This window comes from Crotalus tigris, unplaced genomic scaffold, assembly GCF_016545835.1.
Source record: "Crotalus tigris isolate CLP2741 ecotype Arizona unplaced genomic scaffold, ASM1654583v1 scf7180000017639.5415321, whole genome shotgun sequence".
Lineage (NCBI taxonomy): Eukaryota > Metazoa > Chordata > Lepidosauria > Squamata > Viperidae > Crotalus > Crotalus tigris.
The window spans coordinates 901433-1023966 of NW_024096532.1; the positions used below are offsets into that span (position 1 = coordinate 901433).

At 41.7% G+C, this 122534-nt stretch overlaps 4 protein-coding genes and 1 long non-coding RNA gene across 11 annotated transcripts; 1 reads left to right on the top strand and 4 right to left on the bottom strand.

Annotated features, from left to right (window-relative positions):
• Window positions 1-5609: 5609 nt before the first annotated feature.
• Window positions 5610-29580, bottom strand: RASIP1 (Ras interacting protein 1). Its single transcript, XM_039335020.1, has 12 exons — window positions 29449-29580; window positions 26914-27068; window positions 23007-23584; window positions 20379-20749; window positions 18144-18791; window positions 16818-16855; window positions 14634-14785; window positions 14082-14197; window positions 13749-13989; window positions 11782-11954; window positions 9558-9705; window positions 5610-6533 (listed from the first exon to the last, which is right to left on the bottom strand). The coding sequence occupies exons 2-12, from the start codon at window positions 27045-27047 to the stop codon at window positions 6334-6336; spliced, it is 2799 nt and encodes a 932-aa protein (XP_039190954.1). The 5' UTR covers window positions 27048-27068; window positions 29449-29580; the 3' UTR covers window positions 5610-6333.
• A 4882-nt stretch (window positions 29581-34462) lies between these two features.
• LOC120304394 (cytochrome c oxidase subunit 6B1) lies at window positions 34463-40309 on the bottom strand. The gene is made up of 4 exons (XM_039334891.1): window positions 40245-40309; window positions 37998-38123; window positions 36186-36286; window positions 34463-34719 (listed from the first exon to the last, which is right to left on the bottom strand). Exons 2-4 carry the CDS (start codon window positions 38119-38121, stop codon window positions 34666-34668), a joined length of 279 nt encoding a protein of 92 aa, XP_039190825.1. The 5' UTR covers window positions 38122-38123; window positions 40245-40309; the 3' UTR covers window positions 34463-34665.
• A 7361-nt stretch (window positions 40310-47670) lies between these two features.
• LOC120304448 lies at window positions 47671-63836 on the bottom strand. 5 transcript variants are annotated; one of them, XR_005555724.1, is made up of 10 exons: window positions 63636-63836; window positions 62218-62378; window positions 58164-58333; window positions 57858-58077; window positions 54918-55792; window positions 53168-53217; window positions 52759-52853; window positions 51302-51623; window positions 49885-49985; window positions 47671-48088 (listed from the first exon to the last, which is right to left on the bottom strand). XR_005555724.1 is itself a non-coding variant. In XM_039335021.1 (9 exons), exons 1-9 carry the CDS (start codon window positions 63652-63654, stop codon window positions 48075-48077), a joined length of 1926 nt encoding a protein of 641 aa, XP_039190955.1. In that variant the 5' UTR covers window positions 63655-63836; the 3' UTR covers window positions 47671-48074. The 5 variants fall into 5 exon arrangements, 1 of the variants encoding a protein (XP_039190955.1); XR_005555723.1 differs by having other exon boundaries at window positions 49885-49988; XR_005555726.1 differs by lacking the exon at window positions 62218-62378 and having other exon boundaries at window positions 49885-49988.
• A 4340-nt stretch (window positions 63837-68176) lies between these two features.
• Window positions 68177-111804, bottom strand: LOC120304449 (C-Jun-amino-terminal kinase-interacting protein 4-like). 2 transcript variants are annotated; one of them, XM_039335022.1, is made up of 27 exons: window positions 111354-111804; window positions 107510-107630; window positions 105936-106006; window positions 105754-105842; window positions 103999-104083; window positions 103754-103865; window positions 98482-98566; window positions 97419-97525; window positions 97209-97260; window positions 96507-96659; window positions 95047-95095; window positions 94651-94781; window positions 85651-85704; window positions 85056-85205; window positions 84228-84345; window positions 82382-82465; window positions 81297-81350; window positions 79849-80011; window positions 78404-78554; window positions 77168-77248; window positions 76979-77046; window positions 76304-76452; window positions 75333-75504; window positions 73893-74003; window positions 73686-73805; window positions 70000-70116; window positions 68177-69615 (listed from the first exon to the last, which is right to left on the bottom strand). In XM_039335022.1, exons 1-27 carry the CDS (start codon window positions 111651-111653, stop codon window positions 69515-69517), a joined length of 3048 nt encoding a protein of 1015 aa, XP_039190956.1. In that variant the 5' UTR covers window positions 111654-111804; the 3' UTR covers window positions 68177-69514. The 2 variants fall into 2 exon arrangements, with proteins under 2 accessions (XP_039190956.1, XP_039190957.1); XM_039335023.1 differs by lacking the exon at window positions 70000-70116.
• Window positions 111805-112141: 337 nt separating this feature from the next.
• On the top strand, window positions 112142-118436 carry LOC120304450. Of its 2 annotated transcripts, XR_005555728.1 has the most exons (5): window positions 112142-112405; window positions 112850-112892; window positions 114440-114552; window positions 115659-116147; window positions 118378-118433. It is a non-coding gene; the product is annotated as an uncharacterized LOC120304450 (long non-coding RNA). The 2 variants fall into 2 exon arrangements; XR_005555727.1 differs by lacking the exon at window positions 115659-116147 and having other exon boundaries at window positions 118378-118436.
• The last annotated feature ends 4098 nt before the right edge of the window (window positions 118437-122534 follow it).

The window sequence follows — 122534 nt, forward strand, 5'->3', positions numbered from 1 at the left end:
AAGTCTTTCTTATGAAACCCAAAACTCTCAGTAGTCATCTCCCTCCTTAATGTTTCTGGTCCTTTCCCAGAGAACCAGTATGGTGGTAGTAGTAGGCTGGCTTACAAACCAGGAGAGGTGATTGTAGTTCCATCTTTGGCATAAAAGTTGGCTAGGTGACTTTGAGCCAATCCCCAGGAGACTGTAAGTTCTTGTCTCCCCTTTTTGTACAACATTTGCATCCTGTGGAGAAATGGTAATCGCTCAAAGTCCACATCCTGCCAGCGCGAAGTCCAGTTTCCTCCTTTTTGCCTAATTGTGTCATAAAAGCTCTCATAGCTTCTTCCCTGCCATGAACACTGAACTAATTCTCCATTAAATTATTAAACCCAGATGGGTGGATTTTGGCCAGTTCCCCCCCTCTCTCTCCTCCCCCTCAGTTCAACCCATCTCACAAATTGGTTGTTGGGGGGAAAAGGAGGAAGGAGAATTACGTATGTTCGTTGCCTTGAGTTATTTATAAAGGAATAAGGTGGGATAAAAAAATCAAATGAAAATAAATAAACCTTGGTTCCTCCTCCCCATTGAAATCCAGGTTCAGCTCTTTTCTAAGTTCAGTCTAGAACATGCTAGATCAGTGGTTCTCAACCTTTCTAATGCTGCGACCCCATAATACAGTTCCCCATGTTGTGGTGACCCCCAACCACTTATACATCACCGGGTGCCAGGGGTGTGGCCAAAGAAAAGGGGGAAAAATGGCGGACAGCCTTGTTTGGCGACCCCTGTGAAATGGTCGTTCGACCCCAAATGGGGTCCCGACCCACAGGTTGAGAATCACTAGATTGTTTTGTTTTGTCTTTTTTAAAAAAGAAAACAGCGATAAACTTTCAGGGGATCTTGGAAGAAGTCAAAAACTCCATTCCCCCCCCCTCAAAACCCCCATCGAAAGCGATCAAGTACCTAGCGATGCCTTTTTCTTCCACAGCCCTTTCTTAAAATTCTTCTCCGAAGTGTCAGAGATCACACGCAAAGGTCCAGGGGTCACCAATCAGAAATGGTTTGGATTTACATCCTTAAAGCCTGCTTACAAAATTCTTCAGAGGTGAAAGGCTTTCCTGTGGAGGAACTTACAAATCAGTAAAGAAATGTACGGCGTTATCCTGGCGGTGTTTAATTGCATAATTTCTCATCTGAGTTAAGAAGATTTGCTAATAACTGCTTAGATTAGAAGAAACAATTTTGAATGAAAAAGTTTGGAATATTTCATCTCCAAGTCGAAAAGATTCTGCATGTCCTTGGGGAGTTTTTAGATCTTTATTGAATATTCAAAGACCAGAATTCATGGTCAGGAAAGCAAAAGCTTTTCTTTAAGACGTTTTTGGGGATCTCCTCCCCCTTTCTATATGTTTGCATCTGCAGAGGAATCTCTCAGAGCCCAGATCTTGCCAGCACAAAATCCAATTTCCTCCTTTTTGCCTAAGTGTGTCATAAAGGTTCTCATAGCTTCTTCCCTGCCATTAACACCAAACGAATTCTCCATTAAATCGTAAAGCTTTTCACGGGGCCCCTGGCTACATTTCTCATCAAAGTGGCTGCCTCACCCTAAGAACCATCTTTGGCCTTTGAATGACTTGCCAGGGGCGACCCTTCAAAAGCAGGAGACGAGAGACCATCACAAAAATGAAAGGTGACCTTGATTTAATTTCGTTTATAAGGGTAGTTAATCTTAATGAGATAATTATTAAATCAGGGATTTAATCGTTTCCTGATTTGGGCAGAGAGGTTGGAGGCAGCTCTGAAGCTCCAGATGGACCAGCCTCATCAGGTTCACTTTATTCTCCCTTAACTCTCCTCTGTCTTTTCAAAAAAAATATGTTAAACGGAGTTTCTATAAATCTGAACTGATGGCTTTCACACATTTGCAAGTTTCCTTGCTCCGTTAGCCTTGTTCTTCCTCCCTCCCTCCCTCCCTCCCTCCCTCCCTCCCTCCAACTTCCACCTTTTCTGGATTCTCCATTTGTTGCATAAAACACAACCCCACACTCAGCCACAGCTTTCTGGATGCCATTCACAGATGGCTGCATCTCAACCTGGTGGATGGGTGAGGGGAAGAGTTGCTGAAGTGTGGCTGGGCTGCGCTCAGCGTCTGACTTGCAACTGACTTGGTCATATGCTGGGGACAGAGGCAGTGTCTCAGAAGGTGGTGATGGTGTCAGGAGATAGGAAGAAATACTGCTAGTCCTTGATATACGACCATAATTGAGCCCTCAATTTCAGTCAGTGCCCAATTTTACAACCACTTTTGTGGTGGTTGTTAAGTGAATGTGGCAATCGTAAAATAAACACTGTGGTTGGTAAGTGGACACTGTCATCATTCAGTGGACCTATTGATTGCTATGGCATTTATTGATGTTTACTGGTGTTTATTTCCAGTTACTGGCAAAAACATAATAAATTGTGACGCTGTGAGTGCAAGGGGTCCCAGACATCCTACCTTTGAATACAGAACACAAGTACAGGTAGTCCTCAACTTACAACAGTTTGTCTAGTGACTGTTCAAAATTACAGCAGCACTGAAAAAAGTAACTTATGACCATATTTCACACTTGCGACCTTTGCAGCAGCCCCATGGTCTCGTGATTTACACTCAGGCACTTGACAACTGGGTCGTATTTATGATGGTTGCAGCATCCTGGAGTCCTGTGATCACCTTTTTGGGACCTTCTAACTAGCAAAGTCAATGGGGAAGCCAGCTTCACTTAACAACCTTATTACTACTAACTTAACAACCGCAGGGATTCACTTAACAGCTGTGGCAAGAAAGGTCATAAAAGTGGGTCAAAACTCACTTAACAAACCTCTCACTTAGCAACATCAATTTTTGGCTCAAGTGTGATTGTATGTCGACGACTAACTACCTTTTTCAGGGTCCGTCATAACTTCAAATGGCTGCTAAGCAACCAGTCATAGGTGGAGGACTACTTGTAAGTAGATTTACGCCCAGTGAAAATCTGCAGATGGAAGGGAGAGAAACCTGCTGGCCTGTGCACCGGCACTTCAGTGGCATGACACACATGGGACATTTGTGCTCGCAGGTGCGAAACCCCCGCATTTTCGGGAAACCTGAGTGTGACTTGCAGCATTGGCGCAGTGGACAAGCCAGTTCTTGCTGAGACAACGCCATGAGCACCATCCATAAGTGCAGGGAAGGGCTGCTTCTGGTTGTGAATTCACAGCCGCTACTGGGCCCAGTGAAGGAGCCAAACAGGCCGAAGGAGAGAGGCATCTTCTGCGTTGTGGGGTGCTGGAGTCTTTTATAACTTATAGCAGCCCTGGGGATGGGGGAGGGGTTCCCTGACCCAAATATCCTCCATACTGTAGCTATATGAAGAACAAGTCTGAAAACAAAGCAGGGAGGAAGAGCAGCTGGAACTTCTTTCCCAGGATCCTCAAACAGGTAGTAATAGTGGAGCTGGACCCCTGGAGATTTATTGCCAGGGGACCGGGAAGGGTTGCAACATTGTGCTTCAAGTCGGTTCCATGAGACTTTTTATTAATTTTCTGCTCCAGACCCCTCCCCCCTTGGCACTGAAAAAAATATATTTCGCAGGGACTCCGTGTTGTATTTATATAGCAAAGTTCTTTCCCCTTGTAAAAAGGCAGCACAAGGGCACTGAGCTTAAGTGGCTCAGCTTGTGGACAGGGCAATCCCCTTCTCACGAGAGAGGTTGCCTATCACACCAGACCCTTCCTCTTCAGGGCAGACATCACAAAACCCAGAGCAGATTGTGGGGTCTCGCTGGTTGCCTTTGCCCTTTCCCATCCGCTACTGTCAGGCCACAGGCAGTGTTTCTTCACACAACAGGTGTCACCTGTTGCCAGCTGTCTGAGGCCCGCGCTGGATTTCACTGACGTGGCAGATCAGGTTCTGATCAGGGTATTTAAAGTCGGACACGCTTGCTGCCCTGCGTCCCGCTTGGGCCCTGCCCCTTGGCACCACCTATGCCCCACCTTCCCCCGGAGCTGCACTTGCAGCCTGTGTGTGTGTGGTTGTTTTTGTGTGTCCCTCTGGCAATGTGAACCTGACAGGATGGGCACTAAAACCTCTGTTAGATTTGTAGCCTTGGTGAGGTATTGGGCTGTATGGATGAACAACACTGACCCCTCCTGGCCATGTGTGAAAAAGTCATCTCTACCCCCCCACCCCACATTTGTATGGGACACTGAAGTGTCCCTGTGTGTGTGTGTGTGTGTGTGTGTGTGTGTGTGTGTGTGTGAGAGAGAGAGAGAGAGAGAGAGAGAGAGAGAGAGAGAGAGAGAGAGAGAGAGAGTGAGTTTGTAAGTAGTGAGAGCAAGGGCTCTTTTGTCTCTGTAATGTTGCTTTCTGTGGCTCTCATCTCCTAATCTATTTTGGACTCAAATTCCCAAGTAAAAATATAGACAAGGGTAAAAGGTATACAAATCTGCTTTTCCTCTAGAGATTCACATACTCCAGCCCTTTTACTTTCTTTCAGGTAGTCCTCGACTTAGGACCAGGACCATTTGAAGTTACAGACTCTCCGGGGGTACTTACGACCTGGTTCCAAAATTCCCATGGTTGTCCTCTCCCCACAGTCATGTTTCTACATTTCAGGCACTCAGCAACCAACCCTCATTTATGGCCATTTGCAGTCTGCTGCAATCGTGTGACTGTTTAAGATAGTTTTGCAGAAAACCAACATTTACTTACACTTTTCGGCAAAACCGGCCCATAGTGAACAATGTGTTTGCTTAATAACTGTGATGTTCACTCAACAACCACTGCAAAAATCAGTTTGGTCAAGTGGGTGACCCGCTTTATAATCGTCACGACTTTTTGGTTGTAAGTCGAGGACTACCTGCCTTTCAGAGTGGAAGATGGTTGGTTGATACACGCATGCTGTGTGTATGTTTTTTCCCCTGCCCTCCAACATGCATGATCTTTGTGTGAGCTGCGTTACACAGCATGGTCCCTCTCCCCAAGACTGGGCAGCCAGACCTGTGGCTTTTCTTGATTAGAATCCAGAGCTTCATGATCCAGGGCTAAAACTCCTGATTTACTTGTGGTCAATTGGCCCAGATATTTTCTTTCACCTGGATCTCCCTCTCTATAATATGAGTTCTAGTCCCACCATAGGCATGAAAGCCAGCTGGGTGACCCTGGGCCAGCCACTCTCTCTCAGCCCAACTCACCTCACATGGTTGTGGTTGTTGTTGTCGGGAAAATAGGAGGAATGTTCACCATCTTGGGTTATTTGTTAAAATAGTAAAGGCGGGATATAAATAAATAAATAAAATAATAAAATAACTAATGTCTGTGGTGAACAGTTCTGGATTACCTGTCTTGGCTGCAATATCCTTGGTGCAAAACACTCGTACCAAGGGCTTGCTATGATTGCTTTGCCAGGAGCTTCATTTGACATCCAGAGAGGGGAGGGGCATGAGCTCATAGGTCTTCCCCAAGCTCGGATTTCAGAGATTAATTCCAGGCACAGCCGTGAAACTGATGCTATTGACAAAGATAGCACACTTGTGGTCTGGGACAATGGAAAAGAGGCACGTCCCAGCGATAGCAAACCTCTACCAAAGAAATCAAAGAACAGCACACTGAATTTTTACATTAAATGTTTTACATTTTACAAAATGTTTCACGTTAAGTACAGACAGCCCCATCAGACCCAAGTCAACATACTTTCGGGGAGTGTTTCTCAACCTTGGCAACTTTAAGACGTATGGACTTTTACTCTCAGCTGGCTGGGGAATTCTGGGAATTAAAGTCCACACATCTTAAAGTTGCCGAGGTTGAGAAACACTGCCCTAGAGAGCCTGAAGTAGCCAGAATACACTTTTTCTAGTTATCCTGCTTCCTACACTTCTGCCTTCTGGATAACATATGCCATCGCTATATGCCATCCTAAAATACGTGATTTATTCGTTTCAGATAATCATTTTATTGCAAAGAAAAAAAGAATACATAGTTTGCTACAAACTGTATTACCTGAGGCCAAAAATAATAACCCAGTGTTGAGGTGAGTCCCCTTTCAAAGACATGTCCAGATTGTTTCTTGAAGTCAGCACCTGCCACCAGATGGCATGGCTGCAAAGTTGGAACAGAAGCCAAAGAATTTATTCTTTCTGACCTTGGATACCAGGGCAACCTCTGATCTTCCCAGACCATTCTGCTTGCAAAGAAATAAGAGCTATTTCAGGTGATTCTGCATTTCCCAGAATTGGATCGAGGTTTTCTAATATCCAGCCTGACCCAACAGAGTCTGTTGTGAAAAGAGCTTCTCGAGGTCAAAGCACCATCTTGAATGTTGGCACTGGTGCCTCTTTTCATTGGCTGGGATCCAGCCCATATACTGCTCTCTGATTGGCTGGGAGAGATTCACGCTCCAACTCCCAAAGAAAACGGCGCAAGCGCACCAGTTGGCGATGCAGAGTGTCATCTAGCACGGGCTCTGACAGACGCAAGCGGAAGCCATCACATGGAAGAATAAGGGGTGGATGGTCGGTGAAACTCTCAAATATATCACCTGAGGAAATAAAAATTATGAAAAGAGAGCAGTTGATGGTTATCTATTTAGCATATGGTGATGTTACATTAGCCAGGAGAATAGTATAGAATAGTAGTTTGGCTGCCTAAGACTGCTAGCCCTGTTCGGTTCATGCTTGTGCACTTTCCAAAATGTGCCTGAGGGGTGAGCTATTGTGCATGAGAAGAAAGACCAGGAGCTTTCCTGGAACATCATTCAGAACTATCTCCACCAAAGCCAGCTTGCAAAGCGGTATCACAATGGGAAGGTTTAGCACCAGCAGCGTTCTTACCATCTGCACAGAGCCAGCTCTTCTTCCCACCAAGTGGTACCTTTTTATCTACTCGCATATAAGATGCTTTAGACCTACTCGGTGGGCAGAAGGTGAGGCGAGTGAAGGAGCTCACCTGCCACACAAGGCTAGGACTTGAACCGCTGGAGCAAAGGCCATTTCCAGCATCATTAAGCCACTGGACCACCACACCTCAAGTGGATGGTCAGGTTTTCCTAGAGGAGAACCATTAAATTGTGACTATTATCTTACTCTTTAGTTCAAAAGAGTAAGATAATAGCTTCTTTCAAATATTATTAGCATAAGAGTTTGTACACCCGACTTGATTTTGTACACTCGACCCCAGTTTTACACATAAGGCATAGGAGATAAGAAAGGAAGAGGAAAGACATTAAATCCAACACCAGCATTATAGGCTTTGTCATGATCTGCTGTACCAAAACAGAAGCACCATGACTGAATTGGTGTTGACGAGATGATAATTTGAGAGGGTTGATTTTGCACTGAAGGCAATGGAATTATCCTGTTTCTTTTCTTAACATTTTTCATGTCTCTGTCCTGGGTTGATTTTAATGTCCACATCCCAGTTTATATATTTTGGGGGTGAAAGAATGCCATAGGAAGAGAAAGATCCAGATTAGAACTGAATGAAAAGGGAGATATGGATGCAGAAGAAAGCTTCACCTGATGAATTGCTAGCTGGCACAGGCTGCCCAGTCATCCTGGGTCAGATTGAATCTGAGCCAGCATAACGTTTGTTAGCCCCATTGCCAGTTCCTGTCCTGTTCCTAGTCATTGATGAATGGTGCTGTCCTCAGTAGAGACTGTGCTTCTCATAGGAAAGGATTATTTTCCCCTCCAGGTTTGCTGATAGCTTCTTTCAACCAGCAGAGAAAACATCTACCATCAAAGAAGAGCGTGGGCCTGGTTTTAGCCACCCTAGCTTGGTCGGTTTACCTCTTTCCTAACACCCTAGCTGAGCATCTCCAAGATGAATAGTCTGACACATGGAAAGGCTGCTCTTGGAATTTTAATTTTTTTTATATTTGCAATTGTTTTCATATTTATGTAAAAACATATTTTTATATACAGCAGCCTAGAGGTGAAGATGCTTGCCTCTCACTTGGAAGGTTGAAAGTTCATTCTTAGGCAGTGACAGATGTTTCTCTATCAGGGTGTAAAGAGAAAACACCTGTTGAGAACGCGGCATAGGCGTCAGGAAGGGCATCTGGCCAGTAAACACTCAGCTCCATTCAGTCATCCTGACTCCACCCTGAATCAAAGGATTACAGCAGGCATGTCAAACTCGTGACGTCACGTGACATTGTGCGACGTATCGGAGCTTTTTCGCCATTGCCGGCAATGGTGTGGGCGTGGCTCCGGTATGATGAAACTGGCAGTTTGACACCCCTGGATTACAGGGTCACAAAAATTGTTTTTATACTTATATTTTTACTACATTGTAAGCCGTCCAGTTGCTTTGGATAGTGAGATGGGGGGGCATATAACTTTAATAATAAATTAAGATATATATGGGGCAGAAATAGTCCTGGAGAGAAGGGAGGCAGGCCAGGCCTTGTTAGTATAACTAGCTAAGTTTTACAAAGGGGATCTGAAACTACCACATTGCTGAGCAAGCAGGTTTCCTCCTTCAGCTACAAGGGCTGGGAAATGCTTAAAGCAGACAAATATTTGAAAGCTGGGCAATAGTCAGCTCAGGTTCTCTCCGTATTTTCCAGTTACAGCAGGAAAATAATGGGGGTGCCACATCTGAACGAAAAGATACATTTCAGTGTACTGTTCTAGATGAATAATGAAAAATAGACTGTCTTCTTCCCAAGATAAAATACTGAAGCTCCACTCTGCTCTCGTCTGCCTTGGTAGAAGCTTGAAGAAAAGATGAAGATGATGTCAAAAGCAGGGAAAGAGAGATGTGGCAGGACTGAAAGGAGCTCAGAAAACAAAGCACTAATGAAGAAGGTAAAGGCGCTCCCAAAACACCCCTTTGATCCTATTTAGAATCGGCCACCTCTAAGAGAATGGATGACAGATTTTATAGACTTTGAGACTGTGGGGGCTTAAGGAGGAAAATATTTTTATACTGGCATTTTATAATGGTAATTTCAGCTGCTTTACTTATGGACTGGGGTAAGAATAAGGAAATGCCATGAGATCAAGGGGGGAAATTGATCTTATTGGGGTGTGATCTTGTCCTGGTTAAGAACATATGGCAGTGATGGCAAACCTTTTAAAGACTGAGCGCCCAAACTGCAACCCAAAACCCACTTATCCATCGTCGAGTGCCAGGTGGATGTGGCCCATTGGCTGGGTGTTGCCAATTGGGTGGGCGTGGCCAATTAGGTGGGCATGGCTGCAGTGGTAATGGCAGACTGGATGGGACTAAAAAGTTCAATCAATGAATTCCAACTTTGCAAGATCTTTTTTTTCCCCGCGAGAAGTTGAAATTGCCTGATTGAACCCTTTTTTTTTTTTTTTTTTTTTGCACATGGCGGCAGAGGCCTAAAGCGAAAAGGTTTTATAAAACCCAGCTGAAGGCCTAGGACTGAGGCGATGGCACACGTGCCCACAGAGAGGGCTCTGAGTGCCGCCTCTGGCACCCGTGCCATAGGTTTGTCACCACTAACATATGGAATAAAGGCCAGAGAAACCCCTGTTAAGTCTCCAAAAATTGGCAAACAACTTATAGACTTGACACTAAAATGCTCATGTACTTTGTGCCATCTCGTCTCGCTCCTTGTCAGGTGGGTTCCAGCATTCAGGAGATGCACGGCCTGGCCCCAGCTGGTAATTTCTGAGCACATGTTGGAGCTGGGCTGGTGTTAGCGCTGGATAATCATTTCTTAGGCGGGACCAGGATGCCTGTATATTGATAGAACACAACATATTTTAAAAAATTGTAATGGCCCTTATGGCAGTCCTCTAAACCTGATTTGTTCTCAGTAGAATGTTTAATTGCATCCAACACCCCTAATAGCATTGTTTCAGAGGAAGAAGGCAGAATTATCCCCCCCCCCACGGACATTTTTTTAAAGAAATGGCTGGTCAATAGTTCGACATTATAGATTCATAGATTGAATTTGTTTATAAATAAAAACAGCTTGGGAGGGGGAAGGCCCATTTCCTTTATCTTGATACTAAATATTGGCAGGAGCATTATTTTTTAAAACACAGATGTTGACCGAAAAGGTTGTAACCAACTGAAGTTACTGATTACATGACATTAAAAACAAAGTGATAGATTTATTTGATCTCCTAGTGTAAGCTCTACACACAGAGGGATAGTGGTATAGGGTTTCCTGCCTGAGCAGGGGGTTGGACTAGATGGCCTCCAAGGTCCCTTCCAACTTTATCATCATTATTATTAGTGTTACTAAAGAATGGGTTCAGAAAAATAAGTGACACCTATTTTAATATTTACTACTTATTAATCAGGACACCCTGTCCTGCTAGACTCAGGGAGAGCATAGGTGGCACCATGCTCAATAGTAGTAACTGTGAGAGGGACCTCGGAGTCCTAGTAGACAATCACTTAAATATGAGCCAGCAGTGTGCTGCAGCTGCCAAAAAGGCCAACACAGTGCTAGGCTGCATTAACAGAGGGATAGAATCAAGATCACGTGAAGTATTAATACCACTCTTTAATGCCTTGGTAAGGCCACACTTGGAATACTGCATCCAGTTTTGGTCACCACTATGTAAAAAAGATGTTGAGACTCTAGAACGAGTACAGAGAAGAGCAACAAAGATGATTAGGGGACTGGAGGCTAAAACATATAAGGAACGGTTGCTAGAATTGGGTATGTCTAGTTTAACGAAGAGAAGGACAAGGGGGGACATGATAGCAGTATTCCAATATCTCAGGGGCTGCCATAAAGAAGAGGGAATTAAGCTATTTTCCAAAGCACCTGAAGGCAGGACAAGAAGCAACGGGTGGAAACTAATCAAGGAGAGAAGCAACCTAGCACTAAGGAGAAACTTCCTGACAGTTAGAACAATTAATCAGTGGAACAGCTTGCCTCCAGAAGCAGTAAATGCTCCAACACTGGAAGTTTTTAAGAAGAGACTGGACAGCCATTTGTCCGAAATGGTGTAGGGTTTCCTGCCCGAGCAGGGGGTTGGACTAGATGACCTCCAAGGTCCCTTCCAACTTTACTACTATTACTACTATATAATAACAATCCCACACACATCTGAAGTTGTTACTACTGTGACAGTTTTTTGGATTGGCCTTTAATATGTAGAAATACGTATTGAAGAAAATGGAGATTCTCAGGACAGACTTGGGTAGAACTGCAGAAAAACACTGCTGTGTTGGTTAAGTCCTTGGCTGCTGTATTTGCATATAAAGTGGGGCAAAAACACTTGTAATTTAATATTTTCTTTAGAGGTATCGGATCTTACATAAAATACTATCAGGACCTGATAGTAAGTAGTCCTACAGATGGTTCTTGACTTATGACCCCAGTTTGGTCATAAGTCTTCTGGTGCTAAGTAGGATGACTGTTAAGTGAGTTAGGTCCAATTTTATGATCTTTTTTGCTGCAATTGTTAAATGAATCATATAGTTGTTAAGCAAATCTGGCTTCCCACACTGAATTTGCTTGTCAGAAGCACGCTGGGAAAGACAAATGTTCATCACATGACCCTGGAATGCTTCAACTGTCATAAATACATGCCAGTTGCCAAGCACCCAACTATTAATCATGTGGGGGGAACGCTGTGAAGGTCGTAAGAGTGAGGATCAGTTGTAAATCGCTTTTTTCAGCACCGTTGTGACTTTGAATGGTCACTAGATGGTGATAAGCCGGGAACCACATGTAGTGAGCTGTCCCCACATCAGAATTGTCCCTGAATGGGAACAAAGACATGGAGGTGAGCTGCTGCCCCTCAAGCCCATTGGTGGAGAGGAGGGGGGATGTGAACCGGCTCCTTCACCTGAAGCAAGCTGCTTTTGGGCACGCACAACAGGTTGGCTGTGTTGCTGAGCTTGCGGAAGAATTCTGTGGCAATGTCCCCCAGGCCAACTCCTTGCAGCCAGTCCAGGACGAGGTCCAGGTTGGTTCGGATCTGCACCGCCTTGGCCCACTGGAAGAGAGACTGGGAGCCACCTGGAAATGGGGGGGGGGGTGGGAGGCAAGGAGGAAGAGGTGGTAAGCCTGACTGACATCCCTGGCTTTCCTGCCAAGTAGCTTAGCCCCAGCGTACCCCACCCCCACCACGTCTGGAGGAGGGAGCCGCCCCTGGAAGCCAGGCTTGTTTCCTGCTGCGTCCGAGGGCAGCCCTGAACTTTGGGACAGGCAGGAAATAGCCAGTTTCCACCAGAGACCAGAAGAAAAAATAGGAGGAAACAGCAGCTGCTGGGGTGGTGGAGGCTGGGTAGCAGGGAGAGGCGGAATGGGATTATTTCTTTTCACTGCTCAGGAGCAAAACACAGAAGTGGAAGAGTTCTGGATTTCTCACATCTCCCTGAAGACAGAAAGGGGTTCTTGTTTCATTTGGTCTCGTTAATACAAGCAAAAATCCTTCACTGCCTAAAATATTCACTCAAAATCCAAATTCTTTCTTTCTTTCTTTCTTTCTTTCTTTCTTTCTTTCTTTCTTTCTTTCTTTCTTTCTTTCTTTCTTTCTTTCTTTCTTCTTTCTTTCTTTCTTTCTTTCTTTCTTTCTTATTTATTTTCTTTCTTCTTTTTCCCTCCCCTCTACATTAGCAATTTTTTAAAAAGCACCTCAAAAGCAATTATAAATTCCTGAAATTACTTGACAGTTCAACTGAAGGCCTGGTAGTTGCAGAGCATGGTGAGACTGACTAATGCAAATCTGGGGCCTTGGGACCAGCAGACACAGCCCATCTGGTTAGTTTATCATGGTCCATTTCCTTCACAGAACTCTCAGGCTCCTAATTCTTACAAGTTTCTAGTTTCTTACACTCTTACTTGATTCCTTTCCTTCCAATGCACAAAAGCCAGATGAACACTTTCCGTAAATTCCCTCTCCTAACAAAAAAACCCTCTTGTTTTAGTCATCCTTTTCTTCCTCTTGCTCCATCATTTTCAGCCATCCTGATATTTCCATTTGTATCATCCTTTGCTACCCTGTATGTCTTAAACTGCTCACAAGCACAAGAAATGCAACCTGTTTTAGTGTTCAAAAATTGCCCTTTTTACATCAAGCCTTAGGATAGTTTTGGCTTCTATGCTCAACATCAAAAGCTTTTCTACAAATAAACCAATCTTCTTCCTCTATCTTTGCTCCTTTTCTTTCCCATGCAGAAAGTTGAATGACAATTTACTTGAGGCAGAGTCCTTCCTCTTACGCAGTGCAAAAACCCAGGAGGGTTTTTAGGAGGCAAATGCAGATGGGTGCATCTGTTTGTCTTCAGATGCGAAGTACCGCCTAGCCCAGTGGTGGTGAACCTATGGCACGAGTGCCAGAGGCGGCATGCAGAGCCCTCTCTGTGGGCACATGCACCGTTGCCCCAGTCCTAGGCCTTCAGCTGGGTTTTATAAAACGTTTTCGTTTTAGGCCTCCGCTGCCGTGTGCAAAAGGAAAAAAAAAGGTTCAATCAATCAGTCAATTTCAACTTCTCACGGGAAATTTTTTTTGCAAAATTGGAATTGATTGATTGAACTTTTTAGTCTCACCCAGTCTGCCGTTACCACCACACCCACACCCAGCCAATGGGCCACACCCACATGGCACCTGATGATGCATAAGTGGGTTTTGGGTCTCTAAAAGGTTCTCCATCACTGGCCTAGCCCTATGTTACAGAAGTGAACCTTTCTAGTTTTCTTCCACAAAATAATGAAGTGTTTTTTTTTCTGCTTATCCACCTTCAATTCTTTCAAATTGGTGTCCCTTTCCCCACTTCCCTGGAAAACATCTGCATATTGTTCCTGGCCCACCTCTTTCCATGATGGTGTTGAAGAGCGAAGCATTGGAGAAGAAGAAGAGGTATCCAAAGGTCTGCGAAACAAGGTCAGGGTGCAAGTCACAGTCACGGGTGAGTTCAAGTGTTGCCTGGTAGATGGCCAGGGTCCCTCGGATTCCCTCCGGCATGTTGCTCAGCTCAGGCACATGCGACAGGTCAGTGGTGGCTGTGAAGGGGTTACTGTCTAGCAAGACAGGAAGGGCTGAGTATAGAGTCTGCCGGATGAAGAAAGAATTAGACACTGAGACTACTAGAAAAAGGGAAGGGTCAGAAGGTCAGGCTTGATCCTTGCGGACTGCTTGCTCACCTTAGTGAGGTAGTACACAGATTGCTGGAACGTAGACATGATGACTTCATCTAAGACAGCCATGGCTTCATCACAAGTCTCCAGGTCACTGGAGAGCAATGCATTGTGTGCAACTCCTGCAGAGGGTTTGAGAACATTGTGTAATATTACAGAGAGGCAATAGCTCTACCAAGAATTGTTCTGCCATGGAAACTAGGAATGTATGGAACATTTTCAAATTGCACTGCAAGGTGTAATAGATTCTTTGGGGAAAACTATGCGTATTCAACTGATATCAAGCTGTATTAGTTTGGTAGAACATCCTTAAAGTTCTGGGCTACGTATGCAGAAGCTATGATTCCCTTTGTTGAGCGTCTTTTCTAGAGAAAGTGGTAGCACTCAGCCCCCATTCTGTGACATCGCAATTATCTTTGAGTCAATAATATTTGTCTTGGAGAAATCAGGAAATCCTATTTCCTTGACCCCTCTGTTCTGGGATAAGTCTTTGAAAAAACAGTTGGCCTGGCCTTCAATCTTCCTTGACTACTAGAAAAAAGAAGATTCTTGGCTCACCTTCCAAATCCAGATCTTTCTCAATGTCTAGGACTCTTTTTTGCACTAAGTTGAGTAGCTCCATCGAATTAGCCATCCATAGCATGAGGGGGCGCAGGTCAGCTGCCACTTCCTCAATGCTGAGGTTTCCTGCTTCTCCTTTTTCTTGCTGGCTGCAAGGAACACCAGAGTGACAGAGATTAGCGTCAAGGGGTGGCGGAGGTTGAAGAAGTTCTCACCTGCCAGCAAGAGGCAGCTGATTTTTGGCAGGGATATTAAAACAACAACTGGACTGGATATTTTGCATTCAAGCCATTCTACACATTTTCAGAGTTCACGCCAAGTTCAGTCTTTCTTGATGATTGTGAACTTTTCTTCCAGAGGACAGAGGTGTGTGGTTTCTACTTGTGCGGTTGCAATTTGCCTTTCACACTGTTCATATTGCTACCACACAATAAGGCCTTTTTGTTGCATTCTTTGAGAAGTTCTGGATATTTTGTATAGCTTATCTGGGCAGGCACATATTCAGCACAGCCAATCTGCAATTGTTCTTATGAAATTGTTTGTCACAAGAGTGATCTTAGATATGCTGTGATTTTATAGCTTTGTTCAGTAATATCGTATATCAAAAAAGTTCCATTCTTCTCTAATTCCTGTAATTTCTCCCCTCCAGTGCTGGAGCAGATAGATAATGCAATTTTGTTTTCTTAAGGGGAAAAATCATACACAACTACTGATCTCTATAAAACCTGTTGTCTCTTGGTATTTGTTATGTATGACCTGGAAATGCTGTTGATTTGAAAATGGTTTAAATGAAGATTGTGTGAAAGTTGTCTAAGCTAAACGGGAGAAACTATTTTTTACAAGTAGGGGTGGAACTAAACAACAGAAGGATAGGAAGAAATAAATCAGGGGTATCTAACCTTGGCAACTTTAACACATGCGAACTTCAACTCCCAGAATTCCTCAGCCAGCAATTGAAGTCCACAGGTCTTAAAATTGTCAGGTTGGACACCTCTGAACTAAATTATTCACAAATGGGAAAAACGAAACCATACAAAGGTGTCCTGTTGACCTGGAAAACAATTTATTGTTTATCAATATTTCTGCATTTACTGTTAACCCAACTTGTATTTTTTTTTAAAACAAAGAAAAGTATTTATTATTGACCTCCCCCAACTTAAGGTCAGTTCTCATAATCTCCAGTCAAGTGCCAAAATGTCAGTGCTGGCTGGAACTGGTAGGAGTTACCTCCACCTATCTAGATGTCTGAAGATGGAGAAGGATAAATTGCATCACAGCATCCCAGAAGGCTGAGCAAGCAAACTGAACTTGATTGCTGAGCTTGCTCAAGTTTAGAAAGTCTGTCACTTCAACAGAGGTAGAAAAATGTCTACATTAGTGTTCCTCAACTCTGGCAACTTTAAGATGTGTGGACTTCAACTTCCAGAATTTCCCAACCAGTAACACAGTTTAAGTCCACACATCTTAAAATTATGAAGGTTGAGGATCCTTGGTTTAGATCAGGCGTAGGGAACCTTGGCTCTTTTATGACTTGTGGACTTCAATACCCAGAATTCCTAAACCAGCCTTGCTGACTCTGGGAGTTAAAGTCCACAAGTCATAAAAGAGCCAAGATTCCCTATCCCTGGTCTGGAGCAACACATCAGCTAAATCAGCTTCTGTTATCCTGTATCCTTCACAAAGCTAGGAATTCTGAAAGATATTATTTCAATAAATCTGGAGGGAAGGCTAACTTTAGTGAACTGAAAGTGATTATTATGCTCTTGGGCCATAGAAATATCTTCAGGCACAAACTTGTTGAAGTGTTTAAGATCATTATTTTGAAATAAGAACATTTCTCAATAGCTTGGAGTGTTGTCCAAGCCACTTTGGCCATCTCAAACTAATAGTAAGATCTTCCTAATATTCCACAAATAGATCTTGACTGGATGAGCAGATGAACCTTACTCTCCAGGAATGATAAAGCAGCATTTTTCATTGCTCTCAAGGGGTACAAGCAAATTTAAGCTGCTAGGAACCCAAAGCTCATCTCCCCAATAAAAGGAAATGACTAGAGGCTTCTCTGTTGTACCTCCCAAATCACTCAACATCTGTAGCTCAAAACAAACTACAGTACTGACCAAGCCTCATATTATGACTTGCCTTGGAAAACAGTCTTCTAGAGATTATTAATTTACTTACTTTTCTGGTTGTCGATCTCTGATTTCTTTGATCTTGCTCTAGGAAGAAGAATACGGAGAAAACGAAATTATTTAGGGAGGACCACATTCTTGGCCTCAAACCCTTTCCATACCTGATAGTCAGAAAGACTTCTACAGTTACTGGAGGATCGATGGGGGAAAAAGTATTTGTTATACTTACTTCATTTAAAGAGATCAAATATGGAGGTCAGACATGGAGTTTTTCCCTATAGGTTCTACACCTGTGTAATTCGACTCAACTATGGATGTAAAGATTTTATTTTACATTCATACGATTCTGTTTCTCTTCTGATTATTTTTAGAAAACAATCGAAAGCAAGAAAGGAAGAAGAACGCAGATTCATTTTTACTTTTTGTGTGGAGCCAGAAGAACAGCATCTTGCAATTAATCATTGAAAACCAGTTTTCTTACAGTACTCCTTTCTTGTATTTCCTTTTTTGAAGGAAACTAGTCATGCTGTCTTCCATTCCATGACAGAATGTCATAGCCATATAACAATGGATATAACATGACACAGACTATCTGGATTTGGATTAATGAGATTCAGAATACAGAAAAGAAAAGGTGGGGACTTGTACTTCTGAGGAGACTATTTGCAGCTCAGGGTTGAAATGAGGAACCCTTGGCGCTCTCTGAGCTTGGGTGTTTTCTTGCAGATGTTTCATGACCAAATTAGGTAATCAGTGCTAATAGGGAGTGGGATTTGCTCTGAGAGAGAGCCCTCATGTTAACACCATAATGATGGTTTAACATGTTTTTTTGCCATGGTTTTGAAGTGGAATCACCATGGTCATTAAGCGAACCTGCAGTCATTAAACAAATACTGCAGTCGTTAAGCAAACCAAGGGGTCAATATGGGTGCAAGAACCATAAATGACCATTTTTTGCAAAACCATTGTAAAATGTGGTCACATGCTGGTGGGATGCTGCAAACGGCCATAAATACAGCTGTGTTTCCAGGTGCCCGAAGATTATGTGACCACAGAGGTGACCCAATTGTCGTAACTTTGAATCAAGGTTATAAGTCCTCTTTTTTCTTGGTTGGTCATAACTTCCAATGGTCGCCAAGCGACTGGTCATAAGTTGAGAACCAGCTGTAATTAAATAAATCTAAAGGACAGCCTTCCGAAATAAAGGACTATCCTTTTTCATCAAGGATATAGGGCAGGGGTCTTCAAACTTGGCCCTTTTGTGACTTGTGCATGGCTGAGGAGTTGAAGTCCACAAGTCATAAAAGGATCAAGTTTGAAGGCCCCTGATATGGGGCATGATAGGACCCAAGCAAAGAAATAGAAAACCCTTTACCCAAACAGCTTCCTTCACCAGCTGAGCGATCCTGGCTATCAACCTGGGCAGATGCCCTGGCTCCAGCTCCCGAGCAGCGTGCTCCAGGCAGAGCCCAAAGAGGAAGGCGGGTCCCAGCCTGCAAGTGGATGTTTCCTGCAGCCTCACAATCTCAGCCAAAAGCGCCTCCTGTTCCTGGGGGCGGTAGCGGAGCTGAGGTTCTCGGCTCTTGAGATAGGCCCGGAATGCCTCCTGCCGCTCCTGCAGGGACCGGCCACAGGCCTGGCAAGCCAAGGCCCCCACCAGCCCTGGAGACACCCAGGCTTTGGGCAGCCAAGCTGGAGGAGCAGTGGCAGCTCGTGGATCTTTGTACATGAAGAGGAAGTACTGCCCCATGCCAAGCAAGTCTCCAGGAGCCAACTCCACCTGGCGATGGAGTGGGGCACCATTGTGGGTGATAGAGGCTCCCCGGAAAGGCCGCACCATGGCTGAACTCCGGGGCTGGCTGGGATCGGCGGGGGGCACCGAGGATACCACACAACAGTGCCGCGGCAAGATGTCGGGGGCATTCAGAAAGGTGTCCACAAAGCTTGATTGGTCTGGAGCTGGGCGACGTTCGGGGCGTCCAAAGATGTGGCGGCGACGTGTCATCACGTGGATGACAAACTCCTGCAGAAAGTGAGAAATGGAGCAGAGCAGTATGAGAAACTGGGAAGGGTGCAGTTTAGGTGAAAAGTGGTGGGATTCAGCCAGTTTGCACCAGTTCGGCAGAACTGGTAGCTAATCTTTTGTTGCCCAGGCCCAGAATAGACTTCCGGAAGTGGCATCCACACAGAGAACCAGTTGTTCACATATTTGAATCCCACCACTGGGTTACCTGGTTTAGATGTGAAAGCTCTGGAAAGGAAATGATTCCATTTAATTAACTCCTTGCAGGGACAAATGGAAATGTACAGTTTTCAAGGTTACATTTTCCTCCCTACTAGCAAGAAAGATCCCTTTCTGAAATCTGTGTGATTTTTACTTAGGTTTGCCAGCCTTTTGCCCAAAAGAAGATTCAAGATTTTTGCCTGTGATAATGGGGTGCTTTAAGTGTACGAACGCTCAGGGATTGGGGCATTTAAGTTGAGCACTAGCAACTGCACACAATTGGTTGAATTTGCATGACCCCTGGGCTAGGCAGTTCTGCACTGAGTAGTGCTTTGTGGTTCAGCATGTTGTCTTAGTGCAGTGGTTCTCAACCTTTTTAATGCCACGACCCCCAACCGGTCGTAAGTTGAGGACTATTCAACTGGTGCAGCACCGTTTGCAGAATGGGACTTTTGGCAGGCTCAGCAGGGCAGAGACAGCCTGGACAATTCCTATTGGCTTTTGAAAGCCAATAGAATTAGACTCTATTCAAGAGAGTCTATTCTATTGGCTTTCAAAAGCCAATAGAATAAAAGGGAGTAGCACAGCTAAGGAAAAGGGGGAAAAAAATGGCAGACTGTGTTGTTTGGCGACCCCCGTGAAATGGTCGTTCGACCCCAACTGGGGTCCCGACCCACAGGTTGAGAACCACTGTCTTAGTGTGTTTTTTGAATCCCAAGATTTTTATAGTGCTAAGGGAGGAAATCCCACCGGTTTTCTCTCTTTGGGAAAGTAATTTTTTTTTAAAAAATAGATAATTTGACAATGGACTGTGCTTTTATGGTATTAAAGTCAATTCTCTAAGGCTGACTCCCTCAATCTGCTTAATAAAAAGACTGGAGCCAAGAGGATGAGGAAGACTTTCCTGCTATTCAGCTATGGATTTGCTCTCCATTCCAATCTTGTCCCCTGAGCCTGGGCTACACAACATGACAATTTGAAATGATTAAATTCTGACTTTCCAGTTTCAGGAGAAGGAATGACTAGACCAGCTGAAAACCTGGCCAAAAAGCTGCACTCGAGTGTTTGTGAGTGTATCTGTGCGTATGGCATAGGACCAGGTGCTTCTCAGCCCCTTTAATGCTGTTAGCATCAATGTGGGTGTTAACAAAGACGTCAGGTGCAGTTGCTGGGTAGGAATTTCTAGTCCTTCTCTTCCCTAGCAGGCACTCTCTGGATGAATTAGAATTAAAATCTCATAATCCCCATTCAGCGTGTCTGAAAAGGATAAGAGCTGAAGTTCAGCTTTTCCAGAAGACATCCATTTGACGAAAGCTGTCTTAGCTTTTTCTCTCTCTGGGGTGCTCTGAAAAGCTGAACAAGTCCATCAGCGGAAGGTGAATTTACCTGTTTTTCGTTATAACCCAGTAACTGCAGGAAATAGGGATGTTCGGTTGGGGGCTGGATAAGGCATTGGGTAAGCTGCTCAAGGCTGGCCACATCCGTGGCCTCCTCTTCAGAGGCCGAAGGAGCCGGGTTGCCCTCAGCCTCTTCGGCTGCTTTGAGCCGTGATTCCTCCACTGGACCTCCTTCTGCCGGTTCACCGACTGCCATGCTCAGCACTCCTTTGCGGTCCTTGCGGCGCTTAGTGCTGAGGTTCATCTCGCTGATGCTGCGTCGGAGCGAGAGGTTGTCTGCTCTCTCCTTGGGACCCACGTGGCCCCCCGAGGCAGCCCGGGAGCGTCGTGATTGTTGCCGGCGTGACTGAGAGTTAATACCTACGAGAAACAGAGAGAGAAAGGACTGAAACCCAGAGAGGTGCAGAAGTTTGAGGCTAAATCCTCCCCAATCAGTTATGATGATAAAATGGGGTCAAAATTCAGAAAAGCTGACTTAATTATTTGTATTACTATTTTGGGGGGTATCTAGAAATATGTAGGTACGGTTAAGCCGAGCAAGGAAATAAATAAAAGGAACATGTCACTGCGTTAAGCACCTGTTCCCTTTGCACCGGTATGCAGGTAATCCTCGACTTAACATTTGTTTGGTGACTGTCAAAATTACAGCTGCCTTGAAAAAACTTATGACAGGTTCTCGCACTTAAAACCGTCACAACATCTCCATGGTCACATCAAAATATGGGTGCTTGGCAACCGCTTGTATTTATGATGGTTGGTTTTGAGGTCCTGGGGTCATGTGATCATCTTGTATTACCTTCACGGCCAGCTCCCAAAAAACAAAGTCAGTTGGGAAGCTGGATTTGCCTCATGACCGCACGATTCATTTAACTGCAGTGATTCACTTAACAATCATGGCACACAAGGTTGTAAAATGGATACTCTGATCCCAATTGTAGCCTTGCGTACTGAATAGGAGAACCTGTTCTCCATTCAAGGAGTTTCCATACTGCCATCCTCCCACTACTTTTTTGTGTCAATCAGTGTTTCTCAAATTTGGCAACTTTAAGATGTATGGACTTCAACTCCCAGAATTTTCCAGCCAGCATACTGACTGAGGAATTCTGGGAGTTGAAGTCTACACTTCTTCACATTCCTAAGGTTGAGAAACACTGGGATAGGTAAATGAAGCAATGGAAGAGAGCTTTGCTCCATTTGCCTGTGAGGAATGAGGGGAAAGAGAGAACGGATTAGCCTTGGACTTTGTATTTTGGACAGAGAGCTACAATTCAGATTTATCTGCTGTGGCTATAGAAGTAGTCCTCAACTTACAACCATTCACATAGTGACCATTCCAAGTTACAATGGTACTGAAAAAAAGTGATTTATGACCAGTTTTCACATTTAACAACTGTTGCAGCATCCCAATGGTCACCTGATCAAAATCCAGGTGCTTGGCAACTGGCATGGATTTATTTATATACTTAGAAAATTTATTTGCCGCCCATCTTGTACCCAATGACTCTATCTTGTACCCAGTTACACTATTGGGGGGGGAGGTCATGTGATCACCATTTATGACTTTCCCAGCCAACTTCCAACAAGCAAAGTCAATAGGGAAAGTTAGCTTAATGACCGGGTGATTCACTTAACATCCATAGTGATCTGCTTAACAAATGCGGCAAAACTTTGTAAAAGAGGACACATCCAGTGGTGGGATTCAGCCGGTTCACACCAGTTCGAAAGAACCGGTAGCTAATTTTTTGTTGCCCAGGCCCAGAACGGACTTCCAGAACCGGCATCCACATAGAGAACCAGTTGTTTACATATCTGAATCCCACCACTGGGCACATCTCACTTAACAACTGCCTTGCTTAACATCAGAAATTTTGGGCTGAGTTGTGGTAGTAAGTTGAAGACTACCTGTACGCTGAATTCAGAGAAGTTGTGCCAATGTTTATTTAGAAGAACGGAGACCACATGAATGAAAGCCAAAGGCCATTGAAAAACATGACATAGGACCAACCTCTGGGGTTGTAAATAACAGTTCTGGGAGACTCTTTTCTTAGTTACAAGAACAGCAGCTTTGGAACAGACTAAAGAGCTAATAATATCCAGCTAAATGGACTTGAGAAGACCTTCAACAAGAGCACAATGGGACAGTTACATCCTACCATCCCTTCCAACATCTGGGACTTTGAAATACACTAATTGAAGTTTCATTTTCAGCATTCTTGGCTAATTAATGGCTGTTAATAGGCGTGGATGTCCAACCAAATACCAAATCTTTTTGTGAAAACCTTCTAAACTCAAGTCTGTTGCATTACCTCCCATGCTCACGAATTCCACAAATTAATCATGCGCTGGGCAGAGAAAAGCCTTTTCTTTAATTAGCTGTAAAAATGTAGGGTTAATTTTAATTTATGGCTCTAGCTTTATATATTCTGTTTCGGTTTTAAATTTTGGTTGCTACCAGGGTGGAAAGTGGGATATAAATCAAGCATATAAATAAATTGCACATAAGGCCCAGGAAATGTGAACCCCTTCGAAAAACAAAAGCAAATGTCTGAAAAATTGATGCAGCTCATGAATCTGTGGAGTAGAAAAAAGCTGACCAGCATCGAAGAAGAGCACTCACCGCTTCCATCTTCATCCTCCCCTTCGACCATCCTTTCCACATCACATCGGCGCCGGATCTCAAAGCGACGAGTGCAACCGGTTTTGGGCTTCCACACGTCTTGCAGCACCAGAGGCCGTTCAGCGTCACCAACTGCCCGGAGGTACTGGGCCTGCCAGGAGCTATCCATGCCATGAACACTGCCCACAACATCACACAACACGTAGGCATCTTCGGCATTGGGTTGTGTCACCCCGTAGCGCTCCAGGGCCTCCCGCACCAGCTGGCGGGCAGTGGAGCGTGCGGTTGCCAGCACGCTCTTGTAATTGGCGCCCATGGAGATGTCTCCTCCATAGATTTTCAGGACTCCTGGCACTTCTCCCTGAGATGGGGGCTTGACTCGTTCTTCAGGCAGGGGGTCAATGAGATCAGCTAGTTTCTTCTCACTGGCCCAGCGGCCTCCTCCCCCACCAGTGGGCCCTCCCACCCCACCTCGCTGGAAGAGCGTTGAAAGCCTCTTGTGCCGTGCAGCCTTGTTCTTGGCTGGGCGCATCTCCACAGGTTCACTGCCACGACTGGCAGTGTCCGAGGACGTAGACCTGGGGGGAGAACAGACAGGATTGGCAGGGATAGATCCTAACCAATTCAGCTGGATTGAGATTCAAAGGAGAAAGATGGATTGATAAATTCTGAAGTTATTGGGGGCTTTGGGAAAATTGACATCTTTGGAATGGAATGGAATGGAACAGAACAACAGAGTTGGAAGGGACCTTGTCTTCTAGTCCAGGGGTCCCCAACCCCCAGTCCATGGACCGGTACCAGGTTGCGGCATGCCAGCAACTGGTCCGTACAAACAAGCAAAGCCCCATCTGTGGGATGCAGACAGCACACAAAACCATGCACTCTCCACGGAACTGGTCCCTGGTGCCCAAAAGGTTGGAGACCTCTGTTCTAGTCCAACCCTCTGCTCAGGCAGGAAACCTTATACCATTTCAGACAAATGGCTGTCCAATCTCTTCTTAAAAATTTGGAGTATTCACAGCTTCTGGAGACAGGTTGTTCCATGGTTAATTGTTCTCACTGATAGGAAATTTCTTTTTAGTTCTAGGTTGCTTTTCTCCTTGATTAGTTTCCATCCATGGCTTCTTGTCCTGCTCTGAGGTGCTTTGCAGAATAGCTTGACACCCTCTTCTTTGTGGCACCCCCTGAGATATTGGAACACTACTATCATGTCACCCCTCATCCTTCTCTTCATTAAACTAGACATACCCAATTCTGTTCTTTATATGTTTTAGCCTCCAGTCCCCTGATCATCTTTGTTGCATTTTTTATTTCAATCTATGAGAGAACCAGAAGCTCATGGAAATTTATTTTGTTTTATTTATAGAATTTATACGCCACCCATCTCTCTATTAAACAATTCTGAGATGAGCACTTTTATAAGACAAAAACGATATATATATATATATATATATATATATATATATATATATATATATATATATATATATATATATATATATATATTGCCTCTTGTCCAAACAGGCTGATACAGACTACTGAGCCAAAACATGCCTCTTACTTGAGATAATCATCTCAACACGTAGTTTTCACCAGGTGCTACATTTTTAAACCTTTAGGATTCCAGGAGCATGACAGAAAGTGCTGTTTTTTGTACCAATTACTTCACGTTGTCGTCATTTAGAGCATTTCTCAACCTCAGCATCTGTTAAGATGTGCAAACTTCAACCCCCAGAACTGATCTGTAGGAAATTTCTCCATAAAGCCAAATCTGTGTGATGGCAATTCTAAGGACTGATAAGCAGGGAAAAAGATGGCATCAACCAACAGCTGGAACAGCCCTATTGGTATAGCTCAGGGGTAGGCAACCTTGGCTCTTTTATGACTCATGGACTTCAATTCCCAGAATTCTTGAGCCAAGGTTGCCTACCCCTGGTATAGCTGATTACCAATTAAACTATTTCCCCCATCTAGGAAAAATTGTGAGAAAGTTGGGCTAAATTCTAATTACAAGCAAGATGCCCCAAACAGGCAAGCCTAGACAGGGTTAAGGGTGGGATATAACTGAAAGGAGATGGGGAAATGGGAAGTTTCCTTGCAATGATACGTTTTTTTTATTTGCCTTGTATTACTTTGCCAAATCACAGGGAAATATAATTTCTACCCATCTGTTCAGCTGTCATCCTAGATCCTTGAATAAGGATCTTGCTTTGATCCTTGGGATTTATTTGCTTTGTCTGTTCAATGTTGCATGACTTCCTGGATAAATTAACTATTTTGAACATGCATTTGTTGTAGTACTTAATGATTCTGTTCCAAATCGGTGGCTCAGTGTCCACAATGGTTCTATAATTCTTCTGAACTGAATGAAAGAGGAAATGCAGATGAGAGTGAGGTGAAGATCAATAAGATATAGTACAGTGGTGGCAAGCCTATGGCATGGGTGCTAGAGGTGGCACTCAGAGCCCTCTCTGTGGGCATGCGCACCATCGCCCCAGCCCCGCCTCCCCCCATGGCCCCCTCTTCACCAGCAGCGCCCCCGGAGGAGAGTCACCTTCGAGCATGGCCCACGTGGAGCAGTGCAGCCAAGCACATGGCAGCTGGGCAGCAGGGACATGACTCCGCCCTTGTGTCCTGTCATGCGCAGGTAGAAGGCGTGGCTGCCATAGCACTGCTGGACTGCCTGGGTGATCTGCAGGCCATAGAGGCAGTGGATGGCCCTGCAGGTGGAGGCGAAGCTGGGGCAGAGTGGGCAGGGATGGGGGGCAGAGCAGGGGTGGGTGGTGGTGGTGGGGAGGGGCCGGTTTTGTGGTACTCGGTCTCTAAAAGGTTTGCCATCACTGATATAGTATATTATTCGACATACTAATAGCACGGAATGCACAGTAATCATTGCCAATTGATGCTGGGGAACATAATTATGCAACGAGATGTGATAAAATGGGTTATTGTGATGTATATGCATATACATATACAAGTTATTGGCCAAGGTTTTTTTTTCCTTGTTCTAAAAATTCCAAGACTCAGTTTCTCAAAACTAATCTTGGGCTGTAATAGATGTAGCCCTCAATTTATAACCATTTGTTTAGTGACCACTCAAAATGATGGCACTAAAAAAAGTGACTTATGATTGTTGTAGCATCCCCCTGATCATGTGATCAGACTTTAGGTGCTTGGCAACTGGCATGCATTTATGACAATTGCAGCATTCTGGGGTCACCTGATTTTCACCATTTGCGACCTTCCCAGATGGCTTCCCAAAAGCGAAGCCAAAGTATAAAGCCAAATTCATTTAGTGACTTTATGATTTGCTTAATGACAGCAGCAAAAAAGGTCGTAAAATCAGGCATGACTCACTTAATGGAAGTTCTGGTTCCAGTTGTGGTGATAAGTTGAGGACCACCTGTACAATTTTTGCCTGAACTGATGCAATATCTTAAAGAAGACAAACACTGAAATTCATATGCACTGCTGTGAGTTGAAGGTCAGTTCAGATGACCTGACAGGATCTCTTCTAGGGTAGTAATTCTTGAATTTGACTGCAGCTCTTTTGACAGACACAGCTCAGTTGAAGCCAGTCTTTGTTTTGGCAATAAAACCTTTTGCCAGCATAATGGTGTATATTGCACTGGCTCCTAGCACTATCCCACATATTTCGCATCCGATGGATTAGGGTTAGGGTTCGTGATACTTTGAGGTGCTGACGGGCTGATCAACAGTCAATAGCACTTCTATCCCATCCTCCTTCTAAGAACCAACCCACTCCCACGTTTCAATGTTTACTAATAATCAAGCCTGGTATTGTCCTATGAACACATCTGTCCAGAGGAGATGGTGTTGCTATGAATTTTAGATATCACGACAGCTTAAAGGGGAAGCTCGGCAACGGTTCTCTTTGAATACCTACTTGACGGACCCCACGCTTGGCCACCTACGTCCCAACTTTGCAAAATGCTTCTTTGGTGAGTTGATCCACAGCCCAACAGGAAAGTGAAGTTTCCCAAAGCGGGGGCTCCCGTCTTTTCGCTCATCTGAGAACATGATCACAAGGACTTGGAACTACTGAAAGACACAAGAAAGGGAAGAGGAAGGAGGGGGGGAGGGAGAAACAAAGACAGAGAAATGCAATCTGTAAGACCAATTCCTGGTTGACATCCTTTGACCTGAACGGAGTGTCTTCTGTAATATTTGGGCACAGCTTCCCCAGCTGTTCTCACCCCTTGCAGTTATAGTTTCTTATTTTCTTTATATTTAAATCTTGGCTTCCTGAATGCGACTTGATACAAAGCAGAGCTGTGGGATATTAAGAGCATTGGTCATATATAGCACAATATTAACAGTTTTAATTTCTTTCTTAAAATAGTATGATGGGGTTTTTTTTGTGCTTTAATATAGAGAGGCCACGAACAAGGGAAGATATGTGGTAGGGCAGATGTGTGGATATTATCTGTGTATCACAATGACTAAAAAAAGGGAAGAGATACTATTATGGCATAGCCAGCCAGACATAAAATCTTGAATTTCACAGAGTTAAAGCTGATCTGGCTACACGACAAGTCCCAACTTCTCAGCTGGATTCCAATTTGAGTAGCAAGGTTGGTGAGTTGGTAATCTCCTATTAGGGTAGCTGATCTGGGCTGAAAACTCCAGATAATCACTATTTGACAGCAAAGAGTTACAAAAACTCTTTGACTTTTTGCTGCCACCTAATGATTGCCCACATTTCTGCAACCAGTTCTGGTAGCCCTATGGATATGAGTCTCTCTGCTCCTCTCTTACTTTGCCACCTCCAGCCTTGCTTGACTGGCTCCTGAGAGAGTAGTCATATCTCTCACTCTGCAAAGAGCACTCCTTTAAGGGTCTACTGGATGCCATTCTTTTATTTTAATCTAATTCTAGGTCTGTTTTAGATAAAGAAGCAAAAGAAGAGAGCGAGATGTGTTAGCACTGCTCACCAATACTTAGCACCTGGAAAACATTGGTCTCCAACATCGGACATATGAGCAAACTGGCCTTACACTTTTGCTAACCTATATATTTGAAACTTTGAACTACATTACCTGGCCTATTTTAATGATTTTAAACATTTTATTTAGAAAAGCAGGATGCAGATATAGTGGCATGTATGTATATATGTACCTATTTGCACAAAATTTGCACAGCCCTGCAATGGAACTGGAAAGACTTTGCTCTCCATTTCTTGTTTCAGTTTGGTTTGTCCTTACCTTCCTGTTTTATACTAGGTTGCCCTTCTCCAGCTTGGGGCATTTCAGTTATGTTGGATGATGACCAGAATTATCAGGCAGCTTGCTGTTGGCCATGTGGCCTGCTCATATATCTCTGGGCATTGTAATCCAATAAATCTTGTCAAATCTTGTAGCTTTTCAACATCTGCTCTAGATCTTCTCCTTGTCTAAAGCTTCCAGTTTCCAATTAGCTAATTTTTCATGAGCTGCAAAAGTCAGATCTAGACCAAAGAGGCAGTGAGAACAAATCCAGAACTTCCACGGTGGCTGAGTCACAGGCCTTGAATCAAACAGTTACGTCAACAGGAAAAGATGAGATAACCAGCTCTGGGGTCAGAGCAGCTGGGCCTCACCTCACATGAGCTGCTTAGTTCTTGGGAGATTGGAAATGATGGGGAAACCCTATGAGATGAAGCCATCTGGGGTCCTACCCTATCCAATGCTTCAATCGGACTCTAAAATGAAACTGTAAAATACAATTATTCCTAATTTAATCAACCGGTACTTGGTGCCTTTTCCTTTCTTCATAAAACTCTACTATTTAAGCACAGAACCCAGAGGTTTTGCTCTGCAATCACCAAAGTTTCTCAAAGTCCAAGACCAAAAATCAAGAGATATTCCAGTCATGCATTTCTTCCCATTTCCCCATCCTCTGGATAAAAAAAGGAAAACAAATAATGCAAAGGGTGGAGTATATTAACTGATTATCAGGATAACCCAGTTGGAAGGGACCTTGGAGGTCTTCTAGTCCAATTTACCACTCAGACTAGGTTTGCTGTCCACAATCGACTTTTTTTTCTCCCAATCAGCTTCTTCTACTTTATCAACTTTCCCCAAATATTGACTTGATGGAGAACATATTTTTGAAAAAAAGTAAAGAATTATGCAGAGAGACTGGATTTTTTAAATTGTTGACTGCATGGGGAAAGCCAATCTCCCACCTTCTGGGTTTGGTGAGAAGAAGGCAGTGGTGGAAAGAGACAGAACTAGAGGAAAAGAAATTTCAGTGCCAGACTTTATTATATTCCCTTTGAGATGTGGTGGGATAAATCAGGATTCATCCCCATCCACACCAGTCTCCCCCATTTTCCTACCTGTTTACTGTCCAAACCTGGTTTTGAAACTACAGTATAAAGGCTATGAAATTTTGCACTCAAACACCCAATTACACACCCATCAAAGACTAATGTGATTACCTGCTACAGAGGATGTCCCAGATGCTGTGTCCTCTGCATATCACTCCCTTTCAGGCATTCCATGGGCCAAGCTCCATCTTCTCTTCCCTTCGATCTCTGCTATGGTGTTCCTGTATATGCTGTGACTTAAATCCAGAATGACTGCACACGGATTTCCCGTGCCTCCGGTCATTCACACACAGGAGGTGGGGCAGGAAAAGGAGATGGGGGTGGGTGGGCAGGAAACTGGCTTGGAGCAAGGCCTCTCCCAAGAACTGGGGAGGGCAAGAGAGCAGGGAAGGGGACAGACAGACCAACTCTTGAACTGGCAGGGGCTGGGTCAGGAAACCCCTTGCAATACAACCGAGATGGGGAGGAGATAAATTCTGACAGTTAGAATAGGGATGAGTTGATGCATTCTGTTGCAGTCATCAAATAGTGAGGCCTATTGATTTGACAGTTTGGACAGCTGTGAGAAAAACTTGCCTGGATTGTTTTCCTAAAACTGTTTTGTTTCCAGATGTAAGTTTCAGGGTTTTGGCGTATCATTATTTATACCAATGTTTTTTTCCTGACTATTCTAACTACAATGAGTTAGAGCAGATGATCATCCCTAACCACCATATTGTGAGAAGCTTATATGTCAACCTGCTGAAGCAAGTTAAAGTAGCATTTCCTTTGGGGCTAAGCAGTCTAATACCTACAGGAGCAAAAGCCTATGTAATTCCCACAGCTGGCATCTGCAAGGTCTCAAGATTCAATAAAAAATAAATTGAAATGTTGGAAATCATGCAATGTTGTCAAATTCCACAAGATATTGAATGAGAAAGTCAAAATCTTGTCAGAGTTTGCAACCTCCCAAGAGTGTGTGAACTCATTTTGCCACTCTCACAAGGCCCCACCTGCAGGATCATTGTGGATCACAGGCTGGGAACCATTAGTCCATGTATGTCTCTTTGTCTACTCAGTTGATGTTTCCACTTGTTTTAAAAAGGATGCTGGAAATGGCATATCTAAAGTGAGAGCAGAGTCACAACTGCTTCCTGGTTCTGGTATATAGATGCAGATATTTTCCTGAGACCTCTGCACATCAAATAATTTCACTAGTAGCCCAGAGTTTGGTAACACAAGCACTCTATTACCAGCAAGTATGACACTGGCTACATTACATCATGCACATACATACATATCTAAAACATGGGAGGTCTATGAGATGGTTCTTTAAATGGTTGATATAAATCCTAAAACTGATTCCTAGCTTTATTTAGATGTTTAGGATGCAGATCTTTCATATATTATTTTATATAATAATAATAGTAGTAGTAGTATTAGTAGTAGTAAAGTTGGAAGGGACCTTGGAGGTCATCTAGTCCAGGGCTTTTCAACCTTTTCATCCATTGTACCACTTTTAGGATATGGCAACATCCAAGTACCACCAGTCGCCTAGCAAGATGTCAAAAACTTGATGACCCCCCCCCCAAAAGGAAAAAAGTGATAAAGTACAGGTAGTCCTCGACTTACAACAGTATGCTTAGTGACTGTTCAAAGTTAAAATGACACTGAAAAAAGTGCCCCCCAAGCCACAGCAAGACACCTGCCTGCCCGCTCAGCGGCGCTCTTCCTCCTGTCCGAGGTTTTCATTGTTGTGAGCATTTCTGTTGAGGATTGGCAAGCAGGGGTGGGGTGGGGGGTGTTTGGTTTTTATTCCCCCCGTCTGCTGGGTGGTTGCAGCAGGTTTTGGTCAATTCACATGACCCTGGAACACTGTGACCGTCATAAATATGAATCAATTGCCAAGCATCTGAATGTAAATCACAAGACCTTGGAGATGCTGCAACATTCCAGCTGATCAGTGCTTCTTCTGGGCTCAGCAGAAGCGCCAGGATCAGCGCCAAGCTCCAGCTGGAGCCTGGTGCTGATCCTGGCACTGATTCTGGTGCGTCCGCTGAGCCCTGACAGCCCTGCAGCTCCAGCCATCTCTCCCTCAGGCTTGTGCAGTGCTGCCACTGGTTCAGCTCATTCCCTTCCCCTGCTACCATTTTTCTAGGACGGTTGCGTACCACCTGCCAGGTGCCAATGTACCACAAGTGGTACCCGTACCACTGGTTGAAAAGCCCTGATCTAGTCCAACCCCCTGCTCAGGCAGGAAACCCTATACCATTTCAGACAAATGGCTGTCCAGTCTCTTCTTAAAAACTTCCAGTGTAGGAGCATTCACTGCTTCTGGAGGCAGGTTGTTCCACTGGTTAATTGTTCTAACTGTCAGGAAGTTTCTCCTTAGTTCTAGGTTGCTTCTCTCCTTGCTTAGTTTTCACCTGTTGCTTCTTGTCCTGCCTTCAGGCGCCTTGGAAAATAGCTTGACTCCCTCTTCTTTATGGCTCTGTTAAGCTCTGTTAAAAAAACCTGGGTTTCTTAGGAAGACTTGTGTGATCACTTATTCCCCAAATGAACTGTTTTCTCTTAAACTCAGAAACATGGAAAGAGTCCTAGTTAGGCCATGTAAATAAATGAGATTTCCTGGCAGAAATCCAGTTTAGAGCCTCAGTCTCTCTTAAACTATAGATTTCTCACTTAAGCATTTAGCAGGATAACTGGCTTAAGCTTGCAGTCTTTCCATTCATACTTACTTTATGCAAATGTATTTCATTGTAATTGGTCAGATAGCATACATTTTGATTGGTTGAGCCCAAATCTTTTAAAAATAATATATTTGAGATGTAATATATTTAAAAAGTAATAAATTTGAGTTATATATTAAAGGCAACATATAAATATAGTATTAGTGCTGCTATAATTGGTAGTCAAAGAGTTTATAGGTGAAGTAGCCCGCTGTGGATTTCTGTGCCTGTGGATATTTTTCTGTGTCAGTCACAAAAACTTTGAACATTGATTTGATGACCATCTTGGAAAGGCATGGTCACAAAGTAAAAACGAATGCAAATTAGATAAAAAAGCAGAATAGGATCCTACTAAATTCAGGCAAAAGCCCATCTAAGTTCTGTATACTGCTTCCCATAGAAGCCAACTGGATATTCTGCAAGGCCCATCAGAGTGGAAGACAAAGAAATTGTGTAGTGTACATTCCACCCCTCAAGAAAGGAAACAAAAGTTTAGCAGAGGGATAGAAAGACAGAGGAAGTAATTAGGTACACCATTGGTGATTTTAAAAAGCTGAAGTACAATTGAGATTGAGGCAGTGTTGAATCCCTTAAGAGCATCATAGAATATGGAAGAAAAGTTGAATCTTGTTCTGCTGTAGAGTATAAACAATTACTGGGGGATATATCTTCATCAGTACCACAGCATGCTGAGAAAAGAGAACCACATTCGTCTCCTAGTCTCTATTCCAATCACCTTAATGGAAGTAACTGACTAACTTTGAAAATATTACAGAAGAACAGGATATCTGCTAGCACATGGTGGGGGCCACTGTGCTAGCCTGTTTTAAAACAATCATATTATCCAATACATGTTGTCCTCAACTTACGACACAATAGAGCCTAAAATTTCTGTTGCTAAATGAAACATTTGATAAAGTGAATTTTGCCCCATTTTGCCACCTTTCTTGCCACAGTTGTTCAGTGATCACTGCAGTTATTAAGTTAGCAACACTGTTACTAAGTGAATCTGGCTTCCCCACTGACTTTACTTGTAAGAACGTTACAAAAGGTGATCACATGATCCTGGGACACTGCAACTGGCATAAATATGAGTCAATTGCCAAACATCCAACTTTTGATCACGTGACTATGGGGATGCTGCAATGGACGTAAGTGTGAAAAATGGTCATAAGTCACTTTTTTTAGTGCCATTGTAACTTTGAACAGTTACTAAATGAACTGTTGGAAGTCAAGGACTACCAGTAACTTTTACAGGAAGCACATAGAAAGGCTGTATTGTTGTTGTTATTTCAATGTTGCACAGAGAGGATAGCAAGGCTGAGGCGAAAAGAAGCTAGCTAGCCTCAGGACACCTTGGGGGCTTCAGCAGTGATTTGTAATGAAGACTGCCCCAATCAACTTAATGTTTAATGCATCATTCAGCCCATCGTTCCTCTTCTCAAAGTGTGGAGCACCAGGACCAAGATTCCACTAGATTGCCCCCACTCAGCAAAAGTAATCAGAAGGTAAGGAAAAGCAACAGGCACAGCCAGTGCTTCTGTAACCCAAAACAGAAAGTGTATGGCTATTGGAGAAAGTTTCTTGGCACAGAAATGACAGAGGGTGGGTGAGCATATCTGTTTGGGGCTATGGAACAGCAGCCTCAGCAATGCTGCCCATCCATCCAATCTTGCATTTGTATCAAGAGATTTCCCGCACCTGTTTCCTGAGTTATTATTCCAGAGGAGAGTTGTTTTCCCTTTGCCACACTCCACTTCATAGGCAGAGGATGGGGTTATCCTGGCAGGGCGTGTCCACACTTTCTCAACCCCAATTTCGATTTTGGGCGTGTGCTTGCTCAGTACGTGAGCGTGCATTTCCCTTCCAACTATTTTCCTTAGCCAATATGCCTGGGTGTGGGGAAAGGAGTGGTGTTTATGTCCTGGCTTCACACCTTTCCCGTTTGTTATCTCTCATATATTTTGAGGTGTGGATCCAATATCTACATACAAAAATCTTGTTTTAGAAGGCAGAAAACTTGGCCAAGCTGTGATTTTTTTTCTGGCTTTCTGTTTGGGCATAAATCATCTGTTAAAATATGGATCAAAATCAAGATCTGAGAAGTAGATTAAATCCTTTCTTGTACTGTTTTTCCATTTAAAACCACCAACTTATTCTGAAGCAGCTTTTCACAAGTACGTTTTCATATATATTGGATTCCATCTCCAGTTGCTCAGGATAATAGAAAAGTTGCTATGATAGCCCAAAACATCTAAGCAGCACAAGGAAGAGAAAAAAAATCTGTCTTAAATGAACTATTGAGAAAATGTACTAATACAGATTTCCACAGAAAACATACGTGTGTTATTATTTTAAAATTTTGCAGAATATACAATCTGGGGAGAAAAACATTTAAAAATACCTAAACATTTCAGTTGTCAGAAAGCTGTTTATTGGAAATTATTCTCCTGTTTGATTTTTTTTTAACAACACTTCTATTTGCATTTTGTTCTGTTTTGGCGGGGTGAAGATTCACAGTTCTCCTGAGGTAACTAATCGTTGAATTGGAACTAGACGAAAATATACTTGCTGTTGTACTTCTCAGGCTATCTTCACGAAGGCAATGGAAGATAGATCTTTATATCCTGCCAGGAAAAGTTCCCAGTTTACGTTGCTCATCCCACTGATCAACCTGAAGAGCAAATAAGAACCTTAAGGAAGTTTTAGCACAGACACACAATACTGTGGTTCTTGAAATAATAACAAGAATAAAACTAGCACTATTCTTCTCTATGACATTGAAAATCTCAAATTGGCATCTTTTCATCCCTCATGTCTTGCAGATGTACTTGCTTTCAACTTTCAAATTCCTACACAGCAAACTTAGCAGTGCAAGTAGTCCTCGACTTACAATCATTCTTTCAGTGATTGTTCAAAGTTACAAAGGCACTGAAAAAATGACTTATGACCAGTCTTTGGACTTATGACCATGGTGGTATCCCCATGATCATATGATCAAAATTCAGACAACTGAATTCCACTTGGCAACCGGCATGTATTTATGACAGTTACAGTATGCTGGGGTCATGTGATCACCATTTGCAAGCTTCCCAGCTGGCTTACAACAAGCAAAGTCAATGGGGGAAGCTAGATTCTCTTAACAACCATATGATTCACTTAACAACTGCAGTAGTTCACTTAACTGTGGCAGAAAGGTTGTGAAATTGGGTGCAACTTACTTAACAACTGTCTTGGTTAGCAACTGAAATTCTGATCCCAGTTGTGATCAGATGTCAAGATCACCTGTATACGTAGGCTAAATTATCCAGGAGTTACTGAATTAGGAAATGTCAATCAAAGCAATGTACTATTTTCTGTCCATTAATGATAATCTAACATCTTCTGTCTCATGAGTCTTCACCACAAAAAGATTGATACATCCAGTGCTTGAAGAAACACTGCAAACAGGGATCACATCCTTGCATTATATATAGCAAATGGACTTGATCCACATTTACAGCCTTTTCACAGTAGCAAAGTGTGCTGATGAAATCCAGACCTTGTTTAGTGATAAAAAGAGTGGCTGACTGATGCATTGCTGTCCTTTGTGTTTTAATACTAGCTGATGTTTTGTGGTTCAGGGGGAAAAAAAATAGGACAAGTCCTTTACAATCATGGCTAAGACAAGGCACATCATAGGTTCTCCTCTTTACACTACAATTAACTAATAAAGATAGGCAGACTGATCTGAAGCACTAGTGGATACCTCTTTAAAAATATTTATCAAATTGAAGACCTGTTTACTATTAGAAGTTTCATATGTTACACATATGTTTAGGTAGCAATAGACCTACGATAAATAATCAAAACTTTTCAGAACAAGGCCACGTTCATAGATATGGAAGAAAAGTATGGGGTGAATGCAGTTATAACTTTATTTTGAAAGGAATGAACAAGTTATCAGACTTTCCAGAAAGTACATATTTTGCCCCAGATTATAACTGAAATGATCCATCACTCTAAATAGGAAGGAAGGAAGGAAGGAAGGAAGGGAGGGAGGGAGGGAGGGAGGGAGGGAGGGAGGGAGGCACTGATTCTGTAGGGAAAAAAAGGGTAATGATTGGGTTTTTTTCTTGCATATCTGATGCTTCTACTTACCCAGCTGCTGGGACACAAGGATTTGAAAACCTTATGGTACCATTCACACTTTTGCATATCCTTGCCTTTGCCTTTCATCATCTTCATACAACGGTAATAATCTGCAAGGACAGGGAAGAAGCTGATATCTTCTGATAATTATTATTATTTTTTTTTATTGAAAATTTTTTTAAAAACTTTTACAAAGACAGAAAAGAAACAACAACAACAACAACAAAAAACAAAACAAAACAATACAACCCTCCCCCAACCCCTCCCAAACCACCCCCTCCTTCCCCCCCCGGAGCTTCCCAGAGCAGAATATAGGCTTAATTAAAAAAAAAAATTAACAAAGTTATAAGATAATTAAAAATAAAATATATATGAAAAAAGAATTATAATCCTTAAAAAGAGAAAGTATTTAAAAAAGAAAAACAAAGAAAAAAAATAAAAAGTAGAGTTTTTATACAAATTATAAAAAAGCTAAATGATATTTTTTCAAATCCAGTTTAAATTGTATGAAATTTATCCATTTTTCCCATACAGCAAAAAATTTCTCTTGCGTTTGCTCTTTTAAGAAAGCCGAAATCTTTGTCATTTCCGCCAAGTAAAATACTTTGAAAAACCACTCTTGCAAAGTAGGCAAAGATTCCTTCTTCCAGTATTGACCTACTAACAGCCTTGCGGCTGTAATCAGATTCAGCATCAATATAACCTCCTTAGCATCACAATCAGTAACAATACCAAGCAAAAACAATTGTGGAGTAAATTTTACCCTCTTTCTAAAAATTCTCTGAATGTTCCACCATATCTTAATCCAAAAAGCTTTTATATTTTTACACGACCACCAAATATGATAATAAGTGGCATCCAGGCAGCCACATCTCCAACATTTAGGCTGTAAGTCAGGATACATAAAAGACATCTTTTATATCTTCTGATAATTATTCAACTCTTGAACTATGAATGGGAAATTCACATTAGGATCTTTTCATTATGATGTTTATTGGGTGATTTAGGGCCAATATCTTTCAGGCTAACTAAAAGTTTCTTGTGAGAATAAGATGATGGTAGGTGGATAAATGCAAAAAAAAAAAAAAATAGTATCATCCATTGTGCTTATTTACAGTTTAATATATAGGAAAATTGTAGCAGGTTCATGGTGCAACATCTGGAATTGGATTCTTTGCCATTTAAGTACTGTAAATTGTTGAGCTTTAAAGAAACACATTCAGTCAAATATTCCAACCTGCATCTGAAATAAAGCACAATTTCTTCTTTGGTCCCTTGGCCATAAACAATGCAGTCCTCAGAAGTAAGTTCCACTAAGTACAATGATAAACTATTCAGGTTAGTTGGTATCCGAAGCAGAACATCCAGGTTCAGCCAGAGTTTCATTCCATACAGCATTAACCTTGCGAACTCTCAAGCTTCCTCCTTCCGTTATATATTCAAGATGGACAATATTTAATATTTATTGCTACATATATGTAGGGATGTGGGTCTATACATATGTTGTTCACAGTATGTTTAGGTGTGTGTCATGTATGTGTTTCACTTTGAGAGCGGGCAACTAAATTTCATTTTTGATGTGTGCCATTGTGCCCACAGTATAAAAATGACAATAAAGTTTACCTTATCTTATCTTTTTTGCTAGTCCATAGCAAAATGCAGTGCAGCAGTTTCTTTATCTGTATTTAAAATATGCTACTGGAATGACAAACTGAACAGGCCAAGAAGACAGTCCAGCTTATTTTATATGCTTGCATGGCTCAGAAGCTGTTCAGCAAAAATTATCCTAGCCTTTATGGTCAAATCTTGTCTTTTACCTACCCAAATAATTCTGGTAGCAGTTACGAGTCTGGTTGGTGAATGGAAACCGAGGATCAAAAGGAGCTGTAAAAGGGACACCTTTTTTTTTCTTGGTGTCTAGAGTAGCAGCTGAAACACTCTGCATTTCTGAGAAAGTGAAAAGGAGAGAAAGAGCAGGAGAGTGAAGAAGTATTAGGAAACATGGAGGATTCAAATTGATATGCTGTTTGTCCTTTTTCAGAACAAATCTATTTCCCAAAGACAAATCAACTTCCCAAAGAAGTCTTCATTCCAGAGATTCAGGAAACTATCCAATCTAATTATTCACTGCTACTAAGAAAAAATATTGAAACCATTCCAATGATTCTTACTCCCATTCTAGACAACTGAGGATTTGTGGCTCAGAAATATCTTCTCCTTATTGATTTCTCTTCCCTAAGGATCTGAAAGTTAATCACGTCTAATTCTTATCCAAATATAGTCCTCATCCCAGTTCAGTTTGGGATTTTATCCTAGCAGTTTTCTTCTCTTCCAAATTACTTATTTCAAACCCTTACTATTGAAATTGCTCTTCATTTCCAAGTTGTATAATCTCCGCTTCTGTTTATTTCTAATTTGACTTAGTCATTAATTCTCATCCCAGTTCATGGCAGCTACATGGTAGTCAACTTCTTTGAACTGCAATCCAATCCTCACTTCTTAATGCCCTGCTGTTCATAATATCTCTACTCAACATACACTACTGACAGTTGCAGAGCTGCCTAATGGTTCATTCATCTGGGGGTAAATTCTTCATTCTGATTTTTCCCTTCCTTTCAAATTAATTTATGGCAAATTAAATATAAGAGCAAACTTAGAGGATGAAATCAGTTGGGAGCCAAAGCACACGAGGGAACCATTGTTTCTATCTAAATTTCCCTCCTCAAGGGAGGAATTATACAGTTCCCTGTACTGTCAAGTATTTGTAATTAAAAATTTGATATGCAAACATATGTAAACAAGAAATTCCAGAGTGTTTTGGCCACGGATGCTCTGTTGCTTTGTCGCAGATCATTTAATTTTTCCCTGTAGAGCCCAAGTCAGATTGAGCTCCTAGTCAATAATGACTGATCACAGAAATAGCTAGATAGCATTGATCTCAGAGCTAATTACAGTATTACTTGGATAAGAGACCACCATGAAACTTTATAGCTCTAGGTTAGACTGTGAAGTCGCCCTTCCCCCTCCCAATATTCCAGACTATGGGAATGACAAATTAGGTCCATTTTGTTGCCAAGATTGTGACTTGAAGGTGGCTTTACTTTTTTTCTATATAGAACTATACACTCCCTCTACTGGAGATATCTTGATTAATATTTCTTTGGATGGGATATTTTTCTCTACTTCCTGACCTGCTTTCTTCCACCTCCACTTAAAAATATCAGAAAAAAACCCTCTGTCTCTTCTCTCTCCCCCCTCCAAACCCTTATTAATTTATTGGGTCAAACAGCTGTGGTGACTTTCAGTCCCTTGAGAGGGGAAAACTGAGAGAGGCATTTCTTTGATTTGACTTAGGAGCTGGAAACTGATAGGCCTCAGTTCAGCTGTAGCCTCAACTCCATTTGAAAAACCCTCTGATCTTAGCCCATTGTTCTGCAGCCTTGAATGAAAAGAATCGTCAAATATTTATTGGCAGTTTGGATGGAGCTTCTTCCATGGTTTCCTTCTTCTGCCCCCTTCAATCTTGCCTGTTCCAATTCCTGAAACATTATCCCTGACAAAAGGCAAGCCCTTGTCAAAAAGGGAGGTTGAATACAGGATTGTTATTTTGGAGGGAACAAAAATCTGAGGAAAACGGGCAGTTTCTAAAGATGATACATAAATAAAATATAAATAAATCACTCTCAGTGCATTGAATGAATGCCCTGTCTCATCCAAATTTTTAGGAGAGAAGTTGAGGAAAACCTTTTCTGGAACCAACTCTTGGATAAGACAACCACAGATATTTTGGGGGCAAAGTAAGCTAGCCACCTTTTTTTTCTAGAGAATGAATTATTGTTTATGCTGATTTCTCCCCACACTAGTTAGGTTAGGAATAACTGCCAGAATTTCTGGGACTGGCAGAATATTTATATAAAAAATGGGCCAATCAGATGTGCAGCTCCTGCTCTGCTGCCTAATAATTGGCTGGAGGCAGTGGTGGGATTCAAATATGTGAACAACCGGTTCTCTGTGTGGATGCTGCTTCTGAAAATCCATTCTGGGCCTGGGCAACAAAAAATTAGCTACCGGTTCTGCTGAACTGGTGCGAACTGGCTGAATCCCACCACTGGTTGGAGGCATAGGATCTTCTGGAAATGGCACAGAGGGAGGAGTGAATGTGTAACAAAATGGCTCCTTTTCACAGGATGATGGAAACAAGCCATTCAAGTAGCAGTAAGAAACACTTTTTTTGATAGACAATTCCACTTCTGAAAAACTATGCTGATTGGCTTAGCAACCGTTTGAAGTTATAATCTGGACCTTACCAGAGCTACTTACAACCTGGTTCCAGAGTTCTGAAGGCTGCACATGGACACACACACACAACCCCCCCTCACACTCTTGTGGTCACATGATCACATTTTGGACATTCTGCAACTAGCTCACATCCCTTTGCAGCATCTTACATCATGTGAATGTGATTTTTGGCATTTTTACTTCTGGTTTCTGACAAAAAAAAAAAAAACCCCATTGAAGAAAATGGATTGCTTCATTTCATGACTTCAGTATTCACTTAATGACTGCTGTAAAAAGGTTGTAAAATCAGGTATGGTCACATAGTGACCTGCCTAACAACCCCCACTACTTACAATTGTAAATTTTAGGCTCAATTATTATCATAAATCAAGGACTACTTACTGTATGTACATTGCAGTGTACAGACTGATAACCACCATGTTTGGCTGATCTCAAAAAACTAAGCCAGCCTGGATCAGATCTCATTAGCGTTTGGATGGGAACCATCAGGAACATTGAGGACTAGAAAGTTGAAAAAAAACCTGGATGAAGACAGCAGCAAATCATTTTCAAACTGTGGCCAAAACAGTTTCATGGGTAAGTTTGACCTGAAGACTTTTCTTTTTATATATGGGTAATTAAGTGTTCCCCTTTATGGATTACTGCCTTATCGTGGCGAAGGGGCTTGTGTAACTCAATGAAGCTATAAGCTATGCCGTGCAGGGCCACCCAAGACAGACAGGTCATAGCAGAGAGTTCTGACAAAATGTGATCCACTGGAGAAGGAAATGGCAAACCACTCCAGTATCTTTGCCATGAAAACCCCATGGACAGTACTAAAAGGAAAAAAGATATGACGCTGGAAGATGAGCCCCTCAGGTTGGAAGGTGTCCAATATGCTACTGGGGAAGAGCAGAGGGCTAGTACTAGTAGCGCCAGAAAGAATGAAGAGACTGGGCCAAAGCCGAAAGGACGCTCAGCTGTGGATATATCTGGTGGTGAAAGAAAAGTCCGATGCTGTAAAGATTTTTTCTCCATAGGAACCTGGAATGTAAGATCCATGAATCAAGGCAAGCTAGACGTAGTCAAAAAAGAGATGACAAGACTGAACATCGACATCTTAGGAATCAGCGAACTAAAATGGACAGGAATGGGTGAATTTAACTCAGATGACCATCAGGTATACTACTGTGGGCAAGAATCCCTCAGAAGAAATGGAGTAGCCTTCATAGTCAATAAAAGAATAGGAAAAGCAATACTGGGATACAATCCCCAAAATGACAGAATGATCTCAATTCGAATCCAAGGCAAACCATTCAATATCACAGTAGTCCAAATCTATGCCCCAACCACTGGTGCTGAAGAGGATGAAATTGACCGGTTCTATGAAGCCCTACAGCACCTTATAGAATTAACACCAAAAAATGATGTCCTTATCATCATGGGGGATTGGAATGCTAAGGTAGGAAGCCAAAAGATAACCGGAATAACAGGGAAGTTTGGCCTTGGAGTACAAAATGAAGCAGGGCACAGGCTAATAGAATTTTGTCAAGAGAATACGATGGTCATAACAAACACTCTTTTCCAACAACCCAAGAGACGGCTCTACACATGGACATCACCAGACGGTCAACATAGAAATCAGATTGACTATGTGCTCTGCAGCCAAAGATGGAGAAGCTCTATACAGTCAATAAAAACAAGACCAGGAGCTGACTGTGGCTCAGATCATGAGCTTCTCGTTGCAAAATTTAGGCTTAAATTGAAAAAAGTAGGGAAAAGCACTAGGCCACTCAGGTATGAACTAACTCATATTCCTGATGAATATACAGTAGAGGTGACAAATAGATTTAAGGAACTGGATCTGATAGACAGAGTGCCTGAAGAACTATGGATGGAAGTTCGCAACATTGTACAAGAGGTAGCAACTAAAACCATCCCAAAGAAAAAGAAATGCAAGAAAGCAAAATGGCTGTCTGAGGAAGCTTTGCAAATAGCTGAGGAAAGAAGGGAAGCGAAAGGCAAAGGAGAAAGAGAAAGATACACCCAATTGAATGCAGAATTCCAGAGAGTAGCTAGAAGAGATAAGAATGCCTTCTTAAATGAACAGTGCAAAGAAATAGAAGAAAACAACAGAATAGGGAGGACCAGAGATCTCTTCAAGAAAATTGGAGATATGAAGGGAAAGTTTCATGCAAAGATGGGCATGATAAAGGACCAAAATGGCAGAGACCTAACAGAGGCAGAAGAGATTAAGAAGAGATGGCAAAACTACACAGAAGAACTATACAAGAATGAGCTTAACGTCCCAGATAACCACAATGAGATGGTCACTGACCTCGAACCAGACATCCTAGAATGTGAAGTGAAATGGGCCTTAGAAAATCTGAGCAACAACAAAGCTAGTGGAGGTGACAGTATTCCAGCTAAGCTATTCAAAATCTTAAAAGACGATGCAGTAAAAGTGCTACACTCAATTGCCAGCAAATTTGGAAAACTCAACAGTGGCCACAGGATTGGAAAAGGTCAGTTTACATTCCAATTCCAAAGAAAGGCAATGCCAAATAATGTTCAAACTATCGCACCATTGCACTCATTTCACATGCTAGTAAAGTTATGCTTAAAATCCTACAAGCTAGACTCCAGCAGTATGTAGATTGAGAACTACCAGAAGTACAGGCAGGATTTCGAAGAGGCAGAGGAACTAGAGATCAAATTGCCAACATACGCTGGATCATGGAAAAAGCTAGGGAGTTCCAGAAAAACATCTACTTCTGCTTCATTGACTATGCTAAAGCCTTTGATTGTGTGGATCACAACAAAGTGTGGCAAGTTCTTAAAGAGATGGGAATACCAGACCATCTTATTTGTCTCTTGAGAAACCTATATGCAGGTCAAGAAGCAACAGTGAGAACTGGACACGGAACCACTGATTGATTCAAAATTGGAAAAGGAGTCCGGCAAGGCTGTATACTGTCTCCCTGCCTATTTAACTTATATGCAGAGCACATCATGAGAAAGGCAGGGCTAGATGAATCAAAAGTTGGAATTAAGATTGCTGGGAGAAATATCAACAACCTAAGATATGCAGATGATACCACTCTAATGGCAGAAAGTGAAGAGGAACTAAAGAGCCTCTTGATGCAGGTGAAGAAGGAGAGTGCAAAAGTTGGCATGAAACTCAACATTAAGAAAACCAAAATCATGGCATCTGGCCCTCTCAATTCCTAGCAAATAGATGGGGAAGAAATGGAGGCAGTGACAGATTTTATTTTTCTGGGCTCCAAGATCACCTCAGATGGGGACTGCAGCCAAGAAATTAAAAGACGCTTGCTTCTGGGGAGGAAAGCTATGGCAAATCTAGACAGCATACTAAGAAGCAGAGACATCACCCTGCCAACAAAAGTGCGTATAGTCCAGGCCATGGTTTTCCCAGTTGCAATGTATGGCTGTGAAAGTTGGACCATAAGAAAAGCTGAGCGCCAAAGAATGGAGGCCTTTGAACTATGGTGCTGGAGAAGACTCCTGCGAGTCTCTTGGACTGCAAGTCATTCAAACCGGTCACTCCTAGAAGAGATCAACCCCGACTACTCTTTAGAAGGCCAGATCCTGAAGTTGAAACTCAAATACTTTGGCCACCTAATAAGAAGGAAGGACTCACTGGAGAAGGGCCTAATGCTGGGAAAGATTGAGGGCAATAGAAGAAGGGGATGACAGAGAATGAGATGGCTGGATGGAGTCACTGAAGCAGTAGGTGTGAACTTAAATGGACTCCAGAAGATGGTAGAGAACAGGAAGACCTGGAGGAACATTGTCCATGGGGTTGTGATGGGTCGGACATGACTTCGCAATTAACAACAACAACAAAATTAAGTGTTACAGCTAAAATATAGACATTAAACAACATCTATAGATTATGCAGAAGAAACAATCAACCAGCCCAAAAGAGAAAAAAGATTTCAGCACCTCTCCATCAGTAATCAACCCTCAGATCAGCATAGATTAATTCCAAGGTCACCTTCAGACCAACAATCAAGTAAGCATACTCCAATCAAGAAACTGCCAAAGAACCATTAGTAAACAGCCCCCACCCACCCATCCAGACAGGCACAAGACACCAGAATATAAACTGACAGCAAGCAACACTCCTTACTAGCATTGATGATGTTACCTAATTAGGGTTATGAAACGTCTGCAGGGAAACAAGCAAGCTCAGAGAGCACCAAGGACCCCTCATTTCAACCCTGAGCTACAAATATTCTCCTTCATTGGTACAACTAAAATATGTCCAAGCAAAGCCCTGGCAACAAATGATAATGCAGATTAGAACTAATGCAGATTTGAAGATGATGTGTACATTTTTCTGATTCAAATTTTTTTTCCTAATAAAAGTATATTTTGGATTAATTACTCCCTACAAAAGATAGTCAAATATAAAATTATCGGCTTTGTAATATGATACCTGTTAAGTCCTTCGTTCATGTGCGAATGATGAAGACACATGGTGATGATCAACAAACACTTTATTCTCCTTCTACAACAACCAAGGAAAAGCACAAAGGCACACAGTCCTTTTTATATGGCCAGAAGCCCGGACAGTGTGAACCAATAGGAACTTAGCGTTTTCACGCCTTGCGCATGCGCTCAAGGCTGGCACCACTCTGTCTGGTCCCGGGCAGCGTTTGGAATGCCCGAGACCAATTGCGTCCTGAGCCTGCTTTTGCAGGCTCAGGACACAACAATACCCATATGGATTTTTAACAGTAGCAACCCTCAAAGGAATGAGGGCATATGGTTTTTAAAACATGAAAGTGCAGGTAGTCCTCAGCTCGTGTCTATTCATTCAGCAACTGTTCAAAGTTTTAGCAACACTGAAAAATAGGGGTTATATATATGACCAATCCTCAAAATTTCGGGCATGACAGGGTTACCTGGAATTTTAGGCTTCATTATTACCTTTTTAATAAAAGTGATATTAGAGTTTTAACATGGCATTCTAGTCCTCTTTTTCTAAGTTGAGAAAAATATGTTTTTTTTCTCTAAACAAAAGCCAGTTACAGTATTTTGATATGCAAGAAATGGCCTTTTCAGCCACTAAACCAAGGGGGTCCATTGTCGGCTGGGGAATTCCAGGAATTGAAGTCCACACATCTTAAAGTTGCCCAGGTTGGACATCCCTGAACTAAACAATATAAAGCATATTCTGAAAGTCCTTGAATGTTAGGAAAGATACAAACTGAACTGGGAAAGGTAGTGATGTGACCCATAAATTTATCACTTGTGGAATGTTACCTAAAATCAATGTTTTCTGTTTAATTCTCACATCTAATCAATGTCTTTAATGATTTGATTAGTTAATAATTATGACCTCCACAGCCAGCTTACAACAAGCAAAGTCAATGGGGAAAGCTGGAATCACTTAACAACTGCATGATTCACTTAACTGCTTTCTACTTAACAACCTATTGTTGTAAGAAAAATCAGGTCCAGTTCCAATCCGGGAGTAAGACACTAGAAATAAAATGGAGGCTAAGTTGCTGGAAATAAAATGGAGGTTGGCTGCTTTGGAAAGAAGGTTTAATGATGAGCAGAACCAATAACAGCATGTAGTTCTGGGACAGCTAACAAAATGAAGTTGGGAATAAGTGGGTTTTATAAATTCTTTGGGGCTTTGTGTTCCTTGTGAAATGTATTTTGACCTGTGCTTGAGTGTGCCCTTTTAGTATTCTAATTATTGTTGCCTGACTTCCATTGTGGCTGGGAGGTCCTATCCTTGGAGCTGGGTGGGGAATGTAGATTTTAGGAGTCTTTGTTCTTCTAATACCATCAGCTCCAGCCTTCCGTGGGAACTGTGGCTGAAGGCGTTCTGCTTATGAATAAGCTGGTCCAGTCTTTCTGAATGGATTACAAAATCTCCATTTCTAAAGATGGCCTCCTCAGGTTTCTGCTTGAGCAGGGAGACTGAGGCTGTTTCTGCCTTTGTTAAGATTTTTTTCTCTCCATTTCTCCTTCAGGGGAAATATTCTATCGTGCCTTTTTAAATATTCCCCCAAATATTTCATTCTTGGGGGGAGGGTGCTGACTTCCTACACTATGTCTTGGGGTTACAATAGCAACTGAAACCGCTGGAATTGTTCTCACTAAGCAATGCAGTCATGTGACATTGTGCTTTAGGACCCCTTCACTTACTGATGGCAATCCTGGTCCCAACTGACAATGTAACCAAGGGCTACCTATAATTAATTTCAAAATTCTGGAAAATTTCTCACAGTTACCTTTTGAACAATTCAGCAACAGGGGACTGAAAGCCCCATAACACCACTGCAACTGCCTCACTTTGTGGGTCAAATTCTCCTCCTGCGTCTGGTTCATTGGCATTTGTGGATCAATTTCTGGATTCTGCATGTCACGTTTCTACCAGTGAATTCTGATTATCATTTTGAACACCAGCAAAGAAGAAAAAAATGCATAACATCGTGGATTGGAAAGCCATTTAGGTACGGAGTCCAATTTCCTGCTTAGGGGAGGAATCCAAATTAAAGCATTTCCAGTTGTCTGCTTGAATAGATCCAGTGAAAAGAAGTTAATCACTTCTTGTAGTAACTGGGTTTGCTGCTAAACTTGTACTCAGAAAGTCATAGGGTTCTTTGGGACTCTGCTGAATGAAGATATATTATGTCCATTGCATTCCTGTAATCTACTAAATTAGATAACACATTGCTTATAATTTAAAAATGTTTATTATTGATCATTGGCATATTTATAACAACCAGTGCTCTTGATTACTTCAAAATTTGATTTGCTAGGCAACACATATTAAGACTTGGAGCAAATGGGCTGTGGACATCACCAAAACGGGATATTTTCTGATTCTCGTGCATGGTCGGACAAGAGCAGAGAGGTAAAACACATTAGAGGGCAGTTTTTGTTTACGATATTTCTGCCCTGCTTTCTACTTTTTAAAAGCCCTCAAGACAGCTTGCAAAGCAAATACAAGTATATTTCTAAAACATTGAGGTTAACAATATTTTTAGGCATTCTGTACAAATAGCATTTTTTAAAAGGCCCTTTTTTGCAACATCATCATTCTAGAGATTTCAACCATCTCTCCCCAGAGATTTCACACATTCTAGCATGAACCTTTGTGAAAAATGATCTCATGAGCAACTCTTTGATTTTTTTTTTAAAAAAAGAAGTTTATTCATGTTCGCCATATCATCCAGGATTAAAATAAACAGGAGCTGTAAAAAAAGTGCAATTGTTCTCACTTTCTTCTTGACTGATCTCTTTTTATGAGCTTCACCAAAGATGTAATAAAGGTTCTAGTTATAAAAACAGACACTAGACAGACACACATGCACATAAACATACAAAATCAATGCTCCTTTTTTTTTTAATCTGTCAGCGGACTGGACAGAGTAAGTCTCTTCCCTTCTCAAGTTTTTCTTCCAACCACTTAAAAGCAGCACAATTTCTTTGCAAAGATTTCCATATTCTTGTTCTAATCCAGTAAAATTTGCCATTTGGAAGAGGCATAACTTTTATCCAACCTCAGATTACAATCCTTTTAAGTTTTAGGACTTGGAGTAAGAAGAATGAGATCTTTATACAGTACAAGGTTCACTGTTGGAAGTCTTAAATAAAGAGAGAGAATTCAGGTTAGATCTTGTCCACTTTGCCTTCTTTCTAGACCCTGCCTTCTAAAAGATGCTTATATGCAGGCTGTATGTCTGCAGACACAATTGCAGGATAAATCTTGATACAATTATTAGGAATTTGGATTAGATATGAATTTTCTAGATCATGTTTTTCCCCACCATTAGGTGCTTAACTTTCTATTCCAGTCCAAATTGCTTGTCCCAGTGTTGTTTATTCCCCAAACCTTTTTACCTTCTCCTCAGTTATATTTTAGGTAGTTCTAATTTAGCAAAAAAAGAGTTTGTTTTATATTTTCTTCTTTTCTCTTTTTTCTGCATTTTTAACTTTAGTTTTTATTTTTCTTTACTTCTTTCTTTTCTTTATTCTAAATATTAGTTTTGTTTATTTTTATCTTTCTTTTTTAAAATCTTAATAAAGTTATTATTTTTTTTAAAAAAGAAATACGTTTCTGAATTTTGTGGTATTACACTTTCGGCAACTTGTAAACTGTGAATAGCACAGGAGGCAACACCACTGAGTGGGCTCAGATGATCTTGAAAGAAACACTACGCAGGACCAGCCTAGTTAGTAGTTAGATGGGAAATCACAGCTACTTTGGAAAAGTTCAAGAAGACTTTCAGAAAAAGTCTACAGCTAACTAGTGTTCCATTGTGGATCGCTGTCTGTCACTTCCTCTCCATCCTGGAATTGCACCCCATAAATTGGACTACAGCATCTCACATACATTTTAAAAAAGCAATCAAGCAGGAAAAAGTAGAAAAAATGAGCAACTTGTATCTCCTTGCCAGAAAAAACAGCTTTGCTAACTCGGGCAAATTTCATCTATCTGAAGACTGCTGCCAAATAGAATAAAGTATTAATAATAAAGCAATTGGCAGCCACGGAAGCAGCAAGGAAGCGAGGGTCAAAACATAAATTTCAAGGGAAACTCAGCCTCTTAAGTTTTTCTGTGCAATGACGCAAAGCAAGTGCAAAAGGGTGGAACTGGCATCATGAAACCATAGCAAACATTTTGTTTTTTTGGCACCATTGTGGCTAGGAACAGATGTCTTGGATAGGGGTGCATTTTGCTCAGCCCTAAACAAAATATTAAAAAGTGGAATCTCAAGTGAATAAATTTTCTTGGGAAAATTATATATGCCATCTTCTTTTTTGCTCCCGCATGTACACAGAAAAATAAAAGTTGTGCCATGTGGATGGCCATAAAGAAAACCATATATACTGTACAGTGCTTGGTTTATGCATGGTCTTCTCTTCCTGAACAATTTGGAGAAAAAATAACATTTCTTTCAGCTGAATTTATTTTCCTTTTAGCAAACTCCTGATTTCTTGTGTGCAAACAAGGAACTATGGCTAGTTGTTAAACACACAACCAGAATAATGCAAAGTTCAGGATTGATTTGCTCAGCACTCCACCAGAGTCTGCTTTAAAACACAATTTCTAGTTTACATGTAATAAAAAATTAGAAATCCAGAAAATAAAATGAATTCTATTGTATTACTCTATTTTGTCATATTAGAGGATGAAGCTATTCTATTTGATACATGGCAAGTGAATTTTGTTGAAAATGGACGGATGACTGCCAAGTCCTTGTGTTGGTTTGGGGAAGTAGCAGTTTTAGATTTCAAAAATACCATGTTGTTTTCTACAGATTTGTCTTCCAATAACTTAAACCACTGGGGCTTGTGGGTACTTTTCACCTGAGATCTAAGTCTAACCTTTACGTTCTGACCTTGGAAGGCCAGAAAAAATAATGAAAATAATGTCTACCTGTAGAGCATCCACCGTCATAGTCTTGATTTCTACATCTTACAACCACCGCAACAGGATTTAGGAAGAGGGCATAATCTCTGAGAGCCTCCTGTTCAAGTCTGCTGTGGATATCAGACATCAGACTTTGAGCTTTTACAGATAACCCTCGACTTATAACCACCAGAAGCTCTGTTGCTAAGTGAGGCAGTCATTCAGTGAGTCACATACAATTTTACAACCTTTTTTTGCCATGGTTGTTAAGCAAATCACAGTGTTTTTTAAGTGAATTATGTGATGGTTCAACAAATCTGGCTTCTCCCACTGACTTTGCTTGTTCAAACCTGGAAAGGTCGCAAATGATAATCACATAACCCTGGAATGCTACAATCCAGTGGTCCCCAATCTTTCTGGATCTGTGGACCAGTGGCAGTGGTGGTGGTGGGAGGGGAGGGGATGGTTTTGTGTGTGCCCGCTGCTTGCTCAAATGGAATTTCACATGCTCGCCCACCACTTATGTGGGCCAGTTCCCAACAAGCCACAGACCAGTACCGGCCTACGGACCAGGGGTTGGGGACCCCTGCTACAACCACTGTAAACATATGTTTAGGAGCCGTAGTGTCATACTGGTTAGAATGCAGTATTGCAGGCTAACTCTGCTCACTGCCAGGAGTTTGATCCTGACTGGCTCAAGATTGCCTTAGGCTTCCATCCTTCAGAGGTCAGTAAAATGAGAGTCCAGATTGTTGGGGAAAATATACTGACATTTGTAAACCACTCAGAGAGTGCTGGAGAGCACTATGAAGCGGTATATAAGTCTAAGTGTTATTGCTATTGCTAGCCAAGCACCCACATTATGATCACATGACCATAGGGACATTGTAATGGTTGTTAAATGAAAGGACCTATCATTATGTTTTTTCAGTGCCACTATAACTTTGAATGGTTATAAATGAATAGTCATAAATCAAGGACTACCTGTACTGCTAACTGGCTCAAAAGAACCAATTGTTTCAGAAAATATGCCCATCACAGAGTGCCCACACCCAGCATTTTAGAGAGGTTTTTTTTTTTTTTTTTTACAGAATAACCCATCCTCTTTGAAACCCTGGGTTTGATGGGAGCACCAAGTACTGCAGAGAGCTTTCTCTGGTTTTCTCAGATGGCTATCACAGTGACTTTGTCTATGATTGAGCATCCCAGATTTTGGCAGTCTTGGAAGAAAACCAGTCCCTTAGGTTTTCCTTGATACTTTTCTGGATAGTAGAGATTGGGGGACAAATTTTGGTTGGGGTAATTACATTGATGGGGGTTTACTCTGAGGTTGCAAAGGGTGGTAGCCACAATCCTAGGTTTCTCTATAGTTATTTTGGATGCAGGCGAAGTCTTTTTAGAACCCTCTCATTCTCCAAGCCTGGGACACTTCATTGTTCCACACCTGTATTCTGGGAAATGATGCTTGTTACACCAGGCTCCTTGGCCACAACTGGATGGCCTAATTTTTTGGCTTCAGCTGTTTCCAAAAAGTTCTCTCTAGCTGAAGAAGTCTGGAACTTAACAGCTTCTTTGCTCAGTGATTTTTGAGGCTGGGAGGATGGAAGAAAATCTTTCTTCACCATCACACAAGCAGCTTCATTGGAGACAAGCCCTACAGTGTTGTGGGTGCTGGCTCCTAAAGTCTTGCCGGTCTTCTCCTCTTGCAGCACAATACTTTTTCTTGATTTGGCAATCACCCCGGAGATTGTGACATGCTTGGACGTCTGTGAGAGATCAAACAGAAGAAGAAGAAAAAGGTTGATTTGCAAACAGGATGGTGAAGGCTTCAGTCTCAAAAATACTGAAATAATTAGGTGATAATGGCCCGATGCATTTCAACCAAATGTCTTCCCCTGGGAAATGTTTTCATTCACCTTACCTTCCTCCACCAGTTACTCTGTTGTAATGTTGTGTTTCAGATGGAATGCAGTGGATGCCCTCTAACATTTCAACCCTACTTAGTGAATCTGTGATACTCAGATGGAAATGGGTATCAGTGAAATTGGGAGGACTGCTGAAATTTGCTTTATGGATTTCCTTAAATACTTCTGCCCAGAGATGGTAAATATAGCATATGCTTATTATAACGTACACTAAATACAGGTAGTCCTTGGTCACAATTGAGCCCAAATTTTCTGTTGCTAAACAAAACAGTTTTTAAATGGGCTTTGCCCCTTTTTACGACCTTTCTTGACACTGTTGTTAAGGGAATCACTGTAGTTGTTAAGTTAGTATCATGGCTGATAACTGAATATGTCTTCCCCATTGACTTTACTTGTCAGAAGCTCAGAAAAAGTGATTACAGGACCAGAGACACTATCATAAGTACGGTACATGCAAGTTGCCAAGGGTCCGAATTTTGATCACGTGACCATGGGAATGTTGCAATGGTTGTAAATGTGAAAAATAGTCCTAAATTCACTTTTTTCCCAGTGCTGTTGTAACTTTGAACAGTCACTAAATGAATGGTTGTAAGTCAAGGATTACCTGTATTGACTTCAAACATCTATCAGTTGAAGGCACCCAAATATATGAACCAGCTGGAATAATTCAAAGTGTATTGCTGTCACAGAGTTTTTCAACCTCAGCAGCTTTCAGATGGGTGGATTCCAGCTCCCAGCTTGCTGGCTGGGGAATTCTAGGTGTTGGAGTCCACCCATCTGAAAGGTGCCAAGGTTGCAAAATGCTGCGCTATTAGAATCCTGAACCTTCAAATGAATCCCCACCAACCTCCTCCATCCTTTGGATTACACTTTAGACCAGGGGTAGGCAATTCCATACTGGCTCAGGAATTCTGGGAGTTGAAGTCGACGAGTCATAAAAGAGCCAAGGTTGCCTACCCCTGCTTTAGACCATTACCTTGGTACCGTCCTTGCTTGATTTCTTCAGTCTCTCCAATGAAGTGGACAGGATGCTATAGAGGGTTACAAATTTAATGCTGCTTTTTTCTTTAGCTGCAAAGCAAACGAAAGAAAGGTCAGTGGTGAGGTCCCCAGCTGAAATGGCACAAGCTAAGGGACGGCCTATCTGTGTCATTTTCTCTTAGTTTTTCATTTTTACTAACTGGTCATATTAGCCTCGATTCCCTTACATTGATCAATTGCATGCAGATGTTAACAGACTGCTTTGCTGAATGTGGAGAAGGGCAAATTTGGACCCATAGTCAGTATTGCGCCTTAGTTCAATGACTTTGTTTATTTCAGAAAGGGATGCTCTGTGGGTATCATGGGTACTGCTATTGGTAATTTTAATTGAGATTTCTTCCTACCTGTGTTTATTGCTGTTTTCACTTTGTTCTTGGCCAAAGGTACCTGCCTTCTGATAAGACAGAGGTTAAATCAGACAAATTTAAGGAACTCTAAATAATCCTGATCATATGCTGATTACACCTCTAGATCTCAATTCTTATTAGTTTTGTCCTGCATAATATTCTTAAGCTAAGCAAGCCAATTATAAAAGTCAATATACATCCATCAAAAGCCCTCAAAATGTGAATTTTTCATCAGGCCTGGGAATCCCCTGGCAGCAGAGAGCTTGTGCATTGATTGCACCATGTATAACATCTTAATTAACCTTCTTGAAATCATGCTTTTATTTATGCTAATAATGTAGTTGTTTTAATTTGCTTTTATATTGTTTTAATAGTTGATTTTATTGTAGGCCACCCAGACTCACCTCATATGAGATGGATGACCTATAAAAGTGATAAGTAAATAAATATATCATTCATGAATGCTTAATTGGTCTCTGGAGCTAGAACCCTGGGGCAATATGTTTTTAAAATAAGTCTGTGGTAAAAAAAAAAAAAACATCATAATTTTTGTCAAATCTTATCCATGCTTGGTGGTTTAGAAAGGGTTTCATCTGTAGCCAGAATGTCATGCATTGTTTAGAGTTGGGGTCCTCAACTCCTCGGCTGTGGACCGGTACTGATCCGCCTCCTGTTAGAAACTGGGCCATGCAAGTTAGTGAGGCTTCATCTATGTACGTGTGGGATCTATATAAAGCGTTAACCACCATCACCACCACAGTCCATGGAAAAATTGTTTTCCACAGAACTGGGCCCTGGAGCCCCAAAGTTGGGGACCATTGATCTGGAGTGGTTAACTTAAAACTGCTCTTATTTTAGCTAAATGGACATTAAGAGCTGTGATGGTGCAGTGGTTAGAATTCAGTAATGGAGGCTACTTCCGCTGACTGCCAGCTGTTAGCAGTTCGGCAGTTCAGTTCTCACCGGCTTAAGGCTGACTCAGCCTTCCATCCTTCCGAGGTCAGTAAGATGAGGACCCAGATTGTTGGAGGCAATAAGCTGACTCTGTAAACTGCTTAGAGAGGGCTGCAAAGCACTGTGAAGCGGTATACGTCTAAGTGTTATCGCTATTTGGATGATAGAGACAATGATAAGCAAAGGCTGAAATAAACAGTTGGAAGGAACAAAAGCCTCTATAAACTGGTTTTTCCATTTTCAGACAACAGATTGGTACAGAAAAAAGTCAAAGGAAGCTAGCAGATGTAAGAGCTGCTTAGCAGAACCTTCAATATAGGTAGTCCTTGACTTAGGACCACAATTGGGATTGGAACTTCTGTTACTAAGTGATGTGATTGTTAAGTCATGATCATGCCTGATTTTGCAACCTCTTTTTTGCTACAACCTTTTAAAAATGAAACATGCAATTGTGAAGTGAAGGCATAAACTGCAACTTCATATTCCTAAAAGGGCCCATTACATTCTCTAACACAATCCCTGGGGGAAGAACCAGCTGTTCAGGGCCCTTGAACAAAGTCAGGATGGGGGCCATTTGACTCTATGGGTGGATGCTGTTGCAGAGGACAAACGTGATTTCAGAGTAGGGCCACTTTCTGGGTCACATAAAGTGGTGCCATTTAGCCAACAGGACTTGAAGCATTTCAACTCTGTTCAAACATTTAAGTCAAGCAGACACCACAGGAGATGGAAGGTCCCCTCAAACAATCAAGTCATGTGCCAAGACTGTACATCTCATTTTGAATCCACATACCTGCTCATTTCCTTTTTTCCTATGGTCTTATTTTGCTCTTTGTGAGTTTTATTTGCACTCAGTAATTGATTGGGAAGTTTGCTCAAATTTGGATCATCTGTTTCAGAGGGCCCCACAGCCACTGTTTTGCAGATGACTTGAGAAGTCTCCACTCCTACTGACATTGTGACTCTGTGAACTTGCTGCCCAGTGTCATTCTGAGAAGCGAGATGTCCCTTTTCCGGGGAAATGTTTGAAAAAGCCTGTGGCTTATTCCCCAGAATCATGCTTGGGTTCCCTGAATATTTACTAGTTTTACTGTTCTGGCTCTGATTTGCTAGATGATTAACTGGAATGCTTTCTTTCTCAGATTCTACTTTTGATTTCCTTTGGACAGCCTGAGATGGACCAGTTTCCACCAACGTAGAATTTGCTCTTGGTTCAACTCTGGATGCAGGTTGATTCTGTTTTGGCGACTGGCTCTGGGATGGAGGTCCAGGAGACCTTGATGGGCCAGGATTGCTCTCCCTTGCTCTAGTAGCAGGATGCTCATTCCTCATGGCCTGAGGGCTTTTTTGTAGCGGGGATGCCATTTTGGTCTTTTGTAACAAACATATTTCTTTTTTGCTTTTTTGAAGTGTGATTGGGATGGGATTAGATTCAGATGAGATTTTGGATGAAAGGCGCTTCTTTTTCTCAAAATTGGCCTCTCTGACTCTCTTCAGCCGATCTGCTGCTGAAATTAGCTCAGATGCCCTGGATGTGAAGCCCTCAGAAGTTCTTTTGGGAGAAAACCGCTCCTGTAACTTGGGCTGAATCTTTGGTGACTCCTTATCTACAGACAGCTTCTTCGCTTTAGGACTCGAATGCTGAATGTGCTCTCTAGAAGGGGGCCTCTGTAACGAAAGAAATATATAGTGTCATGGTACCATCCCAGAAACCTCAGGTCCCTTTACCTGCCATGCAAGTCCAATGAACCACACCAGATAGGGGGAAAGGAAAAGAAAACTCCTATTGCTTGCTTGGACTGGATCCCCTTTCACACAATTTTGAAAAGGATACATTGCCATGAACCAACCATGGGAGCATAAGGGAATTCCTGCAGACTGTATTCTGCTGGGCGTTACCAATTAATAGGCATTCCTCGACTTACGACCTACAATTGAGCCCAAAATTTATGTTGCTAAGTGAGACATTTGTTGAGTGAGTTTTGCCCCATTTTATGACCTTTCTTGCCACAGTTGTTAAGTGAATCGCTGCAGATGTTAAGTTAGTAACACGGTTGTTAAGTGAATCTGGTTTATCCATTGACTTTGCTTGTCAGAAGCTCAGAAAAAGTGATCACATGATCCCGGGACACTGCAACCATCATAAATGTGAGATAGTGGCCAACAGTCTGAATTTTGATCATGTGACCACAGGGATGCGGCAACAGTTGTGTGAAAAATTATCATGTCACTTTTTTCAGTGATATTGTAACTTTGAACGGTCACTAAATGAACTGTTGTAAGTCCAGGATTGCCTATCTAGGGGGCGGTGCTCATCTCTGTTTCAATCATGGAAGCCTATATCATTATAAATCAATCATTAAAAGCAACATCCTGCCTATATCTTCAGTAGTCATAGTAACACAGTTCAGCTAAAGCTCAGAAGGCAGGCTAAGAATTTTACCTTATCACAAACATTCCTCCTTACTCAAAACATTCCCAAGCAACTTGATACAGTACCAGGATCTCATCCATCACTTTAATATTAGTTCAGGCATTCTGAGCAGAAGGTAGATGGTCTTGCTAATCTCTGATTAACAAAGCAATTCAGCTCCCTACCAAGAGGTACAACAAGGCACTGTAGGTTTTTCTATTTGCTAAATAATAATAAATTAGAATATATTAAAACGGGCTGTCCCAACAATGATATATGGGGTAATGACAGTGATGGGATTCAAATATGTGAACAACCGGTTCTATGTGTGGATGCCACTTCTGGAAGCCCATTCTGGACCTGTGCAGCCAAAAATTAGCTACCAGTTCTGCCAAAGTGGTGCGAACTGGCTGAATCCCACTACTGGGTAATGAGAACCAAATCCACGACCATGAGAGCTTCTAAAGTTTTTTTTTTTTTTTACATTCCCACTTTTAATTGAACGAAGACAACTTATTTGAATTCATTCTAAGAAGAGAATTAGGAGGTTGGCCATGGCTGGTCCACCAAGGCTCAACTACTCTTTTCAACTAAACAGGAGACTCCAATGAATAGTCAAGGCCACAGAAAGAATAATTGCAACCAGCCTGCATTCCATAGAAGACCTGTATATTGCATGGGTCAAAAGGAGAATTGAGAAGATATCTGCAGATCCCTCACATCCTGGACACAAACTATTTCAACTCCTTCCCTTGGGACACTGCTATGGGGCATTGTATGCCAAGACAACTAGGCACAGGAACCCTCACTCTGCTGAACACCTAATACTCCCAGTTCTGTCTAATGTCTCTATATATTAGCCATATAGTGCACCTGTAGTATTATTATTTATTCTTGCTATCATTTCCTTCTTTCATAGGTATTATTATTTTTACTGTTGCTTTGCATGTACACTAAGTACTTCTGTACCCGAGGATACATTCCTTTTGTGTCTAATGACACTTAGCCAAATCAAGTATTCAATTCAATTCAAAATGGACTGTCATAGGGAAGACTCTAGATCAGGGGTAGGCAATCTTGGCTCTTTTATGACTCGTGGAGTTCAACTCCCAGAATTCCTGAGCCAGCATGGCTGGCTCAGGAATTCTGGGAGTTGAAGTTCATGAGTCATAAAAGAGCCAGGGTTGCCTACCCCTGATCTAGTTCCTTGGGTCAGTTCTTGACCCAGCACTTCTTATCCGGTACTTCTTACATTTTCCAATTTTATCTCACTTCGACCAGCTTAGCTTACAAAGAACTACGCTTCCATAAAGAGCAAACCTCAAGTTTCTTCCCAGGGAGATTTTCGGGAATCTTGCTCTTGCCAGTGGCCAGGCGTATCAGGTAAACCAGGCGCACCCAGCACTCAAAGAGGAAATCCGCCTTCTCTTCCCTGGCAGAGAGTTGCAGGTAATACTTGTCCCCTGTGGGCAGCTGCATTTTCAGCTGCCGTTTGCTCACGTCGTGAACAAAAATCTCCACCAGCTCCAGTGGGATCAACCTGTAGATAAGAAACAGCAACATGAGAACTCAAACTTTGCAAGGAGGCTTGGGAAGGAAGGGTGAGGAATGCTATGCCAGTCTTACCGAGTGATCTCTAATGCTCTAGACCTTGGCATTTTATTCGTTGTTTCTTGTTTTTCCCGGGCGATAATCATCAGATCAGGAAGGAGCAACTTGGGGCTGCTGGCTAAAATACCTATGGTGACTACATTGGGATGTTTGTGGATGTTAATGAATTGGCCTTCTTTGGTCACCTGTATGGAGAGAAAAGAAGAAGGTGTCCTGAGATGCCTTCAAATAATTTTAAAAGCTTGGCTTTTAGTGATCACACAGAACAGTATTTGTTTAATTTATCTGTTGCCCATCTCACCAAGGAGATATTCTGGGTGGCTTACAACAGTAAAAATGGAGAAATGAAAAGAAGAATAAACGTAAGATCCACAAGCACCCCAATGTAGTCATCATAGGTATTTTATCCTACAGTCCCCATATCAAAGTAAACAAACAATAAACAATGGAATCGATAAGCAATGAAAGTACTGTATGATAATGTGACATTAAAAATGGACAGGGGGAGGTGGAGTTTGCTATCAGTCTAGTCTTATTACTTAGGAACAAGTATCATTTTGTTACTAAATGAATACAGCTAGTCCTCAACATGCGTCCATCCATTTAGTGACTGTTCAAAGTTACAACAGTGCTGAAAAATGTGGCTTAAAATCAGTCCTTCCGTTTACAGTCATTACAGCTTGCAGTGACATGATCACCATTTGCGATCTTCCCAGCCGGCTTCCAAAAAGCAGGGTCAATTGAGAAAGTCATAAATTATAGTCACGTGATGTCTAGCTTAAAAATCACACCACTTAACAACAAGTTTTCTGCTCCCTATTGTGGTTCTAAGTCGAGGATTACCTGTAACTAAAACAAACATTTACAGCTGTACTCCCACCCAGCCAATCTCATTCCCTAGCAATAAAATGCTGTTTATGGGAAAGGAGGCATCATTCCAAGTGGTGATGTGAGACTTCTTTGCCCCTGGTCCTAACAGTGATCCACTTGCTGGATCCTTGAGCACCAGGACCAGGTATGGTTGCTGGTGAAATGGTCCGCCAGCCAGCACAATTCAAGTCATGGAGTAGGTTTATGAACATCTTTGAGAGCTACAGGCAGTGCTCAACTTAAATTCTTGTTTAGTGACTGTTTGAGGTTGCAATGGGTATTGAAAAAAGTGACCTATGACTAGATCTCATGCTTATGACTCTTACAGAATCTCCATAGTTACATGGCAATCAGCATGTATTCAAAATGGCTGCAGCGTTCCGGGTCATGTGATCAGACGTTCCCATGTGATCACCTTCCAACAAGCAAAGTCAAGGGCGGAAGCTGGATTCACTTCACAACTGTGGCAAACAAGGTTGTAAGGCCTTTTAAGTGTGACTCACTTAATGACTGCCTTGCTTAGTAACAGAAATCCTGGTCCCAATTGTTGTTGTAGGTTAAGGACTACTTGTAAAAGAATAATAACTTTATTGTCACTTTCAATGTACACAATCGGTATATGTTAAAATGAAATTTTGTTGCATTCAGCTCTCAAAGGGTCACAATCTCCGATATAAACTACATCAGGGGTCTTCAAACTTGGCCTTTTATGAAATAATAATAATAATAATAATAATAATAATAATAATAATAATAATAATAATAATAATACAATTGTCGATAAGAAAGACAAAAAAGTCTGGATAGTGGATGTGGCAGTGCCTGGAGAAGATAACAAAATACAAAGATCTACAAATAGAAAAAGAAAGACTGTGGCAAAAGCAAGCAAGGGTAGTACCAATAGTAATAGGCTCCTTGGGTGCAATCCCAAAACAACTGGAGCACCACTTGAACACCATTGGCATTGACAAATTCGCTATTAGTCAATTGCAAAAGGCGGCCTTACTAGGAACTGCTTCCATCCTGCGACGATATCTGTAATACCATCAAACATCCACATCTGCCTATCCCAGGTCCTTGGTAAGGACTCGATAGGTAGACAAAATGCCAAATCCAGTCTGAACATCTGGCTGACTGTGCAATGATCCTTAATAATAATAATAATAATAATAATAATAACAACAACAACAACATCTCCTTTACATGGATGATCTGAAGCTGTATGGAAAAACATCTGAAATAGAATCGCTGCTCAACACTGTCCGTATATATAGCCAAGATATTGTAATGGAGTTTGGCTTGGACAAATGTGCCACACTTACTATCAAACAAGAAAAATAGTGAAAACTGAAGGAATCAAGATGCCCCACGAAAATAACATTAAGAGTCTGGATGAGGAAGATTACTACAAATACTTGGGTATCCTTCAAGCTGACAACATCAAGCACACTGAAGTCAAAAAAAAGATTAGAGGTGAATACATCAAGAGAGTGAAGAAGATCTTAAAGTCCAAACTCAATAGAGGAAATACCATAAAGGCAATCAATACCTGGGCAATTCCAGTCATTAGGTACACAGCTGGAATAGTGGACTGGACTCAAGCAGAACTAAAAGCAATGAATAGGCAGACCAGAAAAATAATGACAATGAATCATGCCCTTCATCCACGCAGTGACATTGACAGACTTTATCTACCAAGGCAGATAGGTGGGCGTGGAATGCTACAAGTACATCAGATGGTTGAAGAAGAAAAAATGGCTTTGGAAGAATATCTGAAGAACAATGATGAAGATGCACTGAAATTAGTATATCAGGAAGGCTTACTAACTACTGGAGAGACCAAACTGGCCTACAAGAAAGACCAAATGAAGAACAGAATAGAGGCATGGGAAGACAAAGCACTACATGGCCAATACATTAAAAAAAATAGCTGGGAAAGCAGATAATAACAAGAACCTGGCAATGGCTAAGAGCAGGAAAATTGAAGAAAGAGACCGAGGGACTAATTCTGGCTGCACAAGACCAAGCCTTAAGGACAAATGCATATAAAGTCAAAATTGAGAAGACAGCAACAGACAGTAAGTGCCGCCTATGCAAAGAAGCTGAAGAAACAGTGGACCACCTGGTAAGCTGTTGCAAGAAGATTGCACAGACTGACTACAAGCAGCGGCATGACAAAGTAGCAACAATGGTGCATTGGAAGATCTGCAAAAAATATCATTTGCCTGTAAGCAAAAACTGGTGGGATCATAAAATAGAGAAAGTCATAGAAAATGATAAAATTAAACTGCTCTGGGACTTCAGAATTCAAACAGACAAGCACCTGCAACATAACACCCCAGACTTAACAATTGTCGATAAGAAAGACAAAAAAGTCTGGATAGTGGATGTGGCAGTGCCTGGAGACAGCAGAATAGACGAGAAAGAACTGGAGAAGATAACAAAATACAAAGACCTACAAATAGAAATAGAAAGACTGTGGCAAAAGCAAGCAAGGTAGTACCAATAGTAATAGGCTCCTTGGGTGCAATCCCAAAACAACTGGAGCACCACTTGAACACCATTGGCATTGACAAATTCGCTATTAGTCATTGCAAAAGGCAGCCTTACTAGGAACTGCTTCCATCCTGCGACGATATGTGTAATACCATCAAACATCCACATCTGCCTATCCCAGGTCCTTGGTAAGGACTCGATAGGTAGACGAAATGCCAAATCCAGTCTGAACATCTGGCTGACTGTGCGATGATCCTAATAATAATAATAATAAGTTGGAAGGGACCTTGGAGGTCATCAAGTCCAACCCCCTGCTCAGGCAGGTAACCCTATACCATTTCGGACAAATGGCTGTCCAGTTTCTTCTTAAAAACTTCCAGTGTTGGAGCATTTACCGCTTCTGGAGGCAGGTTGTTCCACTGGTTAATTGTTCTAACTGTCAGGAAGTTTCTCCTTAGTTCTAGGTTGTTAGTTCCTTAGTTCTAGCATGCCTGGCTGAGGAATTCTGGGAGTTGAAGTCCACAAATCATAAAAGGGCCAAGTTTGAAGACCCCTAAACTATATAAATATGACAAAAATAAATAAATAAATAAATACAGAATTATGCATATACCCACATATAAATAGGAATAGGAAACAGAGCAGCAGTTTCTCTCTATTGAAAATCCCTGCTCATTCCTAGACAACAAGAGCACCCAATCACCTGGAAAAAGTTGCTCTCGAAGGTTTGTGCACCTCTAAACACACTGTACTCTGGCAACTGCAACAATTTCTGCAATTTGCCAGGTGATGGTGACCAGCCCTGGAGAGCCTGATCATGTATATCTTCTGAAGGACTCCACTGGCTCTTTGTTGGTTCCCTTCCTGGAAGGCAGAAAAATAATAAGAGAACAGATGTGGAAAGTGTTACAAGAATCAAGATGTGCAAGCTCACAACATTTTTAATTAGATTGCAGGACTGGGCATGTCTTTAAAGGACCTATCCTACATCTTCAGTGAGGTGCTCCTTTGGTATTCATCCACAGTTGCTGTTTTTTCTCTTTGTCTCAAACTACAGCCACTTGAGGCAGGGACTGTACTTTGTTCTTGAACAATGCAAGACAATGAACCATGACATATATTTCCATGTTCTAATATTATATGGAAATGACCTTGGGAGACAGGAAGAAGAGCCGCAGCCTAGACAACTGTAATGCACAAGATATCTCAGCCCACAGATAAGGGAAGGTAAGGTAAGGTGAGGTGAAGTGGGATGACGTGAGATAGGATAGGATAGGATAGGATAGGATAGGATGATAATAAGATGATAAGATGAGCTGAGCTGAGACAAGGCGAGGCGAGGGGAGGCAAAATGAGATGAGATGAGATAAGATAAGATATTGTCGCTTTTTTCTGTGAACACACTGGCATACATTAAAAAATGAAATTTTGATTTGGAAGGAAAAAAAAAGTGTGAGAAGCACCTCAGAAGGGACCGTCTTTAGTGCTTTCAGACTTGAAAGATGCTGTTACATAATACTACAACACAGGTAGTGCTAGTATTCAGGGTTTGTGCTTCTTGCCTGGATTAGCTTGCAGGGCTGACTCACGTCTCGTTGCTTCTCTCTGACACAGAAGTCAATTTAATGGGATGAAAAACAATCTTCCAGTCTCCAAACTCAGCTATAGCTGAGACCAGCCTCACAATAACTCCAGACCCTCTAAGACAGTGACCCTCATAGGTTCCCCACACATTTTAAATTATGTTTAAGATTTAAATAAAACTAAAACACCCCAAGTTTCACCAGATCTTTGTGTAATCATATGTCATCTTCTGAAGGGTCAGGAAAAATTGCACCAGATCTTTTGAGGTTGGGGGTATTTAATGAAATCAAATTACATTTAATTTAAATTTCAAATGAAAGGTTCTTTAGAGGGCCACCTCCAAAATATGAAAGGTAACCCTTGGAAGACTATTATCTGAAAAAGTGGCTGACGCTGGGGTTAGCTTCTGCCCACAAACAAAACGATTGTCACCCAAGTCTTTCCCTTTAACCCCATGAAACTCAAAAACATCCTCCTGTATCTGATCCTTCCTCACAACCCAGGGCAGAAGAACATAAGTATGTAAATTGTTCCCACCTGGAGGATATGAGAACATGGCTAAGACGGAGTGGGAGAAGTTATAATCCCTGCTTGATTATCATGACACTGGAGCAAAAGCATCCTCTAAGCCACAAAATTCTGGCTCATCATTCTGGGTGGGGCTGGACCCCCCCATGAGTTTCGGGGCTCCCTGTTTCTGTACCCTCTTCTCTCCAATTTCCACCTTTCCTGGCTGAAAGGCATCTCTCTCCTACTGGAAAATCTGTCTGCCAATTATTTCTGCATTGTGACATCAACCAAGAAAGCTGAGAGGGGGGGGGGGCTGTTGGATTGTTGGAGAGTAGAGAAAATCAGCAAAGGGTCAAAACGGGGAAGCAAGAAGATGGGGGCTGGATGAATGCCACCCTCCAGCTAGGAGGAATATTTTTTGATGCCACAACTCAAATATTCTTAGATGGTGGAGCTCACAATCTGGAAATTCTAAGCATTTAGTCTCAGGTCTAAGAGGATAGCAATATTCCAAGCAAAGGTAAGTCTACCTGTTGCGAAAGTGCCAGTGATTCCTTAAGGTAAATTTTCTGTTAGAACTGCCAGATGATTCAAGGAATGTTACCATTGGAAAATACAAAGCTAAAAGAGATTTATGTCCTTTATTATCTCAAAATATATCTTGTGTGTGCAAAATGCCCCCCAAATACTGTATTTTGGTCATAAAAGTAGATAGATAAATTACTGTGGCCAAATAAAAACAAAAAGGCAATCTATAGTATCCTTCGTTTTTAGCAATGCATATTTAAGGAGAGGTTTCAAATCTCTCTAAAACAATGGCTGGCAACCAACAGCCCAAAGGATGGGTCTGTCCTGCCACCTAAAATCATCACAAAAAAATATATATATCATACCTTATCTCCTGCTTGCAGTGATTCTAAAAAAGTAAACTTTGCAGTTCTGTCTTATAATGTGATGTAGAATTGCACCATTTTAATACATTGCAATGATTTGAATGATATAATGTCTATATTGCTTATAACATACCTTCAATTACTAGGTCTCTTCCTCCCTCCCTCCCTCCAGAAGCATTTCTTTCCCCAACCACAAGGGGTATCCTCTGCATGCCCTCTTTTTCCTGTTGGCCTCACCTCCGTTTTCTCCTTAAAAAACACTTCTCTATGGTTTGTCCCAACTGCCAGTGTATTTGCTCAAGAGAGAGTACAAGTAGTCCTCACTTTAACTACCACAACTGAGCCTGGAATGTCCATTGTAAGTCACTTGGTCATTAAGGGGGTCAACACATGATCTGCCTCAGTTTTACAACAGTTTTACAAGGGTCATAAAGTGAGTCACCTCTATAGTTAATCAAATGATGTAATTGTTAAGCAAACCACATGATCATTAAGTGAATCAATTCTCTCAAATAGGCATTTTGGGCTGGAAATCAGCAACCAACACTGGAAAAAATGCAACCAGTTGAAAATGTGAGATGGTTGCCAAGTGCCTGAAATGCAGTCCTGTGGCTGTTGGGTGATGGTGGTGCATAGCAGTAACATCTTATGTCTAGAAAGGGCTGTAATTAACTTTTGGAAGGATGGTTGTAACTTTGCTCATAAAACAACTGGTCATTAAACAAGGATTTCCTGCAATGCAGACATGGCCATTGGCCTCTATGTGGAAGAAGGATGCTGACCTCTTGGCTTAGAAACTCAGCACTCAGAAGCTAACAACAGAAGAGTCAACACTTAGCCAAATGAATTTCTTTTATTGCAGATATTAGATGCCCTAATACAAAAACAATCAGCTACTGCAAAATCAAGCACTTAAGCTCTCTATTTATAACATCCATGGTTGAACTCTGTTTTTTCTTCTGCTCTTACATGGTAAAAAAAAAACCTCCAAAACTTTTCATTTCTTGTTCCTTGGCCTTGGATGGGGTTTGGATAAGGGTCCTATCTAGTGCTAATTCAAGGTTATATGATGTCCCCAGGCTATATTGACTGATGGTACCATCTTCTGCTGATGCAAAGATGGCATCTTTAGAATGATCTGGAAGATCAGGTGGCATGGGCACCCCCAAATATTGATGCCCTAGATCAGCGTTCCCCAACTTTTATGGATTCGTGTACCAGCAAGGGGGGGAAGGTTCTGCGTGAGTGGCACAGATGTGTGCACTCGCCTACCACTTGCACAAATGGAGCTGCACGCTTGCCTGCCACTCACACAAGTGGAGCTGCGCGTGTGCATGTGCTTGCCCACCTCTGCTGTGACCCGGTTCTGAATGGACCACAGCCTGGGGGTTGAGGACCTCTGCCTGCTTAGCTTTAGTTTAAAGCTGGCCTCAGCCTCTGGCTTCAAACTCCTTTGCTTCTAGCTTTGTGGACTTCAATCCTTATAAGTTCAAACAGATTTAAACACTAGATCAGTGTTTCTCAACTTTTAAGATTGACTTCAGATCCCAGAATTAAAGTTGTTAAGACTGAGGAACACTGTGATATACCAATTGAAAGGTGAAGCTAAGGTTTAGCAGTGTATCTTAACCTGAGCAAGATTTATATGGACTTCAGCTCCCAGACTTCCCCAGCCATGCTAACCGTATTTTGATTCATCAGTGTTTTAATTCATCAGGTGGATGACCTACTTGCCACAGATGGCTCCAGCATCTTTTGCGAGTTATGATAGGATAATTAGGCTGCATTTCCAACAGGGCTGGTACCATAGCAAAAATCTCAGGTTGGATCAGAAGGTGGAAATTGATCTTCACATCCAGGGTATGATCCAGATGCTGTCCAATGGACTTCTTACTTTTTCTTAATCTGTATGTCTAAGTTTACAATAAATAATTGTGATGAGCATGGGTCTGTGTTTATAAGAATGCCATGATGGCAGCAGCTACAGTAGGTGTCATTATCCTCCACTATAAGTTTTGGGTTGGGATGTGGTGGCATCTTATTATGTACTGTAAAGCAAGGGATCAAACAGAATAGAACTGGAAGGGACCTTGGAGGTCTTCTAGTCCAATCCCCTGCTCAAGCAGGAGACCCTATACTGTATCAGACAGGTGGCTTGTCCAGTCTCTTATTAAAAACCTCCAGTGATGAACCACCCACAACTTCTGAAGGCAAGCCGTTAAATCGGTTAATTGTCCTCACTCTTATGAAGTTTCTCCTTAATTCCAGGTTGCTTCTCTCCTTGATTGATTTCCATCCATGGTTTCTTGTCTTGCTTTCTGGCGCTTTGGAAAATAAGTGCATCTCCACCAGATGATTTCATTGGCTCTTAGCAACCTAAAGCACTTTCATGGTATTAGCATGTCTTGATACCTTTGCAGATATTCTGGATTGGGAGGTTTCATTTTTATTTTTGTTGAAGAAAATAGGGCCTCTGGTTATTTAGGCACCTCCTATGGCAGGGATAGGCAACCTTGGCTCTTTTATGGCTCGTGGACTTCAACTCCCAGAATTCCTGAGCCAGCATGCTCAGGAATTCTGAGAGTTGAAGTCCACAAGTCATAAAAGAGCCAAGGTTGCCTACCCCTGTCCTATGGGATAAATATAGCATTTTCCTGATGTCCTCCAGATGTCTGAACTTCAGTTCACAGAATTTCTAGGCAATGTGGAATTTGAGAAGTTGATTTGACTTGTCGGAAGGAAGTAAACTGAAAAAAAGACTACAGATAGTCCTTGACCTATGACCGCAATTGAGCCCAAATTTTTGCTGCTAAGCGAGACAGTTGTTAAGTGAGTTTTGCCCTATTTTGCAACCTTTCTTGGCAAAGTCCTTAAATGACTCACTACAGTTGTTAAGTAACATGGTTGTTATGTAAATCTGGCCTCCCCATTAACTTTGCTCATCAGGATGATGCAAAAAGTGATCATATGACTCAGGGATACTGCAACTGCCATAAATACATGCCAGTTGCCAAGCATCCTAATTTTGATCAGGTGACCATGGGGATGCTGCAACAGTTGTTAAGTGTGAAAAATGGTCATAATTATGATCACTTTTTTCAGTGCTGCTGTTAACTTTGAACGGTTACTAAATGAATGGTTGTTAAATCAAGGACTACTAGTAGTAGACATAGAAATAATACAATAATTGCATCAGGAATTCTCGGAACTGTTTGCATAAAGAGGCTCATATATAGATAGTTCTTGACTTATAACCATAGTTGGGACCAGAATTTTAATTGCTAAGCAAATGAGTCACCCCCAATTTTATGACCTTCTTTGCCACAGTTGTTAAGCAAAGCACTATAGTTGTTAAGTGTATCATGCAGTCATTAAACGAGCCCAGCTTCTCCCATTCCCTTTGCTTGTTCGAAGCTAGCTGAGAAGGTCACGAGTTGCATTTGTGCGGTTCTGGGATGCAGCAATCATCATAAATACTGGCCAAGTGCCAGAATTTTGATCACCTAGCACGGGGATGGTGCAAATGTTGTTAAGGGTAAGGACCACTTGTCAGTCACTTTTTTCAGTGCCCTTGTAACTTAGACCACCTGTATTACACAGCAGTCAAATGGAAATAACTCGTTTTTTTAATGGGATAAAATTGTTCTGCTTGAATGCAGATGGACATTAATAGTTGGGATTTCTCATAGCTTATTTTTCCATGGATAAATAGCAAGTTACTGCAGCATTACATTAGAATAAATCAAATTAGCAATGAGGTATGGTTCTGTCTACCAGGAATACTTTAGACCAGGGGTAGTCAACCTTGGCTCTTTTATGACTCGTGGACTTCAGTTCCCAGAAGTCCTGAGCCAGCTTAGCTGGCTCAGGAATTCTGGGAGTTGAAGTCCACGAGTCATAAAAGAGCCAAGGTTGACTACCCCTGCTTTAGACAAAGAAATCTCCAGCTGTCTTTTGTGAGAAATTTTATCTTCTGCCTTGGATAAAGCCTCCAAATGCAATTCCTGAACAAGCACGAGGATCAGAAAAGTAGTAGTTGTACAGCAGTACCAGCCATAGCAGGAATAAGAATAACAATAGCTTTAATATGAAACCATCCCACAAAGAGAGATGCTGAGTTCCTTCTAAAAACTCAGTCCCTGGAGAGTTAATAAACATCATAGAGAAACCCTGAGAAATTAAACGGGGTGAAGTGGGGTGGGGAGAGGGGTCTTGAAGCAAATGCATCTTTAAAGAGTTCCAGGCAGGATTTGGTTAACTCCAAGGGGTGAAGGGGATGGAGAAGGACTGGTGTAATCCCTGTTGCAATTCCAGAGCAAGGACAAGGAAGCTCCCCCTTGAGGTCTCTTTAAGTAATGCAGCAGCTTACTTCAACAGGCTTCACCAGTTCTATTCCCGAATGTCCACACTTACTAGAAATAGAAAAGCATCAGTTTCAATCATAGTCAAGTAGGAATCCGGAATGAGAAGGCCTTCACTTCAACCAATGTGGATGCTGCTTCTCTTCCAGATTATTTCCCAGTTGTTGGCAGTTTCAGCTCCAATTATTTTGAAGCTCTGCCTTCAATCCCCATTGGTACTAAACAATTCATGGCTATCAACTTCCAAGCATCTGGCCAGCAAGAGGTACATTGTTATTCTTTGTAAACTGAGAGCAGCTTGAGCAATAAAGTCAGGATTTGAAGGAGTTCAGTCTATATATAAATGGCCCAACTCCAGTGTGAAAGAATGGAAATGGATGATATAAAGTAAAGGGAGGATTGGAGGAGATACCAACTGTTCTTCTCACCAAGCCTGTTCACCAAACAGATTCCAGAGCTCCAGAGGCTTTTTCCCACCACCAGTCTCAAAAGGTAAAAAAGTTTTATCTCAACTCTGCAAACCCCAGAGACAGGTGACCTGAGTCAGGGAAGAGAGCAGGAAACAGTGACAGGGAGGCAGTGCCAACATCTGGCGACTGTGTCATTCCCTCCCAGGCAGAAGCACATCTCCCAAGTGTCCACGATCATGACCTCAGTCCTGCACCTGCCAGACAATGAGGTGGCTTCGCTCCGCTCGACGGAGGCGCGGGTTCGGGTGTAGCAGGTCACCGTAGTGCTTATCAGAGTTGTCTCCTGGACATGGAGGAAAACAGTGGCCACATTAGGAGAGATCAGGTCTACCCCAAAGGAACCACCAAGAACATTCCCACCAACACCGACCGAGAAAAACACTAGTAAATAAACAGAAAGCAAACCCCACTTCCTTCTAGCACTGATGACGCTACTTAACTGGGTAATGAAATGTCTGCAAGAAAGCAACCGAGCTCAGAGAGCACCAAGGACCCCACAGTTCAACCCTGAGCTACAAATTTTTTCTTCTATTGGTATCCTGTTTCCTCCCCAGATGTGTTAATTACTGGATTATAGCACCCCACTATCTCTTGCCATTGGCCAAGGGGGGGCGGAGGTGAAACTGAGCCACCTCTGGACCCCTGTAGTTTCTCCAACCCTGCTTACCTATCCGGAGATTAATATACCCTTCCCCTCCACTTAGCACCAAGCTGCAAGGTTTGCTTAGTTTCTCTTGACTGTGTGACTCCTTGAGGTTTTCTGCGGCAGAGGGATCCACGTATCCTAGAATGAAAAGTAATCAGAACTATTTGAATCCCAAAAGCACCAAAAGTGAAATGATAACAATGATTTCCAAATCCCGTTCTGGATAGGAATAGCATTGTGACAGGATTTGGATCCTGAGAATGAGGGAGGAATCAACCTTCTTCTTTCCTCAGAATGTGTTTAGAATAAATCTCTCCCATCAACAGACATTTGGACTGGCCTCAATTTGAAATCTTGTTTTTTTTTTTCTTTGAATCAAAATAGAGCTGGAAGGGACCTTGGAGGTCTTCTAGTTCAACCCCCTGCTCAAGCAGGAGACCCTGTACCATTTCAGACAAGTGACTGTCCAGTCTCTTCTTAAAAACCTCCAGTGATAAAGTACCCATAACTTTGAAGGCAAACTGTTCCACTGGTTAATTGTTCTCACTGTAGGGAAGTTTCTCCTTAATTCCAGGTTGCTTCTCTTCTTGATTGGAATGGAATGGAATAGAATAGAATAGAATAGAAGCTGGAAGGGACCTTGGAGGTCTTCTAGTCCAGCCCCTGCTCAAGCAGGAGAACCTATACCATGTCAGACAAGTGACTGTCTAGCCTCTTTTTAAAAATCTGCAGTGGTGGAGCGCCTACGATTTCTGGAGGCAAGCTGTTCCACTGGTTAATTGTCCTTACTCCTTAATTCCAGGTTGCTTAGTTTTAGATTAGTTTTCATCCATTGTTTCTTGTCCTGCCCTCTCTTGCTTTGGAAAACAAGTTGGGCCCCTCCTCTTTGTGGCAGCCCCTCAGATACTGGAATACTGCTATCATGTCCCCCCTTAGTCCTTCTTTTCTCTAGACTAGCCAAACCCAAATTCTGCAACCATTCTTCATATGTTTTAGTCTCCTTTAATCATCTTAGTTGTTCTTCTTTGTACTGTTCCCAAAGTCTCAACATCTTTTCTGTGAGCGGTCAATTCAGTATGGTCATCCCAAAAGGCACAAAATTCTGCCCCATAGTACAGGTAGTCCTCGACTTACAACAGCTCATTTAGTGACCATTCAAAGTTGCAACGGCACTGACTAAAAATGCCTTATGACCTTTTTTCACACTTGTGGCCATTGCAGCATCCCCATGGTCACGTGATCAAAATTCAGACGCTTGGCAGCTGACTCATACTTATGACAGTTGCAGTGTCTCAGGGTCATGCGATGACCTTTTGTGACCTTCTGACAAAAAAAAAATCAAGGGGGAAGCAACCGCATCACTAACTTAACAACTGCAGTGATTCACTTAACAGCTGTAGCAAGAAAGGTGGTAAAATGGGGCAAAATTCACTTAACAGCTGTCTAGCTTGGCAACAGATATTTTGGGCTCAATAGTGGTCATAAGTCAAGGACCACCTGTAGGTAGAAGTAGAGGAAGACAGATCTGAGAAGAATGGCTTTTGATCTTCTTGTTGCTGTCGTTGTCATATATAAGAGCAAAGTTACAATAAATGATAACAGTCACAAGGTTATTCTAAGCACAGACCTCAAAGGATTCACCTATGCAGTACCCACAATGAACGAATGAATGGTGAAATTAATGAAGTTGGTGGACAGGGCAAAATTGAATGGGTTGATTAAAGAAAAGATTGTATTCTACTTTTATTTCTGTTTGGAAACCATTCTTGGATATTTTGCTTGAAACTGACAGAAACAGAACTTTAACCTTGGGATGTGATGACTAGACCTGTTTACAACTTGAGAAATACAGTGTGCTATGATTTACCCTATTTCAAAAGGTTATTGTATTTCATTATTTGTATCTACCAAAGAAAGTCAGAAGTTATTCTTTTCTAAAGCTTTCTGCCCCCTTTTGTCTGCATTGCCCAAATTTGCTTTTTCCCTATCCTTCCCTCTTTCTTTTTAATTGTTTTTTCTATGCCTTTTCTAAAGTTTATACCTTTTTTAAAATCTAATTAATTTTTTTGTGAAAAAAAAGGGAATGGCTTACGATGCAGCTCTAGATATCCTTGCTAGTTTAGGCTTGTGTTTTTCAACCTTGGTAACTTTAAGATGTATGGGCTTCAACTCCCAGAATTCTGGAAACTGAAGTCCATCTTAAATTTTCTAAGATTGAGAAACACTGGATTAGACCCATCCATATATGCCCTTCCTTTCCTATTCTCCTTTCTAGTCATTTTTGCTATTTTCTTTATTACTTTTAATATTATTTTCTTTATTACTATTTCTTTACCTGAAGTTTTCTCTATTTATATGATCTATGGTACCTACATCTTTCTTTTATTAAAACTGTCTTTTTGCTGTATGATAGGATAAATTGTCTTTCGGTGTATGATCAAATAAATAAATAAGGCATCCACTTAGCCTTGTCTTTTAAAGCTTTGGCTAACTTATTTTTCCCCCCTATTTATTTTAATGAGTGGCATTTTAGGCAATGAGGGGAACTACAACCTAAACTGAAAATGAATTGCTTCACCCTGCTCCTTCTAATTGTTATTTAGGTTAGATGTTTTATTGATTTTAGCTTTTTTAGTTTTTTTTTTACTTGTATTGTGAATAACCCCTGGAATAAAAGCTAATGAAGGTAGTATATCAAAACTATTTGATAAATAAGGCCATTAAACATTATTAGCCAGAAAAATATAGTATTAACTTGCACTTTCATAGGGTCCCAGTAGAGGGTAACCTCTGCAACCAGCGTGGAAATGCATGCTATTCACCATGAGGCAAATTAGATTTCTTCCAAGCAGAAGGCAAAAAAAAAAAAAAAAAGGTAAACTGCCTACAAATTAATCAATATGGACTTTCTGGTTGCCTCTGCCAATCTGGCCATTCGTTAAATATATGGCCACAGAGGTGCCAAAAATTAACAAATCAAGAACATGGTCCACAAAAAAAGAAAAGAAAGCAAATTGACAGAAGCTGCAGTTTAGAATCCTATTTTTTGCTGCCCCAGCCGTGAATCAGAATTGTAGAAAATCAGGATGCAGCCCTTATTCAATGGCACAAAAGCCAGGTTTTCTTGGCACAGAATCTACACCAGGGGTAGTCAACCTTGGCTCTTTTATGACTCATGGATTTCAATTCCCAGAATTCCTCAGCCAGTAGCTGGCTGAGGAATTCTGGGAATTGAAGTCCACGAGTCATTAAAGAGCCAAGTTTGACTACCCCTGATCTATACCCTTTGCTCACACGGATTAAAGACACAACCCACTGCCCTGCAAGGCAAGACATTATATCAGTCAACCACTGAAGTTTCACTCAGTCCATTTTAAACACAGCTATTATTTTAAAGGTTCTGTTCTATTTGGGGGTAAAGGGATATATCTATATTGTTGATTTAAACTTTAAAAATACATGGATCCAATCTCACTGAATTTAGCATTTTCTGTCTACGCTTGGTCTCAACTTCCAAAAATTCCCAGCCAAGATGCTGACATGAGTGCCTTGTTTATCACAACCCCCGCTTCCTTCCTCCTCCTCTGTTATTTCTCCCACGCCAGGAAAATCTGTAAACATCTCAGGGAAGAAACTTGTCATATTTTGCTAAACTGTCATGGACAGAAAAATCAAGAAATGGTTTTCCAATGTTTCTTGCAGACTACCTGGGACAGAGACAAAGAAACGGACAGCATCACGGTGCCCATGGTAGCTGATCTGGGCTTGCTCCATAGCACAATAAGGGATAGCAGAAGAGGGAGAAGTCTTCAAGCTTTCGGAAAATTCTGCAAGGAAACAGGAAAAACCATCTCAGAATTAAACAGCCCAGCTATGAATTTCCCCCACAATCAGAAGGAGACGTATTTGCTTACCGGAGACAAAAGGCATAGATATAATGGTGCCACCGGATGTGCCAACCCACAACCGCTTTCCGAAAGCACCAAGAGCTGAGATGTTCAAGGCTAAACTAACACTGCTGGGCCCTGGAGGATGAGGAAGAGAAAGCAAGGGTGAACTTGTATATATTTGACAGACTAGCATTGAGGATGTTACCTAGTTTGGTTAATGAAATAACTGCAAACAAACAACCAAGTGCAGACAGCACCAAGGAATGCTCAGAGATGCTGAGGCACGTTATGATGACTGGGAATTCTGGAGGTGGTGCACCCCAACCTGAGCATCAAGTTGGAGAAGGCCATTCAAGGTTCTTCTTTCTTTCTTTCTTTCTTTCTTTCTTTCTTTCTTTCTTTCTTTCTTTCTTTCTTTCTTTCTTTCTTTCTTTCTTTCTTTCTCTTTCTTTCTCTCTCTCTCTCTTTCTTTTTTTCTTTCTTTTCTCCTCCTCCTCCCCCTCCCCCTCCATCTTCATCTTCTTTTACATTTATGTGCCATCTGATTCCAATAACTCTGGACATCTCAAAACAGATCTCCTGTCTAGATCCACACATGATTTATGACAAGAATGGATATAGGCCAGAGGTCCCCAACCCCGGTCCATGGATTGGTACTGGGCCGTGGCATGCCAGCAACCGGGCTGCACAAACAAGCAAAGCCACATCCGCGGGATGCAGGCAGCACACAAAACCACATTCCCTCTGGTCCGCGGAAAAATCTCTCTCCGCATAACTGGTCCCTGGTGCCCAAAAGGTTGGGGACTTCTGATATAGGCAACTTGTGCCTCTCCAAGTATTGCTAAATTATAATTTCCAACAGCCCCAGTCATTGTGGGCCGCAAGAAGAAATGATGGGAGCTGTCCTTCTGTGACATTCAAATGACCTAATCCTGGTCCAGGAATTCCATCTACAACAGATGATCTGAGAAATGGAGTCCACAATAGTGAAGGAGCTTTCTGTAAAAATTCTAATCCTTCAACAACCCTCCATTGTTGCATATTCTACTAGCAACCAGAGCAGCTTGCAGATCATGTCCTGCCTAATTTACTCCTTCCCACCCTTTCACAGAGTTTCTCAACCTCAACTATAACAGGTGTGGACTTCAACTCCCAGAATTCCCCAGCCAGCATGTTCTGCAGTATCCAAGATCCTGCCTCTTGGTGCCCTCTGGTTCCTGACACAGTCAGATACAAAAGAACAAGTCCACCTGAAGGTCCAATTAAACTGATTTCTTGCTAATCATGCCTATGTATAGGAATCTTCTCAACTAGCATTAATCACCTGTTTGGAGTTAGATAAGGGTCAATGGAATTATAGGGAAGTTGGACTTAGTTCACTTATGGCTACATAGAGATTCTAGGCTGATCCCTCTTTTAACTCCACCCTCAGATTCTGTCTTTCCTTTTCCTATAGCCACTCACCAAATGTGTGGCTGATGAAGGGCTCCAGTTCCACTTCCTGCAGTGGCTGCCCTGTCTCTGCGTGGAGAAGGCGCAGAGTGGTCTCCAGACGGACTGAAACCCAGATGCCACCACTAGCTGCTGCCATGTGCCGGACATGGCTTTCAGGGTGTGAAGTCACTTCAAAGTATCGCTGGAAGGAAGGAAAAGAAATTGGTGGCAGGGAGCAAGATCCAAACAACAGGCATGCCAATTTTCTCTGGCGTGGATGCAGGGAGTCTTTGGCCTGTTGGTTGGGCAAGGACTCTTTTGAACACAGGTAGTCCTCAGCTTACAATCAGTCAGTTTAGTGACCCTTCAAAGTTATAAAGCCACTGAAAAAAGTGACTTATAACTGTTTTTCACATTTATGACCGCTGCAGCATCCCCATGCTCATGTGATCACAATTCTACTAAGAATGTGGATGTCAATGCTGCTAACATTGGATGTTTCGCATTGACAACAGATGGAAATGTAGCCATCTTTTTCCCTTTCACTTTTAGAGTTAGATGATGCTGGGGGGGGGGGGGGCGAATGTGAATGAGAGTTTACCTCTAGCTAAGAATCAAGGTTATTGAGCCCAGAGCTGATAAAGAATTGGCGGGCTGGAGAACTGGAGAGGAAGCCCGAGCTTCAAGCTAATTGGGGAATGTGATTTATGACTGTTAATTGGAGGAGGGAATTGTGCTTTGATGTTATGTGCCCAGGGGAGGGGAATTCAGTTTTTGGCTTTGATTACAGAGTGTCGATATTATGCTACTTGAATAAAAGATTCTTTAAGGTAAACAATGCCTCGAAGTTCTTTTGAAGAGTTTCATCTGTCGGAACGGTGACAGTGGATGTAGTGGATTCCTGTGACCTCAATCTGTTCCAGCCCCATCTGAGTTTTCCACTGTACAACTTCTTGGTTTCCACAGCTTCCAGTAATGGCCTCATGTCTCAGCAAGCTCACCTGAATGCGAGCGGTTCGAGGATCCAACAGGTAGATTCGATTTCCATAACCACACCAGAGCCAATTAAACACAGGGATGATGCAACGAATGGAGCGCCGTGGCCTTCCCAATTCAACCAGGCGTGGGGAGTGCAGATCCCAGTTGCGATCTAAGAAAAGACTGAGTTATTATATTGTAAGCTGCCCAAAGTCACCTTGAACTGTGAGATGGGCAGCATATAAGTTTAATAAATAAGTAAATAAAATAAGTGTTAAGTCCCACATAAGTGGGCAAAATCAAGGAAGCAACATCTACACAGACTTCAGTAAGGTATCTTTAATGCTAGTCTTTGGGTAACTATAGAATCTTGGAACCTGCAAGAATTTCTAATCCTCGTTTACAATGAGTTTGTTAAGGCAGAATCTCTTGGAAATGCTTCTTCCCCGATTTCTTGCTACCTCGGCTTCACTGCTGTTGCAATAGTAAGATAGGCTGTCAATTGACTCACATTATGTCTTTTGATTATTTATGACTATTTATCCTTCTGTCAGTTTCCTAGCCTCTATGCATTTAGGACTATTTATCCTTCTGTCAGTTTCTTAGCCTCTATGCATTCTCTCTCATCAAGAAATTAAGGAGAAAGTCTCAACCATTGGGGAAATGGGGAGGGAAGGAATATAAGCAGCAGGACCTACCTGCGTTCCGATGGAATATAGCCAGAGAGCCATCAGCAAGGGCAGCTACAACGCGGCATTGGGTATGCCTGGAACATATAGGGCAAAAATAACACAAAGGCATGTTTTACTAGCACTATAATGGGAAGGCAGGCAATTTCCACCGAGGATACTCAGCTTTCAGCCATTGGGCAAGACTTGCATACTCACACAATACAATGGACGGCTTCCTTCAAACGTGCTTTGCCTTGGCAACGTCGCCAGTCGGTCACAGCAGAATGAATGTAGATACTGTAAAACAGAAAGAAATAGCAAAAAGAAGAGGAATATGCAACAGAATTATTAGACCCCTCCACCCAACTCTGCCACTAGCACAGTACCACTTTCAGCCAGGACTTCTAGATTCCCATTCGTTAAAGGTAAAGGTTTCCCCTGTCCATTTGTGTTTGACTCTAGGGCAGGGGTCCTCAACCTTGGCAACTTTAAGACTTGTGGACTTCAATTCCCAGAATTCCTCAGCCAACTTTGCTGGGAGTTGAAGTCCACATGTCTTTTTAAGTCTCCAAGGTTGAGGACCCCTGCTCTAGTCTAGGGGACGGTGCTCAACTCCATTTCTTAGCCAAGGGAACTAGTATAGTCTGAAGATGATTCCATGGGCATTTGGCCAGCATGACTACATGCTGAGGCGCATGGAATGCTGTTACCTTCCCACTGAAGTGGTACCTATTTATCTACTCACATTTGTAAGCTTTCAAACTGCTAGGTGGGCAGGAGCTGGGACTCACCCCATTGCACAGCACTCAGATTTTGAACCTGGGCTTTCAGCTTTCTAGTTGACAAGCTCAGCATCTTTAACCACTGAGCCATCGCATCCTCCTCCATTCATTAAATATTTGTATTTGGGAGACAGCATTAAAGTCTCTGCTATCAAAGTTCTTTTCCAATATGGGGTATATTCAGTGTGCAGGCGGTCCTTGACTTATGACCATTCATTTACCCATCATTCAAAGTTACAATGGCACTGAAAATTTACAACCAGGTGAGCTTCCCGAAGGGCTTCTGACAAGTAAAGTCAATGAAGGAAGCCAGATTCACACAATGAAACACATGATCTATTTAATGACCATGGTGATTTAAAGACTGCAGTAATAGTGGGACTCAGTTAATGACCATATCACTTAGTAATGGAGGTTCCAGTCCCAATTGTGGCCATAAATCAAGGATCATTTGTGAAAGCAGGTGACCTTTACGTTCTCCCCAGAATGACACCTCCATCCTCAAGATGGCAGGTAGAATCACAGTGTAACAGTAACAACAAGAAGAAAATGGTAGGAAGAAAGAAGGAGGGCAGGAAGAGCCAGATGCTGCCTGAAGCAACTCAACATAGACAGGAGTGGCGTATTATATCAGACGCATTCATTTCTTCCCCACTTCAATCTCCATTACCAGCCTTCCTGGGTCCCAATCCAGACAGTAGGTTCTCTGCCAACTGCCTCCATTTCCCTTGCTTCTTCATCACTGTCAGATCGGGGTGCCAAAGGGTCTTCAAGGATCTCTGGCCCTACCAATGGCTTTTCACCAACAAGTGCTGCCAGGCCTAAAGAAGAAGAAGGAAAGCAACATTAGGGAAAGGAACACTTATCTATCAGGAACCCAGAACACATTGGGACATCTCGCTTTGAAATCTCACAGCTAGTCCGAAATTCCTTCAAAGCAAATAGGCCGGTGTTTCCCAACCTCAGCAACTTTAAGGTGGGTGGATTTCAGCTCTAGGCTTCTTTTTTTCAGAGACATGTAGATATGTCTAAGTTTGAGAATAAACATCAACAATCCAAAAAGCACTGAAGATGAAAGACTCAGTCGAGAACAGAGGTCTTCAGACCTGGCCCTTTTATGACTTGTGGACTTCAACTCCCAGAATTCCTCAGCCAGGCACGCTGGCCGAGGAATTCTGGGAGTTGAAGTCCACAAGTAATAAAAGGGCCAAGTTTGAAGACCCCTGATCTAGAAAAAATCTGGAAGAAAACTTTAGACACTTTTGATATAGAGCCCGTCTTACACCAAGTACATGTGGCAAGTGGTGTCTATATAGATTAAAAGCAGTTCTTTGAGTTTTCAGGCTCCATAGCTGAGCTACAGTTTTCTTCCCAAATAGGTTATACTGAGATTTGAAACTCAAAACTACTCTAAACTCATATCTCCAAGCCAAACAACCAACACAAATATGCCCATCCAATTATTGTACCACGTAAAAGAACTGAAAATTACAATAGATTGTGCCCAATTTACTCCGGCTGAATTTGCATGACAGATTCCGCCAGATCACCTCAAGGCCAACTGACTCATTTGTATAATACACAAAGTTTATAGTTTATTTTAATCTTGGTTTGGCTTAGCGTGTTTCCAAACCCATCCCATTTAGTTAGTTAATAATTCAATTAATTGTGAAAATCCAGAGAATGAGTTTGCAATTAATTGAATTAACTGTGAAAATCCAGAGAACAAATACTGGAGAGAACCTTCCTTGGAAGATTGATTCCTACTCAAGACATGTGTACTACTCAGGTTAAACTGCAGCCCCTAAAAAAAACCCAGTTAGGTAGACTCAAAATCTGAATTGGAAATGGCAAGAAAAAAGATTTTTAATAGGCTGATACCCATTGTGTCCCTTAAATTCCTTTCACACCCCACAAATCAGGTCAATTTTTCCATTAAATCCTACTCCCCAAATTCTTTATAAAAAAAAAATGGCTGAAAGTTTTGACTCCATTTACCCTGACCTCACTGAAAGTGTCTCACTCCTGGGCATTTGGGAACACAGAATCCTGTACTGTTCTCCCTGCTTCTTTAGACAATTTCTCAATTCCCACCTCCCAATTCATCTCACTAACCAGGAACACAAGCCATGGAGAGGATGTGAATTCCAGGCAGCACAAAGTGTTCCAGGAGCTGGTTAGTATTGGGAGCATTGAAGAGGGTCACTTCGCTGGCGGAGTGGGTCCCAGCAGCCACCCACAGCTGAGAGCTGCCGGAAGAGCTGCCATGGGGGGTATCCTGAAAGGAAATGAAGAGAAGGGTCAGGAAAAGGCAGGCACTCATAAACCCATCTTCCCATCTTCAAGCCAGGTACGGTGCCACCTGCAACTCCTAATCTGAAATCTTAGATAAGATGGCGGGAAATCTTGCACCAACATTTTTTTTTCTAACTGTACAGCCATCATTTGGGTCTTCTGTGCCACAAGATGCACTTGCTCAGGTAAATATAATAAATATCCCCTGAGAATGTAACTTTTCAAGGCCTGAATTGTCCAATAGTAAGGATTTACAGGTAGTCCTTGACTTACAACCTTTTGTGAGTGACTTATGACCATTTTTCACACTTATGACCCTTGCAGCATCCCCATGGTCACATGATCAAAATTCAAATTCACATGATCAATTGGCAATTGACTCATATTTATAACAGTCGTTGTGTCCAGGAGTCATGTGATCAGATTTTGCGACCGTCAGACAAGCAAAATCAATGGGGAAAGATTCACTTTATAATTGTGTTATAAGTCCTCAACTTACAACAGTTCATTTAGTGACCATTCAAAGTTACAGTGGCACTAGAAAGTGATTTATGACTGTTTTTCACACTTATGATCTTTGTAGCATCCCCATGATCACGGGATCAAAATTTAGATGCTTGGCAACTGACTAATATTTATGACCGTTGCTGTGTCCCAAGATCACATGATTACTTTTTGCAACCTTTTGACAAGCAAAACCAATGGGGTAGCCAGATTCACTTAACAACTATGTTACTAACTCATCAACTGTGGTGATTCACAACTGTGACCAGAAAGGTCGTAAAATGGGGCAAAACTCATTTAACAAATGTCTCACTTAACAATAGAAATTTTGGGCTCAATTTGGTCATAAGTCGAGAACTACCTGAACTAACTTAACAACTTCAGTGATTCACTTAACAACTGTGGCAAGAAAGGTTGTCAAATGGGGCAAAGCTCACTTAACAACCATCTCACTTAGCAACAGAAATGTTGGGCTCAATTGTGGTCCTAAATTGAGGACTACTTGTATACCATCTAATAATAGAGTTGTACTCTCCATCTTGGCCCCATTCCAGATATGTTAGAAGAACATCTCTCATCATCCCCATAATTCTCTGCCACCATAATAGTTAGGGAATTCTGGGAATTGTGCTTCCAACACACCCAGGCAATTCAGGGAAAGCTGTATTTAAGATTCAATTAACTCAAAACAGAAGGTCAGGTTAAAGAAATCCCAAGCAGACAAGGGACTGGTTTCTGGAAATTTGCGAGGGAGCAGTGCTTACAATCTGTGGTGTTTCTCGAGGCTCCGGCCCAACAGATGCTGCAGCACACCAGAGCTGCAATAAGAGAGAGACAAGCATGATCTTGACATCCATCCACAAATTTTTAATTGACATACACTCAGAAATGTTGGCTGTAACTGCAGTGAGGGTGTAAATGCAGTATATGAACAAGGTGAAAAGATCTGGGTTTACCTACAATGGACAAATGGATAAAACTTGCTGAGCTGGCCAGATTGACTGCTTGACAACGGCCCAAGGTGACTTATAACTGGAGTTTACATTTATGACCATCACAGCATCCCCACAGACACAAGATCAAAATCTGGGTGCTTGGTAACTGGCATGTATTTGTGATGGTTATCATAACGGATTATGTGATCACCATTTGTAACCTTTCCAGCTGGCTTCTGACAAGCAAATTCAATGGAGGATGCCAGATACGCTTAAGAACCACACAATTCCCTTAACAACCAGGGCAAAAAGGTTGGAAAATCGGGCACAACTATCTCAACAACCATCTTGCTTAGAGACAGAAATTCTGGCCCCCAACTACGCTCATAAGTCAATGACTGTATTAGACCTTGTCATAACTAAAAACAACAAAAAATGGCTTAGTTTTTATTCTATATTTTAAAAAAATATTAAAAAAACAAATTAAAAAAGGTGTTTGCAACTGGAATTCCCAAAGCAGATTATCCAAGAGAGGCACCAGAGAAATTAAAAGTTTCCTCTGAGCGCACAGGGGACTGCTCAGAATCTCTGTTCCATTTTGCCTCTTTCTACTCCATCTTGACTGGGGTTACAATTCTCCAGAATCAGATGTGACTGCCTCATCCAAACCAATTGTAGCACATACACATCACACACTGACCACGTCCAATTTCTCTGCAATGGCCTCTGCTCTGGTTCCCCTAGTTTTATTCCTACTGCCTTTACCACAAATCTCTTTTATCTGCAGGCTACCACAATGACTCACAATAGTTCTATTAAGATTTACTCGATTTTGCATTACTTTTTAATCTGGGAAAAAACAACACAAAACAGCCCTCAACTGTTCATGAGATGGAGATAGCTTGCTTCATCACCTTGGTACTGGGGTCCTTCTGCTCCAGCATTCTCAGCTGCACAAGTACAGGTACCTGAGTAATTCCGGCAGGTGGGTCCAGGCCCTGTAGCAAAACAGTAACCCCATTTTAACAAGTGGAAATTCAAGTCTGAAATGTGAATAGGTCTCAACTGGGGATAGAACCATTTTTACTGGGTAAGAAAATGTTAAAAAGCTAAGACACCATTGCTCTCCACCAGACCCTCAGTTACAGATAGCTTTTGACATATGACTGATTGCTTAGTGATGGTTTAAAGTTACGACTGTCTTGAAAAAGGGGACTCAGATTTAAAGCTCCAACATTTGCCCCTGTCCCATGGTCACATGACCACATTTTGGGCACGGTCATCCACACATCTACGGTTGTTGGCAGTGTCCAGTGGTTATTTGACTGTGTTTTATGATAGTTTTGATGAAAACTGGCACTTACTTCTGGTTTTCAGCAAAACCACACCATAGTGGTTCACTTAATGATTGCAGTGCAGATTTATTTAACACCCAGTATGATTTCCTTAACAACCACCACAAAAAGGGCCGTAAAATCATTACAACTCCGTTATAGTTGTAACTCGGCTACCTATAATTCAGAGAATCAAATGCCAGGGCTGCATCTCCCACTCCATTGCCCATTTCAGGAGTGATAAAACACGTACAGGTAAGTCCCCGACTTAAAACCATTCATTTATTGAGTGTTCAAAGTTACAATGGCAATGAAAAAAGTGACTTATGACCATTTCCCACATTTATGACCATTAAAGCATCCCCACAATCACATGATCAAAATTCAGACACTTGGCAACTGGCATGTATTTATGACGGTTGCCGTGTCCCGGGGTCATGTGATCATCTTTTGTGAACTTCTGACAGGCAAAGTCAATGGGAAGTCAAATTCATTTAACAGCTGTGTTACTAACAACTGTGGTGAGTCATTCAACTACTGTAGTAAGAAAGGTCTTAAAATGGGACAAAATTCACTTAATTGTTAACAACAGTTAACAAATTCACTTAACAACAACGGAAATTTTGGGCTCAGTTGTAGTCATAAGTTGAGGACTGTCTGTACACGATAGTACTTTTCTCCCAAGTCTTTGGTGAGGGTGACTGAAGCTCTCTTTTGTTTGGGTGGGTTTTGGAGGTTTTTTTTGTTTTGTTCCCATTTAATTTTGTCATTTTTGCTGTTTTTAATTCTTCATTTTTATCTTTTTTTTAAAAAAATATGTAAACTGTAACCCCTCAGAGCTTCTGAGAGGTGGGCTGCATGTAAATTTAAATAATAACTGGACAACTCATGACCCACTGGGTCATCCTTTCAGAAGTGTTATTAGATTCCTCTGTCTTTAACAGTGACAAAACTTCTAATGTGCTGCCTATATTCAGAGATGTATCTGCCTTAAAAATAGCCCATGTTAAACGCTGTAACACAGTCAAACATCAGCATAAGAAATGTTTTATGACATTTTGTATAATGTCATAAATCGTTTTAGGACAATGTTTATGTCATAAAATGTTTTATAAAATTTGCCAAATTTCAATTCCACAGAGTCCTGGGTCCCAGATTTGGGACACATTCTCTGAGTTAGCCCATCTGAGATAGCTTGGTAAAAAAATTGCTGCCCTATGATGCACCATTTCGTCCAGTTAAAGGTTATGGGAATGAGAATTTTAGTACAGCATTACATAGATAGATAAAAATTATAATGTGTGTTTTGCTAGATAAGTTCACATTAAAAGCATTAATTCAAGAGAACTAGTGCACAACATGGGATTTATGTAAGTAGGGTAACCTCAAAGCATGTGATTCTGGTGTGCATGCCAAAAATCCTTACCTGAAATGAACGTGGCTGGCTCCATCCATGGATCTGTGCCCGACCATGTTCCTGCCAGATGTGTGAGCGGATCTCACCATACAGTTCTCGCCGCTTCTGCTGTGGGGAGCCATCAGCCCTGTGTTAAATGGACAAACAATCCATTCCATCACAAACAGGTAAGTTTGTAGTATTCTGGGAGAAGGTGCGTGTCTGCATAAAGTCTCAAAGCATCACTCCCAGATGAAGTGAAAAAAAGATTTTTAGATTAACAGGCGAGAAAGAAAAATACAGATAGTCCTTGACTTAGGACCGCAACTGAGCCCAGAATTTTTGTTGCTTAGTGAAACATTTAAGTGAATTTTGCCCCATTTTATAATTTTTTGTGCCACAGTTGTTAAGTGAATCACTGCAGTTATAGAGTTAGTATCATGGTTGTTAAGTGAATCTGCTTTTCCCATTGATTTTGCTTGTCAGGAAATCACAAAAAGTGATCACCTGATCCTGTCATCACCTGCAACCATCATAAATGTGAGCCAGTTGCCAAGCGTCCAAATTTTGATCACACGATTATGGGAATACTGCAGTGGCTGTAAGTGTGAAAAATGGTCATAAGTCACTTTTTTTCAGTGCTGTTGTAATTTTGAACGGTCATTAAATGAACTATTGTTAAGTCGAGGACTACCTGTATCCCAAAGGAAAAATACCCAAACTTTGAGCAAACAGCACAATCAAATCTGAGAAAAGCAGATTAGTGGTAAAAACATAGTCAAACACACTTGCATTATATTCCCAAGGATTCCTGATAGGAAGAATTAAGAATTTGGGTTTACAGTCTTGTAAACTTACTCAGAGGGTGAGATTGCTCGTGGGATGAATCTCAGTGTGTTCCGTCCTGAATCTCTTTGGCTGTGGCGGCTAGGCCGGGACCTCCCCGGTGGTAGAGGAGAGGCCACAGCGCTCTCAAGAGCATCTGATGGGCTGAACAGACGATCAAAACTGCCAGAGTGGAGGAAAACCAATATGGTTAGAAGAAAGAGAAGGGCAAAGGGTCCATCCTAAAAAAAGAAGCAAAAATCTGAAAGCAAGTCCTAATAGTTTCCTGCACTAAGGGCAGAAGACCTCAGTGACCTGAACAAACAAACAGAAGCACAGAAACCATTTGCCTGCAAAGTTTCGTTCCCTTTCTGCTCCTAGCAATCGTAGCAGTTGGGGCTGCCCAGCTAAAAATCATTAGCTACTGCTTCTGAAATATTACTTGTCCTCCCACATAATTTCAAGTTAATGCTTGCACCCAGGAGACCAAGAAATGGTCTTTGTTTCAAAAGAAAAAGAAAATATGAAGCTCAGGCTGCCAAACTGTATATCCTGTGTTGGACACTCCACAGGAGAATCCTGAAACAGCTAGATTTCACTACTGCAGTATATCAAATGCAGGACCTACATTTTCCAAAATGATGATTTCTTCATTTGAATCGCTTGTTCCTCCCGAGAAGCCCTAAGAAGAAACAAACAATTATTGAGCGGCGTCTGTCTCTGTGTATTGATGGTATTTATTCTCTCACTCTGAAGAACCACTAGAAAAAGGTAGAAAGTAACCGTGCTCATTCCTAATTCTGTTCTAACTGTTGCTTAAAACATAGAATGGCAATTGGGAGCTACAACAATTACAGACTAGAGATATGAAGATTCAGAAAAACACCTGGGAAAAACTGGTGAAAGCAGTCGCCCTCCTTTCTCTTGTGCTTTGTTTGTTGACTAAAAAAAAAGTACACCTGGAAAAATCTCTTCCGTTAGAATAACTTGTCATTTATTTTTATTTATTTAAATCATACTGTCCATCTTTTAACCAACTCTGAGCGATGGAAGACCATTCACTATTCCAGCTGTCAGTACAGGTGGTTTTCAACTTCTGACCAGTCCCTTAGCACTGTATGAAGTTATGACAGACCCCCCAAAAGATGATTATGACCAAATTCTGAAATTCCTATGCCCTCCCTCCCTCCCGTTGTCTCGTGATTGAATTTGGAGTGCTCAGCAACCAGTCTGCATTTATGGCCGTTTGCAGCATCTCACAGTCATGTGACCGCGATTTATGATGTTTTGACCAAAAACTGGTGTTTACTTCTGGTTTCACCAAAAATGTCCCATAGCTAACGTGTTCACTTAATGATTGTGGCGTTTTCTTTACAACTGCTGCAAAAATGACCACTGCAAAAAAGATTAAAATCCAGAGATAATTTTCTTTATGACTTGTCATGACATATAATTGTAATGGGCAGGTTCATTACAGTTGTAAGTCAAGGACTACCTGTGTATAGAAATTTTGTGCTCAGATATGTGAAAGAACAAAGAAGCTTGTATGAATCTGAACAAAATTTTACTTGTCAAAATTAGAAATCTATTAAAACAGGGGTATCAAACTCGCAACATCACGTGACGTGTCGCAATGTATCGCAACTTTTTTTCCATTGCCGGCAATGGGATGGGCGTGGTTTCGCCATGATGCCTCTGGCCTGTGGGCCGGCAGTTTGACACCCCTGTATTAAAAGGTTAAAAATGAAATTTCAGGTTTAGCAAAACCAGAAATTGCTAATAGTAATATTAGTTCAGAAAATGAAACCGAAGATTCAATGTCTAGAGGCAAAATTTCTATGCAATGATTATTACTGTTTTTTCCTGTTTTTAATAATAATAATAATAAAGTTGGAAGGCACCTTGGAGGTCATCAAGTCCAACCCCCTGCTCAGGCATGTAACCCTATACCGTTTCGGACAAATGGCTGTCCAGTCTCTTCTTAAAAATTTCCAGTGTTGGAGCATTCACCGCTTCTGGAGGCAGGTTGTTCCACTGGTTAATTGTTCTAACTGTCAGGAAGTTTCTCCTTAGTTCTAGGTTGCTTCTCTCTTTGGTTAGTTTCCACCTGATGCTTCTTGTCCTGTCTTCAAGCGATTTGGAAAATAGCTTGACTCAGCTCTTTTTGTAAAATTGTGAACAAACTGAAGTATCTAAGGCCAAATATCTAATTCTGTCATCTGTCTTCAGCTTTACTTTTAGCTAATTTTTCAAACTGACAAAAATAATTAATTAATTGGTTGCAGATGTAACTGTTGAGTCCGTGGCGGGAAGCAGACACGAGAAGCAGTTGAAATTCTCAGTTTTCTTTATTCTGCGTTCAGCTTACAAGTAGATGGCTTCAGCAGCTCCCAAAACCTCCCAACTTCTTATATAGACATTTCCCGGGTAAATGCGATACTTTTCCCGCGCCAGCACCCGCGCATGCGCACGGCGCTGGCGACAGCCTGTCTGGTCCCGGGCAGCTTTGCACCTGCCCGGGACTGCCTGCAAACGCCCGAGCCGTTTGCAAGGCTCGGGACATAACACCCCTTTCCCCCGGGCTAAAACTACTACCAACATATAATCATTTATTTTATGCAGTGTTCTGCTTCTCAGTGCTCCTATCGTTACCTGGCTTTTGTTTAGCCAGCAATGTTATGTAATCCTCTAAGTATTTAGGAGACTTCTTTGCTCTCTGTGACCTTCTCAGCTCTGGGTTACTAGCATGAGTTCCCTGACTGGAGGGAGATGTGAGCCTGTTCTCCTTATTTTGCCTTGGTGCCTTCCAAGGACTGTGCCCCGCTGCCTGGCCTGCTTGCTCGCCCACCGGGCTCGTCAGGCCAGGGCTTCTGTCACTTTGTGACCTGGTTGACCTGCCTAGCTGTAGACCCTCGGGCCCCTTGAAGTGATAGCCACTGCTGGGCGTCTCTGTTGAACCTCCTAGGTCCATCCAAGACCTGTCAGGAGGCTGTCCATTCCCTGAACCCCGTTCTGTGTCTGGGCTTGTGTGGGTTTCTGTACTTTCCCAAAACTCAGTTACTCCCTGATTTGGGCTAGAGGTGTTGTAGTCGGGACTTGGTTCCTCGACCACCTCCCTGTATGTTTGACCCCCTGTAGAATTTGGGGTAAGGTCAGGCCAACCTTGGGGATTGTGTGCCAGCTCTCTTGCGGGGAATGATTTGTTGGGATGCCCCCGGGTATCCTCCGTGACTGGAGTGCTGTGTGATGTGTGTGGAAAGTGAGTATGCCCCCGGGATGACTCCCTGGCTGGAGTAGGCGTGGATGCCTGGTAATTAGGTAGGCTCATAGAATTCTTGTTTGGAGCTCTCGCGGAACCCTGGGATGGGCCATTTGGCAGTGGAGATGGGCTCGTGCCCTTCCCTTTGCTCCAAAGGGTCCCCCTCCCCCCCTGGAAAAGACCCAGGAGTCTCATCTGAAAAGTCCCGCCGAGGGCGGAGTTGGTCGATGTGCCGACGCAGGACACGACCGTTGTCCAGGGCTACCTCGTAGGAGAGAGGACCTGTGACCCTGGAAATAGAAGCGGGGACCCATGTATGACCAGGCCCGTAATTGCGAGCCCAAACCGGGGCACCCACAAGTAGTTGTCTAGGTGCCCTAGGATGTGAGGTAGATGAAGGCAGTCTGTCCGGATGCAACCGGTCAAGTCTAGTAGTAAGTTGGCGCCCCCAACGAAGTTCAGCTGGACTTCTCCCTGTAGAAGTGGACGGTGTGGTGCGATAAGAAAGGAGAAAGTCAGCCAACCTGTGATGCCAGTCCCCGTAGGTGAGTCTTTTCAATGCGTCCTTTGTGATGCGCACCATACGTTCAGCCATACCGTTGGTGGACGGGTGGAAGGGTGCAGACGTGGCATGACGAATCATGTTTGCCTGTAAGAAAGCTTGGAATTCGGAGGAAGTGAATTGAGGGCCGTTGTCGGACACAATGACATCTGGCAGCCCGTGTGCAGCAAAAATCCCCCTCAGTACCTGAATAGTCTTTGCAGTGGTGGTGGATGAGACAGGTACAACCTCAAGCCATTTCGAATGGCTGTCAACAAGGACCAAGAAGAACTGGCCCTGAAAGGGTCCAGCGTAGTCAATGTGCACCCTAGACCATGGGGACTGTGTTTCCTCCCATCTATGCACGGGAGCTTGGGGCATCTCTGGGCGAGATCGTTGGCACAGGTGGCATGCATGCACCTTAGCCTCAATATCTTTATCTAAACCAGGCCACCACAAGTGGCTGCGCGCAAGAGACTTCATACGAACAATGCCAGGATGACCCTCGTGGAGGGATTCTAAGACCTAGCCTCATTGAGTGGAATGACAACTGTTCCCCAAAGCAGACAACCACTGAGAAAGGGACAGATAGTTCTTTTGGACACGAAATCTGAAACTCAGGACTAGGGCAGTGCTCAGGCCAACCAGACAAAACCCAGGAACGGACACGTGAAAGTGTGTGATCTGTACCTGATTCAGCGGCAACATCCCTGGCACTAAGAGGGAGCTCGGGCAAGGCTTGGATTGATAGAATGTTGACAGCTGGCGCAGGGTCAGCTTCTACTACTGGCAGAGGCAATCTACTGAGGCCATCAGCATGGCCCATTTCTTTCCCAGGCTTGTGGAGTAATGAAAAATCATATGCAGACAAAAAAATAGACCACCTAAGCATTCTAGGGGAAATGATTTGGGGAGTCTGCTTACGTGTGGTAAACAGTCCCAGCAGAGGCTTATGGTCAGTGAAGACCGTGAAGTGCCTGCCATATAGAAAGTCATGGAATTTTTTAATTCCAGCAACAACAGCCAGAGCCTCCCTGTCTATCTGAGCGTAGTTGCGCTCAGCAGAAGACAATGTTCTGGAGTAATATGCAACAGGAACCTGAGTTCCATCAGACCTGAGGTGGCTCAGGACAGCTCCAACCCCGTAAGGGGACGCATCACAAGCGATGCACACAGGAAGAGACTCGTTGAAATGTGCAAGTACACTGTTAGAAGTGAGCAAAGCCTTGACTTTGTTAAAACAACCCTCATGCGTTTGTGACCACTGCCACACTGCTTGCTTGTCTAGTAGCCTGTGAAGAGGCTCAGCTACACTAGCTTTTTGTGGAAGAAAAGAATTGTAGAAATTCAGGAGGCCCAGGAAGGCCTGAAGTTCGGCCTTGGACTTTGGCCTAGGTGCTTCTAAAATAGCAGTCAGTTTGGATTCAGCAGGGTGAATCCCAGCAGCATCAATTTTGAACCCCAGAAATTCAGTAGAAGGCACCCCAATCATGCATTTGTCTTTTTTGAGCTTGAGGCCTGATTTCCTGAATCTTAACAGAACAGCCCTTAGCCTTTCAGCTAGAATGTGTGTGGCGTCTCCTGCAATTAAGACATCATCAAAGTAGGGGCAAACCCCCGGTATGCCCCGCAGTGTGTTTTCCATTACGCTTTGGAAAATCCCAGGAGCGACATTCACTCCAAACTGCAGCCTTTTTACCTTAAAGGCTCCCCTGTGGGTCACAATAGTCTGAGCTAAGCAGCAGCATCATCAACAGGCAGCTGTTGATACGCTTGAGCTAGGTCAAGCTTTGCAAAAACGCGCCCCCCTTGAGGGAGGCCAGAATGATGACCAGAATATGACTGACCACAGGAACAGGATAGGCATGTTGCTGCAATGCCTTATTAAGAGTGCATTTGTAGTCAGCACAAATGCGAATGTCCCCATTTGCCTTTAGAGGCGTGACAATGGGGGTCTCCCAAGGACTGGAATCAACAGGTTCTAGGATTCCCTGTTGATCAGTTTGTCTAACTCAGTGTCAATTTTACTCTTTAAAGCAAAAGGGACCCTTCTTGCTTTAATTCTAATGGGAGTGACAGTGGGGTCTAGCTTTAAGGACACAGGGGGTCCTTTGAATGTGCCCAGCTGGGGGCTGAAAACATCTGCAAATTCTTTGCAGACTTCCTGTAGGTCGAGTGTTTGTAAACTGTTGAGTCCTGTGACGTGTATCCCCAGGGCCTCAAACCAATCGAGTCCTATGAGACTCGTTCGTTCACCCCCTACTACTAATAAGTCTAGTGGACCTTCAAAACTCTTGTATTGCACGTTAAGGGTGGCCTCCCCCTTAACACACACTCTTGAATTTTGAAAATCTGTTAACACAATGTCAGAAGGCCTTAACTTGGCCTGAGTTCCACTACCGGAACAACTCTTCCTAAATGTATGCAAGGAGATAATTGAAAAGGCAGACCCTGTGTCTAGTTCCATAGATAATGGAACCCCTTGTAGCTTCACCTTGAGTGACAGCTTTTTCTTAATGGGCTTGTGTGTGCCTGTCCTAAGGATGCTTCTTCGCGAAGCGCAAAACCCTACCCTATTCTGGCTGGGGAATCTGGTACCTTTCAGGCGCAGTTCTTCCTGAGGTTGTACCTTTCGTCGGCCCAGACACACAGCTGCAATGTGTCCTTGTTTGCCGCATGCCCGGCAGGTAGCGGAGCGGAACTTGCAGTCGGTTCTCCTGTGGCGACCTCCACAGCCGATGCACTTGAGCGGAGCTGAAGAGCTTCCCTTCTGTTTTTCTTCCTTCGTGGGTTGGAGACGGTCGACTTCCTCGTCCGGATCCTCCTCGGGAGTTTCTTTGGACGTCTTCCTGGTGCACGGATGCAACCTCTGGACTGTTTCTGATCGGCCGCATGTTCTTGACAGCGCCGCCTGCTGCTTCTTCTGCGGTGACTTCCCTTAAGGCATCTTGGTAGGACAATTCTTCTTTAGCGAAAAGTCTCTGTTGTAGATCTCGATGCCTTAACCCGCACACGAATCGGTCCCTCAGTCGTTCTTCGAGGTCTTTGAACTCGCAGTGCTTGGCGGCCTTCCGTAATGCGGCGATGAATTCTTTGGCCGACTCACCGGGCCGTTGATCCCTCTGCTCGAAGGTGTGGCGCCATGCGATGACGGACATCTTGGGGTGGAAGTGCTCCTTCAGTAGCTTCTTCAGATCTGCGTAGCTTACAGACTCTACTGGAACAGGTGCTGCAAGGTTTTCTGCGATGTCGAAGGCGTCTTGGCCGCAAACACAAAGCAGGATGGCAGCCTTCAAGCTCTCTTCCTTCACTTGGTTTGCCTTGAAGTAGTTCTCCACCCTGGCTACGTATGACTCCCACCGCTCTGGATGTGAGATGTCGAATTCCGAAAGCCTTCCGATTTTTGCCATCTTCAGGAGACGGGTCTATCAGCCAGCCTACCCCCGAATGCGCACTGGATTGGCGGGTAGCTGCCGAGTCGACGCCGTTCCGCCGCTCAGGACTCACTTGGGTAAGCTTACACTTCTTCCTTTCCAGGCGGTGTAAGGCAATCCCACCTTCGTCGCCAGTGTTGAGTCCGTGGCGGGAAGCAGACACGAGAAGCAGTTGAAATTCTCAGTTTTCTTTATTCTGCGTTCAGCTTACAAGTAGATGGCTTCAGCAGCTCCCAAAACCTCCCAACTTCTTATATAGACATTTCCCGGGTAAATGCGATACTTTTCCCGCGCCAGCACCCGCGCATGTGCATGGCGCTGGCGACAGCCTGTCTGGTCCCGGGCAGCTTTGCACCTGCCCGGGACTGCCTGCAAACGCCCGAGCCGTTTGCAAGGCTCGGGACATAACAGTAACCAAGTGGAAAACAAAGCTTTTTAAGTAAATTGGGTTAGTGGATATAATGACTACCTACATTACACTTTTACATTTCATAAATATCCTGCAAATCTTACAACTAAAGTGCACTCTTAAAACAAACCTTAATATGACTTCTATCTTTTAAGAAGCAAAGTGAACATAGATTGGGAAAATGGGCTATAAAAATAAAATTGCAAGTATTTCAATTTCAAAAGAAAAAGAAACATAGAAGGAAAAAGTCCAGCTAGTGCTGTATTAGTTAGTAACAGGACTTTTGGAAAAAACACTTAATGCAGAGGTCTTCAAACTTGGCCCTTTTATGACTTGTGGACTTCAACTCCGAGAATTCCTTAGCCAGGCACGTTGGCTGAGGAATTCTGGGAGTTGAAGTCCACAAATCATAAAAGGGCCAAGTTTGAAAACCCCTGACTTAATGTGATCAGGGAGATTGCTAAGACTGCAATACAAGCCTCACCAACTTATAATTCCCACTTCCAAAGTAACTCATTTCCCTAGCTACAGCTGCTTAATCAGCCATGGAAAAGAGACTATCTCTCTTCTTTTTCTCCCATTTTGGTCCCTGGGATGCTGTTACAGTAGGCAAGGACAACATCTTTGGACCAGAAGCAAGGGATGAAAAACTCCTACTCATTTCTGGGTCATCCCAAAGAGTTTGGCTAGGAAGCAACCCAAGCTTTTTAGGAAGAGCCATGACTAAGTTAGCCAAGACAAGTTCTACATCAAATGGCAGATTTCCCTGGTTAAGCTGGAAGGGCTGGCAAAGATCACAGAGAACAACAGGGAGTCCTTGACTTTCAGCCATTTGTTTCATGACTGTTTGAAGATACAACAGCACTGAAAAAAGTGATTATGACCATTTTCACACTTGTGACCATTGTAGCATTCCGTGATCACGTTATCAATATTCAGACGCTTGGCAACTGGTTCATATTTATAATGGTTGCAGTGTCCCGGAGTTATATGATCACCTTTTGTGATCTGTTGATAATGGGGAAGCCAGAGTCACTTAACAATTGTGTTACTAACTTAATAACTCCTGTGATTCACTTAACAATTCACTGGCAAGAAAGGCCATAAAACAGAGTGAAACTCGCTTAACAACTGTCTTGCTTAACAATGGAAATTTCAGGCTCAATTGTGGTTGTATGTCAAGGACTATCTGTAGATACAGATTTTTCTCGGTCTCTCAGAAATCCTGAATACGTCACATTATTAATTAGAGGGTAAAAGGGAGAAGTTGAGATAAGGGGAATTCTGGTCATTAGATTTAAACGACTTGGAAATTAATTGAAAATAAGGACTCTATCTGTTTAATATTTAAAAATTAGACCTAAAAGGAAAAAGAACATTAATTATTATGAATATGTTTGATTTATTGATTAACCCACGTAATATACATAATGGTTTTGATTTATTAAAGGGGATATTGTATCATTAAGTAGATGATTTAATATGATGGGAAATAGATAACTTTTAGGAAATAGAACAAGATTATATTCAAATAGATAAAATGTGTATTTTGGATATTAGATTTAATTATGAATTGAGATAAGGGAACTTTTGGTTATCTAAGGCTTGAAAATTATAAATATCAAAGGTTAAATTGGAATATTGATGAGAAATTAAAAATTGGGTAAAAATTAATAACAGGATATGTATTGTCTATGAAGATTGAATGTAATTAAGATACGTATAAGCTAAAAATTTATTGATAAATGTAATAATGATGTTTTTATTGAGCTGATATAATAAGAATTGTACTAGCTTGAATATGAGACAGTAAATATTAAGGGAAAAAGAGAAGAAATATTTGATGTTGCAACTTGAGATTTGTACTAAAGATTTTGTTATCAAACTACTAATTACCCAGTCACCACGTTGCTTTTTAAATACCTAAATGTAAAATTGGAAAATTAATAAAATATTTTAAAACAGGAATCCTGAATATGGCTTACCTCAGAAGCTCAGCACGTCGAACAGCTTCCTGTAGTTCCATCAGCCTCTCTTTATACAAATTACGCTCCATCACGACACGGGCCATCTCCGCACGGGTGAACCTCTGAGTCTGGGACAACGCCCCCTCAGCCTGTGGAGGAAATGGGCAGCCTTGCCTCAATAGCTCAGATATATTTCTCTCCATTCAAAGCTCTGAATCCTCTTTTGCCAGAAACCCAGTCTTCCCAGCTTAGTATCCTCCAGATGTCCTCCAGACTTTACCATCCAGATGCATTTGGACAGAAACACAACACAGCTGGAGGGCATCAGGCTAGTCTATACTCTTGCCTCTCCCATTTGCATCCCAAAGATTTCAGCACCTCTGTCAAGTATGGATGAGGGTCCTTGATGGTTACCTCTCCCTCCTCACTGGAACGCCTTGATTCTTTAAATTCCTGCCGGATCCTAAAATTCAAAGTTTGAAAAAGAAATACGATCACATGTTTTGTTTTGTTTTTAAGTCCATGAATGTTCAATATCCTAGAACTGAATCAGAAATCACATAACCAATTCAGTGCCCTGATACACATACATTAATTTTTAATTAAGACATACCCCAGGGTTAAAAATAAATAAATAAATAAAAGCCAACTAACATTTGAAAGACACACAATAGTCTATTCCAGTGATGGCGAACCTTTTAGAAACCGAGTGCCCAAACTGCAATCCAAAACCCACTTATGCATTGTCGGGGGCCAGGTGGGTGTGGCCATTGGCTGGATGTGGCCCATTGGCCAGGTGTGGCCCATTGGGTGGCGTGGATGCGGTGGTAACGGCAGACTGGGTGGGACTAAAAAGTTCAATCAATCAATTCCAACTTTGCAAAATCTTTTTTTCCCGCAAGAAGTTGAAACTGACTGATTGATTGAACCTTTTTTTTTTTTTGCACACGGCAGCAGAGGTCTAAAGTGAAAAGGTTTTATAAAACCCAGCTGAAGGCCTAGGACTGGGGCAACGGTGCACGTGCCCACAGAGAGGGCTCTGAGTGCCGCCTCTGGCACCAGTGCCATAGGTTCGCCACCACTGGTCTATTCAATTGTTTTTCAAACTTGACAAAGTTAAAATACATGGACTTTTAACTTCCAGAATTCTGGGAGTTGAAATCCATACATCTTAAAGTTATCAAGTATGAAAAGTTTGAAAAACACTGATAAAAATCACTTTTTATCACAGAAATTCTCCCCAACAATGACATTACACTTTCTCCTATCTCAACATATCATTCTTAATTGCATATCTTAGCGCAATTATTATGAAATAATATATAATAGCCAGATATTTTACTTTTTTCTCAATCTTAAAACCTGTTTTAGTCATCAATACTAAGATAAAAATGAATGTCCTGCTTAGAGTGAAATTGTAGACAATATCTGTTTTGACAATTGATGCACCATTTAAACAGTGGTAAAAGAATATGCTGGCCCTATTGCTCATGTAGCTCTAAGCCTCAAGGGCACCAGGCAAACAGTTGGTACTAGTGTATTCTTTTGATGTGTATGGTGTGCCTGCTTATTCTCTTATAATCCCTTCCTCTCCAATCTCTCTGGTCTGCAATTGGGGATGGGGAAGAACAGAATTGACCAGACACACAGAATAACAAGTAATGATTGTAATGGTGATCAAATAACTGAGCGACGCTGTGAGGGTCATAAGTGTGTGCCTTGGTTGTAAAGTTATTTTTTCAGCACCATCGTTTGAATAGTTGCTGCATGAGGCAGTCAGTATGGGAGGTCTAGCTATACTTTGTTTTATCAAATACAGTGTTGCGTGGTAGACGAAGAGGTGGAATAAATATAGGAGAGTGCTCAAAATTTACCGAAGAAGTTCCAACTCAGCTTCTTTCAGCTTCATTTGGCAACTACGCAGGTCAGTCAATGATCTCCCATTCTCCATCCGTAAAGATTCACGCTCTTCGCTGAGCTCCTCCACACGGTTAATAAGATGGCGGCGGGCTGTATCCAGAGCAGTTCTGGAGATGGATGGCCATGGAATGAAGATTTTAAAGCCAGCTTCAAAATCCAGAAGCGCATGCTAAGTCTAAAGCAATGGTTCTCAACCTGTGGGTTGGGACCCCATTTGGGGTCGAATGACCATTTCACGGGGGTCGCCAAACAATGCAGTCCGCCATTTTTTCCCCCTTTTCCTTAGCTGTGCTACTCCGTTTTATTCTATTGGCTTTTGAAAGCCAATAGAATAGACTCTCTTGAATAAAATCTAATTCTATTGGCTTTCAAAAGCCAATAGGAATTGTCCAGGCTGTTTCTGCCCTGCTGAGCCCGCCAAAAGTCCCATTCTGCAAAAGGTGCTGCACCAGTTGAGTAGTCCTCGACTTAACAACCAGTTGAGTAATACTCAACTTACGACCGGTTGGGGATCGCGGCATTAAAAAGGTTGAGAACCACTGGTCTAAAGCCAACTAAAACACGAGCAGTTTGATGGACAGCTGTTTTGAATGTATTTTTAACAAGGTTTTTGGCTCTCATTAATTTGAGATGGCAAACTAGGTGTTCGGTCTTACCGTGCTTCTTGAAGCTGAGCGTTTTCTGCTAGCAAGGTTTCTAAGGCATCTCCTACAAAGAAAGTAGACATGGACATCAGTTGACATCTGCTCTTTATGCATCCAAATCAGAATGTCCCACTCAGAGAAGTTACAGGGGGGTTTGGAAGTCAAGCTAGGATTCCTGAATTCTAAATCAGGGGAAAATGCAGAAAAAAGCATTATATTTACCCTGCAAATCAGCACCATCATCCATGTCAGTGAGGAGGTCTGGGCTGAGGCCTGAAACTTCAGCGAAAAGGGAGACCATGTTGCGCTCGAGGGTGGTATTCAAAGGGCTGAGAGACAGACACACAAACAAATAGACAGACAAGAGTCCCCGCCCTCCTCCATCCTGCCAATAAGACACCGCCATGTCTGACATTACACTAAACAGAACTCAGTGAAGGGGTGAGGGAGGATATCTGCGCTGAGGGAAAGTTGCTGGAGAAGAATTTGGACTCAGTTGCCATCAGTTTGTCATCTCCTTGGCTATCCCACGCAGGGATAACTTTAAGGAGCAGGAGCAAGAGCCACAATCAAGACAAAGGTCAGACAAAAAGGAATCTGGGACCAAAACGGTAACCCGAGAAAGCATCTCAGACAAGACCCTCCTTAGTTTTCACAAAAAATAAAAGAGGTGATGGGTGGAAGTACACTGAAACTTGCAAGGGTGTTATCAGTCCTCCGAAGATGATCAAAGTTGGAAACCAAAGACACACAAGCTAATACTACTTTTATTATAAGGTTATAGTAACAAAGTCTTGCAAGTCTCAGTGAGCCCCCCCTTATGTTCATGAGAACTAGGGAGGGTCATGTCTGAGACACTTTCTCAAATTACATTTCTGTCCCAGAGTCAGATTTCTTTTATCTGACTTCCTCCTGCTCCTCAAGGTTACACCTCTTTCCTTCTGAAGACTGCAATGGTTTCAAAACAGCAGCTGCAGAAGAGATGTGTGAAAAAGCTAACTATCTGGCCAATCAAACTCAATGGTATGTGATCCTCCAAAGCAGAAATTGGGATGCCTAGAAGAGCTAACTGTCCATCAAATGATAGCTTCAGAAGGACAAAGAGACTGGAAAGGGCCAATAACTTGAGATTAAGGTCATGCTGAGATTAAGATGGCAGGATAGAAAGACCTAGGTGTTTTTTTATTCCATTGGAGAAGTATTCCTAGTCAGGTGTATACTAATTATAGTTGTCCAATCTGTACTTTCTGCTTAGAAGTATAACTAATGAATACATTTACCTTACCTGTTTTGTATTTGGGGGTCAGATTTGAGTTCTGGAGTAGAGCTTAAAAGTTCGTCCAAATCAAAGCCATCCTGACTAGGAGAAGCTAACAAGAAAAGAAAGGGAAAATCACAGAAATGTTATTATTCCTGTTGATTATTATCCCTTTCTCTCTTATTTTTAGGACAGGGTTCCCAACTCTGACAACTTTAAGATGTGTGGACTTCAGTTCCCAGAATTCCCCAGCCAGCATGAATTCCCTAGATTTACTTTTAAGTAAGGATGTATACAGGTAGTCCTCAACTTACAATCTTTCGTTTAGTGACTGTTCAAAATTATAATGGCACGAAATCGACTTCCTGTGACGGCGGCGCCGATGGCGGCTGTTCTCAGCCGTCCGCCCTGGAATGTGTCAAAGCCAGCTGAGACAGCGAGCAACAGCCATCTCGCGGCTTGGAATTTCTCTCCCTGGGCGAAGGGGAGGAGATGAGTTTCCCTCGGATAGTGGCAGGGCTCCCTGAGAGACCCCAAAGTTTTTTTTCTTTGGTGGTCGGAGGGTGAGAGCTCCCACGGAGTCTGAGGTGTTCTCCACATTCCAGGATGCCTTTGCTCTATTTTTGGGGGGGGGCAAAGCTAGACGCTGCTTACACATCTGCTTTTAAAATGAACTTGTGAGTAAAATTTAAAGCAGACAGAGCTGAGCAGGGAGATTATATCTGTGATTATTTTGAGACTTTAACTCTGGAAAAGATTTCATCTTCTCTCTTTTCTTATTTGAGAGGGGTGAAAAATGGCGCTGAGATGTTGTTTTTAAGAGTGAAAGGACCGGAACTTCAATTTGAAACAATGTAACAGCTTTCTTTTTTCTTCTTTTTTTTTATATACACAGGGGGCTTTTGTCTTTTTCCCCCTCCTTTTGTCTTCTTTTTTCTCTCTCTCTCTTTGTTAAAGGTTTTATAAGATTTTAAGAGTTTTTTGTTGTTGTTTTTTTTGTTTTTTTTTTAAGATGGCTTCAAAGCATTTTGGAGCTTTTGTTTCTAAAGCCTCAATCTCCTCTTCGGTAATGCAGACAGCTCAGCAAGTCGAGTCTAAATTTCCACCACTTTTCTCAGCTTTACCAGCAGTTTTACCTAAAGACTTACAGGACACTTTGGAAGATAGTGTACGACGGATTGAAAAAGAGATAAGTGAAATTATTGAAAATAAATTTAGGGAATTGAGAGAAGATATAGCGTCTGTGCTCCAGAAGTTTGCTGATCACATAGATCGTTTGGATCAGCGTATTGATGTTGCTGTAGAAAATTCTGAAAAATTGGAAGATAAAATAGAAAATAAAGTGGAAATAATTCAGGATAAAATTACTATGTTACAATACAGAAGTATGGAGTCTGCTTTAAAAATAAGGGGAATGCAGGAAAATAATCAAGAAGATTTGAGACAAGTGGTTGCAAAGGATATAGCTCTTATTTTGGAATCTGAGCCTTAAGAAATATTGAGAGAGACAGAAAAAGTTTTTAGGGTTAATTCAAGGGTTGCAAGACAGAGGAATCTGCCACGAGATGTGGTTATTTATTTTTTTAGTAGATCACTTCGTAATAAAATTTTACAAGCCTTTTACAAGCAGAGATTTCAAATTGCAACCCAGGATGTTAAATTTATGATCTTTGCCTGGGAGAAGACTTGATAGGCTTTAATCTAGGGATTTAATATCTGAGAGTATTTACTATAATTTTTAATAAACGTATAAAGTTAAATTTTTGTTCTTTAGGGGAAAGTTTAAAAGCTTAAAATTATGATTTCTGCTCGAGAGAATAGTTGATAGGTTTTAATTTGGTGATTTAATATTTGAGAGTACTTATGATATATTATAATATATTAAAAGTGGATAAGAATGTTGTAAGGTTTTGATTTGGGAGAAAAGGTTATTACAAAACGTATTTGGGTCTGGGGGGGGGAAAGAGTTAAGAGCTAAGTTTATATTGTTCAAACGAAATACACATCTCGGTGTGGAGAAGGTGGATAAATTATATGAAGAATAAATATGGGATTTAATGGGTAAATTACGATTAGAGTAGATATGATTAAAAGTATTGTTTGGATTATGAATAATTTTCGTTTTACTTATTGTGATTTAGTTTGTATTAGTTAAAGTTAAAATAAATATGGGATTTAATGGGTAAACTTTGATTAGAGTAGAGATGATTAAAAGTATTGTTTTGATTATGAACAATTTTTGTTTTAAATTTGGCATTATTTGATTTTGATAATTAATTTTCTTTAATTTGTTTAAATTTGTTTTGTATTTGAGTTAAAGTAACTTATTGATTTTGTTATTTGTATAGTTGGATAGGTTTAGTTAGATTTAGTTTGCATTAGTTAAAGTTAAGTAGATTTTGTTTAATATGCTTGAAAAAAAATGGGTAAACTTTGATTAGAGTAGATATGATTAAAAGTATTGTCTTGATTATGAACAATTTTTGTTTTAAATTTGGCATTATTTGATTTTGATAGTTGATTTTCTTTAATTTGTTTAAATTTGTTTTGTATTTGAGTTAAAGTAACTTATTGATTTTGTTATTTGTATAGTTGGATAGGTTTAGTTAGATTTAGTTTGTATTAGTTAAAGTTAAGTAGATTTTGTTTAATATGTTTGAAAACCCTGTGCCAAGCTCTGGGAAGTGGGGAGGAGGGGAGGTCGGGGTGGGTGGGTCTTTGGGACTGGGAGGGAGGGGGGTTGGGGTGGGGGGGTAGGTAGGTTAGATGATAGGATCAAAGTAAGATAATAAGGGATAACTTATGAGAGAGATGTTGCTTGGGCATTTCCCCCGGTACTGTATCCGAAGAGGGATGAGAGAGGAGGAGAAAGGTTAGGGAGGAAGTAGGATGGTGAGAGGAGAGGGGGAGGGGAGAGAGAGAGGAGGAGAAAGGTTTGGGAGGAAGTAGGATGGTGAGAGGAGAGGGGGAAGGGAGAGAGAGGTGAGGGGAGGGAGAAGGAGGAGGGAAGTAAGGGAGAGTATAAGAGGGGCGGATGTGGTTTCAGGGGGGGGTGGGCAAGCGACATCTAGGTGTATTCATTCTATCTTGTCAAATGTGAAATTTCTTCTTTTTTGTTTATGTAATTGATAATTGAAAAATAAAAACTTTTTTGGGAAAAAAATACAAAAAAATAATAGAAAAAAAAATTATAATAGCACTGAGAAAAGTGACTTATGATCAATTTTCACACTTATGGCCATTGCAACATCCCTACAGTCACATGATCAAAATTCAGATGCTTGGCAACTGGTGCATATTTATGACAGTTGCAATGTCTTGGGGTCATGTGATCATCTTCTGTGACCTTCTGACAAACAAAATCAATGGGAAACCCTGATTCACTTTACAATCGTGTTACTCAATTAACAACTGCAGTGATTCACTAAACTGTGGCAAGAAAGGGGCAAAACTCACTTAACAATTGTTTCGCTTAGCAACAGATATTTTGGCTCAATTGTGGTTGTAAGTTGAAGACTACCTGTAAAATACAATAGAAAAACATTCAGCCCAACCCTCTTACTTTCATTCGTATGAGCCTTTACCCATAGAGAGAGATTCCACGGAGGTCCCACAATGGTTCCTAGCCTAAACTTACACAGACCACTCTATCCCTTTAGAATCTATCATCCATATATGCCTCCTGCAATTAATTCAAAGCTGGCATGGGTGACTTCCAACCACTTTGTTACAGACAGAGGAGCATAGTTTAGGCATAAAGAAGACCCTAACCAGTGGTGGGATTCAGCCAGTTCACACCAGTTCAGTAGAACTGGTAGCTAATTTTTGTTGCCCAGGTCCAGAATGGACTTCCAGAAGCAGCATCCACACAGAGAACCGATTGTTCACATATTTGAATCCCACCACTGGCCCTAACTACAGTTTTTGGCTGTTGTGGGAGCACAGGTGGAGAAGGATCTCTCCCAGAGATTGTTGAGAGATACAGTCAAGCAGATAAGAGCACAGTGTTGAAGGCTGGGGATCAGCAACTTAAATTCAAAGAGGCATATCTAGCTGATGATAGTTATCTGCAGCCTTTGGCAATCAATTAGTTCAGAAAATTTACCTGCCCTTTCCTTGCAGTTTGCTATTTGAGAGAAGGAGAAAAAAAGAGTACAAGAAAGAGAAAGAAGTGGGAGGAGGCAGGGAGCAAGGAAGAAGAGTGTCAGAAAGAGAAAAAAGTGATGTTTGTATGTATTCATTATCTTGCCTTTATTTTTATAAATAACTCAAGGCGGTGAACATTTCTCTTTCTCTTCCTATTTTTTCCCACAACAACTACCAGACGAATTGGACTGAGAGAGAGTGACTGGCCCAAAGTTACCCAGCAGGCTTTCATGCCTAAATCAGGACTAGAACTCACCATCTCCTGGTTTCCAGCCTGGTGCCTTAACCACTAGATCAAACTGGCTCTCGGTGTTAAGGCTGACCCAGAGCTCTGCTTGTTTCAGACCCTGTTAACATCTGAGACACCAGCAGATGATTCCTGAGCAAAAGTAATCACCAGCAGGAAAAAAAAAAATGGCCCAAGTATCCCCAAATCCAGGTTGGTGTAGGCGTTAAAGGCACCAGACAAGTAATTGGAAGACCATGAATTTTAGATATTGAGACTCTAGAAAGAGTACAGAGAAGAGCAACAAAGATGATTAGGGGACTGGTGGCTAAAACATATAAAGAACGGTTGCTGGAATTGGGTATGTCTAGTTTAATGAAGAGAAGGACTTAGGGGGGTGACATGATAGCAGTGTTCTAATATTTCAGGAGCTGCCACAAAAAAGAGATGGTCAACCTATTCTCCAAAGCACCTGAGGGCAGGGCAAGAAACTAATCAAGGAGAGAACCAAGCTAGAACTAAGGAGAAATTTCCTGACAGTTGGAACAATTAATCAGTGGAATGATTTGCCTCTAGACCTTACGTGTGCTTCAACACTGGAGGTATTTAAGAAGAGATTGGACACCATTTGTATGAAATGGTATAGGGTTCTCTGCTGAGCAGGGGGTTGGACTAGAAGACCTCCAAGGTCCCTTCCAACTCTGTTATTTTTTTTAATTTTATTATAGTAATGCCTTAGGCACAAAAAGCTGCTGAGTGACTTTGGGCTAGTTACTTTCTGTCAAGGAAGTAGGCAGTAGCCAAACACTCATGAAAAATATTGCCAAGGAAATAACGGGGACTTGTCTTAATCTACTTGGAATAAGACTCCTATTTGGGATTAAAACTGATCCTACCAAAGAGAGAAAGAGACAATCTCCTCCATACCCTCCTTTTCTGGCTGAACGTCCATTTCCTGTGCCAAGGGAAATGCATTTCTTTCTGCAACTTTCTGGGGCATTTTCTCTGGATGAGAAAGTTCATTCATTTCTCCATATTCCTAAAAAGATCCAACAGATTGAGAGAAAAACAGAATTTGTTTTATGGTTTTCCTTAATACCCCTGTTTCTCACTGGTCTTCTCAGCCATCACTGCGGCTATCAGAGCTTAACCCCTCACTGGAATCCACCTACCACTGAGGACTTGGGAGGCTTCAAGTCTGAGGGGCTTGACTGAAACTGTAGAGGCATACGAACCCGAACTGGTGGGGGCTTCGGCCTGTTCATTGAGGGAGGAAAAAAGAAAAGGATCTTAATTTTCTCATGTCTGCCTTGGTCTGTTTAAATGTCTTGGAAACTCTAGATCAGTCAGTGCCATTTCTTATACCTTCTACCCTACATTAAAGCAGTTTTTTTTCTTTTTATGACCCTTTAATCCCTTTATTCAGGGTGCACTGAGTAGAGCTGAGTGTTTACTGGCCGGATGCCCTTCCTGATGCTTATGCAGAGTTTGCAGCAGGTATTTTCTTTCTGAGCCCCAGAAAGCAGTTAGTTATTCTAATTACCAATGTAATTAAAATAGGCACACATTATGCTCTGCTCCCCTTGCCCCAAATTTTTTTTAAAGGGGCACTAATATATGTCTATGGAGATTTTCAAGCATCCAGGTCAAAAGGCAAATGGACTTTCTTGGGGTTTTTTCCTTAGAAAACATTTCGCTCCCCAGTCAAGAAGCTTCTTTGGTTCTAACTGACTGGTGGGGAATGAAAGGATTTATATTCTTTACAATCATCTAACGACCAGACAGCTGCAAAGAATATAAATCCTTCCATTCCCCACCAGTCAGTTAGAACTGAAGACGATTTTTGGATGAGAAGCAAAATGTTTTCTAAGGAAAAAAACCAAGTCCAGTTGCCTTTTGGAAAAAGCACCCTTGGGGCACCAATATAATACACTGAATAAAAGCAGACAGATAAATAATTTATTGCTGTTGTTAATGGCCTGGGAGACTTATTTGTTATTCTTTTAAAAGGCAAGAGAAGGCAAATACTAGCCAGATTTGAATGAAATAGAGCAAACCTGTCATCAAACAGGACTTGCTCTGCAGTGCTCTGCATGATTTCTAAAGGTAGTTAAAGGACTCCGTTGCAATCTACCTCTACCAAGTCTTTTGGGAACAGCTAGTTGTCATAGCTGTGGAGGAGGCAAATGTCACTTCATACACACACAGAGAGAGACTGACCCGATTTTATGACCATTGTTCACGAGGGGGGGTATTTTTGATGAAAACCGGAAGTAAATTATGAGTTTGGGCAAAAGCATTGTAAAAGCCATGTGACTACGTGATGCTGCAAACAGCCGTAAATGCAGGCCAGTTGCTGAACACCAAAATGTGGTCACATGACTGGTGTGTGTGTGTGCAGTGATAGGAACTTTGGAACCGGGTCATAAGTATCTTGGGGAGGTTGTCTGTCATAACTTTGAATGGTTGCTAAGTGACTGGTTATAAGTTGAGGGTTAGGAAATCATTACTCAGTAACACATGATAAAGTCAAACTTGTTGAATCAAGACAGGATCATGGACAAAAAAGGTGGCTTCAAAGGAGTGGGATGGGCATAGACACTGTCCTTGCTGGTACCTTCTTAAGGAAGTGGTATCTTTTCCTGAGCTGCACATATCTCAGGAAAACACATATTTGGATTAAGTCCAACAAGCTGTTTTGAAATAAACAAGGAGGTACTATCAGTGCTTTCAGACTTCAAACAAATATTTTCCTGGGGGTGTTCAGCCACAGCTCAGGAAAAAAATGCCACAGTTACTTAAGGGACACTTACCTTAACCCACTGGTCCTCCAACTACTTTTTCCGCTTTTGTCCTGAAATCCTGCACGCACGCACACACACACACACACACACACACACACACACCTTCCCTCCCTCCTTTCAAACCTTTTCTCTTCTATGGATGAAGAGCTAGTGTGTCCTGGACCAGCTGATGCCACTTTTTGTGATCTCAGTTCCTTGCAGTTTTGTACCATCTGAAAGAAACAGAAGAGGAAGTGCAACGGTGGCTTGGAAAAACAAAGGCATGTGGGAAGGGCCACTGAAAGACTTCCACCGTTCAGAAGTACCTTTGTGTAGCTCTGATTGAGAATCGAAATCTCCTTGAGTAGTGAAGATTTTTGTTCCTCCAGACCAGCCACTGTGAAGGAAGAAAATGGTGTTTTATCAGTAGCAAGACCTTAAACCAGTGTTTCTCAACCTTGACAATTTTAAGGCATGTGGACTTCAACTCCCAGAATTCCACAGCCAGCATTGCTGGCTGTGGAATTCTGGGAGTTGAAGTCCACATGCCTTAAAATTGTCAAGGTTGAGAAACACTGCCTTAAACCAACCTTAACTTGGCTGATAACACTAAAGTATTTCCCTCTAATTTTATCTGTACAGTTCAAGTGGGAAATGGAGCAGGAAGGATCCATTTCCTGGAAGATTAATTCGATGATCCAGTTCCAATAATCAAAAGCCTCCTGGATGAAAATTTTGTAGATTCATGCAAAGAATGCTGAGGCTGTAATCCTACATCCATTTGGGAATCAATCCCATTTGAATGCAGAAAGGTCTATTTCAAAGAAGAAGTTTATAGGATGGATTTATACAAATCTTCTCATTTTGTAAAAGCAACAGAGACTTTTGCTAGCAATGCTTTATGCTAAGTATACAGCACTTTTTTTTTCAAGGAAGAATGATTCTTCCAAAACCATGGATGTTTTTAACCTGTTTTATATTCTGCATAAGCTGACAAGAATCGTTTGATTGCAGTGGGATGGAAATGTGAAAAATAAAATTGGGAATTGAAAATAATAAAACTAACTTTAATTAAAATTAGCATTATTTTTAAAAAACTGCGTCTTTTTTGAACTGATTTTTTTGGGGGGCAAGCAACATTTATAGAATATTCTCTTTTTTATGGCAATTCTTAAATAGGCTGTTTTGAGCAATGCCTGAAATTATATAAATATAGTCAGGGATGATATATAATCCTGTTAAACAAAACCTTCACACAAAGGGAGGCAGTGAAGCAGTGAGTTAACATTTTGCCAAACACCAATAGCATTTTTAAACTGTTTCCATTATAGAATATTTTATTAGATGTAAACTGAACAAGTCTTATCTGCTAAACAGAGGATAAAATTTAGCATCATTTGAAATAATTAAATTGTGATGAGCAACCAAATTCTCTTCATTGATTCACATCTAAAGCCCTGTTCAGTTCAATGGAATTCAATTCTCACCCCCCAAAATATTTATTGCTCAGCAGTTTCATCTATATTTCCTAATGATTTTGATGTTCCTTGGAAAAAAATGTTTATGCAGCTTATACTGTGTCTCTTGTCTTACATCCAATCTTGGCTAACGAGATAGACCAGTTTAGCTAGAGCTGTCAAAAGTGGAGATGTGCAAGGGCACAGAATTGGGCATGCCTATTATGGAATGGGCATAGGAGCGACCATATGTTCCTGCAAGCAAAGATGAGAGAAAAGATACTAACTGGACGCCTACTACTTGAATTTATTTTATCCATATTACGACAAATCTACACCCCACCCCCAAGAGACAGAGGAGGCTCATTGCAGTTCGAGAGGGAATATGGAATGGTGATACACTGGCATCATAGATAGATATTTGGCAAAATAACTATTCTTACCCTGATCTGCATAGCTTCGTGCTTTGCTCTCCAGGATTCGGCTCTGGCCTTCTAACTGACTCACAGCTGTTGAATGGGCCTTACGTTCCTGATCCATCACATCCTCCAGTTCCATGAACCGCTAGTAAAGAGAATCCAAGAATCAACCTCTCCCCTTGTTACTGATCTAGTATTTTCTTTTTTACAAACATTTTCTTTGTATAAAAGAAAAATGTATATTTTATGACTGTAATGGGCAGGCTCTGTTATAGTCATCTGTTGAGGACTACAGTGAGAGGAAAAAGTATCTGATCCCCTGCTGATTTTGTATGTTTGTCCACTGACAAAGAAACGATCAGTCTATAATTGTAATGGTAGGTTTAATTTTGAAGCAGTAGGTGTGAACTTAAATGGACTCCAGAAGATGGTAGAGGACAGGAAGACTTGGAGGAGCGTTGTCCATGGGGTCGCGATGGGTCGAACACGACTTCGCAATTAACAACAACAACAAAGGTTTAATTTAACAGTGAGAGACAGGATAACAACAAAAAATCTAGAAAAAAGCATTTCAAAAAAGTTATAAATTGATTTGCATTTTAATGAGTGAGAAAAGTATTTGACCCCTTCGCAAAACATAACTTAGTACTTGGTGGCAAAACCCTTCTTGGCAATCACAGAGGTCAGACGTTTTTTGTAGTTGGCCACCAGGTTTTCACACATCTCAGGAGGGATTTTGTCTCACTTCTCTTTGCAGACCCTCTTAAAAGTCATTAAGATTTTCAGGCTGACATTTGGCAGCTTGCACCTTCAGCTCCCTCCACAGATTTTCTATGGGATTAAGGTCTGGAGACTGGCTAGGCCACTCCAGGACCTTAATGTGCTTCTTCTTGAGCCACTCTTTTGTTGCCTTGGCCATGTGTTTTGGGTCATTGCCATGCTGGAATACCCATCCATGACCCATTTTCAATGCCCTGGCTGAGGGAAGGAGGTTCTTACCCAAGATTTGATGGTACATGGCCCCGTCCATCGTCCCTTTGATGTGGTGAAGTTGTCCTGTCCCCTTAGCAGAAAAACACCCCAAAAGCATAATGTTTCCACTTCCATGTTATGTGGGGATGGTGTTCTTGGGGTCACAGGCAGCATTCCTCCTCCTCTTAACACGGCGAGTTGAGTTGATGCCAAAGAGCTCGATTTTGGTCCACAACACTTTCACCCAGTTCTCCTCTGGATCATTCAGATGTTCATTGGTAAACTTCAGACAGGCCTGTACATGTGATTTCTTGAGCAGAGGGACCTTGCGGGCACTGCAGGCTTTCAGTCCTTCACAGGGTAGTATGTTACCAATTGTTTTCTTGGTGAGTATGGTCCCAGCTGCCTTGAGATTGTTGACAAGATCCTCCCGTGTAGTTCTGGGTTGATTCCTCACCATTCTCATGATCATTGAAACTCCATGAGATGAGATCTTGCATGGAGCCCCAGACCGAGGGAGATTGACAGTTATTTTGTGTTTCTTCCATTTGTGAATAATCACACCAACTGTTGTCCCCTTCTCACCAACCTGCTTGGCGATAGTCTTGTAGCCCATTCCAGCCTTGTGTAGGTCTACAATCTTGTCCCTGATATCCTTGCACAGCTCTTTGGTCTTGGCCATGGTGGAGAGTTTGGAATCTACTTGCTTGCTTCTGTGGACAGGTGTCTTTTATACAGGTAACAAACTGAGATCAAGAGCACTCCCTTTAAGAGAATGCTCCTAATCTCAGCTCGTTACCTGTATAAAAGACACTTGGGAGCCAGAAATCTTGCTGACTGATAGAGTATCAAATACTTATTTCACTCATTAAAATGCAAATCAATTTATAACTTTTTTGAAATGCGTTTTTCTGGATTTTTTGGTTATTATTCTGTCTCTCACTGTTAAAATAAATCTACCATTACAATTATAGACTGATCATTTCTTTGTCAGTGGGCAAACATACAAAATCAGCAGGGGATCAAATATTTTTTTCCCTCACTGTATCTACACATTTTTTTCTTATCATTTTACCATTGGGGTCCATTGGTTTTACTAATATATGAACTGAGAAAATCCTTAGCTACTTTTCTACACTGAACATTATTTTATACACTTCTGATCATTTTCTCTAAATTTGCTTTTTTTTGCCTAAACTAAAAAACCCCTCATTTTAATCTTTTTGATTAAAAGACCTTGTCCAACTTGATAGTGGCCTTTTAAATTTAATTATCAGATTTTTATCTCACCTTTATTCCTTTAAAACAGAAATTGGGAATGATAGCCCTATTATGACTTGTGGAATTCAACTCCCATCCTTTCTTTAGAAATAATTCAGGGTGGTGAACATACATAATATCAATAGCACTTCAACTTATCTACTGCTTCACAGTGCTTTACAGCCCTCTCTCTAAGCAATTTACAGAGTCACCCTATTGACCCCAATAATCTGGTGCCTTATTTTACTCTTGAAGGTCAAGTCAACCTTCAATAGTCTTCTTCCCCCTCTTTTTCTCCACAACAACAATCCTGAGAGGATTTTGAGAAGATGACCAGAATTGTATTTGATATTTGAGGTACAGTCACAATATGCCTTTATACAAAAGATATTATATGATATTGGCTGTCTCCACTAGCTTTTTCACAGCAGTCACAACTGACATCTTCAAACAACTGTTACATCTTATCCTAACCAGGAACCATCCACACTTATCTAAGATCCCATCTATGCATATGTGAAGTTAAGGATTTTCACTCTGATACATATCACAGGTCATTTGCTTATACTGAACCTCTTGAAGTATCTTAATGAAAACTCAAAAAGAGAAAGAAAGAAAGAAAGAAAGAAAGAAAGAAAGAAAGAGAAAGAAAGAGAGAGAGAAAGAAAGAAAGAAAGAAAGAAAGAAAGAAAGAAAGAAAGAAAGAAAGAAAGAAAGAAAGAAAGAAAGAAAGAATATAGACATTTTAAATCAGGAATCTGAAGATAGTTCCTATGGATTGCAAAAAAGGAGTGAATTGGTTCTGGATCAAATAAGGGTTGAAATGACAATGTTGTGGAACTAGAAACATTAAAATGCTTCTATAAAAATGTGGAGGATTGACAAATTGGGAGAATGAAAAATAATTATGGGCAAGATGTAGGGACAGGATCAGTGATACTGAAATATCCTTGAAAGAGGTTTTATTGGGGATGAGACATTATCCAGGATTTGAGTTTGACTCAGTGGTATCTATAGAGCAAGCTGCTCTTTGACCTGAACTATCAGACATTATTCAGAAATATCAGCAAACATGGCATTTCACTCTTCTGGTGAAAAATGCCAGTATAAAACTTTGGGTCAATCTCCAGTTTGCCTTCTTTGGTTTATGTCTATGTTCTCTTCTTTAACTGCTTACTGACCAATTTCTCATCCCAGGACTGATTACTTAGCTCAGAAACCTTTGGGGGGGGGGCTTTTAGTCAAAAGATTCTGGGTGTTGACACACCTGTTTCAGCTTTCCCAGTTAACCTGTGGTAGCATTAGGCACGAATAGTCACGTGTGTCTGTCTCCATGGCAAGAGAGGTCTTGGCTTGCTCTGATTACACACGCCTTCCTGAGAAAGGACTATAGAGACAAGAAAGTTTTTCACGTTGTGGCTTGTCGGTCAGGAGAGCGCCCCTCCCGACTGCTAAGGAGGAGGCGGCGGCGGCAATCAGCCTGCTCGACAGCTCCGGCTGGTACTAGCTGGCATCTAAGCTCTCTGATCTGGAATTGCTGGATCGACCCTCTCCGCCGTCAGCTGAGACTTAAACCAAGGACTGAAGAGCGTAAAAGTTAGTCGACGCCGCCGATGGAGCGGAAGGCCATACCCACCTCGTCCGCCCGCTTGCGCCCTGCCCGTTCGCGCTCGTATTGCTCCAGGAGTCGCAGCCGGTCATCCCGCAGCCGCTCCAGAGCCTGGTCCCGGTCCCGCACTTGCCCGAAAGCCTCCTGCAGGGCCTCCAGGACGGAAACCACCTGCGGCAGCAGCCCAGAGACCGCGGTAGGGCCGTGGGCGCCCACCAGCCGCTCCAGTTCACCGTACAAGCCCCCGGCCATCACGGACACAAGCTCCTCGTAGGGCGCCGGGTTGGCATCCCCATCTCCCCCAAAGGTCTCCTCGGGGTCATCCATGGCAAAGTGCTCTAACCACTGCACTCTCCAGCCTGGCACTGGGGACACACGGGTGCCTGTCTGTGCGCCTTAACTCTCCTGCTTTCTGATTTCCCGGATTTCCCTAAATTAAGGAATTAGAGGAAACACTATGGCCCCTTCACCTTCCTCCCCGCCCCCCCCACAAACCAGGCTACTAATACGATTGCTCCCCTTTTCTCCCCCGAGAAGGCAGGCGGTCGTAGCTTAGGACTCAGCTGCCAATTTCCCTCGAGATCCAAGATACAATCCCCTTGCTATAGACACTCCATATTCTGCCCCATAGATCCATTCCCTTGCCCCCTGGCTTTCAGCTTCTGGAGTTCTCACCACTAGGCAAAACTGCCTCTGAGGATCCAGGGGTCTCTCCCTCCTCCCCTCCGATCGCCCTTCTGGCTCTTCCCCGTCCCCCCCTCCCTGGCCTGAACTTCTGATTCGCCTCCCTTCGGCGGCGGTCGCTGCGATCCCAACTTCAAGTCACTTTCCAAGATGAGAAGAGGGAGGGGCCCGAAGCCCATAAGTCTACCAGTAGCGCATGAGGCAAGCCCTAAGGCTGGCCAATGATGCGCCCGCCTGCGGCCTGGTGGCCAATAGCGCGCGGAGGTGGGAGGGCTCAGGCGAAGGGCCGGCAAAAGGGGAAGAAGAGATAGTATGTGAAGATTCTCTCATCATATGATTCTTGATCATGTGACCTGGAAAAGCTGCGTGTGTGGATAAGGGTGGGGAATTGTCGTGTGAGTCCCTTTTGGCATGTGTGTGTGTGTGTGTGTGTGTGTGTGTGTGCGCGCGCGCGCGCGCGCGCGCTTGGTTTGCAACTCTCTGTTGCTTTACAAGTAGCTTACTTTATTATTTAAAGAGTTGGCTGCGTGCCTAAGTCTCTAGAGCAGTGTTTCCCAACCTGGCAATTTTAAGTTGAATTGGACTTCAACTCCCAGAATTCCGCAGCTCGGGAATTCTGGGAATTGAAGTCCAGGCAACTTAAAATTGTCTAGGTTGCAGAACACTGGTCTAAAGGTTTTCTTGGGTTGCTTGCACAGTATAAGTTTTTTTTTCCTTTCATACATAATATGTTACTTTGCTTTGTTTCGAGATGGACAGTCTTTTAGGATGCAATTTTATGTATATTACCCAACAAATTCCTGTATTCTGTATTCTGCCTCATCCATGTTTGATAGCAGCCAGGAGTAAGAAGCAGAATGTTCTTGGTACGGTAGCATTGAGGTAAAATATTTAACTTCCTGTATCTTTTAGTATTGTTGTCTCTGATGTTTTTTGAATGGCTGCTTAATTATAGAGCAATTATTGTTTTTAACTTTGTCTTGTTGCATTTTTAGAAATATTGCATGCCATTTTGATAGAAAACAGAAAAAAAGGATGTAATTTTTTTTTAGCTTTAAAGTAGGGATACCTTAGATCTGTTTTTAACACATCTAATTAGGTTTTGGGTGTTGTCAGTTAAAGAAATACAGCCTAAAGCAATGGTTCTCAACCTTTTTATACGGCGACCCCGGTCATAAGCAGGCGGCGCGCATGCGCCGTCCCCTGCGCTGGCTGACGGAAAAAAATGGCGGATTGCGTTGTTTGGCGACCCCCGTGAAATGGTCGTTTGACCCCAAATGGGGTCGCGACCCACAGGTTGAGAACCGCTGGCCTAAAGTAATGCAGGACCTTGTCATAAACAAAGAAAATCTTTGTTTGGAAACCATTTCCATAGTCATCTTTCGCAAAAAGGAATAACTACTATTGAATAATTCTCTATCTGGCAGTAGCAAAGTAATCAGTTTATACCAGCTTTCCTTAATCTGTCTGTCCACTGATGTGTTAATCCCTATGAATGAGAATTTGAAGAGTTGTACTCTGAGCACATCTGGTGATTATGAGGTCAGAGGAGGCGATCGTATATGTAGTGATAACACTGGAAGGTCTCAAACCTCTCTTTCTGAAATCTATTCTTCACTCTAGCGGCCAGTGTTTCTCAACCTTGACAATTTTAAGGCATGTGGACTTCAACTCCCAGAATTCCACAGCCAGCAATGCTGGCTGTGGAATTCTGGGAGTTGAAGTCCACATGCCTTAAAATTGTCAAGGTTGAGAAACACTGCGCCTAGCCCTACCTTCTGCCCAAGGTTAGAACTTTGGTCTATGAGAGAAATAAGATTACCATATTCTGCTGCCTTTCTGTAAATAAATGATAAGAATGAAATAATTGTTCTAGCACTATGTCCTAAAGATAGTGTTGAAGATATCGGTCTGCCTACCTTTTGGGAGATTGAATAATCTCACAAGAGAAAAAGAAAAACCAAACTTTATTTAAAAAGAAAAATCTATGAAATCACATATCAACTTTTAAATTGAAAAATTATAAAATGCAGTCTTGCAGGACCTACAATATACTGCTGTCCAGTGTACAATAGAACAGTGGTCCCCAACCTTTGTGGCTTGGCGGCCTGGCGGCGGGGAGAGGGAACTGGGTCACATGAGCGGCGAGCTGGCTCGCAGGCACATGCGCACACATGCATGTCTATACCAGCCCGCTACTCACGTGAGTCGAGTTACGCATGTATGTATGTGTGCACTGGCCCACTGCTTGCCACAGCCTGATTGCAAATAGCCCATGGCCTGATAGTGGGCCGTGGCCAGTGGTGGGATTCAGCTGGTTCGCACCGGTTTGGCAGAACTGATACCTAGTTTTTTGCTGAGTTTGGCGAACTGATATGATAAATCTCTGTTTTCTGGAACACATCTGGTTTTCTTCAACTTCTTTCCAGGCGGGGAAAAAAACCCTCCCCAAAAGTCCAAGAGAGGAGCAACGGAAACCAAATGGAGATGTGGCACCTTCAATTACATCACTCAGGCGAAAACTAGGTGGTGCTTCTCAGAGGTAATTTCAAGAATAGACACTTCATCTCTCTAGTTTCCCGATTGGTGCATACGGGAAAGGGGGCGAGGCTACCAAGTATTAGCTGGGATTGTGGCTCTGGAACTTTTTTTTGTCTAGCTATACAGAGCGCAACTAATGATGAGCAGCAAAGCTCTTAAAGGGTTCTGTGATTCCATGAATTAAACTCTAATGTAGTTCTTCGTAGCAGAATGGGCTTTCCTATTTTATACCAAGACCTATGATTTAAATTTAAATAGCAGAAATTCAATTTCATATATCAAACCTTGGTTTAGTGTTTTAATATAATAAGCACTGTTTAAGTGACAGGTGCTATTTCAGATGGCAAATAGCAGTTCTGTGGCAGCAACCTGTGATTTCATATAGCAAATGCTTATTTAGTTAAGCAATTTTGTCATTTTAGGGAATACACTGTTATAAGTAGCAGAGATTTCATGAGCTGTTATTCCAGAAACATTGGTTTTAGCCCACAGATATGTAATTGCATACACTAAACACTGATTTAGTCAGAGATAACTTCTATACAGGTAGTCCACAACTCACAACCATTCATTTAGTGACCGGCATTGAAAAAAGTAACTTATGACCATCTTTCATAGTTGATACTTTATATTTTTGGTTTTTTCCCCATACGCTGTGATTAAATATTCTTTTGTTCTCTTATATATTTGTCTTTCATACTTGAAATATCTTATTTCTAAATACTGCTACTGATGTAGTTTATACATATTGTTTGAATCACGATATTTTTTCTATGTGAGCAATACCTGCTTATTTTTGGGATATTTTGGTCTTGTTCTGGCTATTGGCTTATCTTTTACAATTTTTCCTTTTTCTTTTGATTCTAATTATTGCCTACTCTTTATTCTATAATTTCCTCTGGTGATTGTAGTAATATGTTATAAAACTTTGCATTCTTTATTACATGTCGTTGCTTGATTATTGATGCATGCACTTTTCAATAAGATTTTGTACAGTATATTGTCATTTTCGATAAATGTCTGTAAATAAATATTATAATATATTAAAATAAAATTATTATTATTATTATTATTATTATTATTATTATTATTATTATTATTTTGCAGTAGCCCTTAAAAGGATGAGAAGGCAACAGAGTTTGACATATTTTTTCAGTAAGAAACCAAAATCAGGAATCAGTTGTATCAGAATTGGTCTTTGGTGGTACAAAACAGTCATAAGCACAACCACAACCACTCCAACTTGAAGAAAGCAGCACATCAATTATTGAAATAAAAAGTGATAACAACTCCAAAATTGAAAATAATCTTCCTGAATGCTGGACAGTGCAACAATATAACAATTTTAAAGGAAAATATGAGGGACTGGTAATTTCTAACAAAAAGTTAGGTTTCAAGTATTGTGCAAAATATGACTTCACAAAAGAGAAAAGTGTTCATGTGTCAAAAGAATGGAAATGTTTTCAGATTGAGGCATCAGGGAAAAATAAAGAGGTATAACAAGCTTCTCTAAAGAAAAAATGAAAGAACATTTTTCATCAAAAGCTCGTGACATTTGTAAAGAGAAAACAATGTGAGCAGGATTCAGTAACAAAGGTAATAGATACAATGAATGAAAAATATTTATGTAGAGTATTTTATACAGTTTACAGCCTAGCAAAAATATGTAAACCATTTTCAGAAATAGAAGATAAAATAGAAGTGCAAATTAAAAATGGATTAGATATGAGAATAGGATTACATTCACATAAAACTGCTGTGAAAGTAATTGGTTTCATTGCAAAAGAAAGTAAAAAAGAAATATTTACTAAATTATTGAAAATTTAATAGGATATTGTTCCGATGGTGCCAGCATTATGCTTGGGAGAAAATCTGGAGTAAGCACTAGGATAGCAAAAGAGTTTCCAAACATAATAATATGGCACTGTTTAAACCATCGCCTGCATCTTGTTTTAGATGATTCGATAAATAAAGCAAGTAAATCATTTTAAAATATTTATTGATAATTATTCATCAATCCATTAAGAACCAAACTGAACTTAACAAAATATCCAAACAACTTGGAATTGAAATTATAAAGATTGGTAGAGTTTTGGGACCAAGATGGGCTGCCTGTAATTTAAGATCAACTCTAGCTGTGTGGCGTGCTTATCCACTGCTACATCGCTATTTTTATTCAGATGAAAAGTACTTAGGGATGGCTGCCCATCTTGAAAATATATATTTTATATCTGATTTGGCATTGATGATTGACACTTTAAATGAAATTTCTCTTCTTTTAAATGCACTGCAAGCAAGAAGTATAGACATAATAAAGTCTGAAAAACATATAAAATCTATTCAAGCATTTCAAATGCTTGGAAAGGAAAAGGGTCTATACAGAAAAAAAAGTTGATGAATTAATTATTTCAAATACCTTCAAAAATATAAAATTTGTAGAAAATCATCAATTTGTTGGGTTTCCTCAGGAAAGATTATTAGAAAACATTGTAACAAATTTGAAAAAAAGACTAATGGATTGTGAACATTTAAAAGCAAGTTGTAGCCAATTTCAAGATAGGAATAAATTACAATTTCTCAATTTTTTGGAGCCAGATTACTGGAATATTGAAGAAGAACTAGTTCCATGGAAAGCAGTTGAAGAACAATTGCTCGTACTTAATGACATTTTTAATTACCAAATTGATATTAATGATTATCGAGATTTCACGGAAAACATTTTAAAAATTTCCCAGAACTATGCAATTCCTGAAAGTGTTCAAAGAGCTAAAAATATTGTCAGAACAATTGCTGTAAGTTCAGCAGAAGTGGAAATGGGTTTTTCAAAGATGAACACAATATGTTCAGAGAAGAAGAGTTGCCTAACTCTTTCCAATATATCAAACACAATGACCGTTAGTCTAATCAGCCTACCTCTAAAGCAGTGGTTCTCAACCTGTGGGTTGGGACCCCATTTGGGGTCGAACGACCATTTCACAGGAGTCGCCAAACAACGCAGTCCGCCATTTTTTCCCCCTTTTCCTTAGCTGTGCTACTCCCTTTTATTCTATTGGCTTTTGAAAGCCAATAGAATAGACTCTCTTGAATAGAGTCTAATTCTATTGGCTTTCAAAAGCCAATAGGAATTGTCCAGGCTGTCTCTGCCCTGCTGAGCCCGCCAAAAGTCCCATTCTGCAAACGGTGCTGCACCAGTTGAGCAGTCCTCGACTTACGACCGGTTGGGGGTCGTGGCATTAAAAAGGTTGAGAACCAGTGCTCTAAAGGAATGGGATCCTACTTCTACAGTGAAAAGATGGTTAAGGATAAATCACACAGCCGTTGATGCTCAGATGAAAGTGAAGAAAATTGCAAGTGAGGATGCCATTCAAGAAGTAATATGGAAATATTTTAAATAACAGTTTTATTGCTTTGTCAGGTATTACTTCATATTTTTCATTAATATTTTAAAACTTTTTCTTATAATCTCATTTTGTGGACCTCTTTTATTGTTCTTATTTAAGTATTAAATATATGAAATAATAAAATACCTTTCAGTATATCATTTTTTTAATACCTAAAATGGTCATTAGGGCAGGGAACTGGTTGTTAAATTATTTGAATCCTACCACTGGCCCAGGAGTTGTGGACTCTTGCAATAGAAAACAGCCAGATCCTTGCTAAAATACAAAAGCCCAAAGACTGCAAGATGGTTTTGATGTGCTAATTTTTCCTTAGGCTCCAAGTTTTAGACAGCTCAAGAATATATGGTCTCAATAGATTTGAAAAAAAAATGTATTTCATAAACCATATACATAAAAAAAAACCTCCCTGTAATTCTTTAATTCAGGGCAACTGGATGGAGTTGAGCGTTTACTGGCTGGATACCCTTCCTGATGCCACATGGAGTTTGCAGCAGATTTTTTTTTTTTTTTTTTTTTTTGCATCCTAGGAAAGAAACATCTGCCACGCTACCAAGGATTGAACTCTCAACCTTCTGTGTGGGAGGTAAGCATCTTCTTCACTAGGATACCACACCGCTCACAATATACTACATGCATAAAAGATGGAAATATGTGCAATCACTGAGCTCATTCAGAGATATAAATAATTTTGGAATTAAGCACAAATATCAAAAAATTAAAATTCAACACAGCTTTTGCCTAAAAGCAAGTATCTGAGGGCAAACCCAGACATTTATCTGAGTTACTGGGAAGATGATACATCCCACTATAGTTAGTCCTTGACTTACGACCACAAGCCCAAAATTTCTGTTGTTACATGAGACATTTGTTAAGTGAGTTTTGCCCCATTGTACGAAATTTCTTGTCTTAATTGTTAAGTGAATCACGGCAGTTGATAAGTTGTTAAGTGAATCTGGCTTCCCCATTGACTTTGCTTGTCAGAAGATTGCAAAAGTGATCACATGACCTTGAGACACAGCAATGATCATAAATATTAATCAGTTGCCAATCATCTGAATTTTCTCTCAGACTTTAATCAAATATTCTTTCAAAGTGCTAAAATTTCCACAAATTGTATCTGTTGGATTGGTCCTTTGAAGAGATAAGTGGGCCTAGCACAGTGTTTCTCAACCTTGACAATTTTAAGGCATGTGGACTTCAACTCCCAGAATTCCACAGCCAGCAATGCTGGCTGTGGAATTCTGGGAGTTGAAGTCCACATGCCTTAAAATTGTCAAGGTTGAGAAACACTGGCCTAGCAGAATAAGAAAGGTCTGAGGAAGAGGGGGAATGTAGAAGAAATCACTCTGATTTTTGTTTTTAAAATATTTCTTCCACATTTTCCCTCTTCCTCAGACCTTTCTTTTTCTGCTAGGCCTACTTATCTCTTCAAAGAACCAATCCAACAGATACGATTTGTGGAAATTTTAGCACTTTGAAAGAATATTTGATTAAAGTCTGAGAGAAAAGTATGAGAACTTTCATGCTGCATAGGTACTTTCATTAGGCAGGATGAAAAAAAAGCTAATTTCAGCCCAGTATTTTTAATAAAGGAAGATCAATGTTTATTTAAAATGCAAATAATTTTATTTCCTGTAGGGGCATAACCAGAAAGCTTTTTCTGCTTCACAAAGTTGTATAGATCAAAGCATATCATTCTGGACTAAGTTGCCTGATACTCGTTTAAGGGGACCTCTGAATCTTAGCTCTTTCATCAACTGCTGACTACGAAAGACTGAATTCATAGATTCCTAAAGTAATATTATTGCTATTATCTTGAGTGCAATTCTCCAATACCCTTGGCAAACTTGAAATAAAGAATCAGTTGCGATGGCCAGCATCCTGGCCTGAATTCAAACATCAGTGTCACATCTCACTGGATCTTTGCACCATCAGCATTGGGCAGCTTCTTCAGATGATCCTTTGATCATAGGTAATTCTGTTTTTCAATCTCATAGGACAGGGGTCTTCAGACTTGGCCCTTTTATGACTTGTGGACGAATTCCCAGAATTCCTCAACCAGAGTTGAAGTCCACAAGTCATAAAAGGGCCAAGTTTAAAGACTCTTGTCATAGAATGACCTCTAGATGTATCAGGAGCAAATATTTAATTGTATGCTTAAAACCTGAGTAGTTCCATTTCATTCAATTTTCAAACAGTTGGTAATGAAAAATAAGGGACAGTTTAACTTAGAGGTCCTCAACCCCCAGTCCTTGGACCAGTACCGGGTTGCAGCATGCCAGCAACTGGTCTGCACAAACAAGCAAAGTCTCATTTGTGGGATGCAGGCAGCATATAAAACCATGCACTCTACAGTCCATGGAAAAACCTTTCTCTACGGAACCAGTCCCTGGTGCCCAAAAGGTTGGGGACCTCTGGTTTAACTGTTTCAAGAAGAGTTGGCCACTATTTAAAGCAGGAATAAGATGTCTAGGCACCTCCAAACGTCTTGGAGTCCTGTCAGTTTCATTCAAGAAAGCCATTGGCAAGGAATTGTGGAAAATGAAGTCTAAAATACCTAGCAAACACCAGATTATCTACTATTGATTTAGAGTAGTGGTGGGATTCAAATATATGAACAACCAGTTCTCTGTGTGGATGCTGCTTCCGGAAGTCCATTCTGGGCCTTGGCAACAAAAAATTAGCTATCAATTCTGCAGAAGTGGTGCGAACTGACTGAATCCCACCACTGATTTACAGGCAATGTATGATGAATATTTACTTCTAGAACAAAGCATTGTTCAGTGAAAGGAATTGAAGACTTCCTTTTCATTGTCTTTGCCTTAGTCATCCTCTTGATGACTGATGAAAGCATTTGGGCTTAAAGGTTACACACCCTCTTTTGTTAGTTTGATTGCGTAATAAAAATATCAACTATGGATTTTGGATTTTCTATGGATCAATCTTACAAAGGAGCCCTTTATTCCCATACCCAAGTTGGGTTTTTTCCTCCCTGTCTTTGGTTTTGAATACAGCAGGATCATTAGTAAAAACAAAGGTTTATAGTCTATCAGTGACTAACCAGTTTATTACTCCATAAGATTTTATGGATCATAGTTCATGCCATTACTTTTTTACAATGCGATGGCATAGTAACTTATTGGTAACTCCTGTTGACTTGTGTTTACTTCTGAATCCTCCATTTTAAGATTTTACTATGAATCCTTTTAGTTACCTGGAGAAAGCAAAACAGTATAATTTCTGTTGCGTCCTTGGCGGGAAAACAGACACGAGAAGCAGCTGGAGTTCTCAGTTTCTTTTATTCAACGTTCAGCTTACAGGAAGATGGCTTCAGCCTCGCCCAAACGCCTCGCAGCCTCTTATATAGGCAACTCCCGGGTAAATGGGTTACTTTTCCCGCGCCAGCACCCGCGCATGGGCACGGCGCTGGCGACAGCCTGTCTGGTCCCGGGCAGCTTTGCACCTGCCCGGGACTGCCTGCAAACGCCCGAGCCGTTTGCAAAGGCTCGGGACATAACAATTTCCACCTTGGAAAAGTGACTCTCTTTTCCTATTGCCAGTGATAGTAAAGGGAGATAAAGACATTTCCAGGTTACCAGTAGACAAAAGGTACAATTTGGCTCATGAATTAGAGTATGTAATCCATGGAAATGGCCAATTCCCACAATAGCAAGTTTTGAGGGGTCCTTGATGCTCTCTGACCTTGGCTGGTTTTTTGCAGACATTTCATTACCTACTGATGTTACTTATTTTGGGTAATGATTGCAAGAAAACAACTAAGCTCAGAGAGCACCAAGGACCCCCCAATATTTGAGCTACAAATATTCTCTATTGCAGGGTAAGCAACCTTGGCTCTTTTATGACTCGTGGACTTCAACTCCCAGAATTCCTGAGCTAGCCATGCTGAGGAGAAAGGGAGAGGTTTCCATGCTGAACAATGCTGGCTCAGGAATTCTGGGAGTTGAAGTCCACAAGTCATAAAAGAGCCAAGGTTGCCTACCCCTGCTCTATAGGTACAGCAAGTTTTGAAATGCATTGACTGAAGGAAGGCCAAAGAAATAGGCAGTACAGTTTGAATCATATTTATTTAGAAGTTAATCTTTTTTAGAGCTTGGGGGAAATTTTTTCTTAGTCAATACATCTGGAATGTCCTGAGTCTATAGAAAGCCAGTTTGGTGTAGTAATTAAGGTGCTGGCTTAGAAACAAGGAGACCATGAGTTGTAGTGCCACCTTAGGCAGGAAAGCTGGCTGGCTGGCTGACTGGCTTAAAAACCAGGAGACTATGAGTTCAAGTCCCGCCTTAGGCATGAAAACTGACCGAGTGACTTCAGGCCAATCATCAGGAAACTCTGAGTTCTAGTCTTGCCTTAGTCCTGAAAGTTGGTTGGATAACTTTGGGCCAATCACCAGAAGTCTGTGAGTTGTAGTTTCACCTTAGGCATGAAAGCTGGCTGGATGACTTTGGGCCAGTCTCTCTCTTTCTCAGCCCAACCCACCTCACAGGGTTGTCGTTTCAGGGAAAATGGGAACAGGAAGGACTATTATGTATTTTCACTGCCTTGAGTTACTTATAAATTAATA

Coding starts and splice junctions, on each gene's coding strand:
- RASIP1 (XM_039335020.1), bottom strand. CDS start 27,047: ATGTTCTCAGATGAGCGAAAAGACGGGAGCCCCCGCTTTGGGAAACTT. Junction 23,585..26,913: donor CCAAGCGTGGGGTCCGTCAA/GTAGGTATTCAA, acceptor TTCTCCCCCCAG/GTCTACGTCCTCGGACACTG. Junction 9,706..11,781: donor CCAAAAGCAGCTTGCTTCAG/GTGAAGGAGCCG, acceptor ATCAATATACAG/GCATCCTGGTCCCGCCTAAG.
- LOC120304394 (XM_039334891.1), bottom strand. CDS start 38,121: ATGCAGAGTGTTTCAGCTGCTACTCTAGACACCAAGAAAAAAAAAGGT. Junction 36,287..37,997: donor CTGCTACCAGAATTATTTGG/GTAGGTAAAAGA, acceptor CTGTCCTTGCAG/ATTATTACCGTTGTATGAAG. Junction 34,720..36,185: donor CCTTGTGTCCCAGCAGCTGG/GTAAGTAGAAGC, acceptor TTTGCTCTTCAG/GTTGATCAGTGGGATGAGCA.
- LOC120304448 (XM_039335021.1), bottom strand. Junction 52,854..53,167: donor GAAAACAGCAATAAACACAG/GTAGGAAGAAAT, acceptor TTTGCTTTGCAG/CTAAAGAAAAAAGCAGCATT. Junction 51,624..52,758: donor CAAGCAAGGACGGTACCAAG/GTAATGGTCTAA, acceptor GATCTCTCACAG/ACGTCCAAGCATGTCACAAT.
- LOC120304449 (XM_039335022.1), bottom strand. CDS start 111,653: ATGGATGACCCCGAGGAGACCTTTGGGGGAGATGGGGATGCCAACCCG. Junction 103,866..103,998: donor AGCCTCCCAAGTCCTCAGTG/GTAGGTGGATTC, acceptor GGATCTTTTTAG/GAATATGGAGAAATGAATGA. Junction 98,567..103,753: donor CGTTCAGCCAGAAAAGGAGG/GTATGGAGGAGA, acceptor TTTTCTTGTTAG/CTTCTCCTAGTCAGGATGGC.